Source organism: Sorex fumeus, unplaced genomic scaffold (assembly GCF_029834395.1).
Source record: "Sorex fumeus unplaced genomic scaffold, SorFum_2.1 ptg000051l, whole genome shotgun sequence".
Lineage (NCBI taxonomy): Eukaryota > Metazoa > Chordata > Mammalia > Eulipotyphla > Soricidae > Sorex > Sorex fumeus.
In genome coordinates, this window is record NW_026606108.1 from 6,045,766 (window position 1) to 6,186,451 (window position 140,686).

General features: G+C 53.7%; 3 protein-coding genes across 5 annotated transcripts; 1 reads left to right on the plus strand and 2 right to left on the minus strand.

The window, feature by feature from the left end:
* Window positions 1-18,510: 18,510 nt before the first annotated feature.
* LRRC28 (leucine rich repeat containing 28) lies at window positions 18,511-58,954 on the minus strand. Of its 3 annotated transcripts, XM_056124500.1 has the most exons (10): window positions 58,847-58,954; window positions 56,723-56,949; window positions 52,816-52,856; window positions 49,285-49,322; window positions 47,986-48,123; window positions 37,207-37,413; window positions 32,515-32,617; window positions 26,993-27,168; window positions 25,996-26,155; window positions 18,514-18,771 (listed from the first exon to the last, which is right to left on the minus strand). In XM_056124500.1, the coding sequence occupies exons 2-10, from the start codon at window positions 56,888-56,890 to the stop codon at window positions 18,699-18,701; spliced, it is 1,104 nt and encodes a 367-aa protein (XP_055980475.1). In that variant the 5' UTR covers window positions 56,891-56,949; window positions 58,847-58,954; the 3' UTR covers window positions 18,514-18,698. The 3 variants fall into 3 exon arrangements, with proteins under 3 accessions (XP_055980476.1, XP_055980477.1, XP_055980475.1); XM_056124501.1 differs by lacking the exon at window positions 37,207-37,413 and having other exon boundaries at window positions 18,511-18,771; XM_056124502.1 differs by lacking the exon at window positions 25,996-26,155 and having other exon boundaries at window positions 18,511-18,771.
* A 1,485-nt stretch (window positions 58,955-60,439) lies between these two features.
* On the plus strand, window positions 60,440-99,421 carry TTC23 (tetratricopeptide repeat domain 23). The gene is made up of 11 exons (XM_056124645.1): window positions 60,440-60,616; window positions 66,935-67,140; window positions 68,702-68,825; window positions 70,062-70,212; window positions 70,312-70,437; window positions 72,560-72,737; window positions 83,112-83,217; window positions 87,617-87,744; window positions 89,063-89,212; window positions 98,491-98,573; window positions 99,307-99,421. Exons 1-11 carry the CDS (start codon window positions 60,592-60,594, stop codon window positions 99,419-99,421), a joined length of 1,392 nt encoding a protein of 463 aa, XP_055980620.1. The 5' UTR covers window positions 60,440-60,591.
* A 3,301-nt stretch (window positions 99,422-102,722) lies between these two features.
* SYNM (synemin) lies at window positions 102,723-114,819 on the minus strand. The gene is made up of 5 exons (XM_056124863.1): window positions 113,943-114,819; window positions 112,513-112,637; window positions 106,972-107,042; window positions 104,493-106,678; window positions 102,723-103,583 (listed from the first exon to the last, which is right to left on the minus strand). Exons 1-5 carry the CDS (start codon window positions 114,741-114,743, stop codon window positions 103,284-103,286), a joined length of 3,483 nt encoding a protein of 1,160 aa, XP_055980838.1. The 5' UTR covers window positions 114,744-114,819; the 3' UTR covers window positions 102,723-103,283.
* Window positions 114,820-140,686: the final 25,867 nt, after the last annotated feature.

Here is a 140,686-nt window from a genome sequence, read left to right on the forward strand (position 1 = left end):
AGCACAGCAGTAGGGTGTTTGCCTTGCAAGCGGCCAACATGGCCAACCCGAGTTCGATTCCTCCTCCCCTCTCGGAGAGCCCGGCAAGCAACTGAGAGTATCTCGCCCGCACGGCAAAGCCTGGAAAGCTCCCCGTGATGTATTCAATATGCCAAACACAGTAACAACGAGTCTCGCGATGGAGATGTTACTGGGCCCGCCCGAGCAAATCGATGAACAACGGGAGGACCGTGACCGTGACCGTGACTCAAAATACCATTAATCAAACTCTAGCCACCAGCATGCAAAATATACCCTCAGCCCTTAGAGCTATCTTTCCAGTCTCTGTATTATTATTTCCACACTCTGCTTAATTTTTAACCCCACTCTGAGGAAGCGGATATCATCTGTAGACACAATGTGCATGTTCATCTACTAATAGCCAATGTTTCTTTTTCTTAGCACAAGTATTAGTATCATACAAGTATTAGTATCGTGTAATTCGGTCTCTGTTGGCGGGTTTATTTACTGGATTGGGGACACACCTCACAGTGCTCAGCGATTACTCCTGGTTTTGTGCTCAGGGGGCACATCTGGCTAGCTCAGCGCACCATATGTGGTGCCAGGCATTAAACCCCAAATGGCTGTCGATGAGTGTTCGTGCCGTGTAGACATTATCCATGCCATGAGCTGACTTCCCCAGTTCTGACCCCACTAGACATTTCCCAGGGTGGGTCGAGCAGAGATGGAAGCTCTGCTTTTGGGGGCTTCCTCCTCGATCCCCACTTTACCGAGCCCCGCACAACATCCTTCTAAATGCCGAGAACTCTGGGCCAAGAAAATCAGGAAAAATTGTTTCTAAGCTTCCCCCAAAAGCCTTTTCTCCCCTTTTGAAAAGCCCATTTCTCTCCAAACATGTTTCTCTCCTTCTCTCGGCTCACATTTCTCTAAGCAAATTTCTTTTAGTTATTTTACAAGAAGAAGAGGAGGAGGAGGAAGAGGAGGAAGAATTAAAAGAAGGAAAAGCTAGGAGGCTTAGAACAACTGCCTTGCAAGCGTGTGGTTATGAGTTCAGTCCCTGGTACTGCCACATGCATCCAGCATGTTCCCGAGCTCCCTGCACAGGAGTCCTGTCCCCCTGCATTAAGGTGTGTCCACAGGGCGCACTCCTGCTACCAGAGCACTGGAGCTAAAAGGTGCATGAGCACCCCCTGGGGAGCATTGCAAGCAGCAGATGCATGAGCACAAGAGCAAGAGCCCTCTGGAAGCCCCTCGGTCTCACAGGGGAGCACCATAACTTGGTGAGCACTCCAGCCATGGGGAGAGAGACCACAGAGGGTAGAGGGAGCACGGGGGGGGGGGGGGGGGGGGGGAGGGATAAAGAGAGCCAGAATTCTGAGGGCTGAGCTAGGGAAGGGTGGATCTGCAGTGGGCTGGGGGGAGTCACCCTGGAGTGGGGCCTCGGGATTCAGGAGCACTGCTTGGGCGGGAGGCAGCTGGTTTCCGAGCACAGTGTTGGGTGCGAGGTGGGGCAGCACGGCCTGCAGATACGGGCGTGGGAGGCCTCACTGCATGGACATTCCTTTCCCGCTGCTCATACCTGGCACAGGCCCTGCCTGTCCCTGGGGATGGGAGGCCCCTCCCAAGGCCGCCTGCCCACCTCCTCTCTCTCCCAGGGCAAGGGGACAGCAGGGACACCCCCCAGCCCAGTCACTGAGCCCCCCCCCCCCACCCACACACACGCTGAGCTCCACCCAGCGTCCTGGGAGGAATGAGGTGGCAACGGGACCATCACGAGACAGCAGCACCCGGGACACGGGGCCCCCGCGGGAAGTGTGCCCCCGAAAGGAGAAGCCAGACAGGCCGTGGGAGGGGGTGCTGGGGGGCGCAGAGGAAACCGCCGTGACTCAGCCCGGCGGTCGGACCAGGTCGCAGAGGCTGGTGCCAGAGAAAATAAATGCCTCGCCGTGGAGGAGGGTGGGAGGCAGCTCCTCCGGCGCCTGGTGCCGCCGGGCATCGCGGGGAAGAGGGGGCCGCCCCAACAATCCCCCAGGGGAGCCGGGGCATGGACCTCGCTTCTGGGCCTGCAGCTTTCTGTGTTTGGGCCCCCCAGGAGGACCCTGCACCGCGTGGACGGAGGCTGCTGGTCAGGGTGGGGAGAGAGGAGCCCCCAGACCCCTGCAACAAGCCATACAAGCCCAATCTCTTCCCAGCGCCCCCGGCAGGGGTTGGACAGGAGGCCAGAGGAGCAGCGCTCTGCAACACTCGGTGCGCGTCACCATGGCAACTAGGCGAGCTGTCGGCACAGGTGCGGCAAAGAGGCCCTGCTGCAGTCCCCGTGGTTGCTGGCCCCTGGGTTTGCTCAGTGCGCAATCTACCCCACCATCCCTGACTCCCTGCAGGCAAGATCCCAGTTGTCGGTAATTATTTGGAAACAGCCAGAGCCAGGGCAGTAGGACCTCAGGGAAGGCAAGAGCCTTGTCCATGGCCAACCCAGGTTCTGTCCCTGGCACCACAGAGAGCCCCCCTCCCCCAGCCATGCCAGGAGTGATCTCGGAGTGCAGAGTCAGGAGTAAGCCCTGAGCAGCACCAGGTGTGGCCCCCAAACCCAAAAGAAACCAAACCAGTGGATGGGAAACAAAGAGGGCCGGAGCCAGGGGCTCTGGGGGGGAGATGTGTGGCAGAGTGTCTGCAAACCACAGAGTCAGTCACACTGAAAGCAGAAGATGCAAACTATAGCGGCCAGACTTTAAAATGCACCAGTCCAGGACGCGGGCGGGGGACACTGGTGGAGAGAAGGGGACGCTGGCGGTGGCACTGGAGCAGGAACAGCTTGCCTGAAACTCAATGACAAATGACTTTATACATCATGATGTTTTGAAAAAAGATTTTTAAAAAATTAAAGCAACAAAGGACCAGTCCCTGAGCACTGCTGGTTGGGGTGCAAAACCCCCTCGCAAAAATTGAAACCCAGGGTGCTGGAGCAACAGCACAGCAGGTAGGGCGTTTGCCTTGCACGCAGCCAACCCGGGTTCGATTCCCAGCATCCCATATGGTCCCCTGAGCACCGCCAGGAGTAATTCCTGAGTGCAGAGCCAGGAGTAACCCCTGTGCATCGCCGGGTGTGACCCAAAAAAGCAAAAAAAAAAAATTGAAACCCAGGGTGCTGGAGTGATAGCACAGCAGGTAGGGCATTTGCCTTGCACGCGGCCGACCTGGGTTCGATTCCCAGCATCCTATATGGACCCTCGAGCACGGCCAGGAGTAATTCCTGAGTGTATGAGCCAGGAGTAATCCCTGTGCATCGCTGGGTGTGACCCCAAAGCAAAAAAAAAAAAAATTGAAGCCCAAATCCAAAAAGCCCCGGTTTGCTGTTTGCTGGATGGTCCCGAGCAGTCCCAGGCCAGTCTGGGTGCAGCCCAGTTCTAGGGGCTGTGACAGGTGACAGACAGGAGGCAGCTGAGACGGGCAGTGGGAAAACAGGGCCCCCCTTTCCCGAGGGGCCTGGGGCTGCTGAGAGTGGGGCTCCTTAGGGTGGCCCCTGACCACAAGCACCCACTTTTGCTTTCCCTGACCGACAGCGGAAGGAGCTGGGGCTGGAGTGCTGGGGTCCCGTGTCCCGAGAGTCACCAGACATCGGGTCCAGACCTTGTGTCTGCATTTGGGCAGGAAGTGGCCAAGCCACAGGGCGGGGACAACCCTGCCCCCACGCCTGCCCCATGCAGCCAGGGGCCCCAGCAAGTGGGGGGAGGGGGACACATCTGCTCCCTGCTGCGGGGCTGGGGGTGGAGGCACCAGGAGTAAAGTCCAGGTCGGGACCGGGAAGGGCTCCAGGACACACGTGAGGTCCTGAGTCTGATCCCCAGCGCTGCACAGTGCACCCTCCTTCCACACACACACCACCAGCTGCAGCTCGGTGGCCCTCCAACCAATGTCCCCTACAAAATCCAGGTAGACAGGCAGGAGGAGGTGGTTCTAATCCACATTGGTTCTCCTTCTCCAAGGCCACTCTGCCGCGGGGTCACTCGGGGCTCCTGGCTCCTCCCCTCTGTGCCCTGGAGTCTCCACGCGAGGTCGAACCCCCTGACACTGTCCTGTCCTGGTTCGTAGTCCCCAAATCGGGCATTTCTGACCTTTCTGGACAGCCAGATGGTGAGTCTCGGAATCAGAAAAGGAGGCAGAAAAAGCGCATCCCTGAGCACTGCCAGGCACAGCTCTGGCGGACTCACACCTCCAGGCCCTAATGGCTTCTCCAGGCTGAGCACTGCCAGGCGTGGCCTGGGTTTCTATCCCCCGGCACTGCCAGGAGCTAATCCAGAGCACTAGACAGGGAGTATCCCATGAGCACTGCCAGGTGTGACTCAAAAGCAAACCAAGTGTCCCAGTCATCAAACTTGCTTTTGTTTGGGGGGGGGCACAGCTGGCGATGCTCAGAGCTGACTTCTGACTCTGTGCTCAGGGCTGATGCAGGGGATCCTACAGGGTGTGGAGGATGGAACCTGTTCGTTTAGTGCGAGGCCAGCCCCCTGCCTGCTCGAACTTGCTTGCTCTGGTGGACTTTGCCATCGGCTTTCAATCCCTCCCCAGTGCATTTAGGACCGGCTTCCAGTAGGGGGCGCTGCAATGGTCTCTGGCAGTTTCTCCTCTCCCTCCCCAACTCCACCCCAAACCCCCTTGGCCTTGGCCAGTCTCAGGGACTGGGGCTTTCCCAGAATTGCTGACAGCATGAGTGTAGCTGTGGCCAACAGCAGACCCAGTACTTGGGAGATGCAGCCAATGCAGCCCTGGACATATGTGGGAATGGAGGGAGAGCCTGGAGGACAGCGGGAGGAGGAGGCAGGGCTGATGCGGGAGAGGGGGCTGTCCCAAGTGCTTTCTGCGGGCCTCTCTTCAGGACTGCAGCCAGCACCAGGGAGGCACAGGCCACCCTCTAGCTTCAGGAACAGACTCTGGATCATTGCCACTGAGTTTGCCCCCTGGGGGTGCCTGGGGCTGTGGTGGGGACTCCTGTCCCCATGGCTGCAGGAAGGTCCCCATGAACTGTGTTCAATGTGGTTCAGCCTCAGTCATTTCCCCACCCCTCAAATAGGCTCCTGCCATCCCAGGAGCACTAGACAGGGAGTATCTCCTGAGCACTGCCAGGTGCAGCTCAAAAACAAACCAAGAGTCATCAAAACCCAGACATCAAAAGTGTTTTTGTGGGGCTGGAGTGATAGTACAGCGGGTAGGGCATTTGCCTTACATGCGGCCGACTGGGGTTTTATTCCCAGCATCCCATACGAACCCCTGAGCAATGTCAGGAGTGATTTCTGAGTGCAAAGCCAGGAGTAACCCCTGAGCATCGCCAGGTGTGACCCAAAAAGCAAAAAAAAAAAAAAGTGCTTTTGTTGGGGCTAGAACGATAGCACAGCTGGTAAGGTGTTTGCCTTGCACACAGCCAACCCGGGTTCGATTCCCAGCATCCCATATGGTCCCCCGAGCACCAGGAGTAATTCCTGAATACATGAGCCAGGAGTAACCCCTGTGCATCGCCGGGTGTGACCCAAAAAAGGAAAAAAAAGTGCTTATGTTTGGAGGCCACAGCCATCAGTGTTCAGGGCTGACTCCTGACTCTGTGCTCAGGGCTGACCCAGGGGACCCTACAGGGTGTGGAGGATGGAACCTTTTGTGTGCATTGAGGAACTTGCCTCTGGGGACAGGCCTCCCCACTCATATTTCTCTCATGCAGAAGAAGAGTGTCAGGCCCCCTCTAGCTCAGGGCCATGGGTTTGTTGGCAGAGGAGCTGGCAGGGCACCAGCTGACCCCGGGGCTGGCCTTTCTCCTGATGCACCCATGGGGCCTGTGTCAGATCTGCTTCTCCCCAGGAGGTGGGGGGCCCTGGGTCTGGTATTTCTGGCCTGCTACGGATCGTGGGGGTGGCAGCAGTAAGGGAGCCCCCTTCGTTGGTTCCTGCATGTGGGGGCCCCACCCCATACAGGGAGAGACCAAACCCACGCAGGCCAGGCCTCATCTGGAGCTGCACTGTGATGGGAGGGTCCCCCAGACGTCCCCATTGGTGGTCGGTCGTGCGGGCAGGACAAAGCCTGTCCTGTCTACCTGTGCCCCCCCACCACACCTCTGCAGGACTAGGACGCCCCACCCTGGCCTCCAGGTCCTGCTTGCTCTGCCAGCCTAGAGCCAGGCTGGGAGTGGCACTGTGCCAGGGAGGGTCGGCCCAGACCCAGGCGCCGCCCTGAGGCCCGGAGCCATCTGGGAGACGCAGGGCTAGCAGCCGTTCTGGGCCCAGGTGAACCTTCCCCGGGGCTGTCAGCAGCCCATAGTCACCCCTTCCCGCCAGCGGAGGAACCCCCACTAGCTGTCTCTGGGTGCAAGAGAACTGGGTGGGGGGCCAGTAGGAGGGCTGTCAGGGCCAGAGGGGGCGCACTGGGCCCCAGGCACAAAGAGGCACAAGCTCTGGTGTCAGGAGCTTTGGGGAGTGGTTTGACCCTGAAGACTCTTCCAGACGACAGAGAGACAGTGCGGGCACAGTGGTCACTTCAGGCTTTGCCACTGTGGGGCTCATTCAGGGCTGTACCTCACAGTGCTCAGAGGCTACTCCTGGCTCTGTGCTCAGAAGTGACCTGTCATTTCAGACCAGAGTAAAGACTGAGGGGGCTCACATCTCCTGTGCTGTCGGGCCCCTAGACACAGTCCTGCATGCGGGAGTTCCCAAGTTCCATCCCCAGGACCGCAGGCCCCCAGTTTTAGCAGGTGGAGATGAAGGGCCAGCATGACATGATCCCTGGGACTCAGGACAAAATGATTCCTAAATTCCAATACAAAATGATCCCTGGGCCCTAGTGTGAAATGATCCCTGGGATCCAGCAAGAAATGATCCCTGGGATCCGGCATGAAACAGTCCCCAGGATCTGGCACAAAATGATTCCTAGGATCTGGCCTGAAATGATCCCTGGGCCCCAGAAAGAAATGATCCTTTGGGATCCAGCACAAAATGATCCCTGGGGGCTAGGGTGAAATGATCCCTGGGATCTGGTGTGAGATGATTCCCTGGACCTTAGCACAAAATAACCCTGGGATCCAGCGTGAAGTGTCCCCTGGGATCCAGCCTGAAATGTCCCCTGGGATCCAGTGTGAAATGATCTCTGGGATCCAGTGTGAAATGTTCCCTAGGACCCAGCCTGAAATGTCCCCTGGGATCTAGCACAAAAAGATCCCTCAGATCCAGTCTGAAATGTTCCCTGGGATCCAGCGTGAAATGATCCCTGGGCACCCCCACATATGGGCCCAGGCTGGGGTGGCCACAGTCGCCTCTGTCCTGGGCCCATGGAGTGGGTTTCTGTTTGAAAGTCCAATCTGGGGAACTTTGATTAGAGCGGCGGCCGGGCGGGCTTTTAATCTGCATCATTAACCGCACGAAGGTCTTTATGAATATGTAGATTGGGAAGGCAGAGACGGTGACTTGACCTTGGAGGCGCACGGAATCCTGCGCTCCCAGCACGCCCTTTCACTATGCAGATCAGCTGAAGAAAAGCTGCCTCCTCAAAGCAGGGTGGCACTGCCTTCAGCCACACGCTAATTAGGATGGGATTTGCAGTGCTCTGCTGGCTGTGAACCTGCATGTAGACAAAAACGCAGTGATAGAAACACATCGGACACAAGTCCCCTGCAGGAAACTCTGAGGCACCAAGTTGACCAAGGAAAGTGCTAGGTCTGGCTGCATAATTCCCCTTTGGAGCCTCATTTGAAGGATCGGCGGCTTTTGGTTTTAGGACCACACAGGCAATGCTCAGGGGTTGCTCCTAGCTCTGTGCTCGGGGTCTCTGCTGGCAGGGCTCAGGGGAAGCCTATGAGATGCTGGGGCTCAAACCACATGCAAGGCAGGCACCCTCCTTGCTGTGCTCCACTCACCTTCTCTGGTAGGACTTGGTGAGGGGTCTTCCCCAATCTGGGGGTGGCAGAGGGCTTGGCCCCTCCCCGGGAACCACAGCCTTCGCTCCCTAGAGAAAACACCGTCTCCGGCTCTGCTCTCATGGGCCAGGGGGAGAAACTGCCCATAGTGGGCCTTGTCTGTCCACTTTCTTCCTGCTTGGAACATTTTTTTTCAAGTTTTGATTTAGGGGTCACACCCAGAGGGGCTCAGGACTTCCTCCTGGCTCTGCACTCAGGGGTCTCTCCTGGCGGGACTTGGGGGACCAGATAAGCTGCCAGGGGTCATCGAGCCTGGCCTCCTGTGTACAAAGGCACATGCTCCAGAAACTTCTCTGCACCCTCTCCTCTGTCAGACCAGCTCTGGGGGGAAACACCCTCAGGCCCTCCCAGACTCCTGTCTGATCCTGCCTCTGACCAGGTTCTGGGGATTCACCTGTGGATCTGGATTTTGGAGGTATCTGCAGGGGAAGAATGAGCCCAGGAAGGGCACCAAACTGGTTAAGGCCAGAACTGGCGCCAGCATCAGAGTAAGCTCGCGACATTCCTCCTTGTCACGGGGTTTCTGCAGGGCGGAGCCCCCTTCTCCCGGGGCAGGCAGGGGTGGGGTGGGGGTGGGACAGGGGCGGGAAGAAGCCAGGGGACATGACCTGGCCTGGGCATCAGTCTTTTGGGGGGATCATCGGTATCCCTCATCATCAGCTGAGGCAGCACTGGTTCGATATTGGATCAGATCCAAAACATTCCGGGAGTTTCTCTGGATGCAGCGGCTCTCCCAGGCCCTCTGCTCCTCTCCTGTCATCCGGGGCATTTTCCTATTCTGATTTGGGGGAGCCCGGTGGGGCGGGAGAACAGGTACCCCCACAGCCCTCTGCTTTCCACCACTCTCAGCCCTGTATTTCACAAGCCTGCGATGAATTCTGTAAAGGGGTTTGTATTTTTGGTTTCGGAAAAGCCTTCAAACCTGTCCCTCTCTCCCTCCCTCTCCCTTTCTCTCCCTCTCTCTGTCTCTCTCTGTCTCCCATCTCTCTCTTTCCTTCCCTCTCTCTGTCTCTCTCCCTCCACCATGCTTTGAGTTGGGTGAGAGGATCTGAAATATTTCCTGACATTTTTGGGGGTGTATTTTCCCCCCTTCCCAAGGAGGATGGATTCTTAGCAAAGTCTGGGACTGGCCTCAAGGAGACGGCCAGACATTTCAGGTTTCGGGGTGTCCTGCTGCTCTGGGGGGGGGGGCGGGAATCAAAGCCAGGCTGCTGGCGGCGCTGGCCTGGCTGACCCCAGCCTTTCAAGCAGAGCGGCCGCTGGGAAGAGAGAAAGCCCGCAGCAGAGCCTGCAGCTTCCAATGAGACGGGGCCGCGTGGACAAAATCCTTTAAACACGACCCAGGAACAAACGGAACCTTTTTTTTTTCTTTTTTTTTTTCGTGCAAAGCCAGCATTGGGGCTTTCATCCTCAGAAGCCTTTATTTCGGGTACCTGCGCCTCACCCCCATCACCGCCTTTCATTATTCCAGACTTTCTTGAAGGCTGGTCTGGGGGCAGACGGGGTTCCCTCAGCCAGCCTAGCTGGGGACCCACAGCCCCCTCTGGACTCACTTGGCCGTAGGCCAGCCCTGAGGGCCAGTCCGACAGGAGAAGAGAAACGGGCAGGGAGTTGTGGGGGTGGTGCCCACAAGCGGGGGACCTGCCCCGCTCCTCTTTTAAGGGGCATTCACTTGGGGGTCCCACACAACTGGGGCAGCTGGTGGAATCTGGATGTGGAATAATTCCCCCTTTCCATCCTTTCAGCAGTGTGACTGGGGTCCTCCACGGGTGCAAGCAGGTGCAGTGGGCAGGGGCGGGCAGGGGGAGACAGGGATGGGCAGGCGTTTGCCTGGCGCCCCTGGGTTTCACATTCACATATGAAGATCCACACTGGCATGAGGAAGCAAAGCTCCTTCAAGGGGGCAAGAAGGCCACACTGCACAGTGCAACTTTTTGTTCCTTTTTTTTTCTTTTGCTCTGGGGCCACATCTGGCAGTGCTTAAGGTTGACTCCTGGCTCTGTGTATGGGGGTCACATCTGATGGGGCTTGGGGGATCCTCTGCGGTGCTGGGGGATTGGGTTGAGGTCAACTGCATCCAAGACAAGGGCCATGTGTGCTGGACTTTGTCTCCGGGCCTCTGGGGCAAGATAAGCAGAGATGAAGGAAAGAGGAATGGAGGGGGAAGGAAGGGATGGATGAATACAGGGATGGATGTGGGAATGGAGGGATGGAAGGGTGGAGGGATGGAAGGATGAAGGGATGGAAGGATGGGAGGATGGATAATTGGATGAAGGGATGGAGGGAGGGGGAAAGGAAGGGAGGGCTGGAGGGAGGAAGGGAAGAATGAAGGGGGATGGATAGAGGGAGGGATGGAGAGAGGGATGGAGGGATGGAGGAAAGAGGGAGGGAGGGATGGAGGGATGAAGGGAGAAAGGGATGGAAAGATGGAAGGAAGGAGGGAGGGAGGGAGGAAGGAAGGGAAGGTGAGGTTGATGGAGGTATAGATGTGTGAGTGGTGAGCATGTCTGTATGTGATTGAGTCCCCCATGCACTGGGCGGCTTCTCTCCTTCCCTCCTGCTTTCTGTCCCCTCCAGGGCTCCCGCGGCCCTGGAGGTCCGAGCACTTACACTATCGCACACCCTGACAACACACACACACACACACACACACACACACACACACACAAGGCGTCCGGCACCCAGGCCGGGGAGGGCATTTGCCTTGCACACAAGCCAACCCAGGTTCGATCCCCAGCACCCCGTAGGGTCCCCGCGCCCCATCAGGAGTGATCCCTGAGCACCGCTGGGTGTGGCCCCAAACAAACAATAGCAAAACCAACTTTGGACTCTGCTTAAACTTAGTTCCGGTCAACCCTTAGTCTCTGCCTCCCCGCGCCCCACCCCTGCACCCGCACCCCTCAAGACCAGTTTCCATCCCCACAAAATAAACAGACGGACCCATAGCAGAAGCTCTGCTGGGCCGGCCCAGTCAGGCCCTGCAGAGTTCTAAATGCCACAGCACCACAAAACCCTGTGACCTCGGCAGATGGGGAAACTGAGTCACAGCTTCCAAATGGAGAGTGCCCGGCCTTCTTTGGGGCAGCACTGCCCTGGGGGGAGGGAAGCACCTTTGCTCAGCTATCCGACATCCCCCCTTTCTGCCCCCACCCCCTTCCTGGGCCTCTGGGCACGTCTTTTGCTTTCTAACTCTTTCTTTTGGCTAGATTGGCAGCCCCCAGAGCCCCCCAGCCTAGCACCTGCCCCTGGGGTGGTGGTTCACGTGGGGGGGAGGTTGGGGTCATGGCCCCCCACATTCTTCCACGTGGGGCTCAGCTCTCTGCCCGGCCATCTCTCGGGACCACCGTGACATTTGCTCTTCCCCTAGGGGCTCCTGGGCCCTGTCTGGAGGCAGGACCATGGTGCGGGGGTTGGGGGGGTGGGTGGTCCTGTCACGACCCTCCTGTCCCCGCACCTTCCACACCTTTGGAGCTCCTCAGGGGTTCCAGACCCAGAGCCCAGGCCCTGGCCCTGGCGCCCCTCTCCTCCTCACCCTGCTTTCTGTCCCCTGGGGGCCCCGGGAGCCCCGGAGGTCCTTACTTTGTTGCTGCTCGGAGCCGTGAAGCCTGGCTGAGAACATCTGGTGCTGAAGAGAGAAATTTATCACCCACCGCCATCATCAAAGGCCAGGTGGGGTGGGATGGTTTCAACTCGCCCCAACTGTCTCGGAGCCATCTGGCCGGCTTTCAGGTCCCCCTCCCGAGGCTGACGTCAATCCCCAGAAACAGGATCATGGCTGTCCGGTGGGGCCTGGGGTTTTGCTCAGTCCACAACCTCTCCAACTGGCCCTGTGCTGTCGGGAGTGGGGAGGCTAGTCTTGCCCTGAGCTAGATCTGGAGTCACTCAGGCTTGGACATTGGGACTCTAAGAATAGAGTCTCTTTGTTTCTGGAAGGGGGTTTTTAACAACCTAGAAAGCTTAATTAAGCTTCCCTCTGCACTTCTTTTTAATTGAGTTAGTAGTGGTAGAGTATTTTTAGAACCGAAGTGATTATTTCCGTAATAGATACACGTCTAAATGTTCTTAAACCTCTGTGGGGAAACAGCCAAACAGTGGACAGATGCCACAGGGCTGAGGGCCCGAAGGCGGCTTACACACACACACACACACACACACACACACACACACACACACACACACAGGCACCAAGTCTCTTGTGCTCTTTCATTATTTAAATCAAGTTTCCTCTGGCTTCTGGAGTTCGGGGCGTGGTAGGGTTGGGCAAGGTTTTTGCAACGCATTTCAGATTTGCTGAGCATTGGGTTGCTAGCTGGCTTTGCTGGCTCCTTTTTTTTCTCTTTCTCACTTTTTCCCTTTCTTTTGTCTTCCCTTTCTCCCTTGCCTCCCTCCTTTCCTTCCTTCCATTTTGGGTCACACCTGGCAATTCTCAGGGCTGAGTCCAGGCTCTGCACTCAGAAATTGCTCCTGGAAGTGCTCAGGGGGCCATATGGGATGCCGAGGGATCAAACCCGGGTCAGTTGTGTGCAAGGCAAATGCCCTTCCCCGTTGTACTATCGCTCTGGTCGCTCCCTTTCTCCTTCCTTCCTTCCTTCCTTCCTTCCTTCCTTCCTTCCTTCCTTCCTTTTCTTTCTCTTCTTCCTGTCTCTATCCTTTCCCTCCCTCCCTTCTTTCCTTCCCCCCCTCCTTTTTGTCACTTTCTTCTTCTTTTCTTTTCCCTTTTTTCTCCCTTCTCCTCAACCCCTCCTTTCTTTTCATCCTCTCTGTCTCTCTGTGTCTCTGTGCTGGGCTGTGGTATGGGGGTGGGGGTGGGGCGGGGGAGCTTGGGGCCTACCACATGCATGGCCGCTGTTCTCAAGCCCCGGGGGCTTCCCCGTCCCCCCAGTCCCACTGCTCTGCCCGGCCTTGCTCTCTTGGCTTTAGTCTTACTGGGGTTCCCAGAAGAACTGCGGCATCGCTGGGGGGGGGGGGGGCTTGGGCGGGGGGGGGGGGCACAAGGGTGGTGCCTTGATGACCCAGAATAGTGCAAAGGGTTCGCTATAAAGAAGTGGTGGCCTGAAAAGAGAGAGCAGCCATTTTGCCAGAACCATGAAGTGTGGGTGTCCCAGTCATCCCAGTCATCCCATGGCCGTGCCAGGGAGCAGCACGGCCAGCAGCTCCATGGGGACCTCAGCCAGCACACGTGGGAACTGGGCTCAGTCCTCACGCTGCGTAAAACAGGAAGGAGGGGCTGGAGTGATAGCACAGCGGGTAGGGCGTTTGTCTTGCACAAGGCTGACCTGGGTTTGATTCCCAGCATCCCTTATGGTCCCCCTGAGCACCGCCAGGAGTGGGATTCCTGAGTGTAGAGTCAGGAGTAACCCCTGTGCATTGCCGGGTGTGACCCAAAAAGCAAAAAAAAAAAAATAGAAGGAAGTAAAGTGGTTCACGTGACTCCGATTTTTCTATTTATTCATACTGGTTTTGGGGGGCTATGCCCAGCTGTGCTGGACTCACTCCTGGTGAGGCTCCGGGGCGGCTGTGGGGAGTTAGGAATTGAATGTTAGTCAGCTGTGAGCAAGGCAAGCTGTTCCATCTCATTTATTATTATTATTCTGGTTGACTCCTATTTTTCTAGAAGGTTCTCTGTGTGAGAAAAGAGGTACATTTAATACTTGTGAAAAATGCAGTTTGCTAGCAGCGAGTCCTACCACTTGGCTAATGCTCACTAAAATATTTACCAATCTATATGTACACTAAAATATTTCTCAATCTAATGTATATATTCTGTTTTCTGGGGGGGAACACCTGGCAGTGGTCAAGGCTTACACCTGGCTCTGGGCTCAGAGATCACTGCTGAGCGGCTCAGGAGGTGCCAGGGATCAACCTCAGCCTATGTGTGTGTGGGGCATAATGCCCTACCCACTTTACCATCTTTCTGGCCCTCACTCAAGTGTTTCTATACAAAATGGCCATCTTTGTTTTATTAGTTTTGTTTTTAATTTTTGGGGTTTTGGGGTCACACCTGGCAATGCTCAGAGGTTACTCCTGGCTCTATACCCAGGAACTACTTCCGCTGGTGCTCGAAGGACCATATAGGGTGTTGGAGATGGAACTTGGGTCGGCCACGTGCAAGGCAAACACCCTCCCTGCTGTGCTACTGCTCCGGCTCCCTGAGATGACCAAATTTGACTCGAAAAAGAGCACCCGTTGGGAGAAGCCAGGAGCCCCATTTGCTGAGTCTCTGCAGGGGCCGAGGAGGGGGAATTTGGGGCCTGCGGGCAGGGCGGAGCAGCCCAGGTTCTGTCTCAGGAATTTTCCGTCTCCTCCAAGTGCGTCCCGAGATCCACGCGATGATAAGGGGTGGGCAGGGCGGTCCCCAGGAGGGGCTGAGGATGGCGCCTGGGGCAGAGGCGGCTCACGAGTCCGGTCTTGCTCACCCTCTGAGAAGTGCGCCTGCTCCTTCACGTCCGCTGTCGGGGATGGCTTCCCGGGAGAAGCCGCAGCCCACCTCCCTCCCTCTGTCTAGCTCTCTCCCTTTCCCGTGCTCTCTCTCCCTCTCTCCTCCTTCCCCTTCCCGGGCTCTCCCTCTCTGTCTCTCTGTCTCTCTCTGTCTGTCTGTCTCCTCCCCATGGCGAGGCCCTGACTCGCTACTGTCAGTGCTCACTGCACATTAAGTGAAAGGGTAAAGGGCAGGGGGTGTGGCCTCACCTGCCTGAGACCTGGATCTGATCCTCAACACCGTCAAATACATTTTGAAAATACCGTTCCCTGCCCATCCCTCCCGGCCGCCAGGAGTGACTCCTGAACACCTGAGGCCAGGAGTTAAGTCCTGAGCCCTGCCAGGAATGGCCCAAAAATCAACAATAAATAAAGGATCCAGATCGTTAGTTTGTTTGGTTTTTGTTTGGGGACAATGCTGACAAATGCTCAGGGCTTACTCCTGGCTCTGTGTTCAGGGATTATTCCTGGTGGGCTTGGGGCACCCTAGGGGAAGCCAGGGATCCAATCCAGGTCAGCTGCATGCCAGGCAATTGCCTTTCCTGCTGTACTATCACTCCACTCCAAAAGAATAAAGATTTCTAAGACTGGCTTTAGCTGGGAAGAGCTAAACTGATCACAAGCGTTGACAAAACAATCTAGTACTGGCTTATAAAAAAATTAAGCACCTCTACACCCCCTCATTTCCCAATAAAATGGTCCTAGAGAGAGGAGGAAAGGGAAGAAACTGTCAAATACAGTTAAAAAAAATCCTCATTACTGTAAAATGCAAGACGTTATACCACAGAGCCGGTGAAGAAAGCAAGTTATAAAATAGCGCATCTGCGTGAATCCACAGGATGGGCAGAAAGAGAAAAGGAAAAGAAACAAATCCTCAACCATGCAGGGAACATGAAGTTTTTTCTTCCTCCCTTCTCTGGTCTGCAGTATCGCTCTGTAATTAAAAAACAAAAAACCAAACACCTAGTTAGTTGCAAAATATAAACCAGGACAGGAGCAATGGGTAAGCTGGGAGGGAGCTTGTCCTGCATGTGATCGGCCTGTACTCGATCCCTTGGCATCCCATAGGGTCCCCTGGGCCCTCCAGGTGTGACCCCCAAACAAACAAAAGTAAACAATGAACCGTACAGTGATGGTTTGAAGAAAGAATTACTGCAGGGAGTAATTACGTGGGTCCTTAAGGGGCAGCTTCCCTGAGCTGCAGAATGACATGAGCGATTCATCATTCCAAACACTATTTCTCTGGATTATGTCAAACAGGTCATACAAATGCAAACGAATTTGATGATTTTTTTTTCTCTTAAATATGCTGCCAATTCAAAATGGCCAGAAATAAAGAGCAGGTCTTTAGGGACAGTATGATATAGCTACTTTTTTGTGACGCAGTTAAACACCCCCATCAACTAAATAAACATCCGACCGTTTTCCCCTTTTTCTTTTTGGGTCATACCCGGTGGTGCTCAGGGGTTCCTCCTGGCTCTGCACTTAGGAATCACTCCTGGCAGTGCTCAAGGGACCCTATAGGATGCCAGGGATCGAGCCCAGGTCAGCCACATGCAAGGCAAACATCCTCCCTGCTGGACTATCACTCGATCCCAGTGACATGCCCAGTAGTTCTTTTGGGGATGTGGTCCTGTCATGGAAAGGTGAGAAATTTAAGAGTAATTTTTGATTAGTTTCAGAGACTCACTAACAGGCCAGGGATAAAGGTATTTTTGGGCCACCTGATAATATAAACACAAATATTTAATAATTATGCTGCAGAGACTAACCCTTTGGTAAAGTTTCTGCCTGCATATTTTTGTGCTAGGTTGAGAACGGCACCAAGACATAGCAAACTAGGGGGGCGGGAAGCAAAGACATCAGCCCCAGACTTCCCAGCATCAGCAACGAGATTCGTTTTTTGAACTCATTTCTTTCATGATCTTGCCTTTTCTTTTTTTTAGTTTTGGGCCAAAATTGGTACCCAAGGCCTCACTCTCGGCGACGCTCAGGGGACCATTGGGATGTTGGGTATCAGAGCCAGATCACCTCCCCGTTGTACTCTCTCCAGCCTGGCATATGTATGAGTATTTGATTTTTTGACATGCTTTCGTTCCAGAGACATTGGCCCCAATCTCTCTCAAATGACGACTCCTTTGTTCAGTGCATTAAGTCAGTTGGGAAACTTGCCCACCAGGACTTTTTGAAATTCCTTGCTGTCTTGGCCTGGAGCTGGTATCCGTGGGTGATGACAGAGTCTGCAGCCGAGATTCCATCGCCGCAGCGCCCTGGCTCGGAAGGCTTGTGCGTGCACCTAGAACTGCGCTTATCCTCAGATCTGGAAAGCATGCTGGCTCACCGGCTGATTCCTTTCGAGATAACATCATTGCACTATTAAATCCACCCTTTTGAAGTGTGCAGTTCAAGTGGGTTTTAGGATAGTTACTGAAAAATACTTTTAAGAGGACCTCTAACTGCAGACCACGGTCAGCACTTGCCAAACACCACATGCCTTTGCGGTCACTATCCCCGTTTCCTCTCCCCAGGCCCTGGCAACCAGGACTTTATGTGGTGGGCATTTGCCTATCTGGACACTGCATTATACCCTGATCTTTTGTGTCTGGTTTGTGCTCTTGATGGGAGCTCGGAGATCTTGCCTGCGTTGGTCGTATGCAACGTAAGTTGTCCTACCGCTCCAGCCCAGGGCAATCCTTTTCATTATTTTATTGGATTTTGGGGCCACACCCAGTGATGCTCACGGCTTGCTCCTGGTTCTACACTCAGGAATCGCCCCTGGCAGTACTTGGGGGGACCCTATAGGATGCAGGGGATTGAAGTGGGTCAGCCACCTGCAAGGCAAACACCCTCCCCTCTGTCTGAGCACTCTGGCACTGGGTACTCCTTTTTAAAATCAACCCTTTCATAGGAGAACTTAAAATCTTGGATTTCTGATTTTTACCCTTTTCAACACATCACATTCTTTTGCTATCAACTTGCCTGAAGTAACTTACTTTGGGGTGCTGGGGGGGGAGGGTAAGAGTATTTCTCTACCCAGCATAATCATTGTTCAGAAAAATAACATGTACTAATGCATGCTGAAAGTAGACTATAGACTGAACATGATTGCCACCCAATGCCTCTTTTGCAAACCACAGCACCCAAAAGGAGAGAGAGAACAAAAGGGAGTGCCCTACCACAGAGGCAGGGTTGCATGGGGGGATGGGGGTGGTGGGAGGGATACTGGGATTAGTGGTGGTGGAGAATGGGCACTGGTGGAGGGATGGGTACTCGATCATTGTATAACTGAAACCCAAGCACAAAAATGTGTAAGTCTACAACTGTACCTCATGGTGTTTCACTAATGATAATAATAATAAATAACATGTACTAAATGCTTTTCTGGAAAAAACAAAAAAAGGGTTCTGGATGCAGTTTGGGTGCTCAGCAGCACCGGGCACCTCTGCTTGACCCGTTGGAACAGTCAAAGTTCAAGACTGAGACAGCCCATGGCCATGGCCGGCCTGCCTGCCGAGGCTACGGTGCATCAGTCACTGGGCGCAGAGTCAGGTTACAACGTCCTTTTACACTCTTACTCATTAAAACCCCAGAGCGTGACCTGACTCAAGGGCAACCCTGATGACTAGCTCAGCTTCAGGGCTCCGTCTGAAGGGCTGGGATGGGAGAGGGGCAGAAGAGTGTTCTCAGGGGGCTGAGAGCTAGGACTGGGGTTCAAGCGCTGGCTTTGCCCACAGCTGATCCGGGTTCGACCCCTGGCACCCCATGGAGTCCTCAGAGCCCGCCAGACGTGATCCTGAGTGCAGAGCGAAGAGGAAGCCCTGAGCACTGATGGGTGTGATTCCCAAACAAAGAAAGCAACTCAGAGAAGAATCTGGGGGGTGGGGGGGAGAGTGAGGGTGGGAGGGAGCAGCCCAAGGTCTCTGCCTGGAGAATTGGGCAGTGCAGAGTCGCAGTTCACTGGGGGACAAACTTACTAAGGGAGATGCCTCTCCACCCCCTCTCACCCCTCTCTACCCAGGGAGCACGCCCATGGAAGGGAGACACAGATGACAAGAGACAAGACAAGAGACTTGATTTGGGGACAGATGTATTCCAACACGTTGGGGGTGGGGTGAAGCGGCGAAGACCCGCCTTGGTGACCTTTCCTGATGCAGCGGTGTGTCGGCCTGCTGGGCAGGTCAGTACCCATTAGCCTGCCTCAGTGGCACCCACAAGATGATGGACTGCGGGCGCCATAGCACAGTCGGCACTGTGCGGTCACCGTGGGACGTGGTCAGCTGAGCAGGTCAAAAGTCTGCAGGCAGCCGGCAGAACAGCAGCACGCCACGAAGCTCACGGCTGTCCTCCTGCAGGGGAGAGGGGGATGGGGGTGTGGTGAGGTCCGGATTCCTGTCCCAGGGTGTCTTGCCGAGCAGCAGCACAGTGGGGCGCTCGCTGTGTACATGATGGGCCCCAGTTCTTTCCCAGCATTTCATAGGGTCTCCCAAGCACCGTCAGGCGTGATCCCTGAGTATCACCAGGTGTGGCCTCCAACCCCCCAAATACATAAATGAATAAACAAAATGAGGGACAGTGGGGCTGGGAGATCATGCAGCGGTTTGACATGTGCCAGACCCGGCAGGTTCCTGCTGCCATACCCTCCCCTCAAGACTGCTGCTGTCACCGGGGGCGGGGGGGGGGGGGGGAAACACTCCAGATTGGCCGGGCTAGTGACCAGCACTGCAGGCCCCAGAGCAGCACCACCTCTGCCAGCCAGGATGGCCAAGAGGTGCCATGGGTGAGCCCTTCCTGATCAGATGAGGGGAAAAAAAAAATCAATCGTAATAAAAAACCAACATGGGTGAGGACGCCGTTTGGATGATCTCCTACACCTGGACGGTCTGTCCTCGTGGACTCTGTGGAAATGAGATGCAGAGACAAAATGGCCTCAAGTCCAAGTGAAAATGAGATTTCACTATTTATTTTTGGTTCCGGGGCCACGCCGATTATTCCCGATGTCCACACTCACTGAGATATGGCAGATACAAAACATTATCACAGTGGTAGCAAACGGGAACCAAATACAGTAGAAACCAGAACAATGATGCCAGTGGGTTCCAGGGGGGCACTCCCAGGCGGTGCTCAGGGGCCCTGTGGAGGCTGGGGATCAAGCCTGGTCGGCCGCGTGCTAGGCAAGCATGCTCCCCGCTGGACTATCGCTGACCCTCTCCTCACCCCCTTCAAAAAAAGGCAATCATGTAAAGTCAAAGAGTCAAAGGCATGTCTAGCAAGGAGTCACTCCACACTGCAGCCTAGAGGAAACCGTATCTGGGCCACATGAATCCCCATGTCTGTGCATCTCTTTCCTTTCAGAGAGTCAGCAGTGGCTAACTACAGCTGTGGGCTGTTTCTCATCTAAGTGGCCACAAAGATGCTTTGCATGCAGGACCCCTGGGTTCGGTCCCTAACACCCCCAAACATAACCAGGAATGGCTCAAAAAGAAACAGGGGGTTGGAGTGATAGCACAGTGGGGAGGTTGTTTTCCTTGCACGCAGTCAGCCTGGGTTCAATCCCTGGCACCCCACAGGATCCCCTGAGCCTGCAAGGGGTGATCCCTGAGCCCAGAGTCAGGAGTCTGGGTGTGGCCTGAAAACAAGACAAAAAAAAAAAAAGAAAAAGAAAAAGAAAGAAAGAAAAGAAAAAAAAAAACATAACCCTCAAAGGTGTGTTGGCTCAGTGCACTGAGATTTTGCCGCTGAAGCTCCAGAGCCACACAGGATTCAGGGCACAAACTATGAGCTGAGCTCCAACTCCACAAGGGGCTGCCGTGGTCCCCACCATCACCGGCGAAGCAGCAGAAAGCACAGCTCAGCATCGTTTGGAAACACAGAAATGCCACGAGACTGAACACACCACACCGCTGTTTGCACATATGGGGCCCATGGAAACCAGAAGAAACGTGGGATTTTCTTTGCAGAGATGCTGCCTGATGAACAGCAAAAAAATTAAAAAGTGGGTCCCTGACTCACAAGGAAATTCAAAGCAGAAGGGGGAAAACAATTAGTGCAGTTGGTCACAGAAAAATCCTGAGTATGTGAGCATATTAATATGTCCAGGAGAATGACAGAAAAACACAGCATCCAACCTGCTGTCGCATTCAGGCTAATGTCTCGAGGTGACTGACGTGGGCAGCGATGGCCCTGTGGGGCGACTTGGGTTCAGTCCCCAGCACTGTGTGGCCCCCCGAGCACGGAACCAGAAGCAGTACCTGAGCACCGCCAGAACCTCAAATCCCCAAACCCAACAAAGATCCACCCTCAGCGTGATTGGGAAAAGAAGGGTCAGGGGGTCTGGCCCAAGCATCTGTGTGGTTACAGAAGAGACGGCAGGAACAAGTGAATGCAGCCTGCTGACCAGCTGAGGGACGGAGCCATGGCACAGCGGAGAGGGCGCTGGCCTGGCACATGGCTGAGGGTGGACTCTGAGCTCTGCCAAGAGTGACCCCTGAGCACAGCCCAGAGAGGTGGGCGGCCTGTTGCCTCCATGGCGCACGTGCCTGAGTGAGAGCTGCCAGTCTGCCAACAACCAAACATGGGGTGCGGGAAAGGTGGGCCCATTTCCAATTTTTCTTTTCTCTTTAGGGGGCCACACCCAGGCAGTGCTCAGGGATCACTCCTGGTGGTGCTTGGGGGACCTGATGGGTTGTGGGGATCGAGCCCAGGCAGGAACGTGTGTGAGGCCAGCGCTTTCCCTGCTGTGCCAACTCTCCGGTGATGAAAACTGAAACCTGCCCAGACCCATGGGTCGATGTCAAGAACCAATTAGCGAATCCTCTGCTGGAGGGAACCGAAGGCCCAGGTGCTTATGTTTATGCAAAATACTGTAATTTCTTTCTCTTTCACTCTATTAGGCTGGAACGGACAGCTTAATATTGTAGAGAACTTAATATTTGAGAAGCCTATGAATTCTGCTCCTTCCTAAAATAATGCCAGATGTCCACACTCATTGAGATGTGGCAGGGATGAAACATTATTGTATCACATCAGCGGCAAACAGAGTCAAAAATATTAGAAACCCGAATAATGATGTCATCAAAATCTTTGGGGGCTTGTTGACACTAAAAAAGAGAGGATGGGGGGCAGGTGAATTTTCATTTTTAGCAATAAGCAACTAAGTGTGAGTATTGGCTTTTCAGGGACAAAATAGGTCCTCTCGTCAACCAAAGTGAATGCTTGTGACACCACCTCCATGGCGAGCCAACTAGTGCCACAAACTCACTTGCAGACCTCAGCTTCGACTGACTGCAGACGCCATGTTTATATTCCGCATCTCCTTGGCTATAAATAAGAGGTGGGGCTGGGAGCAACAGTACAGTGGGGAGGACGTTTGCATGTACACGGATGACCCAAGTTTGATCCCCTGCATCCCATATGGTCCTCTGAGCACCACCAGGAATGATTCCCGAGTGCAGAGCCAGGAGTAAGCCCTGAGCATTGCCAGGTGTGACCCAAAAAGCAAAAAACAAAAAAACTTAAAGAGACCCCTCAGGCTTTGCTCAGTAGAAGCGCACTCCCCAACCTCTGGGACTGATCTACTCCTTTTATTAGATTAATATGATCAGACTAAATCAGTGTCCTAATCCTCGTTCTCAATCTCTTAAGTCACAGAAGATGAATAAATAGCCATTAATGGGAAAATGACGAGGTGCCTCAAATGGTTAAACGGGGTTAGTAAGCTAACCCCAAAGGGCTGCATTTGAAGAACCTGTTTAATCTTCATAAGTGAATACAAGCAAGATGCAAAATTTTGCTTTTCAAAGAGGTCTTTAAAAACCTACCACAAAAGGGGGCTGGAGCAATAGCACAGCAGGTAGGGCGTTTGCCTTGGACGCGGCCAACCCGGGTTTGATTCCCAGCATTCCATATGGTCCCCTGAGCACCGCCAGGGGTAATTCCTGAGTGCAGAGCCAGGAGTAACCCCTGTGCATCGCCAGGTGTAACCCAAAAAAAAAGGAAAAAAAAAACCCACCACAATAGCGACATGAGCAGCACACAACAGATATGCCTCCAGACCCTGCACCAGGCTGTCTCATCAGGGGCAACCCGAAAGGGGGTGGATGAGTCCCTTCATCTGCCCCAGCAACCGAAAATTTCCAAAACTCAATTGCCACCATGCTCACGGCTGACTTCCATAGCTAGGACGAGCCTCATCCAGGAGTAAATCTGCCTAGGTATGCGGGACTTGTGACTGAAATCTCCAGGCTTGCCCGGAGTCAGGAATGGTCAACTCCCCTACCTGCCTGTGTTTCTAGGAGCTTGGCAGTCATGCCGAGGAACTGTTTTTGGTGCCATATAAGCTCATCAACAACCAAGATACAGAGACTCACAAATAAATCTCTTGGAAGGAAGCAACACACCACAGAGATGCCTCCAGACCCCAAAATCATCATCTAGTTAAAAAAAATTAATTAACCTCAGCTGTATCATCTTATTTAAAATTTCAGAATTCCTGGAGTACTCAGCCACATTTGCATCTCATGCTCTACACCACTGATGTACCAAGACAAGGGCTTAATGGCGCCAGGGTGAAATACAACAATCTTTACCCAATTTAACTCTTTGGGATCATCTTTAGCAGACTATTCATAATAAGTAATACAAAATAAATTATTTAGGTCCTGCTTTGGGAGTCGGGGTGGAAATATGGCGGTGGTAGGTGTAATGGAGATAAGATTGGTGTTGGAATATTCAATGTAATAAATTATTGTGAACAACTTTATGAACATTTTAAAAGGCCTACCAGCCCCTGGGCCAGTGCAGTCGTCCACAGGGAGGGCGTTTGCCTTGCACATGACTGACCTGGGTTTCATCCCTGCATACTATAGCATTCCCCCGATCATGGCCAGGATTGATTTCTAAGTGCAGAGCCAAGAGTAACCCCAGAGCATTGCCAGGTGTAACCCAACAAGCGAATAGAGCAGATGATTTAGTTTTCACTTTCCTCCCTTTTCTTTCCTGTTTTCTACAGTAACGCCATTATGATCTTCATGTCTCTTTGTTTGGGTGTTCCACAAGCAAGCTCACAGGAAGCACACGTGTGTGCTAAGTACATACACAGTGCAGTGACAGCAAAGTCTCCAAGCTTCCCAAGTCAAGAGCAGCGGCCCTTCAACAAGATTCCCTCTTGGCCAGCCTCAGACTGGCCTCTGGGGAGTGAGCCGTGGGAGCCTCCCCAGGCCCTGCACAAAAGCTGCGACGATTATCTCCTTCATTTTACACCTGAAAGCATGGAACTCAGAAGTCTAGCCAGCTGCCCCTGTGTCCCGGGGAGATCTGAGTCCAGGGCCTGGCGTCTGTGTAATTCTCGGGCGCTGCTTGCAGGCCCCATGAATGGGCCTCACTCTTTTAACCTAGTAAGTTTTGAGGGGTCCACGGACAAGCTGGAAATGGACAGCATTGAGAGAGGGGAGACACAGAGAGGCAGATGAGAGAACGGGGTTGGGGGGGGATAGGGGGAGAGGCAAGAGCACCCCCTACATCACGGGGCTGAATTTGTTTGTCCTCAGCCCTGCTAGTCAGAGCGACAGGACAGGGAGGGTGTCTGCCTTGTATGTGTCCAACCTGGGTTTGATCCTCTGCATCCCACATGGTCCTCCGAGTAGCACCAGGAATGATCACTGAGCACAGAGCCAGCAGCAAGCCCTGAGCACCGCCAGATGTGCCCAAAGCCTGCCCCCAAAGCAGGACCTAAATAATTTATTTTGTATTGCTTGTTAATGAATAATACGCCACAACAGATTTAAAAATTAAAAAAAGAAAAAATCCTCCGGTCTGGCCCTGCCACTCCGGGTTGGGGAGACGCAGCAGCCTGGCCCTCTGAGGGTGGTCCTGCATCTTATCATGACCTGGTGAGTCACTGAATGTCAGAGGAGACTCGTCCAGCCAGTGCTCGCCCTTGAACACAGGTCTCGCTGGCTGGTTGTAATGTCGCTTTACCTAGTCCCACTCTGGAGAAGCCGGGTTCTCTCTCCAACCTGTCCTTCTCCTTCTCTCTCCCCTCTCATCTCTCTAAATGAGATTCAACGGAGACAATCATGCATCACAAAAACAGCAGCAGCCAATAACAGAATGACAGAGGAAACGCGTCTGGGCACCAAGCAGGGCTGAGCTTCAGTTTCCATACGATTCCTTCATTCCCAACACCACATTTGGGGCAGGAGTGAAGCGTGACAGTGCTTTCTGGAAACTCTGAGCTTGGAGAATCAATAAGCCAAGATGGGACAAGTGGATTTTTGGGAAAAAAAAAAAACAACAAACTGTCATTCACTTTTTGTTTCGGGGCCACACCTGGCGGTGCTCAGGGCTCACCCCTGGAGGGGCTCAGGGACCCTCCGCAGTGCTGGGTTGTCTGTGTGCCAGGCCTGCGCCTTCCCCGCTGCAGCATCCCTCCCGCCCCGGTGTCCTTTGAAACCGCTGCTGTTTGTCTTTTTGCAGCTACCAATCTGGGAGTCTCTACTTGGTGACCCTTCTTAGGAACTCGAGGCAAGGTGCCAGAGAAGAGTGTGGCCAGAGACTGCCACCTGGACGGGTCAGAAATCCAAAACCACTCCTCCGCACGCCCGTGCGCACACACATGCATGCCCACACACTCACACACTTTGAGAAAGTAACACCCATTAAATTGAAGGTCTGGGCAGGCCCATCACATAACAGATACTTTGCACATGAGCAGGGAGTGTCAGGGAAACTCTCCAGAAACCAAGAGACTTGGAAGCCTGGGCAACAGCACAGCGGGAAGGGCACTGGCCTTGCAAGTGGCTGCTCTGTGTTCGAGCCCCACCATCGAACCTGAGCATCGCCGGGGTGATTCCTGAGTGAACAGCCCAGAGACAACCCTGAGCACTGCCGGGTGTAGCCCGAAAACCCAAACTGCCAGACTCTACGCGGATGACGATGAAACTTTTTTCCTCCACTGAGACATGCTGCTCACAAAAGGCTGGAAGGCTCCTTCGTGGGGCCGGGGTGATAATACAGTAAGGAGGGCACTTGCCTTGCATATGATGACCTATTCAGGCTCGATCTCCGGCATCCCACAGGGTCCCCAAGCATTGCCAGGAGTAACGCCTGAGTGCAGAGCCAGGAGGAACCCCTGAGCATTGCCGGGTGTGATGCTCCCAAGCAAGACAGACAGACACAGTCCTCCCATTGTTCATCAATTTGCTCAAGCGGACCCAGTAACATCTACATTTTGAGACTTATTACTGTGTTTGGCATATCGAACACATCACGGGTAGCTTGCCAGGCTTTGCCATGCGGGCGAGATATTCTCAGTAGCTTACCGGGCTCTCCGAGGGGGGCGGAGGAATCGAACCCAGCTCGGCCGGGCTGGCTGTGCGCAAGGCAAACACCCTACCGCTGTGCTATTGCTCCAGCCCGGAGCCAGGGCCCCCAAGCAAACAAAAAAGAAACTCCCACAGAAACACGCGCTGCCCCCTGCAGGCTGCTGACAAACGATCCTTACATCGGTGCCCAGACCACATCCCCCCACCCCCACCCCCACCCCGTGCCCATGGGTAGGGGAGGGCAATTACCCCTGGTGCAGGCCCGCCATGGGCGTCTCTCTTAAGGGAAAGAGCTTGGGGTAGACGATGGTGAACATGGGTTCCCCGCAGCGGTGGCAGTGGCCCAGTGGGCAGCGCAGCAGCTCCAGGAGGCTTCTGGGTAAGGAGACCGGGGACAGACCGTCCAGATCTGGAAGGCACAGGAAAGCCCAAGTCAGAAGAGCCGGGCAGGGGCTCCCGGAAAAGGCTGCATCTGGCTTGTTTGGGGGCCACAGCTAAGAGTGCTCAGGGCTTGCTCCTGGCTCTGTGCTCAGGGATCACTCCCAGCACATGCTGGGAACCATATAGGGTGCCGGGGATTGAACCCAGATCAGCTGTGTGCAAGGCCAGCGCCCACTCCACCGTACTATCACCCTAACCCCAGTGTTGTATTTGGAAAAACAGGTCAGAGTATTACTCTAGCAGGGAAGGCGCTGGCCCGGATTCAATCCCTGGTACCCCCTGGGAGTTCCCTGAGCCCTGCCAGGAGTGATCCCTGAGCACAGAGCCAGGAGCAAGCCCCGAACACTGCCAGATGTGGCCCCCCAAAACACAAAATATAGGGTTGACTGCACTCCCATGTCAGTGAATATACCACACTGGACAGACAGGGCCACACGGCTTCTCGCAACCTTTACATCTGCCCTCGGGAGCACTGCTAGTCAGTCTCCCCAGAGAACAACACCAGTGCAATTACGGACATGGCCCCTATTCTACTGAAGCTGGAAGCTGTTCAGTTTTTTGGGGGGAGTGGAGTGGGTTCCCCAGAACTGGGCCACCCAGGGATGGAACCCGGGGCCCCTGGGGCTGTCTCCCTGTCCCCGCCTGCGCTTCCTGATGCTGCCTTTGTCCAGTGGGAGACGGAAACGTAGGCTTCGTGCCAGCCCGGTCTCTGGTGGACACAGCTGATCTGAGGTAAGGACAGCCATTGCCGGGATGCTCCCCTTTCTTGAGGGGCTTCCCCGAGGTGGGGGGGCGGTGCACACACCTTTGGGGGCGCGGGAGCAGGCACGGTGAAGTGTCCGCATGACCAGCTCCTGCAGCGGGAGGACGGTGTCCTGCTCAGTGCCCACGGCCTTCACCTCGGCGGGCAGGAACACGGTGAGCGGTCCTGACGAGAAGGCCAGGAGCTTCGCCTCGGACACCTGGAACGGGGCCCCGCAGCTGCGGAGAGAGGAGGAGCAGGCGGGGTGTCAGAAGAAGGGCAGGGCGTCAGAAAAGGGGCACCGCGGAACCCTGCAGCGTTTCCCAGCCACTCAGCCCTGAGATCAGAATAAGGCTGGGGGCCACACCCACAGCCCAAGGGAACGTCACTCCCAGGGCTAATGTGGCTGGGCGCGGGCCAGTGCCATTTTGTGGGAAGCGAGCATCCATCTGTCTGTCCATTCGGGGTGGGTGGGCACCGTGGCATGCCCTGCAGTGGACTGGTCCCTCTCACTGCCAGAGAGCGAGCAACAGGCTCAGGAGAACCACTTTCAGTGGGGGGCTGCCCGAGACTCCCCCCACCCCCGCTTGTGGGGCATGTGTGGGCAGTGGGCATGCCTGGGCAGAGTCCCACTGGGGACCCCAGAGTCCAACATGGGAGACCAGCTTCCGTGAGTCCCCTTCTGGGGTTATAGAGGTTTTACCCCAATGAGTCTAACATTACTGTGAAGCTGAGGACAAGAACAGAAAACTGATGTGGAATTTTTTGCTGTTATTGTTTGGAGATAGGTGGGGGGGAGGGACGTGGGACCACCCTTGACGCTGCTCAGAGACCACTCCATGGTGCAACCACTCAATCCACTCAAAACCACTGGCCGGCTGACACACTAAGGCGTCTCCCTTCCTTTCCCTGCACCCATATACTCCACTGGCTCCATTGCTAATAACACACCCAGGAAAGTGACCGACTGGCTTCCAAGCCTTATGGCTACACTGTGGTCTGACACACCTGGACAAAGCCATAAAGTAATGGAATCATATTTGGGCACCGGCCAGGAGAGACAGGACAACGGGGCAGGTCATCTCCGGCTTCCCACTGGGCCCCCCGAGCTTGGCCAGGAATGAACCCTGGGCACAGAGCCAGAAGTCACACCGCCGGGTGTGAATCCCCAAACAAAACAAGTATTTGGGAACATTTCCTTTGCACTGCTCTTGCCCACCAGCTGCCGCTGGCTTTCTATTTATTTGGTTCTGGGCTTTCGGGCCACTCCCCCCAGAAGTGCTCAAGGAGCAGGTGGTGTCAAGGATCAAACCCGGGGCTCCTGCATGCCAAGCCTGGGCTTCTGGCCTTTGAACCCTGACCCCAGCTGCTGCTTCTTAACTCGTGTGACTTCTCGCAAAACACTGCCCAGGACTCAACACTGTCAAGTACCAAATGGAGAGGCTGAGCAGCCCAAAAGCCCGGTTCTCGGGCTCCCACGGATCTGTCCTCAGCACTGTGATCCACGGGAGGTGGTGAGCGGCTGCAGGCGCGGCACAGGCTGCAGGGGCGTTTAGCTCGCGTGCCATTTCCCTCGGCAATTACTCCCTTTAGCAGAACAGGCTCCTCCTCGTTCATGAATGCCACAGGAACTGCTAATTACATTCACGTCACCATTAACAGAAAATGTCTCCTCTGCTTGGCACCGACCAGGGCAGCGAGCAGAGGGCAGACCCGGCCCAAGGGCCCTTTCTGTGCTCCAGAGCCGACGTGTGACCTCATCAGCGCCAGCCATGGGAGAGCAGCAGGAGCCCAAGAGGCGTTTCCGTGAGTGCTGGGAGGGGCCAGAAGAGGCGCTCAGGCACTAGGGGGGATGGGAGGTGAGTGAGGGCATGGGGGGAGAACGAGGGCCCGGGAGGCGTTCTGGGATGCTGGAGTGGCTGAGAACATTCCCACCTCACGTCATCTCATGGCCGAGCTGCCTTCATTGCTCAGTGAGGGAGAGTACCGCAAGGGTCTCTGGGAGACACTCAAAGGCAGAGACATCAATGAGCAGCCCTGCTGGGACAGACAATGCTCAAAGATTCGGGTGACAGGCTGCCAGGGAGCAGACACAAGTCCAGTGACCCACAACTCAGTCACCACATGCCAAGACTTGGCAAACACCAGTCTCAGTGTGGCTGGGGGACAAACTATGATGAGGATGATGATAAAAGGCACCGGTAGGGTATGGTGCCACCAGCAGGTCAACCTGCACCTGTGGGGTGAGTGCGTCAGCAGCCTGATGGTGCCTTCCGGCTTCCTGTGACCCTAAATTGCCGCTCTGCCTTTGGCCAGACCCCAACAACTTGGCCCCAAGTTTATCAAGAAGTAAACGGGGGGAAAAAAAAAGTAAATGGCCAAAAGTTAGATATGTGGGAGCCACACCCACAAACCACCTCTGGCTCAGCTAAACAAGCTCATTTATTAGCCTTATTTCAGAGACCCATAAATAAATCTTGAAAGAGATTAAAAGCTGCAGCTAATCTCAGACCTGCGCATGGCTGAACAGGTTGCACAGTAGATCAGAGGCAGGGCTGGGTCAGACTGAAGTCTGCCCAAGCAGAGTCCCAAGCAGCCTCTTGTTTCCACAATCCAAACTTGCCACCATACCCCTGGCCTGACTCCACCATCTCAGGATAGACCTCACCAAGATAAAATCTGCCGAAAATTCTAGTGCCGGTTTTGTGACTGAAATCTCCAGGCTTTCTCGGGGTCAGGGTGGGCTCCCTCCCCCCAACTCCCTGTACTTCTGGAAGCCTCAGCAATCATATCCACACCTCAAAGCTGCCACCCAACTGAAAAGCTACTCCAGCCTTCCTGTCCTGATAAAAATACCAAATACCCTGAACAAATACCATGACCTCTTAGCACTTGTATTGCAAACCACAATGCACAAAAAGAAAAAGAGACAGAGAGCAAGAAGAAAAGTGCCTTTTATAGAGGGAGTCTGGGGGTGAGGGGTAGGGTGTTGGGGGGTGGATGGAGGGAAACAGGGGACATTGGTGGTGGAAAATGTACACTGTTGGAGGGATGGGTGCTGGATCATTGTATAACTGAAACCCAATTATGAACAGCTTTATAACGATCTCACGGATATTCAATTTTTTTTAAAAAAAGTAATGTGGAATGCATGCTCAATTCAATCAGCTTAATCAATGGCTAAATAAATAGCAGTACTCCTACATTTTAAAAAAATGGGGCTTAGGGCTAGAGCGATAGCACACTGGGCAGGGCGTTTGCCTTGCACGCGGCCCACCCGGGTTCAATTCCTCCGCCCCTCTTGGAGAGCCCGGCAAGCTACCAAGAGTATCCCAACCGCACAGCAGAGCCTGGCAAGCTCCCCGTGGTGTATTTGATATGCCAAAAACAGTAAGTCTCACAATGGAGATGTTACTGGTGCCCACTCAAGCAAATTGATGAACAATGGGAGGACAGTGCTACAGTGCTACTGGGGCTTAAACCACCCGCCCCACACCAGTGCTAGACTCACAGGACAAAGAAGTGGGGAGAGGCCTGTGTCCTGGAAACCCAGGGCAGTGGTCTCTATTAGAATTATGGGGGACTGGAGCAATAGGACAGCAGGGAGGGTGTCTGCCTTGTATGCAGCTGAACCAGGGTTTGATTCCCAGCATCCCATAGGGTCTCCTAAGCTGTCCAGGAGTGATCCTTGAGTCAGCCCTGAGTACCACTGGTATGGCACCAAATAAATAAAAAGAAGAATTAGGAATATATTGTCTGTAGGAGGATGAAATCCTGATATGCTCCAGTTCACAATGTAATGAGAATCACTGCCAGAAGTCTTACCTTAAACTCTCTGAATGTAACAGATCTTATGGGAACCGTTTGAGATTAAATGCCAAAGCAATTACAAAAGATTGTACATTTGGGGGCCAGAGCAATAGGAAAGTGGAAAGGGCACTTGCCGAGCACGTGGCTGACCCGGGTTTGATGCCCAGCATCCCACAGGGTTCCCCGAATACAGGCAGCAATGATCCCTGAGTACAGAACTAGGAGTACGTCCTGAGCATGGCTGTGTAGCCCCCCACCCCCAAAATAAAATTGTGCACTTGAACCCTTAAAAAAAACATGAATTGGAATCTAGCGCCAATATTAGTACCTTTTAACAGCAATTAAGCTGGTTCAAGTATTTGCTCATTTGGATCCGGAATGTTTTATCAGAACCCTCTCCCTCTCGCCCACCCAAACACACACACACACACACACACACACACACACACACACACGTAAGGGAACTTGTTTGCTCATTACCATATATTACTGTATATACTGTATATTACCATATATTACTGTATATTACCTCTATATTACAGTACTTACTGTACATAGTGTATACACTGTGCATACTGTATGTTACTGTGTATACTATATACAGTGTGGCCTTTGTGGCCAACCAGAGCCACACCAGAAACAAGGACAGCGACTTCCAGGCATCAAACACCCTCCTGCAGCAGGTGGCAGGGAGCCCTGGGAAGGACCACTGGGCACACTCCCTTCGGGGCTGCCAGCTTGCATCACCCCGTCTCCTGGTGGCTGAGGGCTCGGCCCTGCTCCAGGCAAGCAGGAGCATCTGTGCGAGTCTCCAAGAACTAATGAGCACATCTGTCTCATCACTCCTTCAGCCGAGTCAGAAAGCACTAGGGGAACTGCAAACAGCAGCCCGCCCGCCATGTCTATGAGGAGGGCTCTGGGCCCCCGCTCCAGGGTGAGGTTTCATCAGCCTGCAGAGACACTCGTTTGCCCGGGGCTTCCCAGGATAACTCTCTAATTCCTCCTCAGGGAGGGACCCGGTTCCTGCATCCTGCTGGTGCTGTGGGGAAGGCACCCAGATGCTCTGGGCCACGCTGGCCCCCCTGGACAAGCTGACTTGTCGTCCCGTCTTGCTGGGAAACGCAGCTCAGGAGCCTGGGTCTGAGGATGCTGAGGGCGCCAGGGCATGAGTGGCATGTCCTGGCACCACCGCTGGATTCCAAGTAGCTGCTAAGATCAGACTCAGGGGGAGAAGCCTGGCGGCCAGCCTTTCACTGTGGGCGTCACGGTCCGCTGCTTGCAGAGGCTGAGGTGGGGTCTCAGGAACCCCGACTGAGCAGAAAATCAGGGCGGCTCTGCCGGGAAATGCCCACCACGTCCATGAAGGTAAACATCAGATTTGCTCGAATCAGGCTCGGCTGGGACCCAGGGACTCTTTCCAACTGTTGCATTGTGAACGGATCCAGCTGGCCTGGTGACAAGGGCTGTTGCTACAACCAAAGGGCCAGTGCCCGGCGGGGCTGAGGTGGCGGGGCAGAGAAAGAAAAGCTTTTCCATTCATGCCAAGCCCAGGAGCATCTAGGACCTGGCTGGGCCGAGTTCCTAGTGCTGTTTCCTTTTGAGTGAAGAAGAAGGGAAACTCACGGCCAGCCTGGGTGTACTCAAAGCATTTGTGGGCCCAGGGGCCTCCTGGCTACCACTGGGCTGCATCTATGAAGACACTTGACAACTAAATGAGCTCAAGACATGCAGGGGATTCTGAGAGACCTAGGGCTGAGCCGGGCGGGGGGTCTTACCCGCTGCACCCGACGACCTTGTTGTACAGGTAGGAGGGCAGGCCTTGCAGGTGGGCGTTGTTATCCACGAACACATACTGTAGTTCCCGAGAGCGACCGAGATCTGGAGAAGAAAGAAAGTGGCCATGACGTTGGCAGTCAGAGGCCAGGGGCTCGCGCGGGACGCAGGCCTTCAGGTGGGACATGAGAGCAACAGAAGATGGGGGTTCTGGACGGGAATCAGCAGCTGCATCTGGGGGAGTGGCGGGGGCACATCTGGCAGTGCTCAGGGTAGAACTCGGGTCTGAGGTGTGCAACTCGGGGCTGCATCTCTCTGACCCTCGTTTGTTTCCGGTCCCCGGGGGATCCAACCCGGGTCTCCTTCCTCCCTACAAAGCCCCGTCCCACCACCTCCTCCTCCGACCATCCTGCCCTTTCCTACCACCAGCCCCATCTCTCTGGCCCCGAACTGGAGACTTCTTTAGTTAAAAAAAGTTATGTTATAACTTATATATAAAATACAAAATATATTGTTACAATATAAACAAATTTTCATTGTTGTTTCACTTTGGTTACTTTTGTGGTCCCCCCCCCCTCGCCAGTTATATTTTTTATGTTTACTTTTCCCAAATTTCCCCTACACTTTTTTTTTTTTTTTGCTTTTTGGGTCACACTCAGCGATGCTCAAGGGTTACTCCTGGCTCTGCACTCAAGAATTACTCCTGGCGGTGCTTGGGGGACCATATGGGATGCCGGGGATCAAACCCAGGTCGGCCATGTGCAAGGCAAATGCCCTACCCACTGTGCTATCGCTCCGGCCCCTCCCCTTACACTTTATATGAACACTGTGGTTTACAAAGTTGTTCATGATAATTTGTACAGGCATTCAATATTCCAAGTCATCTTTTCAAGCCATCTATGACGCCAGGGAGTGGAACCAGGTCACGTGCCTGGCAAATGCCTTACCCGCCCCATGATCTCATCAGCTCCTGGTCGGAGATTTCAACACCTCTGGGATGATATCAGCTGTTGATCATGGAAAAAGGACTGAACCTCCTTAGCGACCAGTGCTCAGGGATCACTCCTGGCAGGGCTGGCTTAGGGGAGCACGTGTGGTGCTGGGGATTGAACCCAGGAATGTCGCAAGGCAAGCGTCCTGCCCACTGTACAATCTCGTTGGTCCTTCATGCATTTAAGTTTTTAAGTGAAGTATTTTTATACTTTGTTCACCCCTCTCTTCTTTGGTAACCTGGGTTCTGTTATCAACGGTTGATCTTTTTGTTCTGTTTTGTCACCAACTTTCCACCCTTAGTCATCAACCACCCAATCACCCAATCTTTGTCTCTCTCCTTCTGACTTCTTTTGCGTCCCATGATTCCCCTACAAGCTCCTACTCTCTTGTAAACTGCATCTTCTGTAAATAGCTGCCTCAAATCCTACTGTATTGATGCTTCTCAGTTATCTACTGCACCAAGAGACGTGTCAGTCGGTGCCCTAGTTTAACTACAAGAAACCCTGGGGCTGATTCACCTTACTGTGGTCACGGTTCTGATGCTGGGTTGGTGCCCTGACGAGGCTGGAGCTGCTGGATCACACACCAGCTCCGTCTTTAGCTTCCCAAGGATGCTCAGAAGCATATTCCCATCATGGCTGCACCTCCGTATTCATTTCCACCAATCACGGGTGAGGTCCCTTGTGTCCGCCACCTCTCTGGCCCAGGTTGTACTCACTGCTTCTAGAATGACCTATCTCCACAGATGGGCATGGTTTGTTTCTGCTATCCGAGAAACACCTGGCAGTGCTCATGGATGACTCCTGGCTCTATGCTCAAGGCTCACATCTGGTGGTGCTCAGGGGACCCTCCGTGGCATGGAGGATCAAACTGGCGTTGGCTGCATGCAAATCATGTGCCTCACTGGCTGTCCTATCTCCCTGTCCCTCCACTGTGGTCTTAATCTGCATTTCCCAGGAAGCAGGGAGCACTTCCCACATGCTCTGTGTAGCATCCTGAGAGATGCTGGCTCAAGTTGTTGACATCTGTAGATACAGGCAGAGAAAACTCAGGAATATTCCAAAGAATGAAAAACAAACAAACAAAAATCCAATCTGTATTGACCAAATCCACACCCTTGCAGGTCTCAGAGTTCCCTTTTAGAATTTTTTGAGCGCCTTCCCCACTGTCCTATCGCTTTAATCCCCAAGCCAATTTTTATTTATTTATTTCATTTTTATTTTTTGCTTTTTGGGTCGCACCCAGCGATGCTCAGGGGTCACTTCTGGCTCTGCACTCAGGAACCACCCCTGGCGGTGCCCAGGGGACCATATGGGATGCTGGGAATTGAACCTGAGTCAGCCGTGTGCAAGGCAAATGCCCTACCCACTGTACATCACTCCAGCCCTACCTAGCAAATTTTTAAACAGCACTTTGGTTTGGATATTACCATAGGCTCTGAATCCCACTGGGACCTCTTTTTTTCTGGTTTTGTTTTTGCTCTGAGGCGTATCTGGTACTGCCCAGGTCTCTGTGCTCAGCAGTCACCCCTAACAGGCTCAGGGGACCTTACGGGGTGCCAGGGATCGAACCTGGGTCTTTCCACCAAGCAAACCTACATAAAAGTTGGCAGGAGTAGGGCCGGAGTGATATTACAGTGGGTAGGGTGTTTGCCTTGCACGTGGCAGAACCGGGTTCAATCCCCGGCATCCCATATAGTCTCCCAAGCACCGCCAGGAGTAATTCCTGAGTCCAGAGCCAGGAGTAACCCTTGAGCATCACTGGGTGTGACCCAAAGAGCAAAAAAAAAAAAAAAAAAAAACCGGCAGGAATGAGAGCACAGGCTTGAACTGAACCGGCCCCTCTGGCACCATGCTGTTTCTGATCCCATTGGCTCCATGCAGTTAGAGTCTACTGGGAATCACGACCTACAATGGTTCTGGGCATGCAACAAATCATCAGCAACTGAAGTGTATGGACTTCCCGGAACTCGGGGTGTCCTGAGCACTGTGTGGGAGGGCACTCCACCAAATACAAAGAAAAAGAAAGAAGAGAAAAACCGGAGGGCATGTAGGCATCCGTGGCTCATAACTCGGAGGGGCTGTAGTGATCTGTTGTGGGTCAGACACTCGCTAGGCTCTGTGATCCCACCCGTGTCCACTCTCATTTTCCTAGACCCCATGGGTCCTGCAGTAGAAATGTTTCTTTATAAAACCTGCTATTATTGGGGGTTGGAATACTAGCACAGTGGGGCGAGCACTTGCCTTGCGCGTGGCCAATCCCTGGCATCCCATAGGATCCCCTGAGCAATACCAGAAGTGATTCCTGAGTGCAGAGCCAGGAGTTAGCCCTGAGCACTGCCAGGTATGGCTCTCCTTTTAAAATAAAATGAAAGTTACTAATAGTCCCCTTTTTCACTCTTGAAAGACTGTCAGACTTCTCAAACTCATAGCATGCAGAGGAACTGGTTTTATTTTGTTAATTTTCTAAGTACAGAATTTAATTCTATTTGTAGGAAAGGCATCCTCTTAAGTGGGACAATTATTCATTATTATTCAAATTGGTCCCCTTGTCTCTTGGTATTCTAAACTGTCCTCGAAGACATTTTAATGGCGAATAATGTCTGTCCCTGTATTATGTTGGTAAGTAGTTCCTCTTGGGGACTAGTAAATTATTCACATTCCTGCCCTCAGAAATAAATCATCCACTCTAGAAAATTCTTTCCCCAAGTCCTCGGGGCTGACCAGGACAGCTGAGACACAGCAGTTTCCTATTTTCATTTTCAATTGCACTCATTATCCCCCAAATTAATTCCCAGTGAAAAGAAACAGAAGATGTCAGTACAGTCCTTTAGGATAAAGATGCCACGGCAGATGCGCTGCAGAGACCAACCGTGGCCCTGTGCTGGTTAGTAGTGGGAAGACACGCTCCGTGGGCAGCAATTCGGTCTGCTTTAAAGCCCTGGAACCCTGAAGCTGGGGATCTACAATACCGATCATCAGAGTACTGGGCACGATTTTTTGCACACACAGGTCAATGTGCATTCTTCTCTTTCTCCCTTTTTTGGAGTCCTGGGGTTTTACCCCAAAGCCTCATGCTCTGCTTCCCAGCCAGAAGTCAGCACCTCAGCATCCCCAGGCGGAAATCAACATCTCAGCATCCCCGGCGGGCAGGAGTGAACATCTCTGCATCTATCTAACAGTGCTGGTCCCTTCCTATTGCTCAATGCCCTCTTCCCGTATTAGCGATTGTATTCATGTCTTTTTGTATATTATGCACAGGCTACATATTATATTTGTACTTGCCTCGAAGTGAATCATCTCTCCGGAGTATGTTTTTTCTGTGAACACACTTTTGCCATAGATGTGTTTTTAAAAAAAAAAAAAAAAAAAGGAATCCCACGGGGACTGGAGAGACAGCTTAGAGGTGGGAGCTCATGTATTGCACACACGAGGCCCGGTCTGATCCCTGGCACCACATGGCCCCCGAGCACAGCTGGGTGTGACCCTGGAGCACTGAGCTTAGAGAACCACTGGGCATGTCCCTGAACAGAAAGGAAGACCCGGATTCATCAACATGCCAAACAAGTCAGGAGAGCACTCCTTCCAGCCAATAGCCCACCCGGCATCTGTGATGGTTATGGTGTCAAGGAGCAGAAACGGAGGGATGGGCACCCTTCCTTGGCGCCTGCCCTGCCCCCCCGAACCGTCACGGGCACTTACCGAGCGGCAGGAAGGCGAGGCGGTTTCCCGCCATGGAGAGCTCGCTGAGGCTGGGCAGCTGGCAGAGCCGGCGAGGCACGCACCGGAGCCGGTTGCGGTCGGCAGTGAGGCACTGCAGAGAGAGGCAGAGGTGGAGCCGTTCGGGCAAAGCTAGCAAACGGTTGGCAGAAAGGTCGAGCGTCTGCAGCTCCTTCAGCTCACCAACCTCTACGACCAAAACCAGAACGAGAAAAGTCGCATCCTGAGCCCAGGACTCCGCGAGGCACGCACGCGCAAGCCCGAGGCAGCGCAGGGGACAGTCCCGGAAAGGCGCACGGCAGCCAGGTCCAGCCAGTGGGCAGTGACGCACTGTCAGGTGTCTATGTGAGAGCCTGCCAGAATGTTCCAGCACAAAGGAAGTGTGTGGGCCTGGACAAAGGCAGTGCTCAGGGCTCACTGCCGGCAGGCTCATGGGGACCCTATGGGATGCCGAGGATTCTACCCAGGTAGGCATGAGCAAGGTGAATGCCCTCCCTGCTGTCCGAGCACTCCGCCCCAGATTCTGCTTCTGGGGGAAGCAGAAGTTGGTTTCGAGAGTGAGAGAAAAGATGGTTCCCATCCCTTCCAGGTCCCTGGGTTTTCTGAGTTAACTTTCATCTAAGTAGACAGAGATGGAGACGACGGAGACTAGTTCGGCAAGGTTGAAACTCAGTTATCATATGAACTCAGTTAAAAATGAAAACTCTCAGTCCAAAAAAAAAGAGATTACCTTTGGGGAAGTTTTCACTAGAGTGAAGGGTTAAGGCTCTAGCCATGCACCCCACGTGCCTTGTTTGAAGCTGAGCATCACTGATGATCCCCAAACACGCTGAGGGGTGACTCCTGACCACAGAACCAGGAATGGATCCCGAGCACCGCTGGGTGTGGCCCCCCCAAACCATAACCAATAATAAGCAAAATGCAACTATCAGAAGATAAATTTGTAAATATTGTTCAGACCTGGACAATATTTTCTGCTTGTTTGATTTTGGGGCATACTCAGCAGTGCTCAGAGCTTACTCTTGGCTCTGAACTCAGGAACTACTCCTGATGGTGCTTGGGGGACCCTATCGGATGCTGGGCATTGAACCCGAGTCAACTGTGTGCAAGGCAAGCACTCTACCAGCGGTGCTCTCTCTCCGGCCCCAGGTCTTTGGGGGGGTTTGTTTTTGGACCACCCCGATAATACTCAGGGGACCCTATGTGGTGCCAGGGATGGAACCTGGGTCAGCTGCATGCAAGACCAGTGCCCTCCTCACTGTACTATCTCTCTGGTCCTTTCTTCTTCTTTTTAAAATATTAAATACACAGTGTCTCTAAAACTCTGTGGCTCCTTGGAGTATATCTGCATCAACTGCCACATGGTAATTACTTATCCCGAGTCTAAAAATAACGCAAGAGTGCCAATTTCCAGAGGATGACACCCGGCAGGTCCCCTTTAAATCACCGGTCTCTGCAGAGGCATGGACTTAACCTCAAATTTATGCGGGGGACGGGAAGGAAGTTGCCCACCCGGGCCAAGCCAGTGACCACACAGTCCATCACACGCCAGGGTGTTTTCAAGCAGAGGCTTTTTCCGGGACCGCTAAAAAAAGCTCCCGTTTGAGTCCAGAGCACGCCAGGTTAGGGAGGGCACACGGAGAAAGAAAAGACAATATTTCGGTGTCCAAGTCCATTGGACAGGTAAACAGAAGTTATTCTTCTTGGGATCTGTTCCCTTGCTCTGTGAGTTAGAAAGAATTTTTTCCCATATGCTACTTACCTGCTCTGCAAATCCGCCTCAGTAAAAATCAACAGAAGGGGCTGGAGAGGCAATACAGGGAGTTGAGGTGCTTGTCTTCAATGTGGCTGAACCTGGTTCAATCCCCAGCACCACCACTGGTCCCTGAGGAAGCCCCGAGTACCGCTGGGTGTGGCCCCCCAAACGAATGAACTATATGTAGTCAGTATTATAATACTATTATAATATAATGGCAATATCACTGTCACTGTCCTCCCGTTGTTAATCGATTTGCTCAAGCCAGCCCAGTAACATCTCCACTGTGACAACTGTTACTCTGTTTGGCATACTGAATATGTCATGGGTAGCTTGCCAGGCTTTGCCGTGTAGGCCGATAACTCTTGGTAGCTTGCCGGGCTCTCCGAGAGGGGCGGAGGAATTGAACTTGGGTCGGACATGTTGGCTGCTTGCAAGGCAAACGCCCTACCTGCTGTGCTATCGCTCCAGCCCAATGGCAATATGATAATCGTAATAGTATAATGATATAATAGTAATATAGTAGAATGGTAATGTGATCATCATACTCGCAATATTATAAAGGTAATAATCTCATTATAGTTTTATATACTATATGCGTACAGTTTATTTGTATACATAGGGTTTTTTTGTTTGTTCTGGGGGACACACCCAGCAGTGCTCAGGGTTTACGCTTACTCCGGGCTCTGTGTTTGGGGATCACACCTGGCGGGGATTGGGAGACCCTATGGGGTGCTGGGATCTCTGTCCAGGCCCACAGAAGATCTTACTTAACCTTAGGCATGTGCCTTTGAGGATAACTCACTTGGAGGAACGGAAAGTGCCTTGACGTTAGGAATGAGGATGGGTATGTGGGTAGGAAAGACCAGTCTAGACCTTACTTGGTCTGCTGGAGGAGTCACAAAGGGTCTGCAATGGCCTTCTGTTTTTTAATTTTTATTTTCTTTTTTTGCTTTTTGGGTCACACCCAGCAATGCTCAGGGGTCACTCCTGGCTCTGCACTCAGGAATTACTCCTGGCGGTGCTTGGGGGACCATATGGGATGCCAGGGATCGAACCCAGATCGGCTGCATGCAAGGCAAATGCCCTACCTGCTGTGCTATCGCTCCGGCCCCAGTTTTTTAAATTTTATTTAGTTTTATGAATTGTATTTTAGTTTTATAAAGCTGCTCACAATAACTTATTACATTCAATATTCCAACACCAAGCCCACCATTTTACACCTACCTTCCCACCACCATTATTTCAAAGTTTCCCACCACCATCCAAGCCTGCCCCAAAAGCAGGCCCTAAATAATTTTTAAAAATTTATTGTTATAAATAGCACTGTAGCACTGTCCTCCCGTTGCTCATCGATTTACTCAAGCGGGCCTAGTAACATCTCCATCTTAAGACTTGTTGTTACTGTGTTTGGCATATGAATACGCCACGGGGAGCTTGCCAGGCTTTGCCGTGCTGGTGGGATACTCTTGGGAGCTTGCCGGGCTCTCCGAGAGGGGTGGAGGAACTGAACTCAGGTTGGTTATAAATATTCCACCATAAATGATCCCAAAAAGTTTCCTTAGAGGAAATGTGTGAAGATTGTTGTATCTCACCCCGACCCAGTAAGCCCTTATATAAGAGATTACTAACAGGTCATTACATGGTGAGGCTTGTGTGCGATATATATATATTTTTTAATTTTTAATTTTTTTTTTTTGCTTTTTGGGTCACACCCAGCAAGGCTCAGGGGTTACTCACTGGCTCTGCACTCAGGAATTACTCCTGGCGGTGCTCAGGGGACCATATGGGATGCTGGGAATCAAACCTGGGTGGGCCACGCTCAAGGCAAACGCCCTACCCACTGTGTTATCGCTCCAGCCCCCCCTCCCCATTTTTTCTTTTTTTGATAGAGATCGGTTGCCTTCTACTTTACACCTCATCAAATGTGGTGTGCTACTCTTGGTATATCAAGTGGCAAATGTGGCCGTGCACCAGGAATTCTAAAATTTTAAACAGGTTCATTGGCCTTCTGGCAGGATACAATCGAGTGTGTGTGGGGGCAATTTTCCTGTGGGTGTGGGGAGGGGGTCAGCGTGTTGTCCCTCTTCGCCTTGTCTCTCTCTTGCTGCTATGTGCTGGCTTCTATTCCTTTTCCCCACAAGAGCAGTGATGCGTGAAACACATCTAAGGCCTGGAGTTACACAGGTGCTGGGGGGAACGGGCAGAGGAACCTAGTCACCAATTACATTGTCCCCAAGGGAAAATGACTCTCAAATTCAATAAGGATCACAAATATGACTTTTGCTTGGTTTGGGAGTCACACCCAGCGATGCTCAGGGGTTACTCCTGGCTCTGCACTCAGGAATCACTCCTGGAGGTGCTCGGACCACATGGCATGCCGGGATCAAACCAGGGTCGGCTCGCGCAAGGAAAACATCCTCCCTGCTGGACTATTGCTCCGGCGGCCCTAAATAAGATTTCTTACATCCTAAGTGGCCCTTCAGAGTTTTATGATCTAGATCCAAGCTCTGCTTGACCATACAGGACCTAGAATACTTCTGCGACTCTGGTTGTACCCAACTGCAAAGAATCACAAAGAAAAGAAGATGAAGGGAAGAAGATGCTCAAGAAAATCTCCTCGCCACGCATGGATGAATAAATGGATACATGGATGAATAAAGGCACTGGGTGGCAACCTTGCCAATGAATTCCCAACAGAACTTTTCATATGTTCAAGAAGTGACTTCAAAAATGAAAGGAAAAAAAAAGGAGCAATCATACTGCTTTGGCATTCTGCCTGATGGTTTCATGTGACTGCTGAAGCACACATGAAGCCTTCGATGTTCTTCACTGGTGATTAGCCACGACTCTCTTGACTCTCAGGCCAAAAAGTGCATTTGGCGTCCAAGGGCCCTTGTAGTTTGCCACCAGGAAGGTCGCACGCGGCAAGCAAAAGTTGTCTCCAAACTAGTCTTCCTATGCGGCAGTTAGAACTAACAGCTAGCATGGGCAAGTGAGAGACGTTTTCTCTGGATCTATTCTGCCATAGGGATTTAAAACCATTTGTTCGGAAGCTTCTCATCTTTCTGATTGCTCGTGGCAGTACCCGCGTCGCTCAGAAAAGTTCTTTTTTGTGCAAGATTCACGGTGGCCACGTGGGGCCATGGCTGGCTGGATGCGGCATTGCAGGGCCGGGTGTACTTCACAGACCTCTGAGACGCGGCTCCCCCCGCCTCTGCTGAAGCAGCACAGTGGGAATTTGAGGGTCTGGCCTGAATGAGACCCACTGGACGTCCATTATGGACCGAATTAACAAAGTGTTCAAAGGCCCCTCGATAACAGTAAGTCACAAGAACAATGAAAAGAACGGGCTGAAAGAAAAGCGCAAGAAAACCGAGCAAGCGCATAAAGACTCCCAAGCAGATCAAAACCAACAGTTCAAGACGACTTGGGCGCCCAGTTACTTCCCTTTCAGAATCGCGTTGGTCGCAAGCAAAGGGGCCAGGAAAATGAACAGCGCCGAATTAAATTCTGTTCTGCTTGTCCTATTTATTATCCGATCCAGCAGTTTCATTTAAAGAAAAATAATAAAATAAGAAGGAAATCATGACAAAACACCCTAAAAGCAAGCTTAAAAAAGTGCCCATCTTTGCAGGTCAGAGCAAGAGTCCAGCAGGGAGGGCGTCTGCCTTGCACACAGCTAACCTGGGTTCAATCCCGGACACCCCATAGCTCCCCTGAGCCTGCCAGGAGATTCCTGAGCACAGAACCAGGAGTAAGCCCTGAGTAAAGCCACCCATGTGGCCCCCCCCCAAACCAAACAAAACAGTGCCCCTCCTTCATGGGTATGCAAACATGGCCAATATTTGTAACCACAGCTGAGACCAGCTCACCCACCACTACAAGAGCGTTTACTACAACTAAGTCAACAGGAACCAATGCAGAGCCTCGTTCTCAGGGCAAGTAAGTTTAGGAAAACAGTTCTCCAAACCCTAGAGGCCCACAGGAACCTACTCCCACACACCAGTGACTGTGCACTGGTCGGCCCTGTCCACAGTACATTTTCTTGATTGTTTTGGGGTCACACCCAGTGATGCTCAGGGCTTACTCCTGGCTCTGAGCTCAGGAATCTCTCCTGGTGGTGCTCAGGGGACCTTATGGGACGCTGAGGATCGAATCCGGGTCAGCCATGCGCAAGGCAATTGCCCTCCCTACTATGCTATCTCTCCGGCCCCAGCACAGTACTTTCTGTTTTTTTTTCTACAGACAATATATAGAAAGTTTGACAAGTGCTGAAAAATAAAATTAGCTTTTTTGCTTTTTTTAAAAAAATACTATGATAAAATTATAAACATTTAATTCACCTATCGATTTTTAATTATTACTGATAGAATTTAGGCATATGTTTTCTGTAGCGTTAATGTTTATGGTCTCAAGATATGTGGCCACAGAAGATTAACTAAAGCTACTGAAAGAATGAGTCTTTGCTGTGTGTCTCTTGAAGGAGGGCTGGTTTGGAACCATTAACCCGGGTTCAGAGAGCAGGAGTAGGCTGCTTTGGATGCCTCACAAACTAGAAGAGAAAGTGGTTTTTAAAAAAGAAAAACAATTTTGTGTGTGTGTGTGTGTGTGTGTGTTCCCCTTGTCCAGGGGGTTACGCCTGGCTCTACACTCGGGAACACTCCTGGCAGGCCTGGGGTACCATACGGGATGTCAGCAATCAAACCAGGGTGGGCGGTGTACAAGGGAAGTGTCCTCGCATGTTCCTATCTCCCAGGCCCCGAGAAAGTGATTTTTAGTCCATACACAACACAACCCCATGGACAAATGTGGCAGGAGATGAACAGACACTTCCCAAGGAAGCCAGATGGATGGCGAACAGGCTGATGGAAAAGGGCTCATTATCACTCATGACAGGAAAAGTAAATCCAAACATTCAGATGCCACATCGCACAGCCTGAGGTTGGCACCGACCCCAACGTCTGGAAACATCCACTGCTGCTGAGACTGTGGCGACAAAGCTTCTCATCCACAGGTGGTGGCAACGTCACCCAGATCCGGTACATGGAGATTTTTCAAAATATAAAAGGGAATAAGACCCTTGGCAGCTACCCCCAAATACAAAAACACTCATTTGACTGGACATATGCAGGGGCCGGAACGATAGTCCAGCAGGGAGGGCGTTTGTCTTGTTTGTGGACAGCCCGGGTTCCACCCCCAGCTTTCCAGAGTGCAGAGACAGGAGAAAGCCCTGAGCATTGCTGGGTCTGGTCCCCAAACCGAATGTTTTGTTTTTTTTAAAGAAAGACATATGCACCTCTATGTTCACTGCTGCACTCATCCCCATCCCCAAGACAAGGAAACCAGCCAAATGCCCAATGATGGTGAACAAATCAAGAAGCTGGTACCACCCAACAGTCTCCCACTCGGGAATGGCCCAGCTCCACCGCTAATCTCAAGGAGACAAGGAGCCGCTGACCCTCCCCGACTTCCAGATGGACCAATCTCCAGGCGCTGGGGTGTTCTCAGATTGGGGGGCGAGACTGCCACAAGGGACCCCTCACCACCACCAGAAACCCCACAGCTCAGCTCCGGAAGAACATGATTCCACGACCTTTCCCAGGTAGGCTGGCTGGGGCTGAGAGCTCTGGGCCTCCTCAGGATGGGGCGGGCAGACCCCCTCCTGCCTGAAGGCCCAGCAGCCCAGCCACACCCAACACCCACCGCCAGAGAAACACAGCTGCACAGCTGAACCACATCAAGCTGCCGCCCCCCCCACTGGGTGCAGCTCACAGTTCCTGGCCTGCGCAGCCGCATACGTGGCTGTACAACCCCTCCAAATTCCCTAGTACTGACAGCAAATCTGATGGGAAAGCTGCCTAGAAGCCCAGCAGGCTCAGTGAACGAAAATAACACGCAAGGTTCAACAGCACCAAGTGGCCCAGTCAATCCTCAGACGAAGACGTCAGTGACACCACCGAGAAATAGCACAATCACCACAAAGTGACTTTTACCGATCTATTTCCTGGTATTCCCATTTGTTGTTGTGTTGTAACACCATGAAGCAAATTTGTTACTGCCTGCACGGGGATAGGATGGGGTGGTGGGTGGGAGACTGGGGGGACCCTGGTGGAGGGGTCACATGGTGGTGGGGTTGTGATTGGAACAGTGAATACCCGAAAACAACTGTATGATGAACAACAAAAAAAAAATGTGTGTAGAGACAACAGAAAACCATGCAGCTCTAAGAAGAAAAACCAGACAATTTGCAGCAACATGGATGGAACTAGAGATCAGGCTGAGAGACGTCAGAACGGGACAGAGACAGAATGATCTCTCGTGTGTGGGACTAAAAGATCCATAGCAAGGGGACAGCAAAGGGCTACAGATCCACACAACTGATTTATTGGGGTGGGGGAGTTGAAAGAAATGCTTTGGGGTCCTTGGGTAAGGGAGGTGGGTACACGGATGATGGGTGAGGTGTTGGAATCATGTACCCAGGAATCATGTACCACAGAAGCTCAATCAAAACATTTCTTACTAAACAGAGAAGGAAACTCTGCACACTGACCTAGGCTCTGCGCTGCAGAGATGAGGCCAAGGGTATGGCGCACCACCCCGAAGCTAGGATGCCCTTTGTGGCTCTGCCAGTGCCCAGGTCCTGGTGAGCACCACAGCCAGGAAAACAGCCAAACACAAGAACAACGGCTTCACAGCAAAGTGGGCTTCCAAACCCTGCCATCAGTGTGGGCTTAGAAACGAACACTGTGCCCACAGACCTGATTCCACGCTGGATTTTGAATATCAACTAGGAAAATTGAAAGGGTCATCTTAGGGGTGGGGGTAGGGTGGGGGGGGGGGGGATAGAATCCCATAAAGGTGACAGAAGTGAGATCATGAAACAGCAATGAACGTTGATGCTGGGCTTGGCAGCCAAGAATGTAGTTTGAAACCTACTGAAGAAACTTGAGCACGGGGTGGTGGTGGTGGCGGGGGCAAGTGACAGCACAGCGGGGAGGGCATTTGCCTTGCACACGGCCAACCCGGGTTCTATCCCCAGCATCCCACAGGGTCCCCGGAGTCCCGCCAGGAGTGATTCCTGAGTGCAGAGCCAGGAGTAACCCCAGAGCACTGCCGGGTGTGACCCCCAAAACCAAATAACAACAACAACAAAAACCCCTCAGGGGCTGGAGCAACAGCACAGTGGGAGGGTATTTGTCTTGCAGCGGCTGATCCGGTTCGATCGGTTCGATTCCCCAGCATCCCATATGGCCCCCTGAGCACTGTCAGGAGTGATTTCTGAGTGCAGGTAAAGGTAAAGGTAAAGGCCCTCCCGTTGATCGTCGATTTGCTCGAGCGGGCCCAGTAACGTCTCCATTGGAGACTTTGTTGTTACTGTGTCTGGCATATCGAATACTCTCGGTAGCTTGCCAGGCTCTCTGAGAGGGGCGGAGGAATCGAACTCGGGTCGGCCATGTTGGCCGCTTGTAAGGCGAACGCCCTACCCGCTGTGCTATCGCAGAACCAGGAGTAATTCCTGAGCATTGCCAGGTGTGACCCGAAGAGAATAAGGGAAAAAAACCCTTTAGCATTAACTGTAGTTGAGAAAAATAAGACTCCTACTGACATTACTAAACAAACTTTCTGAGCAGAGTCACGGCCAATCCGAGCACCATCTGATATACAATACTGAGGCCAGCACTAGTAACCCAGCCACCAGTGTCTTCACTTGGAAATCTCTGTACCTAAAGACACCAAGGAAAATACAAGATTTTCCATGTTTTATACATGCTTTTGGAGGGGAGAGTCAAACTCAGCAGGGTGAGTGTGACTCCTGGATCTGTGCTTGGGGGTCACAGCTAGCAGGGCTTGAGGGACCTGATGTGGGGCTGGGGATGGAACCTGGGTGGGTCAGCCGTGTGCAAGGCAAAAGCCCTCCCTGCTGGACTATCTCTCAGGCCACTGAATGTAATTTAAATTTTACTTATATTTGGTTTTAAAGCCACACCCAGCAGTTCTAAGGGGCTCCTCCTGGCTCTGCACTCAGGAATTACTCCTGGTGATGCTCGGGGGACCTTATGGGATGCTGGGAATGGAACTCAGGTCAGCCGTGTGCAAGGTAAACACACTCCCTGCTGTGCTATCACCCTGGCGACTAAACATAGTTTTTCTTTTATTTTTTTATTGTTTTTTTTTTTTTGGTCACACCCAGAGATGCTCAGGGGTTCTTCCTGGCTGTTACTCAGGAGTTACTCCTGGCGGTGCTTGAGGGACCATATGGGATGCTGGAGACTGAACCTGGGTCGGCCGCGTGCAAGGCAAATACCCTATCCACTGTACTATTGCCCCGGCCCCTGAACATAGTTTTTAAACCACAGGACTCTTGTAGTTTTTCCTTCGTGGGGTTGATAAGTCTACTCTGTAGTATTTTTATGCCACTGACACTGGCTGGCATGACGTCAGCAGTTACTGTCATTCCACTTGGATATCCCAAAAAACAGGTCAGCAGGCCCAAAAGATACTCAACAGAAACATATCCCAGGGCCAGAGAGACACAGCAGGAGAGCGCTGGCTTTCACCCCTCCAACCTAGGTTCAATTCCCGAGCAGGGCCACAGGGCATGCATGTGGGGACTCCGGTCGGTACGCCGCAGCCCCACAGGACACCTGGGCAGAAGGGACACCTCCAGCCCTGACCCTTCAAGTCCACTACCCAAACCCCAGCCCAAGTTCCTGGGAAAAGAGCGTCCAGGGGCCTCCGTGTCCTCGCTGTCAAGAGAAGGAACAGTGCAGCTGCTCTGGGCGCTGAGCAAGAACCGTCACTGTGGGCTGCTGTGAAATCCAGAATGGACAGAGCTGGAGGGGACCCACTCTGCAGGGAGGGGCTCAGGGAGGATGGGGGACACTTATCCACAGCCTTTAGGTCTGTCTGGCACAGACGGCCAGATACAAACTGCCCTGCCGAGACACATGCACCAGAACCCGTCTGATAGAACCAGGAGGATGTACCACACATCAGGTTACCTGGAGGCAGGAACCGCAGCTGGTTGTTGGCTAAGCGAAGGTGCCGTAAAGCCCTCAGGTGACCGATTTCTGGGCAGACAATTTCTAAGGCATTGTCGCTGAGATCCAAACACTGGAGTTTGACCAGGGACCCTATGGCTTCAAAGAAGGCAAAGGTCAAACAAAGCTGACTCGAGCCAGATGCACAGCTCAAATGAGGCACCACAGTCCAACTCAAAATGCTCTATTAGTACTAATTAACAATGATATTAATAAATTCATATTAATAAAGAGAATGCTATTTTAATATTAACATCTGTCTCCAGTTTGAGCTCTGTCTTTTTTTTTTTTTCATTTCATGAGCAACTGAAACTAAAAATTTTTTGTTTTGGGCCACACCTGGTGATGCTCAGGTTCTTACTGCTAGCTCTAAACTCAGGGGACCCTCTGAAGTACTGGGGAGTGATACTGGGTCAGCTGCATGCAAGGCAAGCACCCTACCTACTGTACTACTGCTTCAGCCCTCAAATTCAATTTTATGTCAGTGCTCTAACTTGTACCTCGATCTAAAATATAAAAACAAATGAAGACAAATAAAAAACAGTAAATCAATACAAAAGCCGGGGTGCTAAATGATTCATGAAACAATGTATGACAGTCTTTTTTAGATCTGCCCCAATTAACTTGTTTTATTACACTTGGATTTGGTCATTTTATTATTTGCCAAATAACTCGCCTAATAATAATTTGCCTATCACCCTAAGCATTGCAGGCCTGTTACTTCTTAACCAATTACTGATGAGGGGAGAAACGTTTTAAAATTAATAAAGCTGCTATGAATCAAGTTAACTTTAAGGTCCTTTTACATTGGCACAGTTTGAGTTGATTTCTTTCTCAACCTCTTCCTCTAGTTCCTTTAAAATTATTCAGGTTTTCTAAAATACACTGATTGGGTAGAAAAAAAAAATCTTTGATACCTCAACTAAATTAGTTTCAAAGAAACACAACTAAATTAGTTTCAAAGAAACAAAATTATTCTACTATTTTATTTTTATTTATTTATTTATTTTATTTTTTGCTTTTTGGGTCACACCCGGCGATGCACAGGAGTTACTCCTGCTTCATGCACTCAGGAATTACTCCTGGTGGTGCTCGGGGGACCATATGGGATACTGGGAATCGAACCTAGGTCAGCTGCATGCAAGGCAAACGCCCCACCTGCTGTGCTATTGCTCCAGCCCCCTATTCTACTATTTTAAAGCACAGCTTACACAAAATTAGGGGAAAACTAAAAATTGAAAGTGTTTTTTTTTTTTTTACCTTCTGGAATGACAACAATGTTATTTGAGTGAAGGTACCTGCGGGAAAGGAAGAAAAAGATGCTGTTACACTCACTTTGCTGGATCATCAGTTTATAAAACATCCACTCAGAGAAGTTTTCAAACACATAAGAACTAAAACTCTCTTAAACAATCTACTCTAAGTACATACAAAATAATAACCCCCAACTAATACAAGCTTGAGGAACAACTTTATGCTGGAATCTCAGATACTAAAATTATAAACGGATTTAGCTGTCATTCTAAAATAAAAACATGCAGAAGAGAGAGATTAGGTTTTCCTTTGCTATGAATCACATTAGTTTTATTTTAAGGTCCTTTTATATTGGCAGAGTTTGGGTTGGTTTCTTTCTCAACCCATTCCTCTAGTTCCTTTAAGATTATTCAGGTTTTTTAAAATACACTGATTGGGTAAAGGAAATAAATCAATAGGCACTGAATAAAGTAAAATGCAACTTTGCGTTTTGTGCAAAAAACCAAGCACGGAAAGAATAAATCTCCCGGTAGCCACTGAAAATCCACCAATGCCAAGGTGCCGAGTTTATTTCATACTAAAAGAAATTTCATAAACAATAAATCGAATTCTTTCCTTGATTAAAAAAAAAAAAAAGATCCCCCTGGCAAGGCCAAGGCATGGGGACGCTTCCACAGAAGTGTCTTGGCCGCCCTCTGCTGGAAAATTTGATTAGCAGCATCACCAGTTCAGGAGTAAAAAGACCCACACTGGAAGCAATCATCCCCCCCAACTCGCCAAGGGTGGCCCCACACCAAACTCAAACCTCCCAAAACTCTTAACAAAGAGAAATGGGATTTTAAAAGCAGGGCGGGAAGGACAGGAGCCACAGCACAGTGGGGAGGGCACAGGGCTGATCTGAGTTCGATTCCCGGAATCCCATAGAGTTCCTCGAACACAAACGCATCTACACATTTAAGCAATTTCCACAAACGCATCGATACCACTGATTTACAGACAAGAACTAGATAGGCCATTTTCAAATCTGTTGATTTACTTCTTGCACCTTGGAAATCAATCTTCAAAAGGATTTTTTTTTTTTAATTCTGATTTGGGGGACACTTCCAGCAATGCTCTGGGATTACCCCTGGCAGGGCTCGGGGACCCTATGGGGTCCCAGGACAGAACCTGAATCTACACATGGAAGGTAAGTAACCTCCCCACTGTACCATCTCCCCAGCTCCTCTCATCAAGTATTTCAAAATACAAGTTGGAAAATTTCCTTTCGTTTTTTTTTACAAAAAAATTATTTATTGTGCCACCTGGGCTCTGTGCTCAGGGATCAATCCTGGTAGGGCTCGGGGAACCCGATGCAGTGAAAATATAATAATAATCATTGCAAACAGACCCAATGGAATCAGCAACTAAGAAGGGGAAAGATGGTCTGAATACCAGGTTTGAGTATGTCAACAAAAATAAGAAGTCAGAGAGAGATGATGAAGTACAGAGAAGAACAAAGACCTGGGCTCCATCCCCAGCACCCCACAGGGTCTCCTGAACACCCCTGGGGCTGATCCCAGGGCACAGACAGAAGTCAGTCCTAAGCACAGCCGTGGGTGGCCCAAACTCCTACAGAACACCCCCACCACCCCCCGCACCAGCCCCAGCAACAACAACTAAACTTAACCTGGTGACCAAGAATTCCAATCCCCAAAGACAAAAATGAAACCTCAAGTGATTAGACATGATAATGATTCATGTGGAATAAAAAACTACAAAGACGTTTTTTGGTTTCTGTTGGGGGGGCACCCCCAGTTGTGCTCAGGGCTTACACCTGGCTCTGCTCAGAACAGGACGTGGACAGGACAGTGACCCGAAGGGTGCTCAGCACGCACCCCACGCGTGACAGTGCAGGTGAGGCTGAGAGCAAGGGAAGATGGGGCTGATGCAGCCGCTTGCTGGCTCGGCTGGAAGCCCGACAACAGCTCACTACGATGCTCTGACAACTTCGTGAAACTTGAACACAATTCAAAGAACTGCGGTGTTTATGTCAGTGCTGGATGATGTGCTAGGCAGTGACACAATATTTTGTCATTTTCTCTACGAAGTGAGTTTTTGGAATTGCTTTTCCTTCTCTTCCTGCAGATAAATAGCCAAGATAGCTCCCAACCCTTCTCCACCTCAAATCTCTTCCTTCTTCATAACTGACCACTAAGGTAACCGAGTAGAGCATTTAAAAAGGATTTTTCCACTGGGGGCCCGGAGCAATAGGACAGCAGGGAGGTACTTGCCTTGCATGCAACTGACTTTGGTTCGATCCCCAGCATCCCACATGGTCCCCTGAGTACCACCAGGAGTAATTTCTGAGTGCAGAGCCAGGAGTAACCCCTTAGCATCGCTGGGTGTGGCCCAAAAGCCAAAAAACAAAAGCAATAGATTTTTCCAATATTAAGAAAGGGAAAGAGCACAAAGGAAGTCCCCCCAATTTATCCCAGGGGGCCTAAGGTCCTGTGATAGCAAACACCCAGACCAGGGCATCAGAAGACAATGAGGAATACAAACTTAAAAAAAAAAATCCCTGATGAATACGAATGTGAAATTCCTCAACTGCAGAGTGAATCCCATGACACAGGGGGCTGAGTTCACAATCCAATAGGATTCCACCCCCACCCAGGGCTGTTGCTGGAACATCAAGAATCATTCAATGGAACATCATTACAGCAAAAAGAACCCACATTGGCTGGCCATCTAATTTGGGGGGAAGGTGTGAGAGGCTGAGCCACACCCAGGGCTCTGTGGAGACCGGGTAGTGCTGGGGGTGGGACCATGATCTGACATGAGCAAGGAGGCATAGGCAGAAACCGGGTCCAAAGGGCCCGAAGCCCCCAGGACCCCCCAGCCCCCACACTGGAAGCAACCACCCCCCCCCCAACTCGCCAAGGGTGGCCCCATACCAAACTCAAACGTCCCAAAACCCTTAGCAAAAAGAAAAACGGGATTTTAAAAGCACGGCGGGAAGGAGACCGGAGCCACAGCACAGTGGGGAGGGTGTTTGCCTTGCACAGGGCTGATCTGAGTTCGATCCCCGGCATCCCGTAGGGTTCCCCAAGCACGGCAAGGAGTGAGCCCTGAGTGCAGAGCCAGGAGTAAGCCCTGAGCATGGCTGGGTGTGACCCAAAATAAACAACAACAAAATAGGGCGGGAGGGGCCAGAGCCATAGTACAGCAGGGAGGGCATCTGTCTTTCAGGCTGCCGACTCGGGTTCAATCCCGGCATCTTGTATAGTCCCTGAGCACTGCCAGAGTGATTCCTGAGTGCAGAGCCAGGGGTAACCCCTGAGCATCACCAGTGTGACCCAAAAAGCCAACACAAACCCCAAAACAAAACAAAACCCTTAAAAAAATCGTTTGGAAGCACCCTACTTCTTCCACCTACGTGCCTTATCACCGACAAATTAGAAATCAATACATTAAAACAGCATATCCTGTTTTTTCTGAATAACTTCAAAATTCTATGCCATTGAGGTTCGCGTGGAAAAGTAAAGAAATAAGACTTACAGTTCCACAAGGTTTGGGAGCTTCTGGGCAAGGTTTTCTGGCTACAAATGAAAAAACTCAGAATTAAACATTCATCCAACACCACCAAGAAACCCTTCTCATTAGCTTAAAATACAATGTGTGGGGCTGGAGTGATAGTTCAGCGTGGAGAAGGTGTTTGCCTTGTACGTGGCTGACCCAGATTTGATCCCTAAGCACAGAGCCAGGAGTAATCCTTGAGCACTGCTGTGTGTGGCCCCCAAATCAATAAATAAATAAACGCTTCATAATGGCATTTTTCTTCTTGTTCGGGGCCCTACAACTAGAGATGTTCAGGGATTGCTCCTGGCTCTGCACTTAGCAACTGCTCCTTGCAGACTCAGGGGATCATAAGGAATGCCGGGGATTGAACCCGGGTCTGCCATGTACAAGGCAAACACCCTCCCTGCTGTACTATCTCTCCAGACCTCACATCAGAATTTCTGATATGCAGCGGAGAAATAAACTCTGGTTAGGCTGCATTTGCCATGCTAGTGTACCTTGGTTGAGAGGATTTATGATCCAGGAAGTTCTAAATGTTTTGACCTGTAAAGATCCTGATGAATAAAAGCAATTATTATTTTGACTCCATTTGTTCCATATATTTTACATAAAATATGTATTTATGAGTTTTTATTTTCATTATATTTAATTTTAAGTTTATTTAAGTGAAATTTGAATTTTAATTTCATTGTTTGAATTTTAATCAAATATTAAGGGGGTTCTCAGAAATGGTCACTGCTATTAACTTCTCCCACTTCACGATATTAGTACATCCAAGTTTTTTATTTTAGCAGATCGTCTGCACCTAATACCTTGAACATAAATATTTCCTACTCAAAAGATGGCCGGGAGGACCACGGTAGGAAGGACCATTGCTACAATGGGTGGGGAGGGCAGTTGGGACAGAGAAGGGACCACTGTGACAATGTTGGAAAGTACCACTCTGGACAAGAACTAAGTGTTGAAAGCAGGTAAAGTGATACGCAGGACATCTTTTCCAGAGGGAGGGGAGGGAAGAAGAGAGGCGGGAGAGAGAGACTTGGGGGGCAGGGGGAGGGAAAGAGAGGGGGGGAGAGGGGGAGAGAGAGAGAGAGAGAGAGCGCGCGAGAGAGCGAGCCTGCCATAAAAGCATAAAAATGCATCCTGGGGGAGGTGCAGGAGGGAAACTGGAGACGCTGGTGGTGGGAAATGTCTGCTGGTGAAGAAATGGGTGTTGGAACATTGTGTGGCTGAAACCCAATCATGAACAACTCGGTAACTGTGTATCTCAGGTGATTCAAACAATTAAATAAATAAATAAATAAACATTTCTTACTCAACAAAACAAACAAACTCTTCACTAGGTTTCTGAAGCGGGACCATTGTTTCTTCACATATCTCGTAAAGGTCAACCTGGGAATGGACTCACAAGGATCAACAACAGCAAACATGGGCCTGGAGCAACAGCACAACGGAGAGGGCCTTGCCGTGCATGCCCTCCATCCGTCACCCCAGGGTCCCCTGAGCACCACCAGGAGTGATGCCTGAGCACAGAGCCAGGAATCACCCCTCAGCGCTGCTGGGTGTGACCCCAACAACAAAAAAACACACAACAACACAATAGAGAAGAGGGAGGGACAGGCCTTCACCCTTTGAGGACTCTCTAGGGGTAGGATGTACACTGTCACACGGGCCATTCCTTCCCCTTTGAGAAGGAAGGGAAAGAGGAGTACAGAAGAGAGAAGGGGCTGGTAGGGGGAAAAAGTGAGAAAATTAGGACGCCCCCAATTATTCCTCAAAAATGCAAGACCAGAAGTCGGTGGTTCTAGAACCCAGGAGACACCCAGAATCATACCCCCACCCCCACCGAAACCTTCACGTGAAAAGATCCACATACAACAAGGACCACTGGGACCACCGAGTCTAATGGCCAGCAAACAAAACAGACCCAAACGGCCAGCAGCAGGAGCATCTGGTGGCCGGCGAAATGACACAGCCGCAAGCAGTCCCGGGGAAGACACGGCAGAAGGGATGCTCGAAGCTCAGTAATGTGGCTGCCCTGGAGGGCACTGGGTTCCGTGAAATGAGTTGGGGGAGAAAATGAGGTGGGGGAGAGGGTGTCTCGCTCATCCGCGGAATTCAGAGCCAAGGAAGTGGGGACCAGACAGAACCCAGCCAGACAATCCTTTGCCCTGAGATTACAAAGCTGATTCCTAGGGGCTGGAGCGATAGTTTAACGGGAAGGGTGCTTGCCTTGTACCTGGCACATCCAGGTTCGCGTCCCAACACTACATAGGGTCCCCTGAGCCCACCAGGTATAAACCCTGAGCAATACTGGGTGTGGCCCTAAAAAAACAGCAACAACAACAGTATCAGTAATGGTCATGGTCCTCCCCGTTGTTCATCGATTTGCTCCAGCGGGCCCAGTAATGGCTCCATTTTTTGGAGACTTAATTGTTACTGTGTTTGGCATATTGAATATGTCACGGGCAGCTTTCCAGGCTTTGCCGTGCGGGTGATATCTCGGTAGCTTGCTGGGCTCTCTGAAAGGGGCGAAGGAACCGAACCCAGCTAGGCCGGGCTGGCTGCGTGCAAGGAAAACCGCCTACCCCTGTGCTATCACTCCAGCCCAGTATCATTTAAAAAAAAAAGGAAAAAAAAACCTGACTTCCAGGCAGGGGAGAGATGGTTACTTTTTAACTACCACACAAAGAAGCTGACCTTTACTTTAAAAAAGAAAACTGGTTTTGAGTGTGTGTGGCCATTTCTCAGTCACCTTCTAGTTCAGGAAAGTGTCTCCCTATCTGTTATACAATTTTAATTGATCTCCCTGAAAGCACATGAGGAGACCTTTCTGATTCATACTCAAACAACCACGTATTCACCACTGGAGTCAAAGATTGTTTAGAATGATCCTTTTTGTTGTTGTTGTTGTTGTTGTTATTGGGGGGGTGGGTCACACCAGGCACTGTTTCTGGTTCTGTCCTTAGGGGTCACTTCTGGAGAGCTTGGGATCTTACGGGAGGCTGGACACTGAACCCAGGTCAGCCGTGTGCAAGGCCAGCGTCCTACCCACTGGGCTCTCTCTCTGGCTCCTGTGCTTAACGCTTCCTCCCAGCCCAACCATTTCAATTCTATGTGTCAAAGATCATTTCTTTTGTTTGTTTTTTGGGGGTGGGGGGCACCTCAGCAGTACTCAGGGCTTATTCCTGGTTCTGGGTGGGTCTATTGCTGCTGGTACTGAGGAAACCCCAGGGCTGGAATCATAGTGCCAGTGGGGAAGGCACTTACCTTGCATGCAGCAGACCCGGGCTACCCAAAAACCCAAACCAAACCAAACAAAAACCCAAAGTAAGCCCAGGAGATGCTCAGTGGGGCTAAGGGAAGAGAAATTTGTTTATTTTAATGTTTCTGTTCACATCCAACGATGCTCAGGGCTGACTCCTGGCTCTGCACTCAGGGATCACTCCTGGCGGTGCTCAAGGGACACTATGGGATGCTGAGGGAATGAATGGGGGTTGGCTGCCTGCAAGGCAAGTGCCCTCTTCAATGCGCTATGGCTCTGGTCCCATAAGGGAAGCAGAAGTTTCGCATCAATTTTCTAAGTGGTGCACCGTGGACTCCTTTTCCTTTGTGTCTTCCTGCAGCCCGCTAACAGCAGCGGGACAGGAATTCTGAGTGCAAGATCTCCCCCGGGGGGTTTAGATGACCGCATGCAGAAGACCAAGTAAAGAAGGCAGGGTCCAGGACAGCACTGTGTCACACCTGGAATACCTGGAACACTCCTGGCACGGCTCGGGGGGACCCTATGGGGTGCTGAGGATTGAACCCGGGCCGGCCCGGAGCCTGGCCAGCGCCCTCCCTCCCACAGCCCCATCGCTCCGGCCCAGGGCGCTGTCCGACCTACCAAGGTGGTGAGGGAGTTGCGCTTCATGTAGAGCCGCTGCAGGTGCTGCAGCCCCTCCCCCCTCAGCAGCTCCCGAGGGAACTGTTCCAGGTTCCGGTAGTTCAGGAACAGGTTCTTGTGCCTCTCCAGCCGGGCCACGGAGATGGCCTTGCACAGTTCGGACGCCATGTCTGCACGGGGCCCATGGGCGCGCTCTGGCACTACATCTTGTCAAAACGGCTTCATTTCTGCAGAGAACAAGGGCATTGGCGTGAGTGGGGGGGGGGGTCTGGGGGGGCAGATGCCCACTTGCGGCCATGATTTGGAAGGACCCCAACTCTTCATAAAAACCACCTGAACTTAATTATCCTGACTTCAAAGACAGAGTATGAATCACGGACCCGGTCTTATTTCTGTGCAACCCAAGAAACAGCTGATAAATCAGAGGTAGAAAACAAATTCTTTTTGGGGATTGGGGTTGGGTTTGGGGTTACCCTGGCTATGCTCAGGGATCGCTCCTAATGATGCTGAGTATTGGGTCAGCCACACGCAAGACTTCATGTTCATATGGACCACACACAGAAGACAAACATGGAGGTGTTTTTGTTGTTTCTTTTTTTTTTCGGGGGGGGGCACACCTGGCTTACACCTGGAAGGGCTTGAGGGAACCTCTGGGATGCCAGGGATCAAACCCAGGTCAGCCACACGCAAGACAAATGCCCTTTTGGCTGTACTGTCGCTCCAGCTCAGCCGTCCCTGTAGTATTCAATTATGATTTCCCTGGTTTGCTGAACCAAGTGTTCTTCACACTTTTTACCCCTGCATTTGTCCTGCATACTGGCCTTCCTTAATCAATGAGACAGTAATTTCCGTTCTTTCTACAACTGCCAGTCATCAAAAACAGCAGCCTGAACTACAAAATATGAAGGGCAATTTATACGAAGTGGTCAGATCCCAGAGCAGGAGAATGAATCCCGTTCTCACTGCAAAATTGACCAGTAAATTTTGGCAAAGGTCTCGCCTGGACCCACTGGTCTGATCAAGACCTCCTTGTTCTCCGCCATGGGGTTGTCTTGGGGTGCTTGAGTAGGCAGGACACCCTTTACAACAAGGCAAACGCTGTTCCCCTTTGAGAAAACCAGGCCTTCTCAGCGAAAGAGCATGCCAGGCTTTCTCAAAGAGAGCATTCTTATGGGTGCTCATGTCTGGACTCAATAAGTGGGATATTTCACCAAGTAATGCATTTGGTGTGTGGTTACTTACATGGAAACCCAAGGAGTCACGGTCGCTATGGCTATTTTCATTCTCTGACTTGTGCGTATTTTGTACCTGCACTGGCTACTGTATAATCAGTCCCTCTTGTTCTTACCATGTGCGGAGTCCACTTTACAGAGAAGCAGTCGCCCTCCCCTTCCTGCAAATGTAAGCCTTCCCTGCAGTCCCCTGAGCCTGACGTTCTTCCTCTGATCCTGTGACGGCCGCAAAGCTCACACACAGAATACACAAGTCTCCGGGAGACCTCAGGGGATCCCGTGTCCTGTGGCTGGGACAGGGTGCCTCTCTTTAAAGTAACGCCCTGTGCCATGCATGGAGCTGCAAGCCAGCTGGGGAGATATCAATCTACAGAAAACAACAGCTTCGAGGTTCCCAGCACACATCCTGCTCATGGCTTTGCCATATATAGCCCTGGGCACGATGGATCATTCTGGAAAGGCCGTGGCCCTCCGCCTGCCTCCCAGTTCTGCAGCCCCATGACCAGCGTGGACTGAGTATTAGCTGCCCACCCTCCTATCTCACGCCATCTCGCACAAGCACATCAGACTTGGCATGAGAGCTGTCAAGGCGAGTCGCTTTGATCACAATGCCTCGAAACTCGATTTAAAATTTTCAAACCAGCCAAGGCAGGTGCAAAATAGGTCATGCAGGTGTCGTGGACCAAACACCTGCGCAAGTGGAGCGTTACATTTGGGGGCTGCGAGCCCCGGGCCAGGGCGGCCAGGGCGGCCAGGGCCCGGGCCCAGGATGCTTGGGCTCAGGCGGGCCCCGCTGCCCAGGCCTCTCCGGGTCCACCGGCCGCGGCCCCGACGCAGCCGCGGGGTCGCCGCTGCCACGTTGAGCCCCTAAGCCAGGGCCGGCCTCACTCACCTCGGCGCGGGCGGAGCCAGGCTCCGGGGCGCAGGCGGCGCTGGACCGCGCAGGCCGAGGGACCGGCAGGCAGGACGGGGCGGGGCCAGGCGCGGCGGCGGGGGCGGGGCCGGCGGCGAGAGGCGGGGCTCCGGGAGCGCGGGGCGGGGCGCGAGCGGCGGACAGGAGGACGGAAACCTCGCGAGCCTTCACGCTTGCTCTCGCGCTCTCCTGATAGGTTGGCAGGACGTGCGGCTCAGAGTCCCAGCCGCGGTGCCTATTGGCCGACAGCTCGGCTTCCTCCTGCCTGGCCCCACCTACTGCGCGAGTCCCGCTTCCGGTTCCGGCAAGAGTGGCGATGTGGCAGGAGTGGTTTTTTCGCTTGGTTCTTGACTGAATTTGTTGCATCCAGCGCCATCCTCTGTTGCCAGCATCCAGCCTTGCCCTTTTCTTCAGCCATTCGTGCTTTCTTGGCTCCCACGTCTTGTTACTACTCCCCTGGCCCGGGAAAGGCCGCCGCCCAGTGGGTTTATGGCCGCGGCCCGTCAAGGTTCAGCCCGGGGTTTCAGGTCTCCCTGGGCCCCTGGTGCTGTTCCAAAGATGAGGCGGTGACCTCGCCGCTGTCCCGGAAGGGCCCGAGGCCTGTTGTGAAACACTAAGCGACCCCGACGCCGTGGAGCCCCGCCAGTGCTCGGGCGCTGCCAGCGCGACCCGGCAGGCCACTGGCCGGTTTCTGCGAGACCGGAAACCTGCCCAGGGAATGCAGCCAGGAGGCTTTGTTAAAAGCAGAGAAGGGGGGAAATTCGATCCAAGAGTTGTTCCTTGGGTTGCGTAGTGTTTCCAAGGCCTCTTCTGTGCGTCTCTAAAAACCCAAGAATTGTGCTCAAGTTTTACTAAGCTTAAAAAAAGGGATACCTACAGTTGGTGTAAAAACGACAAAAACCTTTAGTGTTACGTACTATTCTAGGATTTAAAAGCAAAAGATACACACACACACAATTATTATTCTAGCTATCGGTAATCATTTTCTCTTTTGCTTTTAAATATACATATACATGCATATATATATATATACACACACACATTGTTTTGATGTCAGGGGTGGGTCCCAGGACCGCATAAATACAAAGGACTCTGAGCCCAGTCTCTGAGCTGCATTCCCCGCCAGAATAAGATTTTTAAAATGATCTATGTGAATCACTTCTCGAAAAATAATTGTTTAGTAAGAAATACTGAGTGCAAAACGCATCATCTTAGCATTTTAACACCTCCACCACAACCAGACACAAAAGTGGTCACCAGATTCTGTGTGTGGGTTAATACTTTTAAATTCTGTAAAAACGATGGCTGTAAACTTTCATATACAAAAACACGGAATGGGAGATCTTTTGAGGGGGGTGATTTTGCCAGCTTTGGTAAAGTTTCACAGCAACAGGCAGTGTGTTACCCCTTTAAGAAAATTGCAAAGAAAAGGCAACCCGGGTTTAAAATTCCCGCCTCTGGCTCTCAAGGATTGGGCTACAAACTTCCTCAAAATTCCCTTCTCCACTCCCCATTGGTGCGGGCTCCATCATTCACTGCTCCGCCTGGAGTTTCGCTGAATTCCAGGTTGCTTCACCGGAAAAGTCTCCAATTCAGGCTTCCAGAGCCTGGGACTTTTTCAAGGTTATCGATCGATCGTCAGAATCTGGGGAGCCGAGGCAATGGGATGAGAAGCGAGCTGGCCAGAGTGGTCGCTGAGACAGCTGTGAAGGCTGAGGAGAAACATGGAGACGCCCTCCTGCTCACCGGGTAAACCAACAAAGGATTTTATGCCACGGGTCTGAGCGCGAGTGAGACTTTTCCAAGTGCTTTGGGAAGGAGCAAGTATTCCAAGGATGATGGATAAAAAAAAATACTGGCTGTCTACTACTTGTGGCGGGAAGAGGAGTTCTCTGCGGGTGTTTTCGCCTTAGAGTAAACTGGATTCCTGAATCATCAGGGCCTGGGACCATGTAGAGCCTGGAATCCAACCTGGGACCCCCAACCCCAGCCCCCTCAGCTGCTTATTTGTAAAAGGAACAAGACAGAAAGATTAATCACAGGTTCTTTTATACTCTAAGAAGCTGTGATTTATCATGGTTCCATAGAAACACCTAAGAATGTCATTTTGTTTTGTTTCATTTTGGGGTCACACCCAGTGATGTTCAGGGGATACTCCTGGCTCTGCACCTAGGAATTACTCCCGACAATGCATTGGGATCCCTAGGGGATGCCCGGTATTGAACCCTGGTCAGCTGTGTGCAAGACAAGAGCCCTACCTGCTGTACTATCACTCTGCCCCAAGGAATGTAATTTTTAAGTGAATTCAGTGTTTTGTGTGTCTTTTAATACCTAGCACAATAGATAAAGCATATGTTAAAAGAGGTAAGGGAAAAAATAGCTCGAGAGAGTACAGCACATAAGGCATTTGCATGTAGTGCCCAACCCAGATTTGATCCCCAAGTACCACATCGCACCCAGTCCTGTCAGGAGTGAGCTTTGAGCAGAGCCAGAAATAAGCCCTGAGCACTGCTGGGTGTGCCCCGATCTCCCCAAAGAAAGAAAAAAATGGAATCATCTGGTCCAGATTCTGTATTTGCATATAAAAAAATCCAGGGACAAAAATCTTAGAGGTTCTTCAAATTTTAGTTCAACTAATAACTAGTGACATACTTGACCTCTGCAGGGTCTGATGGACATTTGGTTTGCAGTATGTTTCTTAAATATTTCAAAATGTTTCTTAAATAGTCTGTTATCCATAAGAGGATATGAAACAATAAAATACTCTCTAGAAATGTGAGTCTGGCTGGGAGAAAGAGTTAAAACATTTAAAGACGTTTTCTGGATGGTTCCTGTGATGTAGATAAGCTTCAGAAGGCCAGCTCCCATGAGTGGAAATATTCAGAGACTTAATAATTCACAATAGAAGAATTAAGTCCCAGTTGGGCCAGAGCAGTGGGCAGGATTTCAGTAGAAAAAGAAAGGAAACAGACCCGGGTTCAACCCCTAGCATCTTATATAGTCTTCTCCTCCCCCCCCCCCCACCTCATAGTGATCCCTGAGCACCTCCAGGTGTGTTGCAGAAACAAAAATAAGGGGAATGACTCCTGGGTAATGGGTGAGTTGTTGGAAGATGAAAAACACGCGCACGCAGTGCTCAAAGAATCTAAATGCCGCAGTTGTGTGGTTTGGTCCTGGATTTAGAAAGGGAGGGAGGAGAATGCTAAGAAGATAGTGGGTAAAGTGGCTTCAAGAGCAAAAACTGGTGCCCGAGGGCTCAGTTCCATAAAGAATGGACCACAGATTGGTCCCAGCTCCTGCCAGGTCTGTGATGCCATCTCACTAATGGGCAAACACAGGTAAATCAACAAACACCCCCTACTTCCTCTTTAGGGAACCCAAGTGGGCTTTTCTTTTCACTTCAAAATTTGCCCCAAAGAATCGTAAGCTCATTGATCCTAAGTTATTGACCAGGATGCTGGATTCAGGGCAAGGAGTAGTGGAAGAGCACACACATGTTTAAGTGTGCAAGTCCCTAAGTTTGAGCCCAGATACTGCATCCCTCCCATTCTCCTGCCTCCAGCACCATCAGCTGTAGCCCGGATTACCTATTGGTCCAATTAACCCAAGGACCATGGGCCAAGCTTTGCTGGGAGAGGTCCCTAATAAAACAGAAAGAAGAAAAGATGCTTGATCCAGATGCCTTTTCTTCCCAAAGGTTAAATAATAAATGATGATGTGATGCGTGTCTTGGTGTTCTCCTAAAGCACCATTTTCTCAGCTGGGGGCCGTGTGGTCTCTCTGTGAGGCCTTAAGCGTATTCTAGGGTGGCGGGGCAAAGGTGCATTACATCAGTGGTGGCCCATGGCACAAGACCAGGGGCCAGTCTGTGGGACAGGGTGGCACAGGAAGGAAATGATCAAAAGGGTGGCACTGAGAGGGTGAGAAACACCATAAAGTACTGAAGTTGTTTATAATTGATGTATAATTGCATCCCTTTGAAGGGAGTGAGAGTGCAGTCAAGGCACAGAGAGGATTGTTGTTCCTGTTGGACCAGTTCCGGTTTCTTTTCACCAGAGCTTAAGTGTGTTTCTTGGTTTGTTGAACCACATTAAAGGGATTTTGTTGTCATTGGGGGGCACATCGGCAGTGCTCAGGGATCAGTCCTGGTGGGACTCAGGCGACTGCGCAGTGTTAGAGATTGAACCCGGGTTGGTCATGTGCAAAGCAAGCTCCTTCACCCTGTTCTAGCTCTCTGGCCCCAATTGAAGGCATTTTAAGGACACACACACACACAAAAAACAGCGCCATTCAGGTGTCCTGACTAGTATTCACCTTTCTCCCACCCACTCCTCTAAGACGAAACAGCTTCACCCCTCTGGGCTCTGCCAGGTCCTCAATACCATCCAGCCTAGGGATGGGAAAACACTGACCTTTAGGGAAACAGAGAGGTTTTCCTCTCATTGCACAACTTGCTCCAAAGATTCAAAATCTTGTTGAGCCCAAGTTGTTGATCAGTGTTTTTATTTGTCTTGGTTTGATGCACCAGTGGTACTGCTGGCTTGGTGCTCGGGACCAATGGTACTCCTGGCTTGGTGTTTGGGCGACCACGTGCAATGCCAGGGACTGAACTGGAATTCAAGGGAAGTGCCTAGCCCCTGAACTCTCTTTGACCCTCATTTAATTTCTGTCCTTGTGGTAGCACAGTGGTAGGGCATTTGCCTTGCGCGCAGCCAGCCCGGCCGAGCCAGGTTCGATTCCTCTGCCCCTCTTGGAGAGCCTGGCAAGCTACCAAGAGTATTCAGTATGCCAAACACAGTAACAAGAATGGAGACGTTACTGGGCCCGCTCGAGCAAATCGATGAACAACGGGAGGGCAGGGCAGTTACAGTTCTACTCAAAATTTCCCACTTCCTGTTCGATCCAGTTTGGCCTTTTTTCCCCTTCGCCGTCACTTTTCCATTCCGAAGTGTGATGTGTCAACTTTCAGACAGGCCCGACATTTTTCTAAGTAGTGCTGGAGGGAGGTGGGGGGCTCCTACCTGGCAGTGCTCCATGGCGACTCTTGGCTCTGTGCCCAGTTCACTCATGCTGGTGCCCGGGGCTCGCGGAGCTAGCATCTGAAAGCTCTGTGCTCTCTTTATTCTCTCCTATCTGGTCACAATGGAGCCGCTGCCCCTCCCTTCCCGGGTCCCTTCCATCTCCCCAGAGGCCACACCTGGACAGCAACACCTGGGCCCACTGGGGTCCTTTGGAATATGGCATCAGGGAGTTTCCATCGACACAGCCTGGTGGGTTCTCTTGCTCCCTCAATTATCCCCTTTGCAAACAGCATCTCTTGGAAATGGAAGGCCAGGATACCACCCCCTGCCCCACCCCCGCCCCCGCTCCTGTGTTTCTGCATTCTGTTGGGCAGGCCTGGCGCGTAGAGCATCAGTTGATTGGGGGTGTCTGTCTGACAGTTGCCACAAGCCTTGGGAGGCCCCCAGAGGCTAACCAACCCAGGCAGGCAGGGAGTGGCGGGCTCATGAAATCCTAAATCCCAGCCATGGCTGTTACAAAGAAAAGGAAGGTGACAGACGAGAGGCATGTGGCTCCAAGTAAGTGAGCAAGAGAGTGTGTTCGGCCATCACTCCTCCACTGCAGAGCCCACACTTGGGCCAAGTTAGGGTACCCACCACAGTGCCAGGGTGCACTGCCGTCACTGCCATTGTGAAGCAGGGGTGTTTCTGCTCCTCCATGGCAGGGGCCCCAGAAGAACACTTTCGTCCATGCTAGCCTGTCACTCAGAGGACTCTGGCTAGGGACAGTGAGTGACAGTGAAACAACAGCACAGAGACAATGACAAATGGCATCTGAGTCTAGAGAGAGAGGCTACAGCTCACTGACCACCCGCCCAGGCCAGCCTGGGCTGGTTATTGTTCCCAGTTTACCCAAGCAGCCTGGCAGCTGAAGAGCAAAATCTTCACCTGGGTGTAGAATTTCTAACTTGAAACCAGTGTTCTTTCTAAAGCCAGAGTGACAGGATAGTGGGGTGGGCGCTGGCCTTGCACACAGCTAACCTGGGTTCTATCTGCAGCATCCCCGATGGTCTCCCAAGCACCATCACAAGTAATTCCTGACTGCAGAGCCAGGAGTAAGCCCTGAGCATCGCCAGGTGTGGCCCCCAAACAAAACCAGACTGGTTTCTTGCACCTTTGTTGAGGACTATTCCCACACGCTGCCTTGCCAAGGCCCCTTTGCTGTTTATCTCAGGCCTTCCCTGAGCAGCCAACCTTCCCCGTAATCCCTCCTGTAAGCTTTGCGCTCCTTGGCCTCCCAGCCCCTCCTGTCTTCATTCTCAATTCAGAGCATTACCCCACTGGGTGATTTCTGGTCCCCTCTCTGCTCTATGTCCTGGCACCTTCCTCAAAGCAATCAACCAGGGTTACCATTGGTCTTCTTTGGCTTCATTTTTCCATCTATCAAGAATTCCTGTTTTGCTGCCTAATGTCATGCTTCTTCACGGGTCTACGAATTGTTTGGTTTGGCTATTAATGACCAAGAATATAGATCTGCTTGGCATCTTGGCATCTTGGGCAAAAGAGGAAGTTTGACAGCATTCTTTCTGCTCCCTGTCCCAATTTCAGTTGGTGTTCTGCTGATTTAATTTGGGCTCTGAATGTTGTTTATGCTCATCTTAATTCGTGTGTGTGTGTGTGTGTGTGTGTGTGTGGTATATATGTATATGCATAAATATAATTTTTTCCCTTGGGGATGGGGCAAGATTTGGAATGCCAGGTTGTGCTCATTATTTAGTCCTGGCTCTGTGTTCAGGAATCACTCCTGGCAATGCTAGGGAACACTTTGTGGTGCCGGGGATTGAAACGGGGCATGCTGTGTGCCGACAAGCACTTCACCCCTGTACTCTCTCTCGAACCCACATACATATAATTTTTTTCCTTAATTTTTTATTAGTGAAACACCATGAGGTACAGCTGTAGACTTACAAATTTTTGTGTTTGGGTTTCAGTTATACAATGATCAAATACCCATCCCTCCACCAATGCCCATTCTCCACCACCACTGATCCCAGTATCCCTCCCACATCCCATCCCCCCCATCCCACCCTACCTCTGTGGCAGAGCATTCCCTTTTGTTATCTCTTTCCTTTTGAGTGCTATGGTTTGCAAAAGAGACATTGAGTGGCAATCATGTTCGGTCTATAGTCTACTCTCATCACCCATCTCCCATCGTGAGAGAAACCTCCCAACACCCTTTATTTGGTGCTCCCTTCCCTATCTGAGCTGCCTTTTCCCCTAGCGTGTGCAGCTGGCCTCAAAGCCATGGAGTAATCCTCCTGGTACTTATCTTGGCTATCCTTGGGTGTTAGTCTCCTATTTTGTTACTTTATGTTCCCCAGATGAATGAAATCTTTCTCTGTCTGTCCCTCTCTTTCTGACTCAATTCGCTTAGCATACTTTCATGTAGTACCACTTGTATATGCATTTCATGACTTCATCTTTTCTAACAGCTGTATAGTACTCCATTGTGTAGATGTACCAAAGTTTCTTTAACCAGTCATCTGTTCTCAGGCACTCAGGTTTTTTCCAGATTCTAGCTATTGTAAACAGTGCTGCAATGAACAAACAAGTGCAGATGTCACTTCGACTATACTATTTTGCCTCTCTGGGATATATTCCCAGGAGTGGAATTGCTGGGTCAAATGGGAGCTCAAATTCTAATTTTTTGAGGATTGTTCATACTGTTTTCCAAAAGGGCTGAACCAATTGGCATTCCCACCAGCAGTGAAGGAGAGTCCCTTTCTCGCCACATCCACACCAACACCGGTTGCTTTTGGATGTGAGAGCCCATATACATATAATTTAAAGGAACTAGGATACTTTCTTTAGAACTGGAAAGCATCCTGAGAGTTTACAGCGAAATCAATCCTAGCCTCTGGGGCCTCCATATAGATTGCTACGCCTGGTAGCAAGAGATGTCCTGGTCACAGGGCAGAAGAGTTTCTAGTTCCAGAGCATTGGGGGAATTGGATCTTTTTCTGTCTGGAATCACTTACACCTTCACTTTCTTATTGGAAAAATTCAGAGGACAATGCCTATAAAAACATGCAAGAATCCCCGGAGCTCCACGTGACCAGGAACCTCGATGAAGTTGTCGCTGCGGTCAGCATCACACCTCGGAGGAAGACTCAGGGCCGGCTGCTGCAGACTCATGACAAGCTCTTTCGGCCACCTCGGGAGAAGCTCCAGCACTGCACCGAGAAAGCCAAGCTCTACTTGGACAGTCACGAGGTGCAGAGGCCTAGGTGTCCGGGCATCCCGGGCCTGGGGTCTGGTCGCAGTGGGCAGGCATCCAGGCATCCAGACACGGGGTCTGAGCACAGAGGGTGGGTGTCCAGGCATCCCGGGTCAGGGGTCTGGCCATGGAGGGTGGGTGTCCGGGCATCCTGGGTCCAGGGATCTGGGCACAGAGGGTGGGTGTCTGGACATCATGGGCCCAGGGTCTGGGCATAGAGGGAGGGTGTCTGGGCATCCCGGGCCTGGGGATCTGGGTGCAGAGGGTGGGCGTCCGGGTATCCCAGACCCGGGGGTCTGGATGCGGAGGGCAGGTGACTCGCTGAGCTCCCTGCCCTGCTCTGGGCCTGCTGACTGAGGGCCCCAGTGAGTCCTGCCGACCTCCTACACTCGCTAACCTGTGTTGGCTGGTCAAGGTGGGGTCCTGGCACAGTATTCGGACTCCAGCCCCGAGGACATGAGTCCGGTTGGCTCAGGCCCACTTAACTCTCATTGCTGCTTCAGCATGCCTTTCTCCAAATGCCACTTCAGGCTCCTCTGTGGGAGACTGGGGTGTGTTAATGGAGGCCAAACCATCTATTACCTCAAGGCTGGTGACCAGCACACTCTATTTCCTGGTGACTGGTGTCAGTGTGAGGTTTTGTTTCCTTATGCTGGATTTGGACAATGCACTGGGGGCAGTGGCTCATGTCCCCTTTACTATACTGCAGCCAACCTGGAGCAGTTGGCTCAGGAGTTTCTTTGCCATCTTTTCTCTGTGCCGCCCATATCATACTGACATGAACTCTGAACTAGGAAGTAATAGAAGAAGCCACGGCTGGGCCTATCTGCCTCCATCCACCTGGAAACTGCCCCTCGGCAGCTCTTACTCAGAATCTGCTGGGACTGAAACCACTCTCTGTCCTGTGCTGCTTGCCAGGTGGAGACTTGAGGCCCCAGCCTGCTTTCCTCATTTCTTTCTTGGCGTTTTTTTCACAGCAAAGAGATTTTCATCTCAGGCCGTGGCTAGAAATATCCGACCCATCATCCTCACCATGGTCATGTCCCTGCTGCCGTCTCTGTGCTCTCTGCCTGCCCCAATCTTCATTTTCAGCACCCATAGGTCATGTAGGTCAGCTCACACTTTCCTCTGCTCCCCTGGTCCCCTGGGGGAAAGCAGTCCAGAGTTACCAGGATCCGGGTCCAAACTTGCACTCTGGAGGAAGGGTTCCAGCAGTGCTTTGGTGGCACTGGGGGTGTGTTGTAAGGCTCAGCATCAGCCACTCTCCTCTCTTGTGTCTCTGTGTCCAGCGGATGTCGCTGACGGCCTCCTGGGACCCCAGAGCATGCCCAGCCGCCCGCCCTCCCCGTCCCTGCTCTGTCTTCAGCCCATCTCAGTTGGTGCCTTTCTCGTCCGCGTCTCCGCATCTCCCCCCACATCTCTGAGTCTTGCCCTGACTTACCCTGGTGCTGGGCACCATACTGGGCACATGGCTGGTAGGCACTCTGCCGGAGGCTCTGAGTGGACTGTGGTACCGGATGCGGGGGCCGCCTCTGAGCCCAAGCCCTGTGCCCACAGCATAAGCATGCCATCCGGGAATTGGTGCGCTGCGTGGCCCTCACCAGGATCTGCTACGGGGACGCACACTGGAAGCTGGCGGAGGCGCACGTGAACCTGGCGCAAGGCTACCTGCAGCTGGGCGGTGAGTGCCCACCCGGCTCCCTCACCCCACGGCAGGCTCTGGTGTGGGGGAGTCTCCGCTTCACACAGGCAAGCCAGGAAGATTGCTTGGCAAAGAACTGGGGTTCCCAGCTGGCATCGATGCTACCCCACCCAGAGTCAGGGAGAAACTTTTTCTTTTTTTTTCTTTCATTGGGAGGTTGGGCCACACCCTCCAAAAGGCTGCCTCCTGCCGGGCTGGATTAACACTATGGGATGCCGAGGCTCAAACCTGGGTCAGCCGTGTGCAAGGCAAACTCCCTCCCCGCTGTCCTGTCACTCCGGCCCCAGTGAGGAGGATTCTTGTCCTCCTATGCTACCAAGGACAGGAAGCTTTGAGCCCTTCAGAAATTTGGGTTTTATTTTGTTTGGGGTATTTCATTTTGTCTGGCAGTGCTCAGGGCTTACTCCTGGCTCTGTGCTCAGGTATCACTCTTGGCCAGGCTCTGGGAACCCTGTGGAGTGCCACTGATTGAACCCAATTTGGGTGTGTGCAACAAGTCCCTTCCTTGCTGTCCTGGACTCCAGTCGCAACCCCACCCCACCGGTTTGTTTTTATGAGACCCCCTTCCCACCCCACCCCACAGCAGGGAATCAATGTGTGGGGTTTTGAAGCCTTTGCACCAAGGGCCCAGGGTGGATCTGGGCTCTCAGAAGGGCTGTGTTCATGTCTGTGTGGAGGGGGCAGGTGTTGTGGGGTGACCAGGGGCACAACCTATCCCCAGTCAGGAACAAGTGGACCCCTGGGCTGGCACAGCTGTGGGACTTGAGCAATGAGCCCGTCTCCAGCAAAGACTGGACATTTCCCACTGCTCAACTGCCTCTTTGCTGTCTGACTCTGTCTCTCCCCACTCACCGGTCTCTCCAGACCAAAACCTAGGATTTTTCAGCTAAGCTTTCCCTGCCGGCAGACCCAGGGCTGAGTTGCAGGCGATCTTCCCCTGGCATTTCCCTTTTTGTCCCCCGTAATGATTTAGAATACAGTGCATGTCTGGGCCACCAAGGCATCCAGGGAATACTGGCCAGGGCGAGGGCGAGGTCGTTTCTCGCGTCCTCCGGTGCTGGGCACAACCGATGTTTTTCCTCCAGGGCTGGACGGCCGAGCCTGAGGCGGGCCTAGCCCAGCTCTGGGTGCCACATCGCTGGCTGTAACGGACAGGATTCCTTGGCCCAGAGGGAAGGAAATGGACACCCAGACCCCCTCTCCATCCATCTGCAGGACTCTCACTGCAGGCAAAACAACATGCAGAAAAGGCCAAGGACATCCTCACCAGCTCCGTGACTGCCTCATGTGCCGACAGCACTGACGTGTTCAAATGCTCCATCGAGCTCTTCCTCACCACCGCCCAGGTCCTGCTGGCCCTGCAGAAGTATCCTTTGGCCAAGCCTCAACGGGGCGGCTCTGCTCAGGGGATTGAGGGGTTCCCCCACTCAGAGTCTCCATGCCCAGTTTCCTGAACCTGCCTCAGGGTTAAGGAGGCGGCAGAGAACCTGAGCAAGGCCGAGCGACTGTCCCACAAGCTGCTGCAGTGTGGCTGCATCCCCAAGGACGAGTGGGTGGACACACAGTGGCGCATCGAGCTGACATCGGCCCAGTGAGTCCTGGCCCCATGGGCCCTCTGTGGGCAGAATGGGGCGACAGTGAATCTGGGGCATGTTCTGTGTGTGCCTGAGAGACAGAGGGCTCTGAGTTATTTCTTGGGGCACCTCAGATCTGTGTGATGACGGGAGGCTCCCCTGAGAAGACCCCTGTTCCCAAACAGCTACTGCTCCACCAAACATATCCAGTGCTTCTCTGTGGCCACTGCCCAGAAGCAGGAGGGCAGCCTGGTCCCCCGGCAGATGGGGAGCAACCCCCCACACCGGGCATAACCAATCCCCACTTCTGCCCCCTGTCCCCACCCCTGCACCCTTTCTCCCCACCCTGCACCCTCCCTCCCCACCACTGAATCCCTTCCTCATGGCACCTGCACCCTCCCTCTCCACCCCTGCCTTCGGGCATATGTGTCTCCCTAACTCACAGACGCCCACAAAGTGGCTGGCTGATGCTGGCTGCTGACCTGGGCCTCCCTTGAAAACCCGACAGTGCTTCGGGCTTGAGGGTTGCTCCCAGTGGTGCTTGGGGCACTGGACCACGGAGGGGCTGGAACCTGGAGTTCCTGCATGCAGGTGCATGGCCCGGACCCTGTCTCTTCTCCCCAGTGCCCACGTCACCACTTCCTGAGCTGGGAAACACGCGTGGTCAAACAGGAAACGGGCACAACAGAGACCCACGATCTGGTGTTTGTTGTAGCCACTAAGATCTGACTAATGCTATTAGCATATCATGTTGAACGGCGTTGCTACCAAATAAATGGATCGTCTGCCCCCAGAAGCCAGCAGCTTTCTTGTGGCTTTCCTAGTGTGCGGTGCCACACATGGCCAGCAGGTGGCGCGCCTGGCGCGCAGCAGGGCGGCACCCCACAAGCATTGCAGCGCCCAGGGCCCTGGCCAGCCACCTAACTTTGGAGGGGAGCGCCTTATGCCTTATACGTTGCTCTGTTTCGAACACTGTTACCTCCTGACACCCCGATTCCTCTCAGCGTCTCCCATTCCTAGGAACTGATCGAGGTTCCAGGGTTTTTTTAAATTTTTTATTTATTTATTTTTTTTCCTGCTCATCTCTGGTTTCTCGCCCCGGGCTCTGCCTGAGACTCTGGGCTTGTACTTTCCTGCAGACAGGACTCAGAGGTGGGGGAAGAACTGGCAGGCCCCAGGGAGGATTGCCTGCCCTGCGTGTCCACTCTCACTGGCTTGCCTTTTATGGTCAGGCCCTTTCTTCTCTCCTCAGGGCTGATCCATGCTCCCTGCCTCCTTTGCTATGCGGGCCATCCCTGCCACCTGCCCTCCCCGAGCCAGCCCTGAGTCCTGACTTTAGGGGCCCTTTCACGTGTTAATTAACTATTTTTTCAGAATGGGGGCCGAAGCAATGGTCCAGGTCCAGCGGGGAGGGCGTTTGCTTTGAACAGCCTGGATTCAATCCCCGGCATCCCATAGGGTCCCCTGCCAGGAGTGATACCTGAGCACAGAGCCAGGATTATGCCCTGAGCACTGTTGGGTGTGGAGAAGGAAGGGAGGGAAAGAGGAGGGAAGTAGGGACGGGGAGGAAGGGAGAAAGGAGGCAGAGGGGAGAAGGAGGGAGGGAGGAAGGAGGAAGGGCACAGGCACCGTTGTTCTTCTTTTTGCTTGTTTTTGTTTTGGGACCCCATCCAACAATGCTCAGGGGTTGCTCCTGGCTCTGCGCTAAGGTATCACTCCGGCAAACTGCTTGCTGTCCAAACACACTGGGCCCTGCACTGTTGTTACTCTTAACTGACTGAGAGGAGACCCTGAGCCTCCCGGTCATCCCATAGGCCAGCCTCGTGCCCACAGGCCTGCTGCGCCTTGGCAGAAAGATGGGCTTTGCTAGTTGACAAGTCAGTCTGGGGCAAAAGAGTTGGTCCAGGGCCCATGCTGATAACCTGATCTGATTCCCAGTACTCATAGGGTCCCCCGAGGACACCTTGGGGCCACTCTGGGGATACAGAGCCAGAAGTTGCCTGTGAGCACTGCCGGCTGCCAGCGCGACCCACACCCTCCCTGTGTAAGATAAACAGGCTGAGAAAAGGGTCCGTAAGCAGCGCTGAGCCGGCCAGGGGGGCCGTCGTTCAGGCTTGGTACTTTTCTTTACTTTTTAAGGATCTACCAAGGTCAGAAGAAGCCGAAAGAAGCTCTGGCTCGCTACCAGAAAGCCTTGCACCATGCGGTGATCAGCAAAGGGGAGAAGAGCCTGGAGTGCGTCCCTATCCTGCGGGAGCTGGCGGGCGCTGAGCAAGCACTAGGACTGCACGAGGCGGCTGTGCAGCACTTCCAGCAGGTGAGCTGTGCGCACCCGAACACTCAGGGGCTGCCTCAGCCCCCCACCCCCAGGTCCCCCCACACCCGAGCACTTCAGGCACGCTGCTACATAGGCCCCTGGGTCCCCGAGTGTGTCTGCATCTGCTGCATGTGCCTGCTGTAGTATGTTTGACCTGTGGGGGAAGGGGGAACTGCCACCCGATGTCCAAAACTGTCCCCTCTGCATCTTCCAGCGCAGACCACTCTGCTCCCTCACTCCATCCCCAAACCTGCTTTTGTTTTTAGAAACCATTGAGTGAGTGTCAAGCGTTGTCTGTTAGGTTTTTTTTTTTTTTCTTTTTGGGTCACACCTTGCGATGCTCAGGGATTACTCCTGGCTCATGCACTCAGGAATTACTCTTGGCGGTGCTCGGGGGACCATATGGGATGCTGGGAATCGAACCTGAGTCAGCCATGTTGGCTGCGTGCAAGGCAAACGCCCTCCCCGCTGTGCTATCTCTCCAGCCCCGGTGTCTGTTAGGTTTTGATTTGAATTTTCCTGGTGCCGAGCGATGTTCTGCTCCTTGATATAAACTTGTTTTCCATCTGTTTATCTTCTCCGGAGAAATGTCTCTTTGAGCCCTCAGCTCTTTGTTTGGCTGCAAGATACGAATGGGCTACACCCGGTGGTGCTCAGTACTCACTCCTGGCACTGCATTCAGCAATCTGCACTCAGATTTAGGGGACTCTTTGGGGTGCTGGGGATTGAACCTGGGCCAGCCACATGCAGGGCAAGTGCCCTTCCCACTGTACCATAGTCCCAGCTCCCGGGTTCCATTTCTTATGTACTCTCAACAATTAATAGGTACCTAGAGGCAGGAGCAATTAGCATAGTGAGGAGGGTGTTTTTTTAAAAGGTCATGGGGGCTGGAATGATAGCACAGCGGGTAGGGTGTTTGCCTTGCATGCGGCTGACCTGGGTTCGATTCCCAGCATTCCATATGGTCCCCTGAGCACTGCCAGGAGTGATTCCTGAGTGCAAAGCCAGCAGTAACCCCCGAGCATCGCCAGGTGTGACCCGAAAAGCAAAATAAATAAATAAATAAATAAAGGTCTTGTACATAGCAGACCCAGGTTCAATCTTTGGCACCCAAGATGGTCCCCTGAGCACCGCTGGGTCTGGCCAAAAAACTGGGGAAAAAAAATAAAAGTATTTAAATAGGGGCTAGGAGAGTTGATACAGAAAGTAAGGCACTTTCTTTGCATGCAGCTGACCCAGGTTCTATCCTGGGTATCACAGAGAGTTCCAGAGCAGCCTCCTGAGCACAGAGCCAGGAGGAAAACTGACACCCAGTCAGATGTGGTCCCAAGCCAAACAAAGAAGATAACCCCTTAAGCACAGAGTTCCTTTTAAATCAGAAACCCAGGTCAGAGTTCAGCCTTCCCTGTTGGCAAGTCATCAAACCTCTCCACAGGACAAAACAGGACTCAGAGCAGAAGCACGGCAGGGAGTGCACTTGCCTTGCACATGGCCAACCGGGGCTCAATCCTCGGCATCCAACAGGGTCCCCTGAGCACCACCAGGAGTGATTCCTGAGTGCAGAGCCAGGAGGAACCCCTTAGCATTGCTGGGTGTGGCCCAAAAATCAAAATGATAACAACCAAAGAACTCCGGGTACAGAAGACAGACAGACCTCTGCATCCCAGAACTCTCCTCGTGCTTGAGGAAGGACTGAGCAGAACCCTCCTTTGCCCGAGCCCCTGTACCTAAGACCCAGCTCTCGGGGGAGCCAGGCCTGCAGGGCCCCAGGAAGAAAGGGGCACTCTGTGCTTCCCTCCCTGCGGCTCGCACCCGTCATTCCTTTGGAGTGAGAGAAAGGCCCAGAAAGAAAAGGTCTATTCTTTTCTGTGGCTCATAGGAAACATTCTGGAATATTTTCGGAACTAACCCATTAAGATGGAAAAATGGAGCAAAGGCAACGAAGCACAGAGGCGCCCGGGACCCCATGAAAGGGGGTGTGAAAGCCAACCCCCCCACATACCCCAACAGACCTTATTTTCCTCTCCACAAGGAAAATTACAGGCCTCATTACCAAGCACTGGAGTGTTTGAGGGGGAGGAAGATGGCGGCTTGGGGGCATGGGAGGGACTTCCAAGGGCTCTGGATATATACCACTGTGCTTGGAGGTCACCCCTCAAGTTACAGACCCTTCCTACTAGGGCAGAGCTCTGCTCTGCAGGGGTCCCCCGAAAGTGTAGTGAAATAACCGAGGGGGCTTGTCCAGCATCTAGCTGGGGTGTCGGCTCTGGTTGACCACACCCTGGCTCAGACCTTTGTGGCACAGGCTGCACTGCCCACGCCCTGGTCATCACCACCTGGAAGCTGGTTTGTTTCATTTGCTTGTGTACCGGTCAAGCCGGGTTCGATTCTTCCGCCCCTCTCGAAGAGCCTGGCAAGCTACCGAGAGTATCTCGCCCGCACGGCAAAGCCTGACAAGCTACCTGTGATGTATTCAATATGCCAAACACAGTAACAACAAGTCTCACAATGGAGACGTTACTGGGCCCGCTCGAGCAAATCGATGAACAACGGGAGGACAGTGCTACAGTGCAGATAAACTCTGGGTCCTGAGGGCCAGACCATTGCCCTGGGTTCAAAATTTAAATGGATCCCAAATGTAAATGACCGTCTTCTGCCTTAGAAACATTTTCCAGAAATGACATAAGCCAGGTGCTACCTGCTCCTTTTTGGTGACAACTTTTTTGTTTGTTTTGTTTTTATTTGGAGGCCACACCTAGCAGTGCTCAGGATGTACTCCTCGCTCTGTGCTCAGGAATCACTCAGTGCTCAGGGGACCCTAGTGAATGCCGGGAATCAAATCTGGGTTGGCCGCGCGCAAGGCAAACATCCACCCACTGTACCAATGTTCTGGCCCCCTTTTTAGAAAAATATAAATGATAATATTGTTTATTTTTGAAAAATAAATCAGGCTTACACAGAAAGATTCCCAATGCCCTGCCTTCCCCCCGGGAGCCTCCAGCACTGACAGGAGTCGGACCTGTTCCCACTGCCAGCGAGTGCTGGGCCTGTGTGGGGACAAATCATGAGGAAAAGGAAGAGAGAGCCAGGATGATGGAGGGGTCTGCCGACATGGGAAGGCAAAGGCTCTCGATGCCAAACATATCGGGAGAGCAAAACACAAAAGCCGAGGACAGATAATATAGAGAGAGTTCTTATAAATCCTGGACAAGAGAGAGAACTCTTTTTGGGGTGAGAAGTTGGGGCTTGGGGCTCTGGGCTCAGGGTTTGTTCCCCGTGGAGCTCGGGGACCCTGTGAATCTGGGGACCAGCGCTGGGTCAACCACATGCCAGGCAAGTGCCTTCGCACCCTGCCCTATGTCTTTGGCGCCAAGGATGAACGTTTTTAGCCTGTTTCACCAGTGATCTGAGCTGATGGGCTCTCAATCTGCTCGCGGCACTAGAAATGGTGTGAATCCCCCTTCCTAGAATCAAGGATCCTGGTGAATAGACCAAGGAGGGGGTCGGCCAGCTGTGGGGGGCTGGCTGTCCATCCCCCTGGTGGGAGGGTGCAGGCAAGGACTGGACCCCGGGAAGTCCATACTTTGATTTGTTTTGGACTGGGGGTCACACCTGGTGATGCTCAGGAGTTACTCCCGGCCCTTCACTCAGGAATCACTCCTGGCAGTGCTCGGGAACGCTCTGGGGTGCCCAGGACAGAACCCAGTGTGCAGCGCCCTCCCCGCTGTCCTATCACTCGGGCCCCGGGAAGCCTGCGCTTCCGGCCAGCAGGCCTCTGTGACCCCATTAACTGGGGTGACTCTGAGCCACAGCCGCCCCAGGAGTATTTATAGTCTCAGCAGGCAGCCCCACTCCAGAGCTCCCACTCTGACCCGCCCCTCCCCGGGACGCAGGGCCCTAGGAGACTCCCACTGTACTCCTGCCCCGCTTCTCAGCCTGCAGGGTGGTCTCTCATGGGCAGGCTTCAGTCCCTCCTTCTCTACCCCAGCTTCAGGGAGACCAGCCCTAGTCTCAGAATCCTGCAGAGCACCGTCAGAGGAAAGGGGCTTTGTGGGCTGGACGCCATGAGAGGCTGTGGGGGCCCCGTGTAGGGATAAACCACAGTCCACGGGGTCCTCTACCATCGGGTTGTGCTGGTGGTCCCCACCCTTCACCCTCTCAAGCACAGCCCTGGTGTCAGCCAGACCCAAGGGCCAGGCTGCTGGGGAAGGGGAGGGGGGTCCACAGCACCACAGGCGTCTTTGAGCCAAGGTGCCAGCTCATGCCAAGGGGGTCCCCAAAGGGGTCCCCAAGGGGGTACGGGTCCTGGGGTTCAGCCTGGAGTGGGACGGAGTTTGACCCGGAAGAGCTCAGGGGCCAGGACTCAGGGTCCTCATGCCATCTCCACCCCCACTGGGTCTGAGCACCACCGCATCTCCACTGAGTGGGCCCAAGATCGAGGGTGTGGATCTGCCTGCACATAGCCTCCACGGGGGGACAGATCCAGCCGTGCTCAGCCAACTCAACCCCAAGACCTGGTGGTGCTGGGAGCCACTAGGGCCAGCCTGGTGGTGCTTGGGGGACACCACAGCTGGCCCCAGCAGCATTCGAGGGCCCTGTGGGGGCAGGGCCTTGTGTCCTTGGGTTCTTGTGCGTGCCAGAGCACATGTGTGAGCCCCTGTAAAAGTGAGGCCCCTGCATATCTGTGTGTATGAGTGCACGTGTGCACATATATGTATGTGTGTATGTGTGTATGTGAACGTGTATGTGCATGTGTATATGTGTGTATGTGTGAATGTGTGAGTATCTATGCATATGTATGCATGTTTATATGTGTGTTGCATGTGTGCATGTGTGTATGTGCATGTGAATGTGTACTTGTGTGAATCTATGCATATGTGCAGTTGTATGTGTGTGCACATGTTACTGTGAGTGTGCTTGTGTGTGTGCGTGTGTGTGTACATTTGTGTGTATGCATATGTGTGCATGTGTATGTGAATGTGAGTATGTGTACGTGTGTGCATGTGTGTGAGTGTATGTGTGTGCATGTTATATATGCGCATGTGTGAGTGTGCTTGTGTGAATGCATGCATGCGTGTGTATGTTTGTATGTCTGTGCATGTGTGTGTGCATATGTGTATTTGTATGTGCGCGTGTGTATGCTCATTTGAATGTGTGCATGTGTGAGTGTGTGTATGCATGTGTGTATGTATGCGCACGTGTGACTGCGAGTGTGGTTGTGTGAGTGTGTATGTGTGTGTGCCTGTGCATTTATGTGAGTGTGAGTGTGAGTGTGTGTGTGTGTTCCTGGTGTTGGCCCAGTAGCTGGCATTCCAGAAGCTTGCAGAAATGAAGATGAATTAAACCCCCACGGCTGCAGTCTCCCAAGCCCAAGAAACGCTAATCGTGCACATTTTAAATGAGCCCCTTCCTTCCTTTCTCCACTGTCCTTCTGCTGCAAACACACCCCCATCCCAGCCAGCATATGTTTTTTTTTTTCAGAAGCTTCATGAATGTCAAGTAATAAATTAGATCAGGGATTGAGTTTCCGAAGTGCATTATGAATAATAAATGTTGTGCTTATATTAGCATCTTACACAGAAAAAAAAATATGTTGAGGTCATGAAGATTCTGTGCTAGGGCCAGACTCCATCCTGGGTCCGCTGTGCAGCTGTGGAGCATTTCTGCTTCCTGTCTCCCCGGCCCAAAGGTGGCTCACAGAGAAGGTCTGAGCGATCCATTCGAGCTTCCTCTCCTTTTGGGGGGTCTTCCCAGCATTGCTGGTGGCTCCAGACCTGTTCCCACTCCTGTTTGAGTGGACAGTGAGCCATCCCATGATGGGGTGGGGGCTGCTCCTGGGCGTCCCTGGGGGACTCCAGCACCACAGCCCCTGTGATGCCAGTCAGGGCCAAACTCTGGCTTCGTGCATGTGAGGCTTGTACTCCTGAGCACTGGACACATAGCTACACGTTGGCAGTGATTGGAAACAAAATCAAGTGTTTTTTTTCCCTTGGTTGGGGGCAGGGGTCCCTCAGGGGTCCTCCTGGGTGTTCAGGTGTCCTGGGACCCTTCCCTAGACAAGTTCTATGCATGGGCCTGAAAATCTGTCCAGGGCAACACCCAGGGGTGCTGAGGTGAGGGTGAGGGGGCTGATGCTCAAGAGGAACCATAGATGGTGCCAAGAGGGAGCTAAGGCTGGTCACATGGAAGGCGTGTCCCTGAACTCCCGCACAAAAGGGATTGGAAGATATCTCAATTGGACCCTCTGAAAACCCCGTGTCCCACACTCTGCGATAGTAAGAGTCAGACTCACTGGGTTTCAGGGGTGACCTTGGCTTTTCTCTTATGTTTGGGGGCCACACCCCAACAGTGCTCACGGCTCGCTCCTGGCAGGGCTCATTGGGGTGCCCTGGGTTCTTTTTTTCTGCCCCCCACCCCCCACCCCCCGGCCCTGGGGCTGGTCTCTTTAAAAACAGGCTGGACAGACTTCACAGGGGAAGCAGAAAGGGATCATGACTCAGCCGGCCTCGGGGCGGGGCTGGCTTTTCACGCTCCCGTCCCTGTCCCCAAACACTGACCACGTGGCAGGGCCGGGGATCCCCGCTATCTCCCAACTTTGCCCTGCTCCTTTATCATGTACTCTCACATTTGGGAGAACTTGGAAGCATTTCAAGCCAGAGAGGTCAGGCAACAGCTCAAGTGGGAAAGTGCCCGCTTAGCTTTACGGATCCTGAGCACCTCTCAGTCCCACAGCACTGCGAAGCGTAGCCCTGATGCCCCCAGCACTGCCGAGTAACACCCCCTTTTGGGGGGACCCACACCTGGCAATGTTCAGGGGTTACTCCTGGCTCTGCCTTCAGGAATCACTCCTGGCAGTGCTTGGGGGACGGTGCTGGGAATCAACCTTGGGCCTACCACATGCAAGGCAAGCGCCTTTCTTGCTATACTATCACTTTGGCCCATAACCCCTCTTTTAAAAATTTAATTAAAAATATTTTTTTTCTGGGGCCTGGAGAGATATTACAGTGGATAAGGGACTTGCTTTGCACATGACAGACCCAGATTCAATCCCCGACATCCCATATGGTCCCCTGTTCCTGCAGTGATTCCTGAGTGCAGAGCGAGGGGTAACCCCTAAGCATTGCCAGATGTGGCCCCCAAACAAAGAATTAAAAAAAAGCAACTTTTCCTATGGTTGATATAGAATGGGTTCTCATGCACGTAATTAATAATGGTTTCTCATGTCTACAATTCCAGCCACACCAGTGACCTGTTTTCCTCCACTGGACCTCAGCACCCTCTCTTTTATCACCTCCCCCCCGCCCCCGTCAGTTGTGTGGATCAATTCTACTGTTATGTTGCTTTGTTTTGTTGTTGGCTTCTTTTCTAATGCATTTCAAGTTAGTGCATCAGACCAAATTGGGGATGGGAGGCATGCTAATATTCATGACATGACAGAAAAAAATCAGAATCTGCAGATGGAGTTTCAAGGTAAAGAGGCCCCAGAGAGCACAGGGGTTAAAGTGTTTGCCTGGCATGTGGCCAGCTCAGTTCCGGGCACTGCAAGGTCCCCCAAGTACTGTTGGGAGTGACCCTGAACAAAGGTTGGAAGAAGCTCGCAAGCTCCAGAGGATATATTTCCGGGCCCTGCGCCCCCTTAGCTATGAGGTGTCCTGGCGTAGCCCCTTTCAGCATCGCCCCCTCATCCATCCAGCTTCTAGTTCAGTCTTCTCATCTGTAGCTACATAATAAAGTCCCTCAAGAAAAGACAGATTTTGGGCTGGAGCAATAGCACAGCGGGTAAGGTATTTGCCTTGCAGCCGGCCAACCCAGGTTCGATTCCCAGCATCCCATATGGTCCCCTGAGCACTGCCAGGAGTAATTCCTGAGTGCAGAGCCAGGAGTATTCCCTGTGCATCGCCGGGTGTGACCCAAAAAGCCAAAAAAAAAAAAAAAAAAAAAAAAGTAAAGGACAGATTTGCATCGCACATGAGAAAGTGGCAAGGAGCCACTTAGATGTTTGCCCCAAAACGGACAGATCTGGGGGCGCAGCGCTAAGTGAAGCAAGACAGCAGAGAGACGAATGTGTGCGATCCCTCTGCATGGAACCCAGGCAACAGACCCCCAAAGTGGCTAGAGGATGGTCAGATGGGCAGTTGCGAGCTTCCATTTCCAAACCGCAAGTATGGGGGTAAAGGACGGGATAGTGACGACTTGTTACGAGGATCATTGAAAACAGGTGACAGGTGAGTGTCAGTGTCTAGATGAAAAGGTAGATATTAAACAGTGGTCATCCTTCTTTTTTAGGGCTGGAGCGATAGCACAGCGGTAGGGCGTTTGCCTCGCACGCAGCCTACATGGCCGACCCGAGTTCGATTCCTCCGCCCCTCTCGGAGAGCCCGGCAAGCTACCGAGAGTATTCGATATGCCAGACACAGTAACAACAAAGTCTCCAATGGAGACGTTACTGGGCCAGCTCGAGCAAATCGATGATCAACGGGAGGACCTTTACTTTACTTAATTTATTTATTGAATCACCGTGAGAACAGTTACAAAGCTTCAGGTTTAAGTCTTGGTCATACAATGATCAAACACCCTTCCCTTCACCAGTGCATATTTTCCACTGCCGAGAACCCCAATATACCCCCATCCCAACCCTCCCCCTGCCTGTGAGGCAGACGATTTCCACTGAACTCTCTCTCTACTTTGATTACATTCATTATTTTCAACAAAAGTCGCACCATTATTATTTGAAATTTCCCCCTAACAATCAGACCTGCTGAAAAGCATCATGAAATAATTTGTTTTCTATTCCTGGTTATGAAGAGCATATGATGTCATGCAGCTGCTATTGCGGCCTCACGATTTTTGGACTTCTGATATTTTACTAATTAAGTCTGGAGGGATTTCTGCCAAAAGCTGCATAGATCTAAGATTCGTTTGTGTGCCTCTGGGGCCATGGCCGTGCCAGAGAGCCACTCGTGGGGGGGCAACTCATGGCCTCAGAGGAGCAGGAAGGACATGCCAGTTCTGCCCCCCATCCCATGAGGCCGCAGTTGCCCCATCACCTCTGGCTCATACATAGCTGTCCAATAGGCTTTGAGGCAATGGGCTGGCCATTCTTCTTTGGCCTTCCTTCCGTGGTCTTCCTTCCATGGTCCTCCTTCTGTGATCATTCTGTGGTCTTCCTTCTGTGGTCCTCCTTCCGTGATCCTTTCGTGGTTTTCTTTCCATGGTCCTCCTTCCGTGGTCTTCCTTCCATAGTCCTCCTTCTGTGGTCCTTCTATGGCCATCTTTCCATGGTCTCCGTGGTAATCCTTCCATAGTCTTCCTCCTGAGGTCATCATTCCGTGGTCCTTCTGTGACCATCCATATTCTTCCATAGCCAGTCCCTTATGCCATTAGGCTGTATGCTATAAACTTCTCTGCAGAGTCCTATCTGCCTGTTGTTGCTCCAGAAAACCAAGAGAAGGGGAAGCACAACCTAAACCACACTAGGTCGTGTTTCCCCTCTCCCCACCTGGGAGTATCTCTTTTTAACTCAGTGTTTAAATATTCTGGGCAGGATATGGAAATAACTCAAATATCAGGCACAGGTGAGTGGGCCAAGAAGCCACGGTTGAAATCCACATCCACAGTGGGGCACAGCACAGCTGTAAGTTTAGACAAATTCTTGGTGTGCATCGGGCAAAATAGGTCAGAGGGAGAAGGACAAACACCACTTAGCTGACACATGGTATAGAGAGAACAAGGGGATGGACAGTAGCCAAAGATGATGAGTCCTTGGCCGTGGCTGATAGAACTGAGATGGCCAAGCAGTGCAGGCAGAGGCTCAGGAGAGGGAAGAGGCATAGAAGGACCATGGGGACAGGCTCGGAGGAAGGTCAAGGGCACTTTGATAAAGGGGGCAGCAGCTTTTCAAAGCCATAAGTACTATTAGTAGCACTGTGGCACTGTCCTCCTGCTGTTCATTGATTTGCTCGAGCGGGCCCAGTAACATCTCCATCGTGAAACTAGTTGTTACTGTGTTTGGCATATCGAATACATCACGGGTAGCTTCCCAGGTTTTGCCGTGTGGGCGAGATACTCTTGGTAGCTTGCCAGGCTGTCCGAGAGGGGCGGAGGAATCAAACCCGGCTCAGCTGGGTCGGCCACGCGCAAGGCAAATGCCCTACCGCTGTGCTATCATAGTAGTAGTAGTATTTTGGTTTGGGTGCCACACCTGGTGGTCTTCAGGGCTTGCTTCTGGCTCTGCACTTTAAATAACTCCTGGAAGTGCTCAAGGGACACTATGGGGTGCCAGGAATCGAAGCTGGGTTGGCCGTGTGCAAGGCCAGTGCTTGGCCTTCATAAGTGGATGTTTCAAACCTGCGTGTTTCTGCTCTTTGGTCACAGGCTCACCTCATCCTCCTGAGCAGAAGCCCCTTGAATGAGGACGCAGCCGACTCTGCGCACTGTGTAGCACACGCTGCCCTCACCTCAGGGACACCTGAGCACCATGGTGAGAGATGCCTGGGGGTTGGGCCCCCTGCTCCCCCTGCCCACTCCTGTCCCATGTCTGTGTCTGTTACTAGATCACTGGGGACTGTTAGGAGCCAGGCCCTTGGGGGAGGCATGGCCCTTGGGGATGGGTGGACATGTGGCCCCTGGGGAGATGGGTGGACATGTGGTCCTGGTAGATGGGTGGACACGTGGCCCCTGGGGAGATGGTGGACACATGGCCCCCAGGAGATGGGGAGACATGTGGGCCTGGTAAATGTGTGGACACATGGTCCTGGGGAGACGGGTGGACACATGGCCCCTGGGGAGATGGTGGACATGTTGCCCCCAGGGGAACAGTTTTGCTCCATCTTGTTGACTCCTCATGGGTTTTCTTCTGCTCTGGGGGTCCTTGTATCCACCTTCCTGCTGGGCCCGGCTATTCCTTCTGCCTCTCTGGACAGAGGACACCCAGTCTCAGGACTTTTTGGGGGAGGGTTTGGGGTGCATGTATGCATCAAACTTTCCAGAAACAGCCTCACTCACAGCAGATGCCTATGTGAGCCAGGGTGGGGCTCATGATGTCTGCGCCACCCCCGCATGCGACAGCACAATTGCCCTTTCCTTCTCTTTGGTTTTTGGGCCACACCTGGTGGTGCTCAGGGATCACTCCTGGCAGGCTCTGGGAACCTATGGGATGCCGGGGATCGAAACCAGGTTGGCCATGTGTATACAGCCACCCGCTCCATGTGACCAACCCGGGTTTGATCTCCAGCGCTTTGTTTTTTCCAATTTGGTGTAATACCCAGAGGTGCTCAGGGCATCATGCCAGGCAGAACCCAGGGATCCTGCAGGCAAAGCAGAGCACTCTCTGGTCCTGTGAAACACTCATCATCCCAACACACACACATGCACGCACACACACACGCACACACACACACACACACACACACACAGTTTTACATTGTGCTAGTAATACTTAAAATCAGGGTGCGACAATCCAACAGTGGGGAAATACAGTACATTAGCTCAGTCCCACAACAGCCCTAAGCAGTAAGAACAGTCTCTGTCATCCGTGGAGAGTCTGAGGCCCGGGCAGGTTAGCTCATGTCCCGCCTGGCCCGAGCTGGCCTGTGGCATGTTAGAATTCAGACTCGACCTCCAGGTCACCTTGTAAAGGCACCAGGAGGCACGGGGCCTCTCCTTGCAGGCCTCCTCTTGCGAGGCCACCCAGAGAGAGGGATGGACAGGAGTCAAGAAGAGGGAAGTGGGTTTGGGGAGTCCCTGGTGGCAGCCAGGGGCAGAGATCAGGCACGCTGCACCCCGACCTGCCCACCACAGCTGACACATGGGAGAAGTGGAAAGGCGGAAGCAGATCTGGGGTTGTAGACAGGGAGAGGTGCAGAGGAAGTGGAGCAAGGATGGGGTGAGTGGTGGTGCTTCCCAGGGAGCCCTGTTGGGCCCTCTTCTGCTCCCCGGCATGAGTGCTTACTCCTGGACTGGGTCCACTAGGGGTCCCTGTAGCCCCTTTTCCTTCCCACCTCAGTGTCCACTCACCGCTGCCCCCAAACTTGAGAGTTCCTCTGTCCACCCAGGGCTGTTTCCGGATAGGCACTTGTCACGTCCACCCAGATAATGCAGGGGGAACCGGGAAGGGCGGCCCCCAGACGGCGGGGACTCTGTAAGCCCCTCATGTGCCCCCACATGGGAGAAAAGAAATAGAAACTCAGCTCAGGAAGCATTGCTGTGACCCACTCTGACTGTGGCCTGGGACCTGGCTAGTCAGACCCCCGGGGACCCTGTCTCTGCGCCCTCCGTGCCCTGGGCTGAAACCTGCCCACACCTTTCTAGCCACACTAGCGGGCCTGCAGATGCCCATGGAAGGCGCTGTCCTTGGGCAAACGGGCTTCGGGCCAAGAAGCCGGAGTTTCTGGTCTGCATGCCAGCGAATGCTCAGGCTCGGGGCTCCCCCACGAGCCTTATGCAGACAAAACTGGCCAGAGCTCATGTAGCCCGGATCGGGTGAGGACCCCGCAGCCTTGGACAAACTTGGTTGGGGTGACGCTGGGCCGGCGAGATTGCTGCGGGGTGCAGACCCCCTATTTCCAGCCCCTTATCCCAGGAGACCGACAAGGCAGGGCCGGGCGCCAAGTCGTAAACCCCAGTGCTGCCCAGGAGGCCCTTGTTTGGAAGAGGTGCCAGCCAGGCAATGGCTCACCCCAGGACAGCTGGGAGTTGTGGGGGTCTGGGAGCTGGGTTGCCTTCCTGAGATCCCCCAGCAGCCTTCCCTTTCCCACCTTCCACGGGGACCCGGCACCTACTTCTTGGCGTGTCCCTGCACCTACTTCTCGGCGTGTCCCTGAGCTGTTCCTGCAGTGTCTCCCGGAACCAGACCCTGTGGGCTCCTGCCCGCCGCGGGGTCTCTAGGCCTCCTGCCCCTCAAATGCCTCTAAGCGGCTCCCCAGGCACCTCCCTGCCCTGCTCCAGCCTCAGACCCCGAATGAAGGCCTGGGGATGCAGGGGAGCAGGGAGAACCCCAGGGGGCCCTGACCTCTCTCCCTTCCTCTTCCTTCTTCCTCCTGCCCACCTGCGTCTTTTGCCCTTGCCATAGTCCCGTGGGCCCCAGACCCACCTCCACCCCTCCCCAGGGCCTTGTCTTGCCATACCCCCACCCCCATGCCCTGGATGCCAGAGATCAGCTGCATTTGGGGGCTCCCCCAGAGCAGAGGGCAGTACCCGGGAGGGAGGAGGGCTCATGTTTGGTTTCTCAAGAGCTCAGAAACTTCTAGAAGGCTCCACAGCATATGCCCCATCTAGGGAGGTTGGGGTGAGAGGAGAGACTAGGATGAGCCATGTTGCCCACTCTCCAGAGCTGCCGGGCAGGATGGGAGACCCTTCCTCACCCCATGGGTGTCCACATGCAGAACGGAAGCTGTGTTGGGCTTCACCTGTGCTCTGCCCTTTGACCCTGGGAGAGAGGCACATGCACCCCAGATCCCTGATTGCTGTCTCCGTACCCCCGCCCTCCTGCCCCCAATGTGTCTGAATCACCTGGATATGTGATGTGGTGGGGGACTGATCCTGAACTTCCCAACTGATGCCATGCCAGGGGCAGGGACCATGGCCAGATGGAGACAGAGACCCCCACAGTGACAGCCCTGGTGGGACCTGTGTCACCTGGTCTCTGGACCCCATGAACACCTGGAACGCGCAGCTGTGAGCAGGAGGGTCCCTAGGTTGAGGGGGCCCAAGGCAGGGGGAGGACAACTGGGCGCAGACTGGAGCCACCATTTCTCAGGGCCCCGGGGTCCTGCCGCTGCCCAGCCTGTCTGTCCTCGCCTGCCCAGCTCCTGCCCGGGGCGTCCCAGCACTGCTGTTTATCTTAATTAAAAGCCTCCGGGTGCTGGTGCCAAGTCACCAGCCCACATTCCTCAGGCCCTGTGTGAAGGCCAGGCTCCTTTTGCCTGTATATGAGCATCCAAACGGGACCGAGCCCCCCCCCCCCCCCCCAGCCTCCCAGCCCACACACGCCTCGCGTGCGCCTGCTCGAGCCACTGATCCTGTTCTGTGGCCCAGCATCAGTGGATGGGCTACACCACCCCTCACGGTAGTAAGGACACAGCTTTAGGGGGGCGAGCACAAGGCCTAGCAAAGTCCACTCAGACTCAATTTCTTCCAGTTAGAAAGGAAGGAGAGAGGGAGAGAGATATGAAGGCACTTTTCTCACATGCCACTGACCCTAATTAAATCTACAGCCCCTCCAGAGGTGAGCCCCGAGCACAGAGCCAGGAGTGAGTCCCAAGCACTGCTGGGTGTGAGCTAAAAAACCAAACCAGGGGCTGGAGCAGTTACAGCAGGGAAGATCGCTTGCCTTGCTCATGACCTATCTAGGTTCAATCTCCAGTGTCCCAGAGGGTCCCTTGAGCCCCACCAGGAGTGACTCCTAAGCACAGAGCTAGGAGTAAGCCCTGAGCACAGGTGTGGCCCCCAAACAAACCAGGAACTCTAAAAACCCAATCCAGGGGCTTCACACAGCTGGTGCGGCACTTGCCTTATACTTGGTCAACCTGGTTTAATCCCTGCCACCCCGTAGGGTCCCCTGTGCCCACCAGGAGCGATTCCTGAGCTCAGAGCCAGGAGCAAGCCCTGAAAACCGCCAGGTGGCCATAAAGAAATCGCAGGGTCCTTCTGAGACCCAGGTCTGTTCTGACTCAATTGGCTGATGTCCCACTGTGTCAGCTTCTTTCCATTCCATAGTTCTCTGGCTCCCTCCGTGGAGAGCCAGGATTGACCCCTGAACATCGCCGGAGGTGACCCCCCCACAAAAAAGGCTCCCTCCTTTAGAGCCCCTAATTTCCCCTGCTTCCCTCTCAAAGCACTGTGCAGTTTGCAGAGCTGGTGTTGCCTCCCCTTTTCTTCAGATGTAGCTGACCAGTATTTTCAGGAGACCTTGGAACACCTCAAGAAGTGCGAAGAGCTAGGGAAAGCCAGATTCCTCTCCATCCAGGATGAATACTGCCAGTTTCTACAAGCCACCGGCCAGCAAGAGGTATGTGGCTTTTTCCCAGTTTCACACACACAGGTGGGTGCCTAGAAGCCCCAGCGTGGAGTGAGGTGTGTGCCTCTGGCGGTCCCATGCAGCACCCGGGGTCCCACACAGCACCTGGGGGTCCCACGCAGCACCTAGGGTCCTACGCAGCACCCAGGCGTCCCACACATCATCTGCCCCAGCGCTCTCTCTGTAGAGGTGGGCTCACAGACTCACTTTCCTGGGTTGATGGGGCCTTAACTTCCCACCAAGCCATAAGCTCTCAGCACGTCCTGTGGCTCCATTTATGTAGACACGAAAGAAAAGGTAAACCCTGCATCAAGGTAAACCCTGCAGATAAAATGTTGTTGTTTGTGTTGCCTGCTGCGGAGAACACTCTCCCAATTCTTTTTGTGTGTATGTCTTTGTTTGGGGGCCACATCCCATGGTGCTCAGGGTTTACTCCTCACAGGGCTCCTTTGCAGAGTCGGGGACTGAACCCAGGTCAGTTGCACGCAAGACAAGGGCTGCGACCCATCTACTCTCTTTTTCTGGTGGGGGGGGGGTTGGGGGTTGGGGCCACATCCAGTGGTGCTCAAGGCTGACTCCTGGCTCTGTGTTCAGGGATCACTCTTGGTGGGGCTCTGGGGACCCTATGGGTGCTCAGGATCGAACTCAGGTTGGCTGCTTTCAAGGCCAGTGTCATCCCTGCTGTCTTCTTTCACCAGCCCCTGCCCCCAATAATTAATCTCTCTCACCTCAGTCTCAGTCGGTTTCTGTTTTTTTTTTTTTGTTTGTTTGTTTGTTTGGTTTTGGCTTTTGTGGTCACACCTGGTGATGCTCAGGGGTTACTTCTGGCTCTGCACCCAGGAATCACTCCTGGCGGTGCTCAGGCGACCCTGTGGGATGCCAGGGCTCAAACCTGGGTTGGCCACGTTCAAGGCAAAGGTCCTCCTTGCTGTGCTATCACTCTGGCCTCCAGTTTCATTTTTTTATTTAGACTTTTCATTCACACCCACAATCCTCAACCCACTGCCACTTCCTCTGGCCTCACAGGGGCAATAGCAACAGTCTCAGTTGGAGTTTAGGGGCTTTTCTGGATCCCCCAGTGAAATAGAGAGGTGCTTCCTGCCAGGATAGGGGTGGGGGCTGCTCTGATTCTAGAACATTCCCAGAGGTTCACTGTGGGTAGTGCTCAAGAACCCAGGGGGAAGTCAGTCTGCTTCGGGCCCCACCCCATCCCCTTCCAGAGTGCACCCCTGAAGCCCACCAGCAAGCTACGGACGGGGCCCGCCCGCCTCTGCCCTCTCACCCTGACGGCCCTGTGCCCCCTCTGCAGAAAGCCTTCGCCATCCTGCGGGAGTCCCTAGAAGCCAAAGAGGGTGTGTTCGGAGACCTCAGCCCTGAGGTGGTGGAGACCTACAGAATCCTGAGCACGGCCGACCTGGCACAGAAGAACTACACTGGGGCCCACAAGAAGCTAAAGAAGGTGAAGTGACACTAACGTGAAGGTGGAGAAAAAACCCCACCACACCCTCCAATCCCCCCAGTGGTCATTTGAAAGGAGACCTTGTAAGTGGTGTCACATGATCAGACGTCTGCAGAGACCATGAGCCAATGCTCTTGGGCTCAAAGATCCTGCATCCCTCGCACCTGTGTATATTTTTAAATTAAAAAAAAAAACTTTTTCTTTTTTAACCACGCTACTAATTTTTCATTTTTCGATAGTCTGATTTATCCAGCTCCCATTAGATGCTGTCCGTTACTCAGGGCCTGCTCCTCTGTGGAAAACTTCTGCTTGCTTGGAGCACTTCGCTGCCTCTTGCTTTTTCAGCCGGGGTTCAATGCGCGGGAGTGGTTGTGAGGAGCGGCCGTCGCTCTTCTTCCAGAGAGCTGTCTCTGGGGACAGAGAGGTCTGTATCAAGGGGATCTGAGAGCCAACAGCAGGATGTCATATCTGAGAGCACCCCCAGTGACCTGCAGGTTTCCTAGACATATATTTAGGGGCGCTGCTCAGGAGGCCGCAGGGGAGCGGCCTAACCTTTTGGTTATTCTCAGCCAATGGGGCCTGCAATTGCGTGCAACACCCTACGGATGCGGTCCTGCTTGGGTCCCGGGGCTGCCCTGGGCCTCCCCAATGGGGCTTAGGGGCTCCTGGGGTGCATTCTCAATGCCTGAAGGAATGCAGGTTTCCAGAGATTGAACTGGGGCTGGCCACCTGCAAGACAAGAGCCCCAACTCCTCTGACCTGTGTCTGTGGCCTCTCGCTATTCTTGCATCTCTTGTTCCCACGTGAATCTTAATATCGACTTGTCTAGCTCCATTAAAAGTTTAGTGGCTTTTTGCCTTGCATGCAGCAAACCTGGGTTCAATCCCCAGCACCACCTATGGGCCCTCAAGTCCCACCAGTAGTGATCCCTGAGTACAGAGCCAGGAGTCAGCCCTGAGCATCACTGGGTGTGGCCAAAAAAAAAAGTCTAAAAATTAAATTAAAAAATAAGGTGTGCCTTATGTAAATATTGAAAAGTTTAAATTAAGTTGGCATCAAAGCATCATTTTATCTTCTTTAATGCCATTCTAACCAGTGTTTGATCCCCTTGTTTAACTTTTGACTGGTGATTTTGTGTCTATAAGGAAGTCCATTTTCTGTTCTATTAGTTGCTGCCTTTCTTTTTTTAAATTTAATTAAATTAATTAATTAATTTATTTGTTTTTTGGGTCACACCCAAAGATGCACAGGGGTTACTTCTGGTTCATGCACTCAGGAATTACTTCTGGCTGTGCTCGGGGGACCATATGGAATCCTGGGAATCAAACTTGGGTCTGTCCGCGTGCAAGGCAAACGCCCTACCTGCTGTGCTATCACTCCAGCCCCAGTTGCTGCCTTTCTTGATGGAGTGAATTCAACTGTTGAATCTTCCAAGATCTCTGAGTTTAGTATCATGGAATCTGCAGATGGTTTTACTTTGTGTTTTCTGGTTCTTATGCCTTGAATTGATTTTTCTGGCCTAATTGCATTGGTTCGTGCCTGAAGTACAGTCATAAACAGGAGAAATGATGTGCAGACTGTCCTGGTTCTTGATTATATTGGAAATGTCTTTAAAGGTAGTGCATTTAGTAAAGGCTGGCTTTAGGACTAAGGTTTATATATTTTATCATGTTATGGGAGTATATCCATTAGTCTCTATTTTTATGAGTTTAGTGGGAATGAACATTGTATTTTATCAAAGACTGAACTATTGATGGGGCTAATCAGTTCATTCTTCATAGCCATGTGGTATATTTTAGGACAATATTGAGCCACCCTAGCATTCCTGGAATAAATTTCCTGAGTCATATTGAATTATTTTCTTAATGTTATGTTGATTCTGTTTTGCTTTTATTTTGGGATCGGTACAACAATATTTACAAGTGATATTTAAGTAGCAATGTCACCTTTGCTTCATGAGCTTTATTTTATATGTTCTTAAGGAATTTATGGAGTATTGAACTACCCTGTCTCTGGACACTTATTTCCCATTGAACCCTTCTGGGGGGAAATTTCTTGACAATTTTCTTTATCAGTTTATCCAAAAAAAAAAAAAGGTCTGTGAAGATTTCTCTTTCTCGTGGGATGATTTGGGTAAACTTTTTCTAGGTTAATGTCTTTTTTATTTAGATCTTTCAGGTAGAGTTTTGCAAACTGGTCCCATGAACATTTAGAATCGCTACTATTTTAATGGTTATTTTGCCGTTGTGATTTCTGAGTCGTAAGAAATTTCTTCGCTTTTTTCTTGACTGTGTTGGCTGATGGTTTGTCTGTTTTGTAACTTTTGCAGAGAAGTAAGATCTTAATTTCGTAGGTCACTTGCCTAACAATTTGCGATTTACTGTTCTGATTTCCTCTTTCTGCGTTCTGGCCTTGAGATGACTCTGTATCCCTGGAGGCGTTTCTTCCTGTCTCCTGGAGCTGGGATTCTGTCTGTGTGTTTTCGAATCCGTTGGCACCGGGGCTCAGGAGCCTCCCCGTCCCTCCTGCCACAGTTCCTCCATTGTTTCCATACATCTCTCCTGCCACGTTGCCAGCGAGCATGTTTGTTTGAGAAGGAAACAGGGAGCTGGTGGGGGAGGGGGGGTGGCTAAGAACCCAGCCAGCAGCCTGGAGGAAGGATTGGAACAGGCCCCTGACAGGCGGCCTCGTCCTCCTCTGGCCACCAGCTCGGATCAGCTATGTTCAATCCAGGCCCAGCCACTTTTGGTCTTTGTGGGATGTGTGAGTGTGTGACTGTGAGTGCATCGGTCTATGTAGGGGTGAGTGTGTGTGAGATGCCAGTGTGTGTTGTGACCATGAGTATGTGTATGTGACTCTGAGAGCATTGGAAGGTGTGTATGTCTGTATGTGTGTGTGTGTGTGTGAGTGAATGTGTAATGTGTATATGTGTGATATGAGTATATATGTTAAACTTATGCAAATGTGTGTATGTGTGATGTGAGAGTGTATTGCAATGTGAGTATGAGAGTGAGTGTGTATGTGTGATATGAGTGTACTTGTGTGATGTGTGTGCATGTGCGATGTGTGTATATGGGAGTGTGTGTATGTGAGTGCGTGTGTGATGATGTGAGTACATGTGTCAGAGAGTGGTATATATGTATGACATTTGAGTGTGTGAAATGTGTATGTGTGATGTATGTATATATATGTTTGTGTCAGTGAGGGATCTGTGTGTGTGCGAGAGAGTACATGCACGTGTGTGTGTGTGTGAGAAAGAGAGAGATACAGAGATTCACATGGCTCCCCCAGGCCCCCGACCTTCCTGCCTGCCCCCCCCTCACTGAGCTGCCCCCCTCCTGTGGGTCTCACCTCCAGGGTCACCCCAGCCAAGTCTTCTCCCACCCAAGTACCTCAGACCCCCCCACCCCCTTTGATTATCAGGACCGTGAGTTCCTCCTTTCCTGCCACTCAACCCCTCGTGGTGATGGGTTTCCTTTTTGTATTTGGAAATGCCTCCTCCCCCCTTGCCCTCCCTGTCCCAGGTCCAGCCAGCAGATGGCAGGAAACTTCTTGAGTGTGGCCACAGGAAAGGGTGGGGTGGGACACCCAGGGGCTCCAGGGACGAGAAGGACAGTCTGTCGGAGGCGCTGTCCATGGGGCAGGGCTGGCCTCTATCCTTATTCCCCCCAAGCTCACGCTGGAAGAACCATTTCTTTTGGTTTGGAAGCCACACCCTGCAGTGCTCAGGGCTCACTTCTGCCGCTGCACTCAGGGATCACTCCTGGCACAGGCACATTGGTGCCAGGGATCAAATCTGGGTTGGCCACGTGCAAGACAAGCGAGTGCCCTCCCCGCTGTCCTATTATCCTGACTCTTGGAAGCACCATTTCGGGAACCGGGGAGCAAGCTCAGGGCTCTTGCCCTGGCAGAGACCCAAGTTCACTCCCACCTGCCCTGGTTCCCCAAGTGTTGACCCCTCCAGGTCCGTAGGCTGACTATGATCAGGAGGGATCCTGGGTGCCCTGAGCACTGCTTGGGAGCCCTCCCGAATGAGTAAAACAAAAAGCTGAACTGGGAACCACTTCTGCCTGCTGGGCTCAGATGCTCCATCACAGTCCCGGTCTCAGCTCTTCACCTCCCTCTCGCCACCAACAGCCCTTGTTCCCGATGAGAATTCCCTGAGAATCCATGGGAATCTTGGGGATTACCCCCCTCCCTGGCCCCAGGGAGTGCCAGATAATGCATTTCAAAGTAGAAATTTCAGATTCCCAGTGTCAGTGGCCTGTGTGTGTGTGTGTGTGTGTGTGTGTGTGTGTGTGTGTGTGTGTGTGTGATTGTTGATTTTGTGAGGATGTCTCTCCCAGCAGTGCTTGTGTGTTTGGGGGACTGGGGCGGGGGACCAGGCCCCCTGCACACAGCACCTGTGCTCTGCCCACTGAACCATCTTTCCGGCCCCCAAGCATGAGTGTCCCATGTTCTCTGACTGTGGGTTCCATGCCGCTTAAAGACAAAAACCCACAACAGCGAGACAGGGCTGGTGACCTGCCGCCCGCACCCCTTCTCACCGTGTGGAACCTACTAGAACATCTTGTTCTGGTCCCTGCACCAGAGCTGGCTCCCTTCCCTCCGCCCTGCCTGCCCAGGCTGGCTTGTAAACAGGACATGCCCCTCAGCGCACTCATTGTCCGAATTGCCCGTGTGCCCTTCCCGGGGTGGACTGGTGGGGAGGGCTGTAGCAGCCCCACGCCCCTCGGAAGACCCTGAGTAACAGCTGTCAATGGTCAGACTGCTCCCCCACCTCCTCCCCTGCCCCCAAACTAGAAAATAGGTTTTCTTAGGAGTCTCAAGAGGGAGGGAGGGAGAGAGAGAGAGAGAGAGGGAGGGAAAGGAGGGAAAGAAGGGAAAGAAGGAAGGGAAAAGGAAGGGAGGAAAGGAGAGAGAGGGGAAGGGAGGGAGGGAAGGAGGGAGGGAGGAAGGGAGGGAGGGAGGGAGGAAGAGAAGGAGGGGAAGAAGGAAGGAAGGAAAGGAGGGAGGGAGGGAGGAAGGGAGGAAAGGAGGGAAGGAGGGAGGGAGGGAGGGAGGGAGGAAGGAAGGAAGGAAGGAAGGAAGGAAGGAAGGAAGGAAGGAAAGAAGGAAGGAAGGACGGAAGGAAGGAAGGAAAAGATAGACAAGTTTGCAGCAAAAAGAGAAGAGGGCTTTTAGAAGCTATTTGAGCAAGGACCCCTCGGACAGTACAGACGCACGACCTGCCTTGAGCCCACTGGCATGTGGTACAGTGCCCCTGCCCCCGACCCCCACCCCAGCTTTCTTTCCAGAACTTTCTGTAATTGACATCACTGGAGCCGGCTCTGTCTGAAGGCTCTGTGGAAGAACATCCCACATGACTGCTCTGTCCACATCCTGAGTCACTCGTGCAGCCGGTACTTCCTCATAGATCAGGAGGCCAGGGGCTGGCCTGGGCCTGGGCGCAGGTGAGGACGTGAGGACGTGGGGTTCCCTGGGGAACGAGGGGGGTCACTGCAGGGGTTGGAGGCGGAAAGAAATCCCCAAGGCCGTTCGCAGCATTGGCACATCAGCTGCAAGGAAGACTGAGCAGCCCGCATACCCTAAGATTCTCAGGGCCAGTGAGGGTGACCACCCAGATTGTGGGAGGGCTGGTTTCACATCAGGGGGAACTGACCTCCCGAGAAGAACCTGGGCCATCCAGGAGACCTTTATTCCTGGCAGAGGGTTTTCCCTCATGCAGATTTGGGGAGCCCTTCCAGCATCCAGCTGCCCGCAATGGGGCCCGTGAACAGTCAAGTGCCTTGCCTCTGACAGCCTCCTTGTGTGTGTGTGGGGGGGGGGGGGTCCCTTTGCAGGGAGCAGGGAGCTCATGCTCTCATGCTGGACTGTGGTCAGGGGCAGTTCCTGGGGGACCATATGTGGTGCCAGAGATTTGTCTTCGGTCCCTGGGGCACCTCACCTGCGCTCAGACCCAACCCAGCCACCCACCCCCCACCTGATGTATGAGGAAGTATCACTATACAATACAAACAGTGCTTGAGGGACCCTGTGGGGTATCAAATATCCAACAGGGGTTCATTGTGTGCAAGGCCAGTGCCTTAACCCCTGGACTACACCTCTCCAGCCCAAATGTCTATGTTTTGGGGGCCTGGGGACCCCGCCCGGCAGTGCTCAGGGCTTGCTCCTAGCTCTGTGCTTCCGAATCTCTCCTGGCGGGCCTCAGGGGAAACTGTGTGGTGCTGGGGACAAAACATGGGCCAGCCACATGCATGGCAAGCGCCTCACCTTTGTATTGTTTCTTCACCTCATGATGAGAATTTTGTTTTTGGAGGGGCAGGGGGCACACCTGGCAGTGCTCAGGGCTTAAATCCTACTCTGTGCTCCAGAATTCCTCCTGACGGGGCTCGGGGACCCTAAGCGGTGCTGGGGATCAAACCGGAGTCTCCACATGCAAGGCAAGCACCCTAAGTGCTGTCGCATCTCTGCCCACAGTGTCCCCGTCTGTCACCAAAAAAATAGAAGCTCTGTCCCTAGAAGAATGCTCAGGTAAATGTAAGTCAGCACCGAGGCGAAGTCCCGGCCGTTTCTCAAGTCAGTGCCGGCTGCGCCCAGCCAGGTTGTGAGAGTCTGCTGGGAGGGTGACCTACTGTTGGCGAAGCGGTGTCTCGGGCTCAGTCTGCCCGTCCCTGCCTCGGGGCCTCCTGTCTTCCCTCCCGGCTCATGGTCTTCCTGAAAGATCAGGTTTGAAGGTCTGCCTGTCTCCAGCTTAGGATTCTGAGCACTGGAATCTGCTGTGAGCAGGAAGAGAAGAGTCTTGACTTGGGGCGTGCAGAGTGGGGGGTGGAGGGGCTCCCCTCTCTCGGGCTTAACTTCTGAGAGCGTCACTTCGCCTGACTAGGATCCTTTCTCCTGATGCCACTGTGTGTGTGTGCGTGTGTGTGCGTGTGTGTGCGTGCACACATGCATGTGTATATGTGTGTGTACATGCACATGTGTGTGTTTGTGTGCGTGTGTGTGTGCATGTGTGTGCGTGTGTGTGTGCGTGCGCACATGCATGTGTATATGTGTGTACATGCACATGTGTGTGTTTGTGTTTGTGTGTGTGTGCATGTGTGTGCGTGTGTGTGCGTGTGCGCACATGCCTGTGTATATGTGTGTGTACATGCACATGTGTGTGTTTGTGTTTGTGTGTGTGTGTGCATGTGTGTGCATGTGTGTGCGTGTGTGTGTGTGCGTGCGCACATGCATGTGTATATGTGTGTGTACATGCACATGTGTGTGTTTGTGTTTGTGTGCGTGTGTGTGTGTGTGTGTGTGTGAGATTTGGGGGCCACCCTTGGTAGTGCTCAGGCTCACTCCTGGGGAACATATGCGGTGCTGGAGATTGAGCCTGGGCTGGCAGCATGCTAAGCAAGTACCCTGCCTCCTGTACTGTCTCTCCAGCCCCTGACCCCTTTTTTGTCTTTGGACGTCCCCAGTCCAGCCCACAGAATCTGGAAGGAAGTGGTTCGTAGAACCAGCCAAAGAGATTTAAAAAAAAACAAAACACCAAAACTATCAATTCCCTATTGCTCCCCCTAGAGAGGAGGGGTCAGGAAGAAGCAGCTATAGTAGCCAAAGGGGCGGGAGGGGGCGGGGCGGGGGTAGTGCTGTAGTACAGAAGGGAGGGCACTTGCCTTGCCTACAGCCAACCTGGCACCCCATATGGTCCCCCGAGCCCTGCCAAGAGAGATCCCTGAGTGCAGAGCCAGGAATAAGCTCTGAGCACCTCCAGTATGCACCCCGCCAAATAAAGAAATAGCCAAAGGGCTAGCATGGAAATTTCTCCCTTTCAAAGTCATCTGTTATGGTCGCAAACCCAGACCTCAGAGGGTGGTAAATCACCCGTTGAATGTCGGTAAGATTCTTGCTCGGCAGTGAATGAATTAGCACTGGGTGCCGCCAACGCTCCTGCGTGCAGGACGAGGGTGCAGTTAAAATTAGACCTGATCTTTGTCTCTGAGCAGAGGCCATGTCTGAGAAACGAGGCCCATTGGGGTGAGAAGCATGGACCCTGAGGGCATTGAGTGAAGAAGGCCCGAAGGAGTGGTGACCCCCATTTCCTGAGTCCCCTGAGCGAACAGCAGAGGCGTGTAAACAAGAGCTTCCACCGAGCATCACAGGGTCTCATGCCTGACCAGAACTTTGCCAAGTCTCTCTGTGCCAACAGTCGTGGGGCTGCAGAGGGAGCAACGGGCTGGGACGCCCACCTTGCAACAGCTGACTGCCACTCAGCCCTTGGCAGTGCAGAGGGCTTCAGGCACCGCCGGTGTGGCCCCTGCAACAAGCAGCCAACAGCTGAATGTGCTGGCCGGCTCAGTGGCACCAGGCCTGGTGCCAGGCTGCCTGCCTCAGCCAGGCCGTCTGTGACTCCAGCAGTGTGCTTTGCTGTTTCTCTGCTGCGTTTGCTCACTCGGGTATTCTTGCCTCCTGACGGCTTCCAGAAGCACTGCCCCTCTCTGTCCCCGCCCCCCCAACATTTCGATGGGCTCTCGGCGGAACACGAAGCCCTTTAGCTGCCTGTTCTTCCTCAGCCCTCGGAGGAGTGGGCAGATCAGGACGGACACTGCCCTCAGCCCCGGAGCCCTGCCAGGCAGGGAGCAAGCCTACCCTTCCTAAGGGTGGGCTCGCTCCAGAAACAGCTCACCTCTGCCCTGAGGACCTGTCCAGGCCCTCCCCTCTCGAATATCCTCCAGTAACCGCCTCTGAGGTGGGGGCCCTTCCCAGACACCCTAATGGCTTTGTTAAACATGGTCTTTTATTTTTATTTTGGCTTTTGTGCCACCCCAGTGGTGCTCCAGGATCACGCTGGGGGTTGTTCAGGGGGCCAAAGGGGTGCTGGGGGTTGAACCCGGGTCTGCCATGTGTGAGACCAGTGCCTGTACCCCTGCACGCTGTCTGGCCCAATGCCCAGCTTTCAACAGGGGTTCCATAAAAGGCACACTGTTAAATTAGGGGCTAGAGCCATAGTACGGAGGTTGAGTGTTTGCCTTGCCTGTGGTCAAACCGGGTTTGGGCCCCAGCATCCCATATGGTGCCCGAGTCTGCTAGGAGTGACCCCTGAGCACAGACAGAGCCAGGAGTTGGCCCTGAGCACCGCCAGGTGTGGCCCCCAAAGAAATAACAGGCAGCTGAGAATCAGCATGAGACCCCCACCCCACGCCAACCCCCCTCCACCCCCTCCCCACCCCTCAGTCTGACCTTTGCCCTCTGCCCTTCCCATGACCTTACACCTGCCTTGGTCCCCATAGTGCCTGCAGCTGCAGACGTTGATGTACGGAGCCCAGGACAGGAGGACACAGGCCACACGGGAGGCGCTGGACAGCCTGAGCAGGTGAGCTGGTGCTGCCCGCTGCTGCCCCTCAAGGTGAACTTCCCTGTCCCTCGGCAACAAAGAACAGGCCCTTCAGTCTCGAGGGCCACACCTGGAGGTACTCAGGGGCTCCCTCCAGCTCAGTGTGGTGCTAGGGATGGGCCCACTCCTGGCCCCTAAGATCAGGTCCTTTGAAAAGCCAGCTGCCCACTATCCCCTTGGCCCGAAAGGGGGAAGAAATCAGCTCTGTTAGTTTGGGTCACACCTGGCAGTGCTCAGGGCTTGCCCCTGGCTCTGCACTCAGGAATCACCCCAGGTGGGATTCAGGGGGTTGAACTCGGGTCGGCCACATGCAAGGCAAATGGCCTCCCTGCTGTTATCACTCCAGTCCTGAGCAGTCAGTCCCTGATCCTCCTGCCTCTGTGTCCCTCCTGGTGTCACCTTGCCCTCTTGGGGTTCCTCTGCGGAGGGCAGCCCGCACCCCTCGGGCTTCCTCTCCTTCGCCCCTGCTCAGCCACGGAGGAGAGAAACGCCCCTGGCTGACTGCAGGGTGCCGGCTCCTCTCCCTGGGCTCCTGCTCACAGTCACAAGGAGGGTCGACTCGGTTGGCTAAGAAGGGAACAGAATCCAGGGTTTTCCGGTGCCCCTGCCGACTGTTCTGGTCCTCCTCACAAAAACGCCTGCGGAAGAGGGGGCGTCTCCGGCTCCTGGGCGGGCAACGCTCTCAGGGACACCCCACTCTGCTTCCTTGCAGGCTCCCCGAGATGGCCTCGAAGCGGAGGCAGCCTCTGAAGACCAAACCCCCATCCCCTGCCGGTGCGTCCTCGCACCGGCCCGCTGGGAGGGCCAGGCCCAGCACTGCCCACTGAGACGACAACTGCCACAGGAATCAGAGGTCCCACTCAGGAAGTGCTGCCCCAGAGGGGTAGGGGGGTCTCTCTCCCCCACAGACCCGCACCCAGGCTGCAACCACAGCAGTGGGGAAAATCATCCCGAAGCTCAGTGCTGCGAAGGTGATGCCCCTGGTCCGTCCGTCCTCCTCCTCCTCCCCTTCCCTCTCCTCCCCCTCCCCCTCCCTCTCCTCCTCCTCCTCCTCCTTCTCCTCTCCTCCTCTTTTGGCTTTGATTTGATTTGGGGGCCACATCCAGAGGTGCTCAGGTGCTTACTCCTGATTCTGTGCTCAGAAATCACTCCTGACGGGGTTCAGGGGACCATAAGGGGTGTCGGGGATCAAACCCGGGTCAGCCCCTGTCAGGCAAGTGCCCTCCCCAGTGTCCTATGGTTCCATTCCTGATGCTTTATCCATTTGGGAGCGGGTCTCCTCCTGCTGTGTGAAGCTGGGGGCTTCCTCCACTCTCTCGTGACAATGCCCAGGGGACCATGCAGTGCCTGGGAGCAAGCCCGGGGCTCTGATGCAAAGCTTGTCTCAGCCCCGAAAACCTCCTCCTGGTCTCCCAAGAGTTGCTTAGAGCCCCCCAAACCTTGTGCACTGTCGTCAGGTGACGCTGGGGACCAGGCTGCAAGGAGTAGGGTTAGCACCTGCTGGGAGTAGGCGAGGGTCTCTTTTGCCAAGTGGCCCTCCCGGCAGACCCTATGGCTGTCCCAGCTCCGGGCAGGCTTTCCGGTCACTGCAGCTTGACCACACTCAGAATGGCCTCACTGGATTTTATTTTGGGGGATGGGGGAGCAGGGGAGGAATTCTGGTCTGTTGCTTTTGCTAATTATCGGAGGAGAATATCTTGGAATCGCAGCTCCAACACCTTCGTCCCTGTCGCTGCTGTGTTTCCACACCCCGCCCGAGCCCGAGATGAGTGAAGGCAGGGACCTCACAGCCGCGAGATGTCCCCTTGGACGGCAGGGGAATGTGACAGCCATTCAAGTGGGTGGCAAAGGTGAACAGAGGAAGGGCCGGGTCAGGAATTCCTCCACCTCCAGTTCCCCCACCCCCCCTCCCCCGCCAGACTCCTAAGAATCAGGCATGATGGAGTGATGGAGGCCGGAGTGATAGGACAGCAGGGAGGGCTTGTCTTGCACATGACCGACCCAGGTTCGATCCGTGGCACTCCAATGGGTCCCTTGAGCACCCCAGAGTGATTCCTGAGCACCACTGGGTGTGGCCCTCCAAATAACCCAGAGAAACACCAATAATGAGGGAGCCCCCAGGAGCCCCCACTCCCGACCAAATGGGGTGGTCCAGCGTCCCCCTCTGGGGGGTGATGCCAGTATGCTCAGATGTATTTGATTTCGGGGCACTGTGGGAGGCACACCTATTGGTGCTCAGGAGTGAGCCCCAGTAGTGCCTGGGAGCCACAGAGAGTGCTGGGGACAGAATCTGACTGACTTGTACAAGGCCAGGGCTTCACCCCTGCACTCTCTCTGCCTTTACCCCTCTTCTGTCTCACTATCCCCGCATCGATCTCTTAATATAATGATTGACACTCAGCCACCATGGCTGTCCAGTTCACTGCAACAACAGGGAGTTCTGGTTTGTACAAGCAATTAAAGAGCTTTTCATGAATATTCTCTTGCCAGCCAGTTCTCTTGTGACACCCAGCTCCCCTAAAAACAAACAAACAAACAAACAAACAAACCCACATAGCACACAGGGTGGTTTGACCAGAACCCACAGCCACATCTACAGAAAACACGGATTCTCTTTGAAGACAAATGTCCTTGTCTTCATTTGTTTATTGATACACATTCTCGTGGCATTACTTTTTGTAAGCAACGGGGGACAGAAGCAAGATCAGCTGTCCGGAGGCGCCCCCGCTAAGCGAACATCTCACTCTACCAGAGCAGCCCGGGTGAGGGAAAGAACATTCCAGAAGCACAGTTCTATCTAAACGAGGAAAAGAGGGAAAGACTGGTCGTGCCCTGGCCCCCTGCAGCTGCCGAGTTCTCTTCCGTGGTCTCCAGAGAGGCCAGAGGGCAGAGGGGGACAGGCAGGATGAGGGGTGCGGGCGGGCAGGCGAGACCCCCTGGCAGCTCAGGTCTCCACATCTCCCGAAGAGTCTCAACGAGAAACTTCTCCCCAGCGCGCACTCTGGTGGGGAGACAGAAATGAAGATCTGACTCCCAGCTGCCAGCTTGGAGTGGCCGGTGGAACGGGAACTTTGTCCACACGTGCCCGTGGGCACAAGACTGCAGAAAAGGATGCTGACACCAGACCCAGGTGCCCGTGCTCTGTCCCGGCTGTCAGCTGGAGCAGGACGTGGTCTAGCATAAGGGCCCCCCAAGATGCCCGACAGGGCGAGACTGTCCCTGCAGACACATGGGTCTCTTTCTCTCTCTCTCTCTCTCCGGAGGCCTCCATCTGGCCAACTGACCAGTGTACACTCTTTCTCTCTCTCTCAACAAACTTGCTGTGCTCCCACCTAAACCATCTCACTATCTCCTGATAACTTTTTCCCTCCTTCTCTTGGTTTCTTGGCTACACCCAAGGGATTCTCCTGACTCTGTGCTCAGGGATCACTCCTGGCAGTATTTGGGGATGCTGGGGATTGAGCCCTGGTCGGCCTTGTGCAGGGCATATCGCCCGCCCCACTGTCTTGCCTCCGCAGCCCCATCTAATAAACTCTTTAACCTTCTTACCCTCAGACCCAGTGGCCACTCCTGGGTCTAACTCTTCCTCTCCCTTCAGACCAGATTCTCACTGAAAAATCACTTCTGTGAACATCTTCCTGGCTGGACCAGATAGTCTGAGTCTTGAGCTGTAAAACTGGGACCAGCCTGGGGCCAGCACCTGTCAACCCACTGGGTAGATAATAAAATTTTGTGATTTTCATTTGGGGACCACCTCCAGCAGTGCTCAGGGCTTACTTCTGGCTCTGTGCCCAGGGGTCACTCCTGACAGGGCTCAGGGATCTGACCTGGGCCGGCCGCATGCAGGGCAAGTGCCTTCACCCTGTACTGTACAAAGGCAGAAACCTCTCCTTCCATTACAGCCGAGCTAGGAATCATCCCCACTCCACTCACAGGGCCCCATGGAGGGCTCAAGAACCTATCAGGCCTGTCCTTTTGCAATCTGGCATAAGATGGAGCCTGCACACCCCATAAACAGAATATTGCTCATCAGTCTGAAAGCAATTCATTCCAGTCTTAAAATGAATCCAACTCCTCATGTAGACATTTTTTTCCTAAAGCGAAATCATCACATTTTTTTCTTAAAAAAAAACAAAAAACTAAGTATTCTGTTTCTTTTCTAAGACTTTGGAAAGAAAAAGGGGTTGGGAAAGGATGTTTTTTCCTTACAATTTTCGGTGACTATTTCCTACAAGTACATGCAAAATACAACTTCCTCTTCAAGAGACACTTTCCTCCTTACACCCCAGAAGGCAGCTGATCAATAGATCCACAAGTGTCACATTCATGCGAGGCTTTTCCGTGAGCTGGTGCAAACAAAAGTAGCCCTAGAAATGAAGTCCAGCAAAAAATAAAAATAGCAGGTGTGTGTGGGGGGGGTGGGGGGGGGAACTTTGAAGGTCTCCAGAAAGAAAAGTGATTTCTGTCGAAGCCCCCCTCAAAGATCAATTTCAGAACCCACCACCCTCTCGTTTTAAGGTGTGAATGAGCTGGAACCCTTCACAGACTGCAAAGCGAACGGGCAAAACTCCCTTGGAAGAGCCTTTGTTAAAAAGGTGGGGCCCTCTGCCCAGCGGCCCCCACCGTTAACACAAGTAGAAGTGCGCGTGTCCCCAAACGGACACCCGGAAGGCAGGACCTTGCTCTTCGTTAGAACCAATGGCCCTCGTCCTGCTCCTCTTGGTCATCCAGATACAAGAGGGCAACTTTCTTTTCCCCCGACACCACCGGCCCCTGGTCCTCTGTCCTCGGGCTCTGCACCGACTTCGCCAGCTCCTTGCCCAGCTCCCTGGGGAACAGGGGGCCCCCCCCAGTGGCTGCCCCCTCCTTCCCCCCACCAGTGTCTCTCCAGGTCCTGGGGTCAGGCACGTCCACTGTCACTGATGTGGGGAAGAAGATTCTGGTCTGTGGGCTCCGGGCCCCAGCCGTCTCTTTGCTCCTCACGTCCACCTGAAAAGGAGACAAAGTTGCTTTGGGGTTGCCGCGGTCTCCCACGTGGCCTGGCTCCAGTAATACCCCCACCCGACCCCACCTGCAAACCCCCAGCCAGGGAAAATGTTCTGGGAACTGGTTGCCAGAGTTCCACAGTGGACCCGCTGGCCAGGGCTGAAACTCAGGCTCAGGCCCCACCTTCGACAGCAACCCACCCCCACCCCCCCAGAACTGGAGTTCCACCTGTGACCTGGTCAGCAGGGGGGGTCACTCCGTGTGGCCCAACTTTCCCAGGCACTGATGTCCCACGTGGGAGAACCCTGCTCGGATGCTGAGACTGTTCGATTTTGGTTTTGTGTTTTTGGGCCACACCTGGCAGTGCTCAGGGTATATTCCTGGCTCTGCCCTCAGAAATCACTCCTGGCAGGGCTCGGGAGTCCCTGGGGGGTGGGGGAGTGCCAGGGATCAAGCCGAGTCAGTTGCTTACCAGGCCAGTGCCCTCCCCGCCGTTCTAACTCCCCGGCCCCCCACTGAGGCCTTTGAACCCCAACTCTGACCCACCTTCTGAATGAGCCTTTCCCTGGCCACCATTCCTGGGTTCAGAGGTCTCCTCTGGTCTGAAGGGGGCCTTGGAACTGGGCTCGCACCCGGAATCTCCTCCAGGGCCTTCCCTGAAGGTGACTTACAGAAGTCTGAGGCCCACAGATCCTTTCAGGGTGCCCTCCCCAGCCCTTTTGGTCCTGGTGGCTGGTATTCAAGGGCCTTCTAGGGGGCTCTGTGGAAGGACCCCCCAACCCTAAACCACCTGCTGACCTGCAGGGACAGACATACGACGGAAACTCCTTCGCCCCATCCCCACCCCCTCAGGCTTGGACAGGGACCCCAGGACAGCTGTCCCATATGCCGCGAGGGGCCCGTTCCACTTACCCGCACCACCTCCGTCCCGGAGCCTTTGGGGGAGCCGGGCTCAGTCCTCCAGATGCCCGAGGGGCTGATCTCAATGCGCTTCACAGTCGGGCCTTCATCATCCCGCACAGGCGACCGGGCCCAGCTGCTGACCTCCACGGTGGCCTTTCCCGTCCCCGACTCTGTGGACGGGCTGTAGAGCTCCTGCGTGGCCCAGCGCTTAAAGAGCACCCCGGCCCCAGGGATCTCCCTGTCATCGTGGTCTGGGGGGCTGCTTGGCTCGGGGCTACGCCGCCTGGCCAAACTCTCCCGGACCACTGCCTGGACCGCCCGCTCCACCTCCCCGGTCCCGGCCCGGTCCAGCTCCTCCAGGTCCACCTGGTGGGCATCCAGTGTGCGCGAGAGATTGACCTCGGCTACAAAGGTCATGCCCCCACCGCCCGCGGCCTGAACCTTTTGCACGTCCACAGACACAGTCCCCGGTCCACCCTGGGCCTCGCGGGCGATGGTGGACAGCTCCGTCCTCATGCGTTCTGGAAGATTCTCTTCTAGCTGCCCCAGCACTTCCTTCATCCGGGACCCCGGCTCCCAGGATGAGGTGCCCCCCGCGGAGGTATGGACCCTCATTTCCTTCTCTATCACGACAGATTCAGCAGCGCGGACCTGGCCACTTCCAGAACGTTCCTTCCAGGGGGCAGGGCCTGCGCCCACTTCCTTTCCCACATCGTCCCTCTTCCCTCGCTGCCCGGCCCCGGGCACCAGCTCGTCCCGCCAGGAGTAGCTACCGGCGGCCTCGTCCTCCACGTGGACTTGCCCGTACACGGAGCCCTCCTCATCCTCATGGTCCCCCGGCTGGTCATCCGGGGTGGACACGAAGTAGCTGAGCTCCCTCACCCACTCCCCGACCTGCGTCGCTCCTTCCACTGGGGCCCCCTTTCCAGGCAGCTGCCGCCGCGCTCTCTCCCCTCGGGGACCCCCCCAAACCAAGCCACTCATTTCGTCCCCGGACCCCGGGGAGGAGTCCACCTCCTCTACCCGGAACGGGGCCGCGCCCGCCGCCGTCTCCTCCTCCTCGGGCTCACTGTAGCTCCGGGACTCCTCCACGATCTCCACGTTGACCACGCGGGCCCGGCCCTGCAGCCCACGCTGCACCAGGTCCCCGATGAGCCGCTCGGCCTGGCCCCCCATCAGCTCGGCCTCCAAGGTGTCCGTATTCAGGAGTGCATCCAGCCCGGCCTTGTCGGACACGTCCACCTCCTCCGTCTGCTTGGACTCCACCACGATCTCAGTCTGGGTGGTCCCGTCGTCCGGACGCTCCTCCCGGCCCACGTAGGTGACTTTGGTGTCGGGGATGGAGCGTGTGGGCGACCCGGGCTCGGGGCTGCCGGCTAGCTGCTGCAGGATCCCCGATACGATGTGCTCTGCCAGCGCCTGGGTGGTAGGGTCGCCCCCTGTTGGGGAGCCCAGCCGGGATCTGCTCTGCTCCTGGCTGGCCCCCGTCCCAGCCCCGGCTCCACTCGTGGCCGCCTTCCGCTGAGGCTCCGGGGAAGCTTCTGGGGCCCGCGCCGGGCTGCGGTCTCGGTCTCGGGGTGCCCGGACGGGGATCAGCACCTCCCTTTCTGCCTCACTCTTGGGCCGCTCGGGCGTCCTCTCTCTGGTCTTCTCCTGCAGCTGCCCAACCGCCCGCTGGCGTGCCTCTTTGTCCAGCTTGGTCAGGCCCTCCCATTGCAGGTTCCGCGCCTCCGATGCCCTCTCCTTGGACTCAATCGTCTTCTCTCCACGCCTGCTCTCCGGCCCCTGCGTCTCCACTTTCCTTTCCAAGACGACGACCCTCTCCTTGGCTGTCCCATCTGCCCGGCGTGCCGGGGACGGCTCGCGGACCACCGCCACTTCCCTGGCTATGTGTAGGGGGCCAGTCTTTGCCCCTCGGGCTCCTGGTCTCCTGGGGGACGTTTCCAGCACAGCTGCGGGGAGCTTCAAAAGGCCACGGCTGGGAGGGAAGGTCTGCAGGTTGGTCTCCCCGTTGAATATTCTATAAGTGTCTGCGGTCGTGGTGAAAGAGCTGGAGATACCCCGCCGGGTTGCGGGGTCAGCCTGCCGGGGACGGTACGAGCTTGTCCAAGATGCCTTCTGACTGGAAAGGAGGTTCCGTTGGTTCTCGCGCTGCCACGGGGAGGTGGTGTATTTGTAGATGGATTTTCTGAACTCTGTGGAGATGGAATGAACAGAACATCGAAGATATTCCTCCTGGCCCCTGCCCAGCTCCAAAGTGGGCCAGTCCTACCCTCATCAAGACCTCCTCAACTTCCTTTTCCGGGTACTTTTCATCTGGACCACGCCTGGCGCTACTAGGGATGAAATCTGGGGGCCCTGCAGGTAAGACCTGTGCTCCAGGCCTCTCTGAGCCGCCTCCCACCCTCCGACCCCCTTCCTGCAGACAAATGTCACCAACCCCACCGCCACCCACTCATGCCCAGGGACCAGCCCTTCTCCGCTGTACCTTGTGGCAAACGTTCCAGGCGCTCCGTGAGGATGAGCAGGTCTGGATTACTCTCTCCTTCCAGCAAAGCTCTGTGTGAGAGAAGAGAGTTGGGGGAAGGGCTCACGAGGATCTGGAGCATGAAACGCCACTCTCTGAGCCCTCCTGATGCCCAGCCAGAGGCCACACGACTCGGAAAATTGGGGCATTTTTCTCCCCGGCATGAAGGAACTAAGGAACTTGGCTTTCTGACATTGGGGAGAACCTGGTCCTTCTAGGAGGCCCTTTCTAAGACCCAGGGAGGTAGACAAGACATGCAGGCACCTCAACTAGAAGTAGAAGTTTCCAGAACCTTCTAGAACTACATTCCCCTGAGCTCTTTCTGCAACCCACAAGGAGAGCTGGTGCAGAGGGGGCGCAATGCTCAGAATAAAGATATGAGGTCGCAGGTTTGCAAACTGCTGGTGGAGACTTGCTGGGAGGTGGCTCTGAGGAATGCGATCTGCCTGGCATGTGTGAGGCTCTGGGTTCAAGTCCTGGCCCAGCAGGGGCCCCTGAGTCCAGGCACCAAGAGGCCCCCACCATTGGGGCAAGCACCATAGAGTGGCCCCAACCTCCCAAACAGCACAGCTGAGGTGGCCTCTAGAAAAATATCAATTTCTTACTTTTGTTTTTGGGCTATGCCCAGCACTGCTCAGGGATGACTCCTGGCTCTGTGCTCAGGGATCAATCCTGGCAGGGCTCAGGGACCACTATAGGGTGCTGGGGATCGAACCCAGGTCAGCTGTGTGCCAGTCAAGTGCCCTGACTGCTGTCCCATCTCTCCAGGCCTCCAAAATGAAATATTTTAAGAAGTGAGGGCGGAGAGAGAGAGTCCAGTGGGTAAGCGAAAGGTTCCCCCAAGCTGCCAGGAGTGATCTCTGTGCACAGAGCCAGAAGCGAGTCCTGAGCACTACAGTTGTGGCACCCCCCTCACCCCCCCCAAATAAACTCATTTTCAAAGTAAGAGAAGAAGTGAGGGGATCTGAGAAGAAGGAAAGGGATAGGCTGAACCCCCTAAGAAAAGGCCAGGAAGCAGCCAGTGAAGAGGCTGCTCTGAAAAGTCTAGAAGTTTCTTTTCAGTTGATAACCAGGGCTACTACTCAGACCTGATACTGAGCAGGGTAGGAACAGCAGGCCTCTGGGCTGGGAATGGCATGGGAACGCTGTCCGAGAACCTCGGGACACCAAGGGAGTTGCCCACCCCCCCAATGCGGCCCCCAGTGGGCAGGGGTCCCAGGCAGGGCCAGCAGGGAGGTGGCAACACCTCCGGGTGGCCACCAACCCTGGCAGGACACCAGGTCAGCACCTCCCATTTCCAAGGCCCTAAGGGGCTGGTACCTACAGCCCATGGGCAGGAAAAAGGCTAGGGAACCCCCTTCAGAGCAAAGGGGTTTCTGCTGTAGGGCCACGGGGGCATGTGGGGTGCAGGGAGTGGCCTGGGCTTGGCGGGAGCCGGGAAACAGGACACCGGCCTCGATCCCAGCCCTCATGACCAAGCGTTTTCCGTTCCAAGACCACAAATAGCTTCTAGCCCCGAGAACCGGCCTCATGTCTGCGGAGAGGCTGGTGCGCCGCAGGGCCTGGTGGTCCGGTCCCCCCTACGATGGCAGTTCAGGGCACAGGGGCCCGAGCATTCTATTTCAGATCCTCCCTTCCAGGCCCTTTCCTGTGGAGCTGCCCAGGTCAGCAGGCTGGGGAACACCAGGAATCCCAAATAGGGGCATCTCTCTTCAACACCCTCAAAGGAGCAGTTTGGGGGCTTCCTTCTGGGGAGATTCAAATCTTCATGCCATGAGGACCCTGAGGGTGGGCCCTTGGCCCCCCAGAGGCTGGGGCGGGTGCAGAGGGCTGGTGCAGGTAGCAGGAAAGGTCCCTTCTGGGACCTTCACATCACCCCAAGCCTCCTGACCCTGCCTCTGTCCCTACAGAGTTCTCCTGGGATGCCCGCAGTCAGGGACCCCAACCCGCAGGCAGGGCTGAAATGCACCCTGACTCCTCAGGAAATGGGAGTGAACATAGTGTCCCCAGGGGCACAGCGACACCAGGGGTTGGGCACCAGGAAAAGGGCCAGGAGGAGGGAAGGATCAGCAGGGAGGGGGAGTCAGGAGGAGGGAGGAGTCAGGAGGAGGGAAGGGTCAGGAGGAAGAGGGGTCAGGAGGAGGGAGGGGCTCAGAGGAGGGAGGGGGTCAGGAGGGAAGCGGTTAGGAGGAGGGAGGGGTCAGGAGGGAGGAGGGTCAGGAGGAGGGAGGGGTCAGGAGGAGGGAGGGGTCAGGAGGAGGGAGGGGTCAGGAGGAGGGAGGGGTCAGGAGGAGGGAGGGGTCAGGAGGAGGGAGGAGTGAGGAGGACAGAGGGGGTCAGGAGCAGGGAGGGGTCAGGAGGAGGGAGGGGTCAGGAGGAGGAAAAGGTCAGGAGGGAAGAGGGGTCAGGAGGAGGGAAGGGTCAGGAGGAAGAGGGGTCAGGAGGAACAGTGGGGAGGGAGCCGGAGTGATAGTACAGCGGGTAGGGTGTTTGTTTGCCTTGCTTGTGGCTGACTCCGGTTCAATCCCTGACATCCGACATCCCAATCCCTGACATCCCATATGAACCCCAGGCCCCACCAGCAGTGATCTCTGAGCACCGCTGGGTGTGACCCCAAAACAAAGTAAAAGGGTGGAGGAAGTGATTCCTGAGCACAGAACCAGGAGCAGTCCCAGTACCAGCGAAATACCCTAAAATTATGCCCAACTGTGGGCTAACTCGCTGAGGCTCAGAACCAAAGTGACCCACTGAATCCCTCAATGTGCATTCTTCCATCTGGGAGATCCTACTCATTTCAAAGACTTCGCCCATAAGCTGACTCGTTACTAACAGCAATGTTAACACTCTAAGATTCTCACCAGTGACATTGAGCTACCAAAAAACAGAACGTATTTCCTGAGCCTCCCAAACACCTATTTTCCTCTGGACACAGATGTACAAAGGCTTGAAAAACTGATGGTCCTGGGGCTGGGGACAGGCCCCAGTACACCACACAGACCCTAGAACACCACCAGGGTAGCCTGGAGGCCCCAGAGCAGGGCCAGGTGTGGACCAGGGCACTCCAGAGCACTGGGTCTGAGCGTTGATGCACCCACTGAGCTGTCCAGGCTGTCCCTGAGCACTGCTTGTCCCCTCACCCCAATGATGAAACAACTAGAAACAGCATTAAAACCATCATGGAGGGGGCTGGAGCAATAGTACCATGGGGAGAGCGTTTGCCTTGCACATGGCGGACCTGGATTAAATTCTCAGCATATGGTCCCCCAAGCACCGCCATGAGTAATTCCTGAGTGCAGAGCTGGGTGTGACCCCAAAAGCAAAAATAAATAAATAATTAAACTATTGCAGAACCTTGTATATGTGAGGCCCTGGGTTTGATCCCTCACCCCACCAGAAAAATAATGAAAAAGGTAAAAAGCGCAAGTAAAATAAAGCAATGACAGCATCCTGGCCAGGAGATCTGTGAACCGGTCACTTCAAGACTGGAGACAGGACCAGAGCTGGCGGCACTGCTGCCGGGGAGGTGGCTGAGGGGTAAAGTGCGCGCCTGTGTGCAGGAGACCCGTGTTCGACTCCCAGCACGCCGTAACCACCACCAGAAAAGCCAAGCTCCTTCACGGCCTGCACGTCTGTCTGCGAGACCAGCGGCTTCTTCCCAGAAAGCACCGAGGCCCGCTGGTCCGTGTCCAAGGCTGGCTCTGCAGCGAAGGCTGGGCTGGGCACCTCCAGGCTGCAGGAATGGGGGTGGGGGAGGCACAGTTCTCACCCTCCCCCAGGGCAAAGCCGGCCTCTGAGAGGCGCACCGTGACATAGATCCCTTCATGCCCGAAAGAGCCCATGACTCAATTCCTCGGACAGAGCCAGGTCACTGCCTAACTGGGTGAGGGAAATGCCAGCCCCAAGCCGGGAACACCATCGTGGGCACACAGGCTGCTGGCGGGGCTCCCCAGCAGTGCCCTTGACCGGGGCCGTGTGGGCAACCCCAGAAGGCTGGCCCTCAACCACGCTCACCCTCGCTTATCGTGACAGAGAATGGCAATTTAGGAGGGCGTCTAGTCTTTCGGGGTGCGGGCCGAGTATTTTACTCATGGAGCTACTCCTGACTGTGCTTGGGGGTCACTCCCTGCAAGGACTGAACTGGGACGGCCAAGCCTTAAAGTCCTGGGGCAGAGAGGTAGTGCAGTGGGTAGAGCATTTGCCTTGCCGCCGCTGACCTGGGGTTCAATTCCTAGAACAGTCCAGGCCCAACTGGTCCCTGAGCACTAGAGCCAGAAGAAAGCCCTGACCTCACCAGGTATGTCCAAAACCAAATCAAAATTAAATGAGCTGTTAAAAAATCATAAACAATCTTTTGCAAACCACAACACCCAAAAGAAGAGAGAGAACAAAAGGGAATGCCCTGCCACAGTGGCAGGGTGGGATGGGGGGATGGGGAGTGGGAGGGATACTGGGATCCGTGGTGGTGGGAAATGGGCACTGGTGGAGGGATGGGTATTTGATCATTGTATAATGGAAACCCAAGCACAAAAATTTGTAAGTCTACAACTGTACCTCGTGGTGTCTCACTAATAAAAATAAATAAATAAATAAATATCATAAACAAGGCCTGAAGAGATAGTACAATGGGTAGGGCACACAGCAGACTGGGGTTCCAACCCCCGCACCTGAGTGCCCTGATCCCTGCCAGGCAATCCTGGAGCAGAGTCAGGAATAAGCACTGAGCAACGCCGGGTGGGGTTTAGAAACCAGAAGAAAAGGAAAAAAAAAAAAAAGAAGGAAAGAAAACAAAAAGCCCCTGGTCTAATTAGCACAAAATGTGTCTCTCTACACCATCCGGGAGAACCATCACCAGCGGGAAAGGGGAAGATCTGACAGCTCTGTGTGCCCACGATGGTGTTCCCGGGGAGGGCATCTGGGACAGCTTCCTACCATCATTCCCATCATCATTTTCTGCTGACACCTTTGGGCAGGAGGCCAGAGTTGGCAGAGCATCTGGGCTGGCACAGTCTCTTAAGAGTTCTGCGGGCTAGATGCAAGGAAGTTGCCACCAGCTCTGACTATGCCTCAGTCCGCTGGGGGAGGAGGTCCTGCCATTGTGGGCGTGGGCATTGTGGACGGAGCCAATGTGGGCATAACCAGGATGGGCAGAGCCCTAGTCAGTGGAACCATTATGGGCGGAGTCGTTGTGGGCGATACAGAGGTGTGGGCGGGGCCAGTGTGAGTGGTACTTTTGATGTGGGTGGGGCCAGTGTGGGCTGGGCCAGGGAAGCCGAGAGGGGCAGCTAGGAGGACCAGTAGGGAGGAGTCTTGCTCACCTGTCCCCAATTCCTGCTACAATGAGCCGTATGAATACGTGGCAACTCTCCCATGGTGCCCAGAACCAGGGTGCCTGGATGGGCTGTTCCCTCCAGGGCTGGGCGGACACCTCTCCCTCCAGCTGCCTTGGCCCAGGGGTCCCCACTCAGGCTCAACTGTGCTCTCTGCCTGGGCCCGCGTCCTTACCGGTAAGTAGCCACCTCCAGGCTGAGGCCGGTCTTCACCTGCACAAGCTCTTGACAGTCTCGCAGCCGGTCAGCCATGGCCAAGGTCAGGGCTGCCTTCTCCTCCTCCAGGCAGTCGATGGTTCTCTAGAGAGAGCACAAGGCTGGGCATCAGGAGGAGTGTGGACGGGAGGCCCCGGGCAGGCACAGAGGGACCACAGAGCGACCCACTCTTTGCTAATCACTCTTGGGTCTGTGTCCTCCCTACAATCCACAATCTCTCACCACATCTCATTGACGTCTAGTGATTTGTTTCCCCACGAATGCACCCAAATACCAGGAGGGCCAGAATGAGAGAGAGTAAAGCGCGAGCCTTGTATGCGGCCAACCCAGGTTCGACCCAGAGCCCCGCTAGAAGTGACCCCTGAGCACTGAGCTGGGACTAAGCCCTGCTGAACACTGTTGGATGTGGCCCAGAGGAACACACAAACCCAAAACCCAGCACGTGAAACTCCCACAGGCCTTCAACTGAAGGCTACAAACGGTTCTTTAAAAATCTCTCTGAAATGGTGCCACTGTGACTTTAAGCTAAGCTCCGGAGATGCTTCCGCCCTCTGGGACCTTTCCCAGCTCTGCCTGCCCTGGGCGGGGCCAGTTTTAGGACTGCACCGGGTGCTGAGCCATAAACTAGCCCCAGGTGCCACCCTGCAGGGACCAGTGCTGCCCCTCGGAAATAGAAACTTATTTCTCTCCCTCGGTCTTCGTGTATCACCCGGCGGCCCAGCCAGTTTGCACGGTTCTCAGCAACCCAGAGACCTGACGTCAGTTTGTCCATGAGAAAACATTTCTCAGGAAGCTCCTTCCTGCCTCCCACTGGCTGCCCCTCCTGAGAACAAACCCCACGGTGGCCCAGGAAGCCACAGCAGCTGGGAAACCATTCCGGCAAAACCAAAAAAACTAGCGTGGGGGGTGTCTTATGATTATTTTTGGAGGGGGCAGGCCACACCCAGCGGTGCGCAGGGCTTACTCCTCGCTCTCTGCCTGGGGGTCACTCCTGCTGGGAGCTCAGGGGGACCCTGTGCGGTGCTGGGGATCTATCTGGGACAGGCAGGGAGCAAGCCAAGAGCCTTGACTAACCCTCTGGATGTCTCTGGCCCTTTTACGTGGGTAACAAGGTCTATGGAATGTGAAAGTGATCCTAGGCTTCTGCGCCCCAGGAGAGGAGAAACTGACTGCGGACCAAAAACCTGACAAGATGGGGGTGGGGAGGGACTCTCGGGGACCCACTTCCTGGCGGAAATCTCCCTCCTTGCAGAGGAGGCCCCTCCAGACCCCTCCAGCGCCGCAGTCCCCAGGGACCCGGGGGTGGGGTAGGGGCCATGGGTCAGCCCCACCCTTCTGTGCGGCTGGAGATCGCGCCGCGGGCCAGCGGGGGCGTCCCGGGGCACGGACCTGCCGCTCCTCGGCCTGCAGCTCGTAGGCCTGGTGCATCCTCAGCAGCTCGTCCTCCAGATGCTCCCGCAGCTGCTCCAGCTCCAGCACCTCGCGCCGCAGCGCCTCGGCCTCCTGCGCGCCCCGCCGCGCCTCCTCCTCCGCCCGGCAACGGTCCTCCTGACCGCGGAGCAGCACCTCGCTCAGCTCGCGCACCTGCTCCTCGTACAGCTGCACCGTCTCGTCCCACGCCGCCGCCACCAGCCGCTCGCAGCCGGCCTGCACCTCCCGCAGGGGCGGCTTGGCGGTGCGGACGCGGACGCTGCAGCTCCGGAGGTGCGCGTGGCGCGCGCGGAGCTCCCGCACGTCGCGCTCGTGGGCCGCGGCGAGGTGCTGGCGCTCGGCCTCCAGGCGGCCCAGCAGGGCCTCGAGGTCGGCGCGCGCGGCCAGCGCCTCCTGCAGCTCCCGCTGCTGCGCGCCCAGTTCGGCGTCCAGGCGGCCGCGGGCCGCGCGCACCTCCCGGCCCTGGCCCTGCAGCTCGGCCAGCTCCCGCCGCAGCGCGTCGCGCTCGCTCTCGGCCTGCGCCGTGGCCCAGCTCAGCTCGTCCAGCTGCCGCCGCAGCCCGCGCGCCTCCTGCGCGAAGCGGGCCTGCTGGACCGATGTCCACGCGCCCTCCTGGCCGCGCTGGCCGCGCAGTTCGTCCTCCAGGAGCCGGTTCTCGCGCTCCAGCTCCCGCACCCGGCACACGTAGTCGTGTAGCCGCTCATTGAGCTCCCGCAGCTCGGCCTTCTCGGGCCCGGTCTGCAGCCACCAGGCGAGCATCGTGTGTGCGTGTGCGGCCACCCGCGTCCCTCCCGAGCCGCTCCCGTCCCCGCAGACTGCAGCGGGCGCCGGGCCGCGGCGGCTCTTAGCGGCTCTTAGCGGGCGGGCCACGGCCTCCAGCCAATCAGAGCGCGGCCCGACGGCGGCCCCTGCGCGGAGGGCCGCGCGCGCCCCCTAGCGGCGACCGCGCCGCACGGCCCCGCAGCATCCCGGTCCTGGCCTTTAGGGACCACCAGACTAGAGAATCTTGGGCTAGAGTGAGAGTTCCCCCCACCCCCCACCTGGAGGGCGCTTGGCTTGCACCCTGGGTTCGACCACCGACATTCCATAAGGGCCTGTAAGTGCCGCCAGGAGTGATCCCTGACTGCAGCGTGTGACCCCCCAAAACAAAACAAGAATTCACCAGTAAAATTCACCAGTGGATGCGACACTGGACGTGTCCGTTCTCTGCCGTAGCCCTAGCCTTTTTTTTGACGTAAACTGGACCCCAATTCACCCCTGATCAAACTGGGTTGCTTTGGAACTCAGTCTGTCTTTTGCGTTCTTGTGGATCTTTATTGTTTATTTTGTTTTGTTTGGGGGCCACACCCAGGGTTGCTCAGAGCTGACTCCTGTCTCTGCACTCAGAGATCACTCCTAGTGGTGGTTGGGGGACCCTGAGGGCACAGTTGTCCCCCCCCATTTGAGAAAGCGTTTGAGGGGCCCCGGAATTCACCATGCGGGGCGAAGTATGTCCTGTTGGTTAATCGTGTCAAGTGATATCCTGCAGGATCTGACTTAATAAAAGTGAGGCTCAGAGAGGCAGGGCTACTGACCTGAGGACACATGGCCCCTTGATTTGGAACTGGTTGTATCGGATGTGGGGTGTCCTAGAGTGTATTTGGACAGGTAGGGGAGAAGGCTATTTCAGAGGAAGTAGCCAGAGGAGAAGCACTTAAAGGGCAGGGCTGGGGGAGTGTTGGGGAACCACAGGGGCAGCCAAGGCAGGGAAGCAGCAGGGAACCCCAACCTTCCTCTTCCCAGCCCCTTTTCTCCTAGCAGCACCTCCTATGGGAGGGTCCAGAAGCGCCGAATCTGGTTGACCACAGATAATCGGACACTGCCCTTGGTTAATTCAGCACCGGCATGATTGAGCATGATATCACAGGAGCCAGAGAGATGGCACAGGGGGCGGAGCAGTTAGCTGACCCGGGTTTGATCTCTGGCACAACATACGGTCCCTTGAGCCCATCAGGAGTGGTCCCTGAGGGCAGAGCCAGGACTAAGTCCTGAGCCTTACTGGATGTGGCCCCCGCACCGCCACCAAAAACAAAACACAAAAACAAAGACAAAGGTGCTCCATTGTAGGGCCTCTCTGGCCTGTGTCCCCCAAATCCTACCAGACCCAGCCAGTTTTTTCACTGAGAGCCCAGCACTTCCTCCCGAGGGCGGAGCCTCTATTTTGTGAGAACACAGCAGGTTTGGTGGGACCCGGGGCCCTCCGGGGAGCTGGTGTAAAAGGCGCCAAACTGACTCTTGGTCTGAGAGAATTCGCGAGAACTTGGGCGTACCCTCTTCCCTCCCTGCATTGCAAAATCACATCCAAGACATGATAGATGAACTTGGGGTCAGCCAGAGGCCAGAGAAGCATCTGAACTTGGTCTTCCTGCAGAAATGGGCCACACAACCCCCTGGGTATGAGACCAGTCCCTTGGAAAGATGCACACAGTGGACCCGAGGTAATCTCAACCAGTGGGGGTGATTCATGACAGCTGAGATACTGCCAGTGACACCTCCTTGGAGCCCAGGACCAGGCTGAGACTCAGAGAGGGGTGGGACATAGACTCACTGTCCAGCCTCCAGACGTCCAGGAGGCCTGTAGGGCACCTCTTCCCAGCATGCAATGCTCTGTCCCGGGTGCCAAGACCAAGGGGGCTTCTGTCCACACTAATGGCTTTATTTTATTTTAGTTAATTAGTTTTTTGGGTCACATCCAGCAGTGCTCAGAGGTTATTCCTGGCTCTGCACTCAAGAACCACTCCTGAAGGTGCTCAGGCGACCCTATGGGATGCCAGGGGATGCCAGGGATGGGACCTGGATTGGGCAGGGGCCCTCCCCACTGGACTCTCTCCAGCCCCAGGCATGCTGGTGGCTTTAAGTCCCCACCCAATATCCTGGATGGGTCCCAATGCCTTGCACCACTAAAGCCCAAGTCTGGGGTGAGAATCTGTCAGTGCCACGACCACCACAGACCCTCATGTGCCGGAACAGCTCTCAGGGGCTGGAAGACCAACTTGCCTTAATTGGGGCCCTTCAGTGCCAGGGACCAAACCCAAGATGACCCCTAGGAGCAAGGCCTGTGCTCTCCACTGAGCTCCGTGCCCAGACTGTGGGTTCCCTCTGGCACAAAGTGAGGGTTCTGCTCCCTAGGGTGAAAGATGGGGGCTTAGGGTGGTCCAACACGTGCTCCATCCCTTACGCTCTTCCCCCTGTTTTTTTTTCTGTCAATTAAATTTATATTGAAGATGGAGGGGGTTAAAAACCCGACTAACTCCTCCAGGGGGTAGTTGGGGCAGTTAGCATCGGGGAGTCATTGATTTGACGCAGGTTTTGGTTTGGGACCACACCTGGCAGTGGTCAGGACTGACTCCATGCTCTGCTCTCAGGGGTCACGGTGGGGACCCTGTGGGGTGCTGGGATGGAGCCCGGGTTTGCTGCATGCAAGGCCAGTGCTCTGCCCACTCCGGCCTCAATCCTTTGTAGTTTGGACTCGCTGTATGTGTGTGTGTGTGGTGGGGGGGGGGAATGCCCCATTTTCCCCTCCCCTGGGAACACCCTGTGCTGTGAGTCAGCTCTGCGGGACCTTTAGGGCCCCCCTCCACCAGCTCCCATTCCAGTGTTGCTGCTCATTTTGGTAATCATACTCATCCTGCTCTGAGGCTTGCTGGCAGCCTCCTGCCTGCCAACCCTCACTGCCCCCACCCCCAGCACCTGCCGCTAGGACAGACAATGAAACAGGACCAGCAACTGTGTTGCTCAGGTCCCAGAAATGGTCCTTCGGAGGCCAGAGTGATGGGACGGCAGGGACGGCGTTGTCTCTGCATGCGGCTGACCCGGGTTCGATCCCAGGCATCTCCTGTGACCCAGCCCCACCAGGAGTGGCCCCTGAGCTCAGAGCCAGGAGCTGGCCCTGAGCACTGCCAGGTGTGGCTTTAAAATTAACCAACCAAACAAAACCAGAAATCACCTTTCTCTGCCCTCAACTGCAGACTTTGTAAGCCCAAACATCCATGTGGATTCTAAAAATATATAAATTTAATTTTTAAAATTTTTAAATGATTACGTAACTCTCCTTCACCTTCCTCCTTTCTCTTGCCTTCTCCTTCATCTTCACCCTCTCCCTCACCTCCTCTCCTTCACCTCCTCTCCCTCACACCCTCTTCCTCAGCTCCTTCTCTTCTTCACCTCTTCTCCCTCAACTCTCTTCTCAATTTCTCCCCCTCACATTCCCTCTCCCCACCTCCTTTCCCTTACGTCATCTCCCTCACCTCCTCCCTCTCCTGTCCTTCACTTTCCCCTCTCTGCTCTCCACATATGCACAAAAAGAAAAAAATATATATATATTATTTAATTTAAAAATAAATTTATGGGGCCGGAGCAATAGGACAGCAGGGAGGGCACTTGCCTTGCACATGCTGACCTGGGTTCGATTGCCAGCATCCCATAGGGTCCCCAACCCCTGCTAGGAGTGATTCCTGAATGCAGAGCCAGGAGTAAGCCCTGAGCACTGCCAGGTGTGGCCCCCAAACAAACAAATAAAATTTTCTTTTTAAAGGAGCACCCCCAGCAGCGGCCCGGGGGTGCATGATACTGACTCAGCAGTGCCCACCCGAGGGCTCCGCACTCCTGCCCATGATGCTTAGGACGCTATGGTGCCAGGGATCAAACTCAGGGCCTTGAGCTTACAAAACACGTCACATGCTCTAAACTTTGAGCTGTTCTCGTTGGCTCCGCTTTTTTAAAAAATTTTTTATTAGTGAAACACCATGAGGTGCAGTTGTAGACTTACACATTTTTGTGCTTGGGTTTCAGGTATACAATGATCGAGTGCCCATCCCTCCACCAGTGCCCATTCTCCACCACCACGGGTCCCAGTATCCTTCCCACCCCCCGTACCCCCCCCATCCCACCCTGCCTCTGTGGCAGGGCATTCCCTTTTGTTCTCCCTCTCCTTTTATGGCACCGCTTTTTATTTTTATCCATTACTTTTTTTGGAAGACCATTGGCTTGTGGCATTATATAAATTTTAGATGTGGTGCTTGACCATTGGACAGAGACAGAGACGCACAGAGCAAAGAAGAGGATAAAAATCCTATAAATGACACATGCACACACACAAACACACACATATATACACACACACTCACTCACCTGGAGACAAGTAATTTACAGCCCAGGATCCAGGGCCGTGGAAAGGACTGTCCCTTCGTCAGTGGTGCTGGGAAAGGTGAACAGCCCTGTGGGGGACGGGGGGGGGGGGAGGGGGGGAACAGAAGCTTGATCACTACTTCACACTGCAGTCCACAAAATCGAACTCAAAGTGGATCAACAACTTGAGTATTAAGACTGGAAACCACAAACTACCGTTTAGGAAACAAGCTCCCGGCAGAGGCCTCGGTGATGTCTTGGTGGGTCCGACTCCCCCAGCCAGGCACGTCAGCACACGGGAGACGTGGACAAGCAGGTCCCTCCGCACTCCAACAAGTCCTATGATGCTGAGAGTCACGTGGTTGGGACTTCCTGTCCCCCTCTGGAAAGGCCAGACCCCTGACAGCCCTGTCCTTTTCTGCCTTCGGCAGACACCAGGAAGTCTTTGTCATGCCGTGTCCTCACCCCTGCTCATCCCTTGCCCCTTCCCCGGGTCACCTCGGAGTGTCCATACACCCACCTTCCCACATGGACCCCCGGGGGGGGGGTGTGAGTGCGGTTGTCTTTGCCCTCTCCGCTGCCATCCTCCACCTCCTCCTTCTGTGCTTGGGCTTCAGCCACCCAGAGTCACTGTCACACAGTCTGTGTCTCCCAGGCCAGCCCACAGATTCCCTCCTGGCCCTGGTCCTGAGTCCCTTCTCCAGGCAGGGGCAGGAGGGAGAGTGCTGGGAGACCCCCAAGGGGCCAGCGCTATCCCAGAAGGCAGTGGCCTCACTGCAGCCTCCGCCTTGCTGGCCAGAGGGAGGAGGAGGTCCATGGAAGTGGAAGAGGGAAGATTCTTCCCAGGAGGATCTGGTTCCCCCATTGGACCCCTTGCCTTGCTTGGAGGACATTCCCAGAGGACTCAGCTCCCGCGGGGGCTGCTCCTCTCGCCCGCCTCCTGCCTCCTTTCTGCAGGGGCCCCCTGGATGCCGCGACAGACAGCCACACTCTGCTATTGAAAGAGCTCATCAAGGGATTTGAGACCAGCGTTGATGCTTAGAATGAATTAGCCAGTCTCGTTTTGTTTTATTTTTGTGGGCCACACCCTGTGGTGCTCAGGGCTGACTCCTAGCTCTGTGCTCAGGGCTGACTTCTGGCTCTGTGCTCAGAGCTGACTCCTGGCTCCGTGCCCAGGGCTAACTCCTGGTAGGGCTGAGGAGATCATAGAGAGCTGGGGGTAGAACTGGGGTTGAGTACAGTGGGGAGGGCTCTTGCTTTGCATGCGGCAACCCAGATTTGATCCCCGGCATCCCTTATAGTCCCCTGAGCACCACCAGGAGGGATCTCTGAGTGCAGAGCCAGGGGTCACCCGTGAGCATCGTGAGGTATAGCCCCAAAACAAGAACAAACAAACAAGAGAACTAGTTTTTTTGTTGTTGATTTTTGTTCGCTGAATGTGAGGTGAGCTCCTTAACGCGTGAGCTGTCCCCTTGGACTCACAGGTTCTTGAGTGAGACTGAGTTACAGTTGCCACTGAACAGTGCTGACCAATCCTACCTCCTTGGGGGTCACAAGCAGCCTTCAGAGAAAGTTCGGGACTCGAAGGCTGCTGAGCAGGTGACTAAGGCAGACGCTCCAAGTGACCCTTCTGAGAACTAGGAGAGATGGATGGGCTGTAAATCATAAGCCACGATTCAGAACGAGACAGTAGGACACAAGCCAGTCTGTTCCCTCAGCAGGAAGGGCAGGGGGTCTGGGGTCATCAAAACAATTAGCAAATTAATAAATGTCTACATGAGACCTTAGACAGAGTGGACTCAATGCAAAGGTTCCCAGAGATTGGGGACCCCTTCCAAGGGTGAATGGTGGGGAAGATTCCAACTGTGAAATTCCATGCTTACTCTTTGTTTGAAGACCACATCCAGCAGTGCTCAGGGGTTACTCCAGACTCCACACTCAGGGATGGCTCCTGGAAGGATCGGGGGAACATACGGGATGCCGGGAATCAAACCCCGGTCAGCCGCATTCAAGGCCAGCTCCCTCCCCGCTATGGTGTTGCTCCGGCCACCCATTTTTATACCTGTCTTCCTTTTGTTGTGATTACCAGAAAAAATTCCTCTAAAAGTGCTCTATTTGGGGGACCACGGTTTTAGGCAACTGCCTAGTGGCGGTACATCTAAAGGTTAATCGATCGACTCTCGTGCTTTCTAAGATGGTTTGATCGCGTGATTGATGAAATGAATTCCCTTACAACACGACCAGGTCTCTGCCCCACCCCAGCAATCCACGAGGCCATGGGAAGTGTGGTGCAGGAGTGAGGGCGAGGCCTGTCCCATGGGATACGCTTCTGCTGAGAACCACGAAGGAAGACCCGGAGAAGCCAGAGGGAGATGTTGATTCCACAAGCACCATCCGGCTCTGAATTCTGGTTCTACCCCAGCCCTCTGTGGCCTCTGGGCTGAGGTGGGAGATCATAGATCATCTCTCTCCTTTGAGCTGAGTCTTTGAACATGGTGGAGAGACTGGAGAAATAGTCAAGTGGTTAAGGCACTTGCCTGGCATGTAGCCAACCCTGGTTCGATCCCTGTGTAGTCCCCCAAGCAGCGATCCCTAAGCACAGATCTAGGAGTAAGCCCTGAGCACTACCATGTGTGTTTCCACCAATATAAACAGATATAAGGACTGACCATCCAGGCAGCATGAGTTGGGGTGATTCAGTTGAGCAGAGCAATGCCAAGCTCTGAACCCCTTTCTTTGCTCCCGAGACTTCATTAAGGCGCTTTCCTCAAGGGCTGCTCATGCTGGTCGCATTGCTGTCTGGCACAGAAATGAAAACCACTTGTCAGCCGTGGACACTGTTATCTGGGTCCTCCGCAAACAAGCTTTCATCATACAGGAGAGAATCTATGTGCATGGCCGAAAGGCAGCGTTAGGGTTAGCACATTTGCCTTGCATGCGGTTGATCCAGGTTCAATTCCCAAACCACCTCTGCTCCACCGAGGCCCGCCAAGAGTGAACCTTGAGCACAGAGCTGGGCGTCAGCCCTGAGCACAGAGCCAGGAGTGAGCCTGAACAAAGAGCCAAGAGTGAGCCCAGAGCACAGAGCCAGGAGTGAATTCTAAGCACAAAGCCAGGGGTGAGCCCTGAACACAGAGCCAGAAGTGAGCCTGAACAAAGAGCCAGGAGTGAGCCCCAAGAACAGAATCAGGAGTCAGCCCTGAGCACAGAGCCAGGAGTCAATCCTGAGCACAGAGCCAGGAATCAGCCCTGAGCACAGAGCCAGTTGTCAGCCCTGAGCACTGTTGGATGTGGTCCCAACCCCTTAACTTTACCAAGCCAAAAAGAACCTGAACTAAAATTCCCCTGAAACAAGCCACTTCCTGGTCTTGGACCCTCAGAAACTGACATGAGATAGATTTGTTGGTTTAAGCCCATTGATAGGAAACTTTACAGATTCCTACAGCCACTTCCTACTTGAAAATCCTACAGGCCTCACCCCAAACTGAGAGGCCACACCCAACCTGGCTTCCACAGCCACCCACCTTTCTGCTGGTGCCCGGCTGAAGCCCGTAAAGCCAGGATACAAGTATGTCAGAGTGTCTTTGGGAGTGCAGGTGGGTATTTTATGGGTATTTGTAAGAGTGCCCAGATGGGTCTGGCTTTGCTGGGCCCTTTATGTCACAAGGTGAGACCCCAGGTGATGGCACTCCTGGAGTGGGGTCTGCATTCCTGCCGGGGGAAGAGAATGAGCTGCCGTCTCAGCCCCAGAAATGTGCTTTCTTTGAGTGGCAGTAACACTGCAGGCAGGTGGGAAATCCTGGGGTGTGAGGGAGGAGTGAGCCTGTGCTTAAGTCAGAATCAGGGTCTGAAGGGTGGCGGGGAGCAGTGCTACCCAGCAGTCTGGAGTCAGAAACGACTGTTGCTAGGGGAAAAACAGGAGAGATTTCTGGGGCCCGGAGATGACTGAGGGTCGAGAGCCGTGGCCTTGCAGGTGTGAGGCCTCGAGTTCGAGCCCTGGTGCCTCCCACATGCGCTCTGCCTTCGACTCTCTAGTGTCTCAGGGTCCCGCAGCCACAACCGAGAGTGTCATGTCCCACACACACCCAGGTGCGTGCAAGCACCACAGCTAAATGTGCAACCCGCTGAGTGCTGGAAAGGAAAATGAAGAAGCGTTCCAGACAGAAGGGGGGAGATTAGAAACTAGGTGAAAACTTTCTTCCGCTGGTTGGATTCATCCTCTCCTGTTCTCAGGCCGTGCACCACTTTTGCTTTCCTTTCGGGCATGGAATTCAGACACGCTTGGGTGAGGTGCAGAGAAGCCAAACTCAAGGGAAATTCGGGAAGATGAGAGATAAAGGACTCGGGCTTAACCGATGCAAGCCCCCTCCTCCCCCTGCCCCAGGGAGCATTTCTAGAAAATGCGTGGGCTAGATGGGGGTTGTGGGCATGAGGCACTTCCGGGAGGGCACTGTTGTATCGTGGTGGAGTCCAGTATTTCCAGTCACACTTTTTCTGGGGGGGAGGAGGGAGCAAAGAACATTAACCTGTGGCCGCCACAGGCCAAGACACCCACCGGGTCTCTAAGGACCACTGGAGCCGGTGGCGTGGTCCAGTGTTGGCAGATCCGGGTCCTGCTCGGACTTTTCCTCTCTGAGGGTCCCGAATTGGACATAAACTGCAGTGCCAGCGATTGTGAAAGCGTTAAAGCAGAGGAAGATTCTAAATTCCATCCTTAGGACTCCTAGGAGAGAGGGAGTCACCAGCAATTTTGAGCGTGGGGGTAGACAGGTTGGTGGAAACTGGAAAATCGAGGAAATGCCAGGAATCCGGGGACCTGCCCCCAAGGTCTGTGGCCACAAATACCAACCTGTAAATGCCCATGGCAAACGCCCACGGGGCTGGCACTGTCTGTGGTGGCTCCTCCCGGTCTGTACCGGGAATGTGGCTTTGGAAACCAGGAGCTAGCAAGAGAAACCCTGAGCTCAGCTGGTCCCCAAGCGAGCCTGGCTTTCCCAAAGGCTGTATTTTTGTTTTTCTGGAGGTGTGAAGGAGTATATGGATTCAGGTACTCACCTCATTGGAGGCCCCAGAGTGGGTCCAGGAGCAGATCAAGAGCCAAAGATAGACATGTCCGATGCTTCTCCAGAATCTTCTCTCATCTGCACCCCCAGAGCATGGCTGCCCCCTTCGAAGCCATAGCCTGGGGTAGCCGGAGGTCAGGGGGTCCCACACAGAGTTCCCAATGCTTTACTGTTCGGCAGAACCACGTTTATGATTTCCGAGATCTGGAATCACGTGCTCAGCCTTAGAAACAGCCAGAAAGTCAATGGGGGACACTCCCGCAGTGGAAACCAAGAAGGAGAGCGTCCTACATGCAGCCGCGGGAATTCGTCGCGCAAGCCGGAGGCAGGAGGGAAGGAGCCACACTCCAAGGGAGGCGCCGCTTGCAAACGAAACGAAGGCTTGAGACTCCCAAGTGGTCCCTGTGGAGTGACGGGTAGAGAAGGAGAGAACAAAATGTTGTGTGTTTTATTATGAAGGTGGTGGCCGCACCCAGCAGTTCTGAGGGCTGACTCCTGGCTCTGTGCTCAGGATCTCTCCTGGCAGGGGCTGGAAGACCCTCTGGAGAACTGAGAATCAAGCCCGCGTCACGCATGCAAAGGTCAGTGCTTTACCCACCGTATCCTGGCCCCCAACCTGTATTTAATGAAATTCGATATGCCACAAACAGTAACAACAAGTTCTCACAATTTGTTGTGAGATGTTACTGGTGCCCACTCGAGCAAATCGATGAACAACGGGAGGACAGTACTACAGTGCTACAGTGCTCTCAGCAACAGGCAGTTTTCGGATCTTTTCACACGTATATCCTCGGCAGCGCTCACTGGTTCTCATTGCTATCGTTGGAGGAAGTTAGCATGCAATGCAGACTGCACCTGCTACCAGTGACCCTTATTTAAGTTGGAGGGAAGGAAAAGGTGGCCATCAGATTTTTCCCCCAAGCTCCCAGGCTTCTTTCTAAGTGTGGCAACATCTAGAAACCAGCGCCAAGGCTTTGGAGCGAAAGCCCAGTGGGGAGGTGCTTTCCTTGCATGCAGCTGACCCAGGTTCGATTCCCGGCATCCCACAGGGTCTTCCGAGTCTGCCAGAAGTCATCTCTGAGTCCAGAGTCGGGAGTACTGACTCCTGAGCATTGTCAGGGGTGGCTCCCAAATCAGAACTAAATAAAATTTTAAAAAACAGGATAAAATAAAAACCCACACTCAAAGAAGTCTAAAGCCCTGCCTGAGAATCTTTCAGTCTGGTGATATGTGAAGCTCTTTTTGCCGTGTTTCCCTTTCACCACTAGAGGGAGGATTGTTAAAGAGGCACCAATTCAACGCCCTGGTTTTTGCAGGATTTGCAGGTGAACTGAAGGAAACTGAAGAAGAAGGGAGTCTACGGAATGGTCTGGGACAATCCGGGACTCCTCCAGGACCATCCAAGGACCATTCCGGGATTCGTCCAGGACCATCTGGAAGCCATTCCACTGCACTTATCGGCCAACCTACATCTTATGTCCCAAGAAGATGGTTTTCTGCTCTCTGATGCCTGATTCAGATCACAGAGGCACAATCCTGATGATTTTTTATCCTGGCTATGTCTTTTCTTGGACATGAAAGTGCGGGACTGTGTTCTTTGTGGAAAGGTGCTGTTGTTTGGTGCAAGGTAAGCTGCCTGGAGACTCCTTGGAAATCTCTTCATTAAAAGTACATTATCAAGGGCAGGAGTCATAGTTCAGTGGGGAGGGCGCTCACCTTGTACAAGGCTGGCCCAGCACCCCATAAGGTCCCTGAGCATCACTGAGTGACCCGCACAAAGCCAGGAGTCAGCCCTTGCACCCCCTGGTGTACTCCCAAACGAAAAACACCAAAAAGTACATTATCAGCTGTGTCTTAAGAAGACTGAGACCTATTTATAGATTCAGAATAGTGCTGGGAGGAAATAGGACAATGCGGAGGAAAATGTGACACCAAAGAGACTCCTGTCCTCTCAAACACTGTGTGACCCCCTCCCTACACACCCCACAGCACAAGTACCTCCGGGCTTCATTTTTCTCCCTTTGATCTCAAAATAAACAACAGCCTCCGCACTTCTTGGTCATGCCCTGTTGTTGATTCATTAGAGAACCATATGCTAATTTCCTGCAAGCGCTGAGCTGGTAATGATTCTGGGCAAAGTCAAAAACATGGTTTAAGGGAGAAAAAATTGCAATAAAATTAGCCTCCGAACAAGGGTAATTACTGTATCACTGTTTCTACTATTTGGACTTTTTCCCCTCCAGTTCTGTAAACAATGTTTGTAGTGAATGGGTAATTTACATGTTTCCTGGAGCCAACAGCCCAACTCCGGAGAAAGAAGTTGGTGGCTAGATCCCAAAGGAAGGAGGTGTGGGGGGGAATGGATTCAGGCTGGGGGGTCCCAGCTACTCATCCTGAAATGAATGCAGTCCTGACAAAAATTTGCTGTCGGGGGTTAGGACAGAGGGTAGGGTGTTGTGCCTTGTACATAGCCGACCTAGGTTTGATCCCCGGCATCCCATAGGGTCCCCCAAGCAAGGCCAGGAGTAGTTCCTGAGCCAGGAATAACCCCTAAGCATCACCGCGTGTGACTCAAAAAATGAAAAAAAAAAAAGAAATGAAAAAGGAGATGGAAGGACAAGACAGAATCTACTTACCCTGGTGACATCTGGCCATCAGGGAATGGGGGCGGGGAGGGGGTGACAGGGCCGCTGTCCTCCCTGTCACGCTCTTGGCCAGCTCTTCCCTCTATTCGACTTCATTTCTGCCCGATTTCCAAGCTCCTTCTGGTGGTCTTCAAGTCTCTTCACTTCAGAGGTGTCTGCTGGGAAGGAGAAGAATTAAGAATCCTCTCTCTCTCTCTCACTCTCTCTCTCTCTCTCCCTCTCTCCCCTTCCTCCTCCCTCTCTCTCTTGACTTTCTCTCTCCCTCTCTTTTTCTCTCCCTCTCTCTTTCTCTCTCCCTCCCTCTCCCTCCCTCTCTCTCCCTCTCTCTCCTGTTGGTAGGGCAGCCCGAGCAATAGGACTGCAGGTTGGGTGTTTGCCTTGCACACAGCCAACCCTGGTTCAATCCCTGGCACCACAGAGGGTCCCCTGGAGTGATCCCCAAGTGCAGAGCCAGGAGTAAACCCTGAGCTCCAACGGGTGTGGCCCTAAAACAGAACAAAGCGAAAGTCTCTCTCTCTCTCTCTCTCTCTCTCTCTCTCTCTCTCTCTCTCTCTCTCTCTCTCTCTCTGTTTTCTTAAGTGCAAAAAAAAATCACTTGAGCCAGAACAACCCTGAGCCTTGTCCCTGCACTTTGGGCGCCTCTCACTGTGGAGGTCAGGACCAGGAGCTGACAAGCCCCATCTTTATCCCACCATCAGTGGTGTGATTCCTTCTCCCGGATCTGTCCTTTGCTGTGGATTTTCACCCACCCATGGGTACACGCGGGGGCTCTGCGCTCCTTAGTCTGTTGTACAAGACGCTTGGTGAGAAGGAAGAATTCCTCACTTAGCGCATGACCTCGGGAGGTGCTCCCAGGGCTGAGTCCCTTGTCTGACACAAGTTCTCACTCGTCTCCTGGAAGCAGAGGGCACCGCACTGTGTGCTGAAGACAGTCTGCAAAGACAGCCAGGACCTTCCCCAGGCTGCTTTCTTTCTCATAATTACTATTTTTGATTGTTGGTTTGGGCTGGAGCGATAGCACAGCGGTAGGGCGTTTGCCTTGCATGCAGCCAACATGGCCGACCCAAGTTCGATTCCTTCGCCCCTCTCGGAGAGCCCGGCAAGCTACCGAGAGTATCTCACCTGCACGGCAGAGCCTGGCAAGCTCCCTGTGACGTGTTCCATATGCCAGACACAGTAACAACAAAGTCTCCAATGGAGATGTTACTGGACCTGCTCAAGCAAATCAATGAACAACGGGAGGACAGTGACAGTGATTGTTGGTTTGGGGTCACATCCAGCGATGCTCAGGGCTTACTCCTGGCTCTGCACTCAGGAATCACTCCTGAGTGGAGTGGGATGGTGGGGGAAGAGACCCTACCACGTGTAAGGCAAACACCCTCCCCGCTGTCCTATAGTTCGGCATAATCGCTATTTTTAATTTTTTTTTATAATTTTATTTATTGAATCACCGTGAGAGCAGTTACAAAGCTTTCGTGTTTAAGTCTCGGTCATACAATGAAACACCGGTACCTTCACCAGTGCCCATTCTCCACCACCAAAAACCCCAGTATACTCCCATCCCACACCCTCCCCCTACCTGGGGGGCAGATGATTTCCACATTACTCTCTCTCTCTACTTTGATCACATTCAATATTTTGACACCAGACCCACCATTATTATTTGGGGTTTTACCCCAACACTCAGATCTGCTGAAAAGGCAACAGTAGACAATTTGTTTTCTATTGCTAGTTATGAATAACACATGATGTTGCTGTGGATAATCGCTGTTTTTAAAGTTAGGAAACAATGTATAGCGCTAGCCACTCCCAGAAGGGTTTTCAGACAAGAGAGCAAAGTGTACCTAGTGACACCCCCCGCCAGGGCAGGCTTAGAGATGCCCCCAGACAGCCCCAGAGGGTCTGAGAGGAGCCAGGCCCACTCCATAAATGCTCGGTCTGGACCGCCCTGCTCTGAGCAGAAATCCTGGCTGGGTGGTGGGGTGGGCTGCCGGTGAAACTTCATCAGCGTAGGGGTGAGTGATATGGAGTCTAAGGCTTCTGGGGGCCGGGACTCTCTCACGTGCCAGGTCCCTGTCTAGGACACACGCTTCTGTCTAAAGAGACTTTGGCCTTGTAGGGGAAACAAATCCAGCAGTGTGGGAGGTGGCTGGGGGGGGGGGGGGAGCTCATTCTGGGGGGACATCTGGACCCTGCAGGGGAAGAGATGGAGAACGCCCCCAAACTCTGTTGCGGGGCTCCAAGTCAGGTTGGAGTCCCCCTGAACTGGCAGCTCTCAGCGCCACGACCTGGTTCCCAGGCTAGATTCTTGGTCCATGCGGCTTGGAAAGGTGCTGCACGGAAGGATGTGGGTGCAAGGCGCTGCCCCAAGGGGTTAGCATGGGGGGGGGGGCGTGAGCCGGAGTGCTGTACCAGGGCGCAGCGTGGGGGGGGGGGTGTTGGGGGCTCTGCACCAGGGCGCAGCACGGAGGGGCGCAGGCTGGGGGGCTGCAGAGGGTGCAGGTGCGGGGTTGCATGGGGGCATTGCAGGGAGGGGTGCTGCAGCGGAACGAGGCAAGGGCGGGGTGTGCCGGGCGTGATGCTGGGGCGCTGCACCGAGGCGGACCTGGGCACCCCGCTCTCTACTCCGTGCGTGGGGGACGGACAGGAGCTCTGCCTGGGGCGGGTGGGCACTGGGCAGGGCGAGCCCCGGGGGCCGTGCCCAGCCCGACTCGGGAGGCGGCGGGCGCCCGCTCACAACAATGCGGTCGTTTGTTTGGACCTGGCTCGCAGCTGTCCCTCGCTTCCCCCAGGCCGGTCCCACGGAGCCCCCTTATTTGGTCACCCAGATGCCTGCAGCCTTGGCTCATCACGCCCGCCCGGCCCGCACGCGGCGCTCCGCCGCCTGCGCCACCAGGTGGCAGCACCGCGCCGCGACGCTCCCGCACAGCCACTGCCCCGCCACCAGGTGGCAGCACTGCGCCTCGGCGCTCCCGAGAACAGGCCGCGTGCACGGGACCCGGTGGGCGCGCGTGACTTTCCCTGGTCGAGGTCCCCAGCGACCCGCAGCCAGTCCTCGCTTAGGGGGAATTCAGTCCAGCGCAGCGATGGTGGGGAGATAGTGGGAAATGGGGGTCTCTGCCCCCCCTTCCTCTCTGCCAGGTGGACGAGCGGAGGAAGTGAGGCTTGTTCTGGTGGTGAGGTTCGAGGCCACCTTGCCGAGGGCCCAGGTGGGGACCTAACCCAGCGGCTCTCGAGAGCAGGTACCGAGAAATAAACCCAGCCCCCACGCACTTTTGCGGCCCCAGCTGGGTGGCAGGTTTACTCAATCCTGACGGGGCAGCTGCTGGCCCTCACGTTTCCTGACCACCCTCCTGACACCCCGAGCCAGGTTGGCATCCGAGTCCCCATCCTGCACCCAGTTCCTGTTTTGCTTGTTTGGGGGTCACACCAGACAATGCTCAGGACTTACTCCTGGCTCTGCACTCAGCAATCACTCCTGGCAGTGCTCAGGGGACCCTCTGCGATACCCAGATCAGCCACCTGCAAGGCAGATGTCCTCCCCACTATTCTATCACTCCACAACCCCCTTGTGCCCATTTCAAGGCCAAAAGATCCTAAAAACAAACAAACAAACAAACCCCCAGAACATCACTGTGTTTTGAGTTAGCAGAACAGAGTAAAAGAGCAAAGCTTTATTATGGGGAGAGGGGCGGAGGTCTGAGAGTTCACGTGCTCCCCAGGGGAGGGATCAACCTTAGAAAAGATTTCCTTCCGCCAGACACTCCTCTAAGAGGGTCTCTCTGGCAGTGAGTGTCCTCATTTATTTTCTGTTTTAGGTTAAGTCACATGCAGCCCCTTTGCCTGCCTGGACACCCCCACCCCCATCCCACCGCCACCCACCCTTATTCCATCTACATTCTGGGGCCAGGATGCAGGGGTGGGGGGGCAGTCTCGGTGATTTTCACTCAGCAGACATCTTTCCGATTTCTTCATCTGGATGGAAATTCGTCTTCCAAGATGCACAATTTTAAGGCCCTTTGACAAGAGTTTCCGAAATGACAGTTTCTTGCACAGATGAAACGGAGCCAACTTTTCCTGTGGAGGTTTGTGTGAACAAAGTCAAATCCAAGAAATGTGGCTTTTTCTTCTTCGTGAAAAAGATTTTTTTAAAAAAGCTGCTTATTCCACCAGTTTTGAAGGTGGGGGGGTGTCTCTTGGTTTCTGGGAGTTAATTCACTTGCTACTGTAGTAGAAATCTGGGACGGGTTTGTGTTTGTCTTTCTGTTTCTGCTATAGGGACAGCTCCCTTGCAGACTGTCACCTTCCAGCCATTGTCCTATTAGCTCCTGGTTCCCCTGCTGAGCTCCGTGCCCTGGGTCGGCCCTGGCGTCCCCCAGCCCAGATTTTCCCTTTCTGGGTACCCGAGAAGAGCATTATGAATCGGATGGGGACAGCGGCCACCACGGCCATTTCTCCGTCCCTTCCAGGTCTGCAGGCAAGTTCTAAACTCTTACTTCACGTTGTGCTTCTCCCCACTGAACACGGTGCATTCTGCCTCCTGGTCGTGTGAAGCCCCCAGAGGAACTGGATTAGCCCCTGCGAGTGGGGGGCCTGCTTGTCCAGGGAACTCCAGTGCCCAGTGCCCAGTGCAGAGTCATTAGCCTGGCCGTGAACGATCCTACCAACACAAAGGACTTAAGCTAGTGGACTTCACCCCCTGACCAGCATTACAGGAGGACCCCAGGAAACAATGCCTGTAAAAGCCTTTGAAGGGCGGTACCCACCAAGGCTGATAAATGTCTGCCGAGAAGTAGAATCAGCTGCCTCTTGGGGTGGGGGAGTTTGAGTCTCTCCCGACCCTGCTCCAGGTCTCCTCCTGGCTGTGTGGGTGCAGCCGGCTGTCAGGCAGCAACGCCAGTGCCGTCCCATCTCTCTGGCCGCATCAGCTGCTACCTTTTGAGTGTTGGCTCGGCCCAGAGCACCCGAATCCAGAGGGAACAAGGGGCCGGAGGGAGAGCGCTGGGGAGAGATGCCGCCTGGGTACCGGGCTGGCCTGGTCCAATCCCCAGGTCCATGTCTGGTACCCAGAGCACCATCAGCAGTGAGCACTGAACACAGAGTCAGAAGCACCCTGGGTGTAGCCTCACCCTCGGGCTACTCCAGTTGATGCTGGGGTGTTTGTATCTGGGACTCAGTCCCTAGGGTGTCTGTCCTGATTCTGGCCACCACATTGAGTGTCCTACCCCCACCCCCAGCTGCTGGTTCTCATTGATCAGACCCAGGTGTCCTGCTGATGTCCTGGGTGCGAGGTGGGACATACACGGGGCTCCTGGGAGGGGCAGACCAGGTTAGGAGCTGCCCTTGGCCAACTCAGAGCCAGGGGTCACCCATCGCTTCTAATTAGGCCCCACGTGGACCGTTGCCTTGTGCGGACTCCTCTAATGGGCGAGCTTCTACCAACTCCTGGATCGAACCATGCCGGAAGGGTCTTCTTGACCCCAAAAGCAAACTGAAGGACCACTAACTCAGAGAGGAGTGTGTGTGTGTGTGTGTGTGTGTGTGTGTGTGTGTGTGTGGTGGGGGAGATGAATGTGAAGCTGAGAGGAGTAAGGAAGCCATGGAAGGAGAAAACGACATAACTTTGACCTTGAGGACTGGGAACCCTGAGGTCAGGGAGGGCCTGGTCCCACCCCCCAGGACACTCTCAGAAGGAATGTGGGGGGCCCAGCACCTCCAGCCTGCACCCACCCTGACCTGCATGCTGCACTTTGTTTGTTTGTTCGTTTTTGGGCTGGCGCGATAGCACAGTGGGTAAGGCGTTTGCCTTGCACGCGGCTGACACGGCCGACCCGAGTTCGATTCCTCTGCCCCTCTCAGAGAGCCTGGCAAGCTACTGAGAGTATCTCGCCCACACGGCAGAGCCTGGCAAGCTACTCGTGACGTATTCGAGATGCCAAACACAGTAACAAGTGTCACAATGTCACTGGGCCCGCTCGAGCAAATCGATGAACAACGAATGGGAGGACAGTGACAGTGACAGATTTTTGGGTCACACCTGGCGATGCTCAGACCTGACTCCTGGCTCTGCACTCAGGAATCACTTCTGGGGGTTCTCGGGGGACCCGATGGGATGCTGGGGATGGAGGGCGGGTTGGCCATATTCAAGGCAAGTGCCTTCCCCACTGTGCTGTTGCTCCGGCCCCATACGCTGCCTGCCTTTCTCAGGCAGGTGCTACAGATTTTTCCACCTATTTTTCCACTATGAGGAGTCTGGGGTGGCTCCTTAGACACTCACCATCAGAGAGGGTGCCGAGGTAGGGAGAAGCACAGCACCTTGAGAGCCGGAGTGGTGGGGGGGACCCCTCAGATGCTGCGTGACTTGGTGTGTATGGGGGGGAGTAGAGTGAGAGCACGGTGGGCCCAGGTTTATCCCCAGAACCCCAGAGGTCCCTTAAGTGATCCCCGAGCACAGAGCCAGGAGCAATCCCTGAGCACCGTCGGGTGTGGCCCCAACATTGAAAAAAGGCAAGGCAAGACTCGGGGTGCCCTGGGCTGCAGTGGGGAGAATGTGGGAGGGGTTGAGGCCATCTGGGAGAGAGAGGGGACCCTCTTGGCTTTGGGGGATGCTAAAAGTTGGTGGACCCTTCCCCAGTAATCTCTTAATGTGTATCTCTAGTTTATTGTGACCATTTGTGTCTTTTTTGCTTGGTAACAAAATAAAAATCACTACATGTTGGAAACATTTAAACATTTCAGTTTGGGCAGGATCTGTCTTCCAGAGAAGCAGCTCACCTCTCTCTCTCATTCGTCCATTCTCTGCAGCTTTTTACCAGGAGGGGCAGGTGAAATTGTTTATTCCATTTGTTTTAAAATTATAACCCCCCATGGGTTCAATTCCCAGCATCCCATATAGTCCCCTGAGCACTGCCAGGCGTAATTCCTGAGTGCAGAGCCAGGAGTAACCACTGTGCATCGTTGGGTGTGACCCAAAAAGCAAAAAAAAAAAAAAATTATAACCCCATGAGCCAGATAGTACAGCAGGTAGGGCATTTGCTTTGCATGTGGCCAACCCAGGTTCCACCCCCGACATCCCATATGGTCCCTGAGCACAACTCGGAGTAATTCCAGAGTACAGAGCCAGGAGTAACTCCTGAGCATCTCCGGGTGGGACCAAAAAAAGCCAGAATAACTAACTAAATAAATAAATAACCCCGCGATTTACTAAGTGGTTCATTAATACAGTTGTTTCAGGCATTTAGTGTTCTTACATCATCCCTCCACCAACGTCCCTAGGTCCCCACCCACCCCTCCAGCCTGCCCCCTGCAGGCACAGACAAATTCACTCTGTGCTGTTACAACACAAAGGCAAATGGAAATTTAGCCTATTAAAGTTCATTTGTGGGTCCGGAGAGATAGGACAATGGGCATGGCATTTGCCTTGCACGCAGCTGACCAGGGCTCCATCTGTGGCATCCCATAGGGTCCCCCGAGCACCACCAGAAGTGACTCTTGAGTGCGGAGCCAGGAGGAACACCCGAGTATTGCCGGGTGTGGCCAAAGTTTTTTTTTTAAGTCAATTTGTGATCATTGTTATTATATCTCACAGCAGGGTCACTGAAGTCTTTGCCTGAGGTTTGCTGGCTGGTTGGCACTGGTTGGCACCGTGTGGCTGTTTTTACTCACTGAGCTTGGCGGTCTTCTATGCAGATTTCCCCTCAGATTTGCCGTGGTCCTCCTGAGCTGACAGTACTTGGAAATTTGGAAACACAATACAAACAATTCCACCTTTATCCAACTTTACAACACTGTTCCATAATACATATTTTCCTAAGTAATATGAAGAGTAAGGAGAGGCCGCTAAAATCTCAGGACTGAGACGAACGAAGACGTTACTGGCGCCCGCTCAAGTAAATCGATGAACAACAGGATGACGGTGATACAGTGATACGCTGAATATGCCCTGTCTTTTGGCAGTATTTGCCGAGAAGAGGCATTTTTCTTTGACTTTGTCTTTTTCTTTCTGGGGGTGGGGTACTCAGGGCTCACTCCTGGCTCTGTGCTCTGGGATCACTCTAGCAGACTCGGGGACCCTACGTGGTGCTGGGGATCACACCTGGCTCAGCCAAGTGCAAGACAAACGTCCTCACACTGTGCTATTGCTTCAGTCTGGCCCCTTTTCCTCTTTTGCATTGTTTTGAATTTTCCTGCCCTCCACAAATTCATAAAACATGAAGAAACAAACGTCCAGGGTATATGAGTTTAGTCGCTTGCTCCAAAAAGCTTCCAAGGGGCTTACAGACATTATTAATCGATGCCGAGAGCAATATTTATGTTTGAATTAAGTGTTTTGGTGCAGGTGGCTGGAAAATGGTAGAGAACCTTCAAGTTCTAGATGTTTGTTCTCCAACCGACAAGTCTGATGCACACAGGACAAGAGTTTTCTACCCTGCCTTCACTCACGTAACCAGATCAGGATATCAAATATTTAGTGAGTTCCAAACGGCTCCTGTTTCCAGTGTGAAACCACAATTCTGACCTTCATCACAAGGGATTTGTTTTTCCTGACGTGTGTGTATGTGTGTGTGTGTGTGTGTGTGTGTGTGTGTGTGTGTGTGTGTGTGTGAGGGCTGGGGGCTCATTTACTTCCAGATTACTGACAAACTAAGAAATTATCCTTTTGGGGGGGCAGCTGGAGTGATAGTCCAGAAGGGAGGGCGACCCAGACTCGGTCCCTGAGCATCTCCAGGAATGACCCCCGAGCACAAAGTTAGGAGTCAGCTGTGAGCCCTGCTGGGTGTGGCCTGAAAATGAAATATAAAAAAGGCGTCATCTCTTTGAGCTCCGGTTTCTTTGAGAGAGGATTTATTGTTAATTTTATTTTTTCACTTTTTTCTTTTTTTTTTTTGTTTTGGGGCCCCACCTGGTGGTACACAGGGCTGACTCCTTGCTCTGTGCTCAGGGATCACTTCTTGCTCTGTGCTCGGGGCTCATTCCTTGCTCTGTGCTCAGGGCTCACTCCTGGCTCTGTGTTCAGGGCTGACTCCTAGCTCTGTGCTCAGGGCTCACTCCTGGCTCTGTGCTCAGGGATCACTCCTGGCTCTGTGCTCAGGGATCACTCCTGGCTCTGTGCTCAGGGATCACTCCTGGCTCTGTGCTCAGGGATCACTCCTGGCTCTGTGCTCAGGGCTTATTCCTAGTTCTGTGCTCAGAGTTGACTCCTGACCCTCTGGGTCAATGCAAGAGCCCAGGGATGTGGTCCTTTGGGTCCTGTGGGGCCAGGGGTTAGCCAGGTCACCCCATCAGTGCCTGGAGGGCTCTGAGATTGCCCCCGTGAAGCTCAGGAAACCACATGGTGCTGAGGATCCAATGAGGCTTGAGCAGGTGCTACCCCGGCCCTGGCCACTGTCCCAGGGTCTTGATGGAGCAGCCCCAGGCCGGCCCCCAGCCCAGCGCTGTGCCCCTGCCCATGGCAGCTTGCAGACCCCCCTGGGTACTGGGTCCACCTCTGACCCCCAAGGGGAGTGGCTGGGCTGGAGGCTTTGGAGGACTCCAGCCCGACAGCAATGTCGGGGTCTGAATCCGGCCATCTCCACTGCCCGCTGAGGGTTTCTGGAGGCCTGACATGGGCAGGAACTACAGCACCCAAATAGAGTTGCTTTTCTGGCAGATTTTACATGATCCAGATGCAAACTTGTCAGAGGCTGAAGGTGGAGGCCACTCCCGGGGGAACAGGGAACAGAGACATCACGTCTCACGTTTAGTCGAACGAGAAGAAGATGTCAGCGTGCCTCAGGCTAGATCCAGCCATTCTGGATTGACTCGTTTGGATTTTCAGAAATTTGAAATTATTTAGCCAACATGACGGTGTCGACGCCTTTATGTTTAGACACCCAGAGTGACCTTTTATGGTTTAATCTATTTCCTTCTCTCCCCAAAGGATAGCCACCTCTTTGGGGGGGGGGGGGGCAGGGGAGAATACTCCCAAACGGTGCTCAGAAGACTCACCAGCTACTCCTGACAATTCTGGGCCAACTGGGCCTGCGGTTCAATGTAAGGGTTCGAGGGTGCAGGGGCTACTCAGGGGCTGTGGAGCTGGGGTGGGGCTCTGAGGTAACCTGGTAGCATTCTGGGACCCCAGGGTTGCACCCAGCGATGCTCAGGGGGGGCCACAGGTTCCAGGGACAGAATCAGAGTCTCCCATTTGCCCAGCATCTGCCCTAACCACTGGGCTATCTCTCTGGCCCCTATAAGTGTCTTCTCTCCACCCGATTTCAATTGAGACACTGTCTCTGACGATACTATTAACAATGGAATTTCTTTGTATTCCCCCCAGATTTTATTTTATGAAAGCACTGGGATGTACAAACTTATTCCCAGCTGGGTTTTAGGCATCCAGTGCTCCAACCCATTCCGCCACCAGTGCTCTCAGGCCCCCCACTCCCACCCCCGCCTGGCCCCCGGCTGCCGTCCCAACAGGCACCTTTTTAAGTTTGGTTGTTCAAGGTTGGGTGTCATGATTCAGTGTTGTTGACTCTGCGGGTTGGACGTTTGGCTCTGCTGTTCCTCAGCACCTCAACGCACCCTGACCCTGTGGCTTCTCACCTGTCTCTTCCCTGCCCTCCACTCACTTTCTCCTTCTTCTCCCTATACTCGGGGCCTGGGGTGATCCGGGCCTCCCTGCTTCAGGCCATGGCATCTCCCCATGCCGTTACTCTCAACACCACTTGTAAGTGAGATCTTCCTACTTGCCCTTCTTCCGGCTGGCTTCATTTAACATCATATCATCCAGCTCCACACTGAAAATTTTACTTTTTGGTTTTTTTTCTGGGGACACACCTCGCAATACTCCAGGGCTGACTCCTGGCTCTGCACTCAGGAATCCATCCTGGTGGTGCTTGGGGGAGCATACAGGATGCAGAGGATGAAACTCAGGTCGGTTGTAGGTAAGGCAAACAACACCCTTCCTGCTGGCCCTCCAAGATAGATTTTTTTTAATTTTTAAAAACTCTTTCTGGGGGGTTCATACCTAGTGAAGCTCAGGGGTTACTACTGGCTCTGATTAACTCCTGGTGGTGCACTGGTGGACCAAATGGGATGCGTGCAAGGCAAACACTCTACCTACTGTACTATCACTCTGGCCCCCAGGATGGAATTTCTTAAGTTCTAGCACCACACCGACTGTCAGCTCCCTGCAGTGATGTCACATGGCCCCATCCTATCCACCTCATCCTTGGAGGGAGACCAGTTCCCCGTCCTGTGGCCCTTGGCCATGCATGATGCCTTACTCCATTTCTAAAAGATGGTTGAGTTTGAATTCTTCCTCCTCCCCCTCCTCCCTCTCCTTTTCCTTTTCTCTTTTCTTTAATAAGTCCTGTGTAGGAGCCAGGAAGAAAGCTCCTTTCTTCATTTTCAAAAACTCTAGGTCTGGGGGAGCTGGAGCAATAGCACAGCGGGGAGGGCATTTGCCTTGCACGCAGCCGACCCGGGTTCAATTCCCAGCATCCCATATGGTTCCCTGAGCATTGCCAGGTGTGATTCCAGAGTGCAAAGCCAGGAGTAACCCCTGAGCATCGCTGGGTGTGACCCAAAAAGCCAAAAAAAAAAACCCCTCTAGGTCTGGAACGCATCAGGATCTCAACGAACAAGTAAGGGCAGGGGATGGAGCAATAGCACAGTGGGGAGGACTCTGGCCTTGAATGCGGCTGACCTGGGTTCGATCCCAGCAACTCATAGGGTCTCCTGAGCACTCCCCCTCCCAGAATGATCCCTGAGCACAGAGAAGGAGTCATCTCTGAACCTTGCCGTATGCAAAAACAAACAACAAAGATGTAGGGGCCCATGTTGCCTCAGTTTCCCGTCGCCAGCCCGAACATTCATTTCCCATTTCCCATCCAGCTCTCACCACTGCTGCCTCCATTTGGAATCTGGATGAAATCCTGTTATTGCACAGCACCCTGAGAATCCTGGGGACAGGCCCGAGGGTGGGGACAGCAGCCCACCCATGCTCAGGACTGTCTCCTCCTTTCATAGCTCAGCAGTGAGCAAACTGGTGGGTTTCCAGGCTCCCGAGAAAGGTGTCGGCCACCATCTGCCCTGCTGCTCCCCAGCTTGGGAGCGCGAGAACCTGGTAGGACCAGCCTGAGCTCGGTGGAGAGCAGAACCCAGGGCTGAGGCCGGGCTGCCAGGGTCCCTGGGGTGGGGGGGCACGGGCCATACAGGGGGATGCTAGGGCATCCCAAATGCCAGCGCACCCCCAGTGCCTGATCTGATTCCCAGCCCCCGACCCACACCCTTCTTTATTCCAGACTCTGGAGCCCGCAGGGCGCAGCCGGGAAGGGTCAACGTCCTGAGGACTTGCTCGCAGTGTCCTCCACTCTGCGCAAGGACAGGTGGACAAGGGCAGGACCCCACTCAGTGTGCCCCTGGCCTGTGTCCTCCTGTCCTGGGCTGTGTCCTCTGAGATGTCAGGAGACCTGCATCTCCCCCCATTGGAGAAAAATAGTGCATGTGTTTGTGTGTGTGTCTGTGAATGCATGTATGTGTGTGTGCATGTGCGTGCATGTACGTGTGCATGTATGTAGGACTGTGTGATCATGTGTGGGTTGTGAGTGTGTATGTGTGCATGAGTACACATGTGCTTGTGCGTGTGTGTATATGAGTGTGTGCATGTGTTGTGTGTGCATGTGTGCATAAGTGAGCATGTGTGTGTCCATGTGTGCTTGTATGCCTGTGTGTATGAGTGTGCATGTGTTATGTACGTGAGTATATGCATGTGTGTATGTGTGTGCACATGTGTGCACGTATGTCTGTGTCTGTGTATGTTTGTGTGTGCACTCACTCACATGCTCATTCAGTGGGTCCCTTTGACCGGCCAGACCTTAGTCCTCAAGCTCTTCTGAGTGTGTTTGTGAAGTGGTTTCTGCTTGGTTCTTGGTCTTAGGGCTCACTCCTGCTGGTGTTTGGAGAACCCTGTGCAGTGCTGGGGATCAAGCCTGAGGGGTGCAAGAATAGTGACCCTGTTTTTTCTCTCCAGCCCCTGTGAGGCTCTTCCTGGGTCAGATCAGCCTCAGAGGCCTGAGAGACAGGACAGCTGGGAGGGAACCGGCCCTGCACGTGGCCAACTCTGGTTCCATTCTGTTACCTATAGAGCCCCCTGAGCACTACCAGACGTGATCCCTGAGCACTGCCAAGTGTGACCCCCAAAACAAAGACAGATCAAGTTCGGAGTGCATGGGCCAAAGGAAGCACACAGCCCCACCGCCCAGAGTGAGGAGGGACCCAGTCGGGCCTTGGAAGGCTTGTACAGAACAAAATCTCAAACCCTGAGCACTGCCAAGTAGGTTCTTGCACCGAACCACCATCCGGAATTGCCAGGAAGGGGAAACTCCTCAGTACTGCCTGGGAGTCCCCCAGACAGATGCACATTAGTGCCCCCTGCTGAGAGCAGCAGGGAATTCTCCCCGGAGCTGTTACGAGAGCTTTCCTGGCCCAGGGTCCATCAAAGCATCACCCTTGCTTTACTGGACCCACACTGTTACCAAGTCTCCGGGGTGGGCACTGGGCATCTGACACGTATCAGCTTCATCTCCTATGACCCACTTCCTTATCACATGCACACATGTGAGATCAGGCCATATATACACAGATATGTAACATAGCCATACACATGCATTTTGCGGGTCCATGTTTCTGGAGAAACTTAGAAACATGCAAAGAATCTTGCATGTTTCAGAAGTTTGGGACCTTTACCCCCGGCTTGGGCCACGGTGCAGATATGTAGTATTTTGCAGTATTGCACGCTTATGGACATGGGGGAACCTTAGGGGCCTTGTAGAACAGGTACATG

What these genes read in the sequence shown, in the direction of transcription:
- LRRC28 (XM_056124500.1), bottom strand. Translation starts at nt 56,890, where the DNA reads ATGGCGTCCGAACTGTGCAAGGCCATCTCCGTGGCCCGGCTGGAGAGG. An exon ending in GCAACTCCCTCACCACCTTG is followed by an intron (nt 52,857 to 56,722) that starts GTAGGTCGGACA and finishes TTTCATTTGTAG; the next exon opens with CCAGAAAACCTTGCCCAGAA. An exon ending in CTCCCAAACCTTGTGGAACT is followed by an intron (nt 49,323 to 52,815) that starts GTAAGTCTTATT and finishes CCTTTCCCGCAG; the next exon opens with GTACCTTCACTCAAATAACA.
- SYNM (XM_056124863.1), bottom strand. Translation starts at nt 114,743, where the DNA reads ATGCTCGCCTGGTGGCTGCAGACCGGGCCCGAGAAGGCCGAGCTGCGG. An exon ending in TGCAGGCCGAGGAGCGGCAG is followed by an intron (nt 112,638 to 113,942) that starts GTCCGTGCCCCG and finishes TGCTCTCTCTAG; the next exon opens with AGAACCATCGACTGCCTGGA. An exon ending in CCTGGAACGTTTGCCACAAG is followed by an intron (nt 106,679 to 106,971) that starts GTACAGCGGAGA and finishes CCATCTCCACAG; the next exon opens with AGTTCAGAAAATCCATCTAC.
- TTC23 (XM_056124645.1), top strand. Translation starts at nt 60,592, where the DNA reads ATGGAGACGCCCTCCTGCTCACCGG. An exon ending in ATCGAGCTGACATCGGCCCA is followed by an intron (nt 70,438 to 72,559) that starts GTGAGTCCTGGC and finishes TTACTTTTTAAG; the next exon opens with GATCTACCAAGGTCAGAAGA. An exon ending in AAGCCACCGGCCAGCAAGAG is followed by an intron (nt 87,745 to 89,062) that starts GTATGTGGCTTT and finishes CCCCCTCTGCAG; the next exon opens with AAAGCCTTCGCCATCCTGCG.